The 143,737-nt window shown below is 40.5% G+C and overlaps 10 protein-coding genes across 14 annotated transcripts in view; 6 read left to right on the top strand and 4 right to left on the bottom strand.

Annotated features, from left to right (window-relative positions):
• Positions 1–20,501: 20,501 nt before the first annotated feature.
• LOC109428046 (uncharacterized) lies at positions 20,502–21,694 on the top strand. The gene is made up of 3 exons (XM_029856660.2): positions 20,502–20,740; positions 20,796–21,348; positions 21,424–21,694. Exons 1-3 carry the CDS (start codon positions 20,713–20,715, stop codon positions 21,569–21,571), a joined length of 729 nt encoding a protein of 242 aa, XP_029712520.2. The 5' UTR covers positions 20,502–20,712; the 3' UTR covers positions 21,572–21,694.
• Positions 21,695–28,674: 6,980 nt separating this feature from the next.
• LOC109418262 (Golgi-specific brefeldin A-resistance guanine nucleotide exchange factor 1) lies at positions 28,675–77,021 on the top strand. 2 transcript variants are annotated; one of them, XM_019692423.3, is made up of 10 exons: positions 28,675–28,966; positions 29,111–30,791; positions 62,665–63,155; positions 63,223–63,431; positions 63,500–65,429; positions 65,489–65,584; positions 65,653–65,922; positions 74,961–75,075; positions 75,135–75,932; positions 76,260–77,021. In XM_019692423.3, the coding sequence occupies exons 1-10, from the start codon at positions 28,865–28,867 to the stop codon at positions 76,310–76,312; spliced, it is 5,745 nt and encodes a 1,914-aa protein (XP_019547968.3). In that variant the 5' UTR covers positions 28,675–28,864; the 3' UTR covers positions 76,313–77,021. The 2 variants fall into 2 exon arrangements, with proteins under 2 accessions (XP_019547968.3, XP_019547969.3); XM_019692424.3 differs by having other exon boundaries at positions 28,676–28,966; positions 76,263–77,021.
• Positions 76,851–82,480, bottom strand: LOC109428045 (UPF0235 protein C15orf40 homolog). The gene is made up of 2 exons (XM_019703711.3): positions 82,054–82,480; positions 76,851–77,218 (listed from the first exon to the last, which is right to left on the bottom strand). The coding sequence occupies exons 1-2, from the start codon at positions 82,325–82,327 to the stop codon at positions 77,025–77,027; spliced, it is 468 nt and encodes a 155-aa protein (XP_019559256.2). The 5' UTR covers positions 82,328–82,480; the 3' UTR covers positions 76,851–77,024.
• An 18-nt stretch (positions 82,481–82,498) lies between these two features.
• On the top strand, positions 82,499–88,424 carry LOC109418263 (glyoxylate reductase/hydroxypyruvate reductase). The gene is made up of 3 exons (XM_019692425.3): positions 82,499–82,854; positions 82,941–83,108; positions 87,639–88,424. The coding sequence occupies exons 1-3, from the start codon at positions 82,655–82,657 to the stop codon at positions 88,366–88,368; spliced, it is 1,098 nt and encodes a 365-aa protein (XP_019547970.3). The 5' UTR covers positions 82,499–82,654; the 3' UTR covers positions 88,369–88,424.
• On the bottom strand, positions 88,406–89,044 carry LOC109418266 (U6 snRNA-associated Sm-like protein LSm3). Its single transcript, XM_019692428.3, has 3 exons — positions 88,886–89,044; positions 88,713–88,820; positions 88,406–88,653 (listed from the first exon to the last, which is right to left on the bottom strand). The coding sequence occupies exons 1-3, from the start codon at positions 88,901–88,903 to the stop codon at positions 88,474–88,476; spliced, it is 306 nt and encodes a 101-aa protein (XP_019547973.1). The 5' UTR covers positions 88,904–89,044; the 3' UTR covers positions 88,406–88,473.
• A 112-nt stretch (positions 89,045–89,156) lies between these two features.
• LOC109418264 (H/ACA ribonucleoprotein complex subunit 1) lies at positions 89,157–90,910 on the top strand. The gene is made up of 3 exons (XM_019692426.3): positions 89,157–89,348; positions 90,031–90,694; positions 90,754–90,910. The coding sequence occupies exons 2-3, from the start codon at positions 90,054–90,056 to the stop codon at positions 90,791–90,793; spliced, it is 681 nt and encodes a 226-aa protein (XP_019547971.3). The 5' UTR covers positions 89,157–89,348; positions 90,031–90,053; the 3' UTR covers positions 90,794–90,910.
• Positions 90,911–92,046: 1,136 nt separating this feature from the next.
• Positions 92,047–97,769, top strand: LOC134290084 (uncharacterized). Its single transcript, XM_062857088.1, has 2 exons — positions 92,047–93,555; positions 93,613–97,769. The coding sequence occupies exon 2, from the start codon at positions 93,726–93,728 to the stop codon at positions 94,848–94,850; it is 1,125 nt and encodes a 374-aa protein (XP_062713072.1). The 5' UTR covers positions 92,047–93,555; positions 93,613–93,725; the 3' UTR covers positions 94,851–97,769.
• Positions 97,770–97,889: 120 nt separating this feature from the next.
• LOC109418261 (uncharacterized) lies at positions 97,890–125,718 on the bottom strand. The gene is made up of 7 exons (XM_019692422.3): positions 124,192–125,718; positions 111,027–111,518; positions 110,856–110,955; positions 102,758–103,218; positions 101,682–102,095; positions 101,479–101,612; positions 97,890–98,724 (listed from the first exon to the last, which is right to left on the bottom strand). Exons 1-7 carry the CDS (start codon positions 125,473–125,475, stop codon positions 98,100–98,102), a joined length of 3,510 nt encoding a protein of 1,169 aa, XP_019547967.3. The 5' UTR covers positions 125,476–125,718; the 3' UTR covers positions 97,890–98,099.
• Positions 125,719–132,913: 7,195 nt separating this feature from the next.
• On the top strand, positions 132,914–134,335 carry LOC109428039 (zinc finger HIT domain-containing protein 2). The gene is made up of 2 exons (XM_019703704.3): positions 132,914–133,094; positions 133,166–134,335. The coding sequence occupies exons 1-2, from the start codon at positions 133,069–133,071 to the stop codon at positions 134,268–134,270; spliced, it is 1,131 nt and encodes a 376-aa protein (XP_019559249.3). The 5' UTR covers positions 132,914–133,068; the 3' UTR covers positions 134,271–134,335.
• An 8,944-nt stretch (positions 134,336–143,279) lies between these two features.
• The window catches only part of LOC109418259 (probable ribonuclease ZC3H12C), a 112,107-nt gene continuing 111,649 nt past the window's right edge, over positions 143,280–143,737 (bottom strand). For all 4 annotated transcript variants that reach the window (XM_019692418.3, XM_062857087.1, XM_062857086.1 and 1 more), the window contains one exon: positions 143,280–143,737. This exon is cut by the window's right edge and continues 2,325 nt beyond it. The gene's annotated coding sequence lies outside the window, so the exon portion shown is untranslated.

The following is a 143,737-nucleotide window of genomic DNA, read 5'->3' as shown; positions in this document are numbered from 1 at the left end:
GAGGAAAATAATTGCCGATTCCCACGAAATCAACCCGCCCACTCGTGTAGACCACTCAAATCTGGAAGAGCTGGAGTGGGAGTGAAAAGTTTTCCATGCTAATTAGGTTTGTGACCGTTTGTAGTTTTTATTTTAAATTGATTTAATCGAATAAGATGATACTTGGGAAAACGGGAAGGTCAACAACGCTGGAAATGGGTTTGATACTTCCGCTTATTACATTAGGCACATACATATGAGCATTTCTCTTCTTCTTGTAAATCTTATCTGCATTCAGGGCCTTTTATTTCAACCGCAAACCACAAAGGTGTACAGCCACAATCTTTGTTCCAATATGTAGTGCATAGACGACGCCTGATAGTTGGAACTCGATACCTATGCCGTCATTACGATATCATAATTTCCGGCTTATTCTCTATGGATATTGATTATATCTAACGACTTTTGCCATGCTTATTTCTGCCACTCGAGCATAACTTCTATGATAGTGTATGCACTTACTGTCTTGTGGACGCAGTTTCTGTTGCATGTAGGATGATTAGTAAATGAATAAACAACATGATGGCAAAATGTCCCAAATGGAGGATAACGTGCCTCTGGAGCCGGCCTTCTGATATAATTAAGACATATCCTTTACATGTTAGTAATCAAGATAGTCGAAACCAAATTCATCCAATCATTCTTCAAGCGCAGAGCTAGAATGGGACATCACCTACCATGCGCCTCCATCCCGAGTAAGGTGGAGCCCCGATTTTGTCAGCCTTTTTTCGAAGACCACTTTATAAAGAAGACTTGCAGCACTGCTGAAAATCAGGAGTCACTGTTAGCAGCGCCACCACGGATAAAGGTGGCACTATTCATGATAGTGTGTGTAAATCTTCATACTCGCACCAATACACTCTTACACTTTTATACAAAGATACCACCTTAGCTCATCAGGCGGCGGTGCCATCGGTGACGCTTGCCGTTAGTATGGGAAAACAACAGAGTTCCATGTCTTCTTGATAAAGTAGTCTTCGCTTTTTTATCAATGTGTTTTTCATTCAGCATTATTGTCGTCGCGGTTGAAACCCGTAGTTTCCCCACACCCGACAATCGAATTTTCTTAAAATCCATACGTGAAACCTAACGTCGGACGTAGTGCGCTGGACAGCGGACCTGGCCCTCTATCCAGCGCACTGTGCCCGACGTACGTCCGACACACGGTTTAGGAGAAAAATCTATTTTCGCGTGTCAAAAATTCCGATTTTCAACTGCACGAACAATACCATTACCATTGTATGTTGATGGCTTGGATATTCAGCATGACCATTAGGTTGCGGCTTATTTTTCAAAAGTTGTTTTAACCTGGAATTCGTAAGCTCTTCTGGCTTCAAATGACATTAAACGAGAAACCTCTGAGTTTGAGCCAAAAATATTGAGATTTAGAGGTTGCGCCATCGCCTCAAAGTTGAATTTTTAAGTAAGAAAAAGGTGTTTTTAATATTTTTTCAATTTTCAATCTTTTTTTATGAATCTCCCACAAATTAAATTTCGATTGAACTTATAGAACAATTTTTTTTTTCAAATTCACGCAAAATATGATTTCTTCAACAGTCTTGTTAGAGATCACATTCATTTGAACCTTTTCATCGATATTCGGCCTCCTTTGTCTCCGACATCCGCCACACAAGCAATCAAACTACTGTACGAAAGAAAAATGTCAAACGAATGCACTTCACCACGATAGCGTCTTCGGGAAACGGTTCGGTTTTTGTTATTCCTGTCTTCTTCGATAATGAGACCTGTGTTGGCCATATATGTGTCGTATTCAATACAACATGCAAGAATAAACTACACACTACGAAAAAATCAAAATTACTCGTGACGTAAATTTACTGCACAGAACGTAAACAGTTTAATAACGTAAATTTACAGGTCTTTTGACTTAATTATACGTCATTCTTGAAAAATTGAGTTCAAGGTGACGTAAACAATTTGTGAATCGTGAGTCATTACGTTTCATATGACGAAAAATCCAGTTTAATGTGACAGAAAATTACGTCACTTGGACGTTAAAATTTACGTCATATCCCAAGTAACAATTCCATCGCTGATTGGTTTTGTTTGGTTTTTATTAAGGTTTTATTACAGCAATAATTAAAACTCACAGTTTCATGACTGCTTTTATGAAAACCATTGATAAAATGTTTTATAGTATACTTGAAGATATTAATAAAGACAGATTTTTAGAGTAAACAAAACTTTCCGATATGTAAACCTTCTGGCAATCATTATTACCACAATAAAACTGTTAAAACTCTCAACAGATGGCGATCCGTTCGATTAGTAACGACATCTGTTGGTGGAAAAGCAAAAACTACGACACTGCTAGGTTTATTGAGGAATCATCAAGAATTCATTCCATAAGAAGTTTCTCCAGGAATTCCTGCAGGAGGTCTTTAGAAATTAGTCTAGGAATTTCTGCAGGAATTTTTTCTGAAGTTCCTTTAGAAATTCCTAAGGAAGTTCTTAGAGGAATTTGTCCAGGAGTTCCTGCCTCTAGGAGTTTCAGGGATTTTTGCAGATGGTTCTTCAGAGATTCCTCCTGAATTTCTTCAGGGATTCCTACCGAATTCCTTCAGAAATCTCTTCAGAAGTTCCCTCAGAGAATCTTATAGGAGGATCCAAGGAAATCCCCAGGAGAATTTAAGAATTCCCCTAGAAGTTTATTCAGGGATTCCTATGTAAGAGTTCCTTCTAAGAATCCTTTAGTATATCCTTAGGGGATTCCTCGAGAAGTTCCATTCTTCTGGGAATTCTTCTAGGAGTTCATCCAGGAGTTCTTCCAGGGATCGCTCCTGAGGTTCTTTTAGATTGTAGATTGAGATTCAGATTTTTCCGGATGCCTGCAGGAGTTACAGCAGAGATTTCTCCACAAGCTCATTCAGGAATTCCTACAGAAGTTCCTTCAGAGAATCTTGTAGGAGTTCCTTCAATAATTCCCTTAGGATTATAGACAGACATATCTTCAGGATATTTTTGAGGGATCGTTCATGAAGTTTTTCTAAGAATTCCTCCAGGATTTTCTTCAGGAGTTCCTCCAGGAATTCTATAGGGCTATTCTAGGGAGATTTTGCCTGGAAATCCTTAGGATATTCCTACTGGAATTCTTTGGAGAATTCCCCCTGGAATTACTGCAGGGATTTTTCCTGTTATTTCTTCGGGGATTCCTCCTGGACTTCTTTCATGGGTGAGGCCATGCATTCGAGGATTTCTCCTGGAATTTCTTCGGAGATTTCTCCTAGAATTCATTCGAAAATTTCTCCTGGAATTCTTTCGGGGATTCTTTCTACATTTTCTTCCGGAGTTTCCTCCTAGACTTCTTTCGAGGATTTCTCATGAAATTCTTTCGGGGATTCTTCTGATATTTCGTCGTGGTTTCCTCCAGGAATTTCTTTGGTGATTCTTCTAATAATTCCTTCGGAGATTCCTTCTGGAATTCATTTTGGTATTCCTTCTGGACTTCCTTCAGGGATTCTTCCTGGAATCCCTTTGGGGATTCCTTCTGGAGTTAATTCGAAGATTCCTCCTAGAATTCCTTCTGAGATTCCTCCTAGAATTTTTTCGGGGATTCTTCCTGAAACTCCTTCGGAGATCCCTACTTGAATTCTTTCTGGGATTCCTTTAGAAATTCCGTCGGGTATTTCTTCTGAACTTTCTTCAGGGATTCCTCCTGGATTTCCTTCGAGGATACCTTCTGAAATTTCTTCAGAGATTCCTCCTTGAATTTCTGCAGGGAATTCCTTCGGGGATTCCGTTTTAGAATTCCTTCCTAAACTGATTTCGGGCATTTTCTCCTGGTTCTCCTGGTCTTCCTTCATGGATTCCTCCTGAAAATCTTTGGAGAATTTTTCCTGATACTCAGTCGTGGATTTTTCCTGAAATTCCTGCAGGGTTTCATCCTGGAATTTTTTTTGATGACTTTTCTTAGAATTCGGTGGTTCCTGTAGATTTCCTTCAGGGATCCCTCCTGGGATTCCGTCAGAATTTCTTCCTGAAATTTCTTTGAAAATTTCCGCTTGAATTCTTTCAGGGATTCTTTTTGGTACTCCTTCGCGGATTCTTTCTAGAGTTCCGTCGAGAATTTCTCCTGGAATTCCTTCGGGGATTTCTCAAGAAATTTATTCGGGGATTTCTCCTGGAATTCCTTCGGTGATTCCTCCTAGAATTTCCCCCAGGAATTTCTCCTGGAACTCCTTCAGAGATTCCTTCTTGATATTTTTCGTTGATTCCTTTTAGAAACCCTTTGGGGATTCTTTCTCAAATTCCCACGAAAACTCCAACTGGAATTCTTTCGGGATTTCCTCTTAGAATTCCAGTGGGAATTCCTCCCCTCCAAAAAATATTCAGAGATTCCTAGAAATACTCAGAAATTCCTACGGAATTTCCTACGGAGCTCCGAGAGCTCCGGGGATTCCTCCTAAAATGTCTTCGGAGATTTTGCTTGAATTTCATCCAGGGGTTCCTCATGGAATTGATTCAAGGATTTCCCTAAAATTCATTCAAGGATTCCTTTTGAAACTCATCCAGGGGTTTCTCATGGGTTTTTTTTCGAGGATTTGTCCTGGAATTCTTTCACGGATTCCTCCTGGATATTTTTCGATGGTTCCTGCTAGAAATAGGGTAGAAGCTTCAGTTTTGGCCAGTCCGGAGTTTTGGCCATAGTGCGGTATTGAGCCTGTTGCGATCTAAATCGGCGTAAATTTATTTTTTACTAGTAGATCCTAATACAATATGATGATTTCAGCTGTGAAAACCACACATTTTGATTAAAAACTGGAAGAAAAAAATATATTTCCTTAAAAAATCTGCTCCCATATATCTATTTTGGCCAGGGTGCTTCTAATTTGGCCACTCCCATAAGAAATACACGTGATTGGCCAAAATAGAAACCAAACTTGAGAATATGGCCAAAACTGCGGCAGAGCTTCTATTTTGGCCAGTGCAACTTTTAATACAAAAATCAAGTATTGGCTTGATTTCTGCATTTTTCCTTCAAAATATAGATTGAACCCTTTCTTTTGACGCATTGGTTGTTTTCATAGGATTATTGGTTATTTTTATAAAAATGATTTCCCTTAGACTGGCCAAAACCGGTGCCCGCACCCTACTTCGAAAATTCTTTCTGGAATTCCCTTGGGGATTTCTCCTAGACTTCCTTCATGGACTTCTCCTGAAACTTATTCGGAATATCAAGAGGAGTTCAGTCGTGGATTCCTCATGTTATTCCTTTAGACCCCTTTTAGACCCCCTTTTAGACCCCCTCCCTTTTGTTTGAAGCGTAACACAGCGCTAGACCCCCTCCCTTCCCCTATTACGTTACGTAATATTTGAATGAACCCTAAGGATACTGGACAAAAGGTCTTATCACCAAGGGCGAAGCCAGGGTGGGCAGGAGGGGGGGGGGCGTGCCCCCCCTTCCCTGACCGAGCAACTATATTCTAACTTAACCGAAAAACTTAGATGATCAGAGCTGTTCTTGACTAGTAAAAATAAAATTCTCCTGCATCCTCGTATTTTTTTAATGTATGCAGGAATTCCTTCGGAAATTCTTGGAGAAATATCTTCGAAAATTCCTGAGGGTATTCCTTCGGAAATATCTGGAGGAATTCCTTTGGAAATTCCTGAAGGAATTCCATCAAAAAATCGTGGAGGAATCCCTTCGGAAATTCCTGAAGAAATTCCTTCGGAAATTCCTGAAGAAATTCCTTCGGAAATTCCTGAAGGGTTCCTTCGGAAATTCCTGGAGCAATTCCTTCGGAAATTCCTGGAGGAATTCCTTCGGAAACTCCTTGGGCAGTTCCTTGGGAAAATCTTGGATGAATACCTTCGGAGATTCCTGGAGGAATTCTTTCAGAAATCCATAGAGAAATTTGTGAGGAAATCCTTAGGTGAATTCCTTACGAAATTCCTGGACAAAATAATTCCAAACATCCTGGAGGAATGCTTTTGCTTTTGGAAATTCCTGGAGGAATTCCTTCGGAAATTGCTGGACGAATGTCATTGAAAATTCCTGGAGGCATTCCTTCGGAAAGTCGTGGAGGATTTTTTTCGGAAATACTTTTTGGATTTTTTTTGGAAATTCTTGCAGAAATTCCTTCGGAAATTCCTAGCGGAATTCCTTCGGAAATTCCAAGTGGATTCCTGGAGAAATTCCTTCGGATATTCCAATTCCTGGAGGAATTCTTTCAGAAATTTCGGGAGGAATTCCTTCGGAAATTGCTGGGCGAATTCCTTTGGAATTCCAGGAGGAATTCCTTTAGGAATTCCTGGAGGAATTCTTTCGGAAATTCCGGGAGGAATTCCTTCGGAAATTGCTGGACGGATTTCATTGGAAATTCCAGGAGGAATTCCTTCGGAAATTCCTGCAATAATTTCTTCGGTAATTACTGGAGGAATTCCTTCGGAAATTGCTGGACGAATTCTTTTGGAAGTTTCTGGAGGAATTCCTTCGGAAATACCTGGAGGAATTCCTTCAGAAATTCCTAGAGGATTTTTTTCGGAAATTCTTTTTAGATTTTTTGAAATTCCTGTAGGAATACCGTCGGAAATTCCTAGCAGAATTCCTTCGGAAAACCCTGAAGGAATTCTTTCAGAAATTCCGGGAGGGATTTTTCGGAAATTTTATTAGGAATTCCTTCAAAAAATTCCTGGAGGAATTCTGTCAGAAATTTCGGGAGGAATTCCTTCTGAAATTGCTGGACGAATTCCTTTGGAGATTCCCGGAGGAATTCATTCGGAAATTTCAGGAGAAATTCATTTACGAATTCCTGAAGGAACTCTTTCGGAAATTCCTGAAGGAATTCCATCGGAAATTGCTGGACGAATTCCATTGGACATTCCTGGAGGAATTCCTTCCAAAATTCTTGGAGGAATCCCTTCGCAAAATCCTGGAAGAATTGCTTCGGAAATTCCTGAAGGACTTCGTTCGGAAATTACTGGAGGAATTCCATCGAAAATTCCTTGGCGAGGTCCTTCGAAAAATCTTGGATGTATACTTTCGGAAATTTCTGGAGGAATTCTTTCAGAAATTCTGGGAGGAATTCCTTCGGAAATTGCTGGACGAATTCCTTTGGAGATTCCTGGAGGAATTCATTCGGAAATTCCAGAAGGAATTTCTTTAGGAATTCCTAGAGGAATTCTTTCAGAAATTCCGGGAAGAATTGCTTCGGAAATTCCTGTAGCAATTCCTTCAAAAAATCCTGGAGGAATTCCTTACAAAATTCCTGAAGGAATTCCTTCCAAAATTCTTGGAGGAATCCCTTCGCAAATTCCTGGAAGAATTCCTTCGGAAATTCCTGAAAGAATTCTTTCGGAAATTTCTGGAGGAATTCCTTCGGAAATTCCTTGGGGAGTTCCCTCGAAAAATCTTGGATGAATACCTCCGGAAATTTCTGGAGGAATTCTTCCAGAAATCTATAGAGAAATTTCTGAGAAAATCCTTGGATGAATTCCTTAGGACATTCCTGGAAAAAAAATCATTCTAAACTTCTTAGAGGAATGCTTTTTATGATTCCTGGAGGAAATTCCTTCGGAAATTCCTGGAGAAACTCTTTTGGAAATTCCTGAAGGATTTTTTTTTGAAATTCCAGGGAGAATTCCTTCAGAAATTCCAGGAGAAATTCTGTTGGAAATTCCTGGAGAAATTCCTTTGGAAATTTCCAAAGGAATTCCTCCATGAATTTCCGATGTAATTCCACCAGGAATTTTGCGAAGGAATTCCTTCAGGATCTTCCGAATGAATTCCTTCATGTATTTCCGAGCGAATTCCTCCAGGAATTTCCGTGGCAATTCCTCCAGGAATTTTCAAGCTAATTCCTCTTCGAATTTTCAAAGGATTTCCTCCTGGAATTCCCGAAGGAATTCCTTCATGAATGTCCGAAGAAATCCCTCCATGATTTTTCGAAGGAATTCCTCCATGAACCGCCGAACAAATTCCTCCAGGAATTTTGCCAAGGAATTTCTAAAGGATTTTCCGAAGGAATGCCTCCACGAATTTCCGAAGCAATTCCCCCAGAAATTTTCCGACGGAATTCCTCTACGAAATTCCTACGGAATTCCTCCAAGAATTTCCGAAGAAATTCTTCTAGGAATTTTCAAAGGAATTCCTCTTAGAATTTTCAAAGGATGTCCTCCTGGAATTTCTGAAGGAATTTCTCCATGAATGTCCGGAGGAATTCCTCCATGAATTTCCGAATGAATTCCTCCAGGAATTTTGCGAAGGAATTTCTAAAGAATTTTCCGACGGAATCCATCCACGAATTTCCGAAGAAATTCCTCGAGGAATTTCCGGAGGAATTCCTCTAGAAAATACCGAAGGAATTCCTCCATGAATTTCCGAAGGAATTCCCCCAGGAATTTTGCGACGGAAATCCTAAAGCATTTTCCGAAGGAGTTCCTCCATGAATTTCCGAAGGAATTGCTCCAGAAATTTTCCGAAAGAATTCATTCACGAATTTCTGAAGAATTTCCCCCAGGAATTTTCAAAGGAATTCCTCCAGGAATTTCCTGAGAAATTCCTCCATGAATTTCCGGATGAATTTCTTCAGAAATTTCCGGAGGAAATCCTCCAGGAATTTCCGAAGGAGATCCTCCAGGAATTTTCAAAGAAATTCCTTCTGCAATTTCCGAAGGAATTCCTTCATAAATTTCCGAAGGAATTGCTTCATAAATTTCCGAAGGAATTCTTTCAGGAATTTCCGAAGGAAATCTTCCAGCAATTTCCGAAGGAATTCCTCCTGGAATTTCCGAGGGAATTCCTGCAGTTATTTCCGGTGGAATTCCTCCAGGGATTTTCAAAGGAATTTCACCTGGAATTTTCAAAGGATTTCCTGCCGGAATTTCCGAAGGAATTCCACCAGGAATTTTCGAAAGAATTTCTCCAGGAATTCCTTCACGAGTTTCCGAAGGAGTTGCTCCATAAATTTTAGAAGGAATTCCTCCAAGACTTTTGCGAAGAAATCGCTCAAGGATTTTCTGAAGGAATTCCTCCATGAATTTCCGAAGGAATTCCTCCAGAAATTTCAGGAAAGAATTTCTTCAGGTATTTCCGAAGGAATTACTCCAGGAATTTCCGAAGAAATTCCTCCAGGAATTCCCGAACGAAATCCTCCACGAATTCTCGAAGGAATTCTTCCAAGAATTTCCGAGGGAATTCCTCCAGGATTTTCCCGAAGAATTCCTTTATGAGTTTCCGGAGGAGTTTGTCCAGGAATTTCCGTAGGAATTCCTCCAGGAATTTTCAAAGGAATTCCTCCTGGAATTTTCAAAGGATTTTCTTCTGAATTTCGGAAGGAATTCCTCTACGAATTTCCAAAGAAATCCCTCCCGGAATTTCCAAAGAAATTTATTATGGAATTGCCTTGAAGTACCTCCAAAAATTTCCGAATGAATTCCTCCGAAAATTTTTGACGGTTGTCCTCAAAAACTTGTCAAGGATCCTTCGGTGGAATTCCTTGAGGAATTTCGTAAAGATTTATAAAAAAACCTTAAAAAATCCTCAACGAACTTATCAAACAATTTCTCACGAAATTTCCGAAGGTATTCCATAAGACATTTCAGACATATGTTAAAAAAAATCCATACGAACTCCTTTAACAATTTCCGAGTTTTCCTTATCAAGGCATTTTTAACGGAATTCTTCAAAGTATTGCCGAATGAGTTCCTCTAGGAAATAAAAAATCACAAAAAGCATTTCTTCAGGTATTTCCGAAATATTTTTTCAAGGAAGTTTTGAAAGATTTTTAAAGAAATTCCTTATGGAATTTCAGAAGGGATATCTCATGAGACTTTTAGTGGATTTTCTTCAATATTTTCGAAAGAATTGTTTCAGGAATTTGGGAAGGAATTCTCACAGGAATTTCCTGATGAATTCCTCCAAGAATTTTTGAAGGTATTCCTCAAGGAATTTTCGGAAGAATTCCCCACGAAAACTCCGAAGGAGTTCCTCAAGGAATATTCTAAATCTATTTCAAAGAAATTCCTCAAGGAATTCCCGTAGAATCTTCTAAAGGAAATCGTAGAAGAACTCTCGAGGGAATGTCTTATGGAATTTCCCAAGAAGCTTTAGAAATAAAGGAATTCCTCAAGAAATTTCTGAAGAATTTGTCAAGGAATTTCCGGTGGAATTCCTCAAGGATTTTTGAAATAAATTCCTGAAATTATTCTTTAATTGATTCCTTTAAAAATTTCCGAATGCATTCCTCTAGCAACTTCCTTTAGAAATTTTCAAAGATTTTTTTCCGGTAATTTCGAAGGAATTCATTAAAGGATTTTTCGAAGAAATTTCTCCAAAAATTTCTTAGGGTATTCCTCAAGGAAAGGAATCTTAGTTTGATTGGAATTTTTGAAAGAATTCCCGGAGAAATTCTTAAAGTATTTTGGAGCTTCTCAAACGGATTTCTGGTGGAATTAAGAATGATATTTGTAAAGAATTACTGGGGAAATTCTCAAAAGAATGCATGGTGAAATTCGTAATAAAACTTCTGGAGGAATTATTGATGAAATTTCTGAATGTATTCCCAACGGAATTACTGCAAGTTTTCCGAAGGTAATTCTGCTGGAATATCTACATTAAAATAACCTGGAAAAGTATTAAAGAAATTTCTGGAGAAACTGCTGGATAAATTCAATTTCATGATGGCATTTGTTAAGAAATTCCTGAAGCAATTTCTTGAGGAATTCCTCAGGATTATAATCATATATGATTCTACCATTGAACCATTCCTGTTAATCACCCATATTTCATACTTCACTTTTATTTTTTTTAAATGATGAAGTATTTGAACTCCTTTTTACTGCAAAGTGGTTTTCAGTGTAAGGGTGCTCGCCCCCCCCCCTCGCCGAAAAGCTGGCTACGCCCTTGCTTATCACTGATCGCAGTAATGGACCCGAACAGAAATAAATAATAGTTAGTTATATAACGAGTTGCAAAATGATGATTTTTACAGAACGAGTTGTCCATTTATCCAACGAGGCTTACCGAGTCAAAGTCTTTCAAGCTCTAGCCGTGGAAACTGAGGTCAGCCTGAGGTTGTCAATCAAACAATTGCATTATGGTTCATAATGCAACCGAAATGAGTTGCATTATGAACCATAATGCAATTGTTTGGTATCGTGTGGAAAAGTAGACCGTTTCCTTACCGAAACGGCAAGTAAAAAATATAATTTTATAATGCCGAGTTGCAAAAAATGTACTTATTCCAACATAACAGCTTATGTCATCAAAGGTCATGAAAAAGCTTGGACTACAAATTCTAGAGCGTAATGACAACTTCCTTGTTTTGCGCCGCCGTCGCCGACCAAAAATGGCCCTCACGCCGCCGCCGAGCAAAATATAGGCGGCGCACAGGTCTACCTCGGAGACATTGTCAAAGAAATCGCTGAATGAATTTCTGTACTTTTTTTATTTTTTTTCCAGAACAATAATGCAAATAACGTTATTGTGTGTGTCCATTGCTCAAAACATTGGATTTTGAATTAACCATACATATTTTTGGAGACAAAAGGTTTCGATCGTAATAAGCTAGCGAGAGATTGTGATTTTTTGTTATTTAGCGAAAACTTCTAATATATGCCAAAAACTTCGAGCTTTTTATCGAAAATTCAGTTATGAGCAGTGTTTATATTTTAGGCAAGTTTTGGTATCTTCTTCTTCTTCTTCTTACTTCTGATTCGGTGGTGCTTTTCTTTTGCGCACACACCTCCTAATGGACCGGCATCGCAGGCCATATGTCCAACCTGTCACTATTTATACTCCGTGGAGTTTACAAAGTTTCTTCTTTATCGACTGTTTACATATTGTACAGTGAATTCCTGTTAGTCCGTAGACTTTTACAATTCTGTTTTACCGTCCGGAGACTGACTTTTTCTTTTATAGTCCGTAGACTTCCCCAATCACCCCTGGAGGGGGTGGGAATTGGACCCATGACCTTCTGATTCATAGTCAGAAGCCTAACCACTACGCTAGATCCCCCCCCCCCCCAAGTTTTGGTATAGAATTTAAATAAAACTAAAATAAAAAATTTGCTTCGGTTTTATATTATTATTTTATAATACTTTTACTTCAACATTTTGGAGCTGTGCAGAATTAAGGCCGGTCACGGTAGTGCAAATTCTGTTCAGTTTTAAAGTGCCCATGAATTCTTCCAAATCAACAACAACTATGGAATTATACGTAAGTAAAATGATCGATTCCTCTTAATTGATCCTATAGCGTTTTTCGTAAAAGTGACAAGAAGCAAGTTTGACTGCATTGTGTGGTAAAAACAAACCATGCAAACAGTGGCGTAGCAAGGGGGGTACGATGGGTGCGGTCCGCACCGGGCCCTCGAATTCAGGGGGCCTCCAACTCCAAATCAAGGAAGGTTTTCAACACTAGTTTGGATAAAGTTCTTTAAATAGCGAAAGTTTCCTATAAGTATAAGTTAAATACTTGCAGAGCTGTTAATAGGTATGTAGGGGCCCCTTTGTGATGATCAAGAGTTTTTGGAATAGGACACACACATGGTTCATTTGAAGTCCTTTTTATTGACAATTGTAAATGTGCGCACTATATTTAAGTAGTTTAGTTTTGATTAGTGTGATCATTACTTTTTACCTACAGAATACAGGGGCCTCAAAATTCAAGAAAAAATGTGCTAGAAATAAAAATTGAATTTTAAGAAATTTAGTATCGATATGGAAGTAAATCTCATGAGCATTATGACAACGTTCCTAATATCCCAACTACAGGACCAAACATCGTTGATGACTTAACTTAAGGTAGCAGCTGAAGTTCTTTTGCCCTCGTAAAAAATAAGTGCAATTACTTATTCCAACTATTTCATCAAGTATTTATTTTTAAATATTCCTCAGAGGTGTACTGGAGGAATTCCTTCGGGCAAGGTAAACACTTGCCTTGCTTTCGAGGATATTTTTTACGATTTATCTAGCAGTTACTTCAAAGACTGCTACAAAAATTCCTCAAAGGGTAAATTCAGAACTTTTTTCAGTGGTTGCTTCAGAAATTCTTCTAAATAAAGATTTGAGAATACCTTCAGAAACTCCTCCAAGTTTTTCTTCAGGAACTTTTCAAGAAATCCTTCAAGATTTTTTCAGGAAATCCTGCAATAATTCCTCCAAGGATTTTTTTTTTAGAAATTTCTTCAAACATTTGTTCATGAATACCTCTTTGGCTTCCTTTATAAAGTCCTTGTATTCGGAAAGAATAATTGGGTTGATTTTAAAGGTATTTTTGATGACATTCTTGAAGGATTACCACAGTATTATAAAGTATAGAACAAGGAGTACTAGGAGTGCTTTGAGGATTTACATAAAGGATTTCTGAAGAAATTTTGAAAGCAAAGGGATTTTTGGAAGAACTAATGATGACAATTTTTCTCAAAAAAATCAATAGCGGGAATCCCAAAGAATTCCTCTCAAATTCTTTTGAACAAATAAAAAAATAATCTTCAAAAGAATTCCTATATAGGGTGACCATTTGCGTGGTTCAAAAAATCGTTTTTACTCCACAACGCTTAACCGATTCATAATCAGATTCTATGCCTTCTCCCATAAATTTAGCCGTTTTGGTTGAAAATTGAGACTGCACAAGCCCTTCAAAGTTTGTATGGGATTTACTATGGGAAAGGGGCCATTCTTAAACCACGTGGTCATTTTGGGGAGGTTCGGTCAAAGACCATGGTCCATACACATTTATTTTTTTGGGCTTGTGCAATCTCAATGTTCAACCAATACAGCTCAAATTTTGGAAGAAGGCATAGAATCTGATTATGAATCGAAAAAGCGGTTTGGAGCAAAAAGGGTCTTTTGAACCTCGCTAGTGACCATGAATATTATTGGCAAGTTTATTTTCTTCCTCATGAGGGGTTTTTGTCGGCCAAATTTCCTGAAAGTTGGTCATATAATTCAGCTAGATTGTGAAGGATTTGAGGCTAACTCTGAGTTCAACAGCTTTCAAAAAAACCCCATGACGAACAGAACAAAACTGCCTAAAATACGCATTTTCCCCTATTTCCTTGGAGAAATTTCCGCAGGAGGCCTAGGGGGAATTTGCGTAGGACCTCTGAGGAAATTTCTGGAAAACTTGGAGAAGTCCAGAATCTTTGTAACGTAGCTTGAAAAAAAAAACCTTGGAGAAAAATATTAAATCTTCACTAGACTTTCTTAAAGGATTCTTGGACGAATAGTGAGAGAAAACTTGAAAAAATCGCCTAAGGAATCTTAAGATGATTTGCTTCAGAAAATATTGGAGGAATTTCTGAAGATATCCCTGCAGGTATAATTGAAGAAATGCTTAAACAAATTCGTATGAAATCTTTGAAAGGACTTCATGAAAAACATTTTGAGGCATTGCAAAACGAATTCTTGAAGGAAATTCTAAAAATAATCTTGAAGCAATTCCTAAAGGATGCTTGTGGAAAAATGCAAAAGTAATTATGTGGGGTAGTCCCAAAGGAGTTGTGTGTGGAAATCCTTCAGAAACTTTTTATGGAATCCTTGGAAATACATATTACAAAAGATAGCCATTTAGAAACGCTTGAAAAAGTTCCCGAAGCAATCACAGTAGCAACTTCCGATGGAAATCTTGCAGGAATTTGTAAAGAAGTCCTTGAAGTGATTCCTGGATAAATCGTAAAAGATACCCAAGAAAGAGTTCTTGGAGTTTGCAAATGCTTAATGAAATCGTACGAAACATTTTTAGAAGTTTCATGAAGGGAATCCGGACGAAACGGGTGTTAACGTTAAAAAATATTTGAAAGTATCTAGAGAAAAGTGCCAGATGAAAACTTTGAATTCCTAAAGGATTAATTGAATGAATTCCAGTAAAATTTCTGTGAGAATTCTAGAGGGAATTTTTATATTTTTTATTAAGAATTTCTGAAGTATTTCATATGAAATTTCTTTTGAATCTTTTACAGTAATTACATTGGAAATCCGTGAAATAAACTGTTAAGGAATATCTTTAAAAATATTCGGAAATCCCTTCAGCTATTACTCTGAAAATTTCCTTCATTCTATACTGAATTATTTCTGCATTATTTTTAGAAAACAAATTTGGCAATTTTTTTTTTTAAACTCTCAGCTATTGTGTCAAATATTGAATTCGCTATTTGGTAAAAAAATTCAAGTTTTTTCAGTTTTCCTTTAGAAGTCTCATTAAAAATTTCTGAGGCAACTCCAGTGAAGAATTATTAGGCAATTCCTTTGGAAACTTCTTTAATTCTCGGCAATGGCTTTGTGAACATCAAATTTCTTTTTCTACGGAAATTTTATTAAAAAAATTTGTCTGCCGCTTTTTGCTGAATTTCCTTTTTTTTTGACAATTCGTTTGAAAAATCCTCTGGTAGTTACTTTGGAAATAAGTTCAACACTCTTCTGAAAATTTCTTTGCCAACTCCTAAGGGAGTTGAATAATAAATTCATTTGGCATTTGCTTTGGAATTTCATTCAGCGAATTTCCTGTGAGTCACCTGATAAAATCTTTCGAATTACCTTTTGCAGATTTTTTTTGGCAAATTCTTTGAAAATCTCTTTAGCAATTTTTATTGGATTTGATCCGAAAATTTCTTTAAGATTATTTTTGAGGCTTTCTTGGATAATTTTGAAAATTATTTCGGAATTTGATTCGATAACTCTTTTTTAAATTTCTCGGCAATAATACTCAAAATTAATTAAGGTTATTATGCATTTTTGAAATTCTTTAGGCAATTGCTTTGGAAATTTATCAGGCAACTCCTACGGGTTTTCAGCAATTTCATTGAAAGTTTCACTGGCAGTCGCTTTACTAATATAACTGACAATTACTTTTGTAATTCTTTCAATAGTAGCTTTAGAAATTCATATGACAGGTGCTTTGAAAATTCGTTTGTCAACTCGTTTGTAAACTAAAGTGGCATTTTTTTTTTAAACTTCTTCGATAATTCCTTTGAAAATTCTTTTGGGAATTCCTCTGGAAATTTCTTTTGAAAATTCATTACGGAATTCCGTCTGATATTATTTATGAAGTTCTATGAGATACACTCTTGCGAGTTTAAAAAAAACCCAAGAGTTTACAACGGAACGGCCGAAGAAAATTTTAAAAGAATTACCTTAGGAATTTGCAAAAAATAATGTGATTACCAGAGAAGTTCACCAACAATTTCTTGAAAAATTACAAAGCAGTTCCTAAAAATGGTTTAAGCAATTTCAATAGAATTTCTTGAAGGAATGTCTGTGAGATTGCTAGAAAGAATTCTTATATATTTTTTTATTTGAATTTCTAAAGGGTGAGTTTCTGAATCCTTGAATGGCTGATTGGAGAAATTTCTTAAGCATATCTAGCAAAAACGCTCAAATTTGGAGAAATTTGTGTAAAAATGTTAGAAAAAAATTTGCGGGAGTAATTATGATTAATAATTAATTACTCATGAAGAAATTCTTACATGAAAGAAAAGCCGAAAGATTACTTGTAAAAAAATATCTGTAAAATACCTACGAAAATCAGTTAAAGAATGAATAAAGGAAATCAATTCAGGTAAGAGAATACTTGAACAAATTCTGAACGAATCTTTGGAGGAATCGCAAGAGAATTTATTGGATGAACTAATAAAGAAATCCTGAGGAAAGTTGGGGATGAATTTTTAAAGGCCTCTTTGAAGGAATTCCTTTACAATTTTAAATAAAACCTTGGAAGAATTTCTAAAGTGATCTCTGAAAAAATCCCAAAAGTAATCCTCGGTTGAATCATTAGCAAAATTATTAAATAAATTGAACACGGAAAGCATTACCCGATTGATGAAACCGTTGCAGGAGTTTTTACAAGATCCTTGAAGAAATTATGAAAGAATATTTGAAAATTTTTGAGAGATTTTTTTAAAGAAATATTTAAAAAATCCTCATAAAAATTTCCGTAAAAATTCTTGCAGTGATTCCTAAGGAATTCCAGGAATTTCTAGTGGAATCAATTATAAATCCTGGTGAAATTTTTGACTGAGATGTTTGATGGAAACTTTGAATGATTTTTAAAAAGGTTTCTCGAAAGAATATAAAGGGAAAACTCCTAGAGTTGATGGACCTTCATTCGATGGAGGAATCCCAGATGGATTTTTTTGAAAGAAATCCTACAGAAGTTCCCCTGAGAATTTTCTTAGAGAAACTTCTGTATAAATCCTTGGCGATTTTTTAAAATTATAATCCAATTGAAGCATTGGAAATTTTCTGCAGGAGTTCAAGATGAATCTTTTAGTAAAACCTTATAGAGGCTCCTCGAAGAATCCTTACATATTTTTTTTAAAGCGTTGCAGTAATTTTTGAAGTAATCCTTGGAGAAATTTCTTAAGGAATCCTTGGAAACAATCTAAAGAAATCTTCAAAAGAACGGCAAGATGAGTGATGAATACTTGAGGAAATGCCAAGATAAATTCTTGGAGAAATCTCTAAAAGATTTGTGTGAAAGAATAATTGAGAAATCCACGAAGAATATATGAAGAAATTCTAAACATTTGATGTTTGAAGAAATTCTAGAAGGGCTTCTCTTCCTCTGGTGGAATATCGATGTAATTTTTTGAAAGAATCGTTTTAAATTGTTTGTGGTACACCCGATTCTTTTTTTGCACGGGTCGATTTTTGACCATAACTTCGTTAATTTTTAACCGATTCACATGAAAATTTGTGCACAGGGAGACATTGTCAATACACTCCAAATTTCTTAAGAATGCTTTGGTTGATTTTCTAGATGAATCCTCAGAGATATTATTGATGAAATTCCTGGCGAACTTCCTGAACATATGTTTCGAGAAAAACTCGTTGAAGCCTTTGCAAGAATATTTTTAAGTACTCTGAAGTACTTTTGAAAACATCCTCGGAAACAACACTGTAAGAATTTCTGAAGGAGTGTTTAGAAAAACACTGAATGACACCCTTGCATTAAGCACTTAAAAGATTCTTGAAGACAAATTATTTTTCTAGAAAGATTTTTTTAAAGAAAAGGGTAAAGCAAACTTGGAAGGAATTCCTTAAGGATTACTTGGTGCAATTCCAAATTGTTGAAAAATAATTTCGACATAAATCTTTCTTACGCTCATTGATGGAACTTCGGGATGTATCCTTGAATCATTTGAAAGTTAGAATGATAGATTTTCCATTGTGAAATATCTACATCTGTAATTTCCATGGGGCCCACAAATTTGGCTCCGCACCGGGCCCCCAAATTCCTAGCTACGCCACTGCATGCAAACTTGCATTATTAAATGAATGTACAGTCAAATTCGCTCCTTGTCACTTTGTTCCATGTGGTAGATGAAGAGAAATCGAATATTTTACTTACGTGGTAAGGTATTTCAAGACACATGACATGAGTTGAAGCTGGAGCAGAATTATTTCATCAAAAAAATCCACAATATATGAATACGAATATCATTTTGTTTACGACATGATATTCATAATTACTAATATTGATTTCTATAAGTTTCAGTAGTAAGGTGTAAGTAGTAAGTAGAAAGGTGGAAGCAGCACTTCGACGAGCACCTGAATGGCGAAGAGAATGTAGGCACGGAGGACCAAGGCAGCGGAGGAAATGACTATGTTGGTGCAGCAGAGGACGGGAACGAACCAACTCCCACGCTGAGGGAAGTTAAGGATGCCATCCACCAGCTCAAAAAACAACAAAGCGGCTGGTAAGGACGGTATCGCAGCGGAACTCATCAAGATGGGCCCGGAAAAGTTGGCCACCTGTCTGCACCAGTTAGTAGTCAAGATCTGGGAAACCGAACAGCTACCGGAGGAGTGGAAGGAAGGGATAATCTGTCCCATCCACAAGAAAGGCGACAAGTTAATGTGTGAGAACTTTCGAGCGATCACCATTTTGAATGCCGCCTACAAAGTGCTATCCCAGATCATCTTCCGTCGTCTTTCACCTAAAGTAAATGAGTTTGTGGGAAGTTACCAAGCCGGTTTCATCGACGGCCGGTCGACAACGGACCAGATCTTCACCGTACGGCAAATCCTCCAGAAATGCCGTGAATACCAGGTCCCAACGCATCACCTGTTCATCGACTTCAAAGCGGCATACGACAGTATCAACCGCACAGAGCTATGGAAAATTATGGACGAGAACAGCTTTCCCGGGAAGCTGACTAGACTGATAAGAGCAACGATGGACGGTGTGCAGAACAGCGTAAGGATTTCGGGTGAACTATCCAGTTCATTTGAATCTCGACGGGGACTACGACAAGGTGATGGACTTTCCTGCCTACTATTCAACATCGCCCTGGAAGGTGTTATGCGACGAGCCGGGCTCAACAGCCGGGGTACGATCTTCACGAAATCCAGCCAATTTGTATGTTTTGCGGATGACATGGATATTATTGCTAGGACATTTGGAACGGTGGCAGAACAGTACACCCGCCTGAAACGTGAAGCAGCAAAGGTCGGACTGGTGGTGAATGCGGCTAAGACAAAGTACATGCTGGTAGGTGGGACTGAGCGAGACAGGACAAGCCTTGGCAGCAATGTTACGATAGACGGGGATACTTTCGAGGTGGTAGAAGAATTCGTCTACCTCGGTTCCCTGCTAACGGCTGACAATAACGTGAGCCGTGAAATACGAAGGCGCATCATCAGTGGAAGTCGTGCCTATTATGGGCTCCAGAAGAAACTGCGGTCAAAAAAGATTCACCCCCGCACCAAATGTACCATGTACAAGACGTTAATAAGACCGGTGGTTCTCTACGGGCACGAGACGTGGACGATGCTCGAGGAGGACATGCAAGCACTCGGAGTTTTCGAGCGACGGGTGCTAAGGACGATCTTCGGCGGCGTGCAGGAGAACGGTGTGTGGCGGAGAAGGATGAACCACGAGCTCGCTGCACTTTATGGCGAACCCAGCATCCAGAAGGTAGCCAAAGCCGGAAGGATACGGTGGGCAGGGCATGTTGCAAGAATGCCGGACAACAACCCTGCAAAGTTGGTGTTTGCTAACCATCCGGTTGGTACAAGAAGGCGTGGAGCGCAGAGAGCACGATGGGCGGACCAGGTGGAGCGTGATCTGGCGAGTGTTGGGCGTGACCGACGTTGGAGAGCTGCAGCTGCAAATCGAGTATTATGGCGGCAAATTGTTGATTCAGTATTATCATGAATTTGATGTTAACTAAATAAATGAAAATGAAAGTTTCAGTAGTTGATTTCAACAAGAGCAAACATACGATTGTTATAGTTTTGATTCAATGATATTTCTAAGCAAAACTTGTGATTTTGGTAAGTGACTGTACATAAAATTTTCTCCCTCTTAATCATAAGTGAAATTTATGGCTTTCAACAATAATCGTAGTGTCACCAAATCTTAAGGGGATCTTATACTCTTCCTAAGTTTTGTTTTTCCCTCAGTGCAGGGTATTCGTTTTCATTTACTCTCCTCTAAAATTTAGTTTTGAATAGAAACGAATCCAAGAGATCTCCTAGAGATGATGACTCAGTACGATCACACTAACCCAAATTGTATTGTATTGGTACCTAGTATACTGTGCCACATGTATCGCGTTGCATTCACTATATTGCTAGTTTTTGCTTACTGTTTAGTATACAACCGGCAGCCGCAGCTTGTCGTTTGCTCCCGAGCTGATAAGAAAGCGATTTAACATATTCTTGCAATCGATCTGCTCAATTTATTTGCAAAATCATTCCTGAAATAACATGCAAACTAGTGCTGCGCTCCGTCCAGGTAAGAGTGAATAAGAGAGTTTTGTATCCATTTTGATAAAGCAATTTGATCGTAGTTGATCAGTGTCGTCATCGTTTTCGATGTCTGCACTGCTCGGACACCAACATATTCTGCGATTGTTATGCAAACTGCCACAAAGATCACCCGAGGCAACCCCTTGTTACCGATGAATATCTGCTCAACCAGTACGGATCCAAAAGCGACTATGCGGAATACTCGGAGATCAGCGTGTTCAACTGTCCGTACTGCGATAAGCAGAAGCTGAGCGTCGGGACGCTTTACGATCACATCACGCTCGAGCACTTGGACGTTCCCTTCGACGTGCGCTGCCCGATCTGCGTGTGCTTCGGATCGAACAATTCGTTGATCAAAAACATCCACCTGTCCAAGCACATAGTGGACGATCACAGCGTTACCATGGAGCAATACCACGAACAGATACTGATCTACGATACGCACTGCAACGACGAACGCGAGCTGCTCATATTTCTGGCGTCCACGCTGCCTCCGACCTACCACGCCGGCGGCGAAGAATATGAAATAGAACCGGAGATCGCAGCAGCCCGATCGACGCCGCAGACGCATCAGGTGGCTTCATCGAATGCCCCGTAAGTTTGAACCTGAGAGCTCGATCACGGAACCGAATAAGAAAACACGTTTTTTTTTCTTTCCCGAAATTTTAGCCGCACAATTGCCAGTACCTGTTCGATTTGTTTGGATATGATAGTATCAGCCCGGGTGCTACCCTGCCAGCACAGATTCCACGCGGCTTGCATCGAACTATGGATGCGGCAGAGTGCCACTTGTCCGGTTTGCAGGAAACCTACATAGACAGGAATTAAGATGGTTACATCGTTACATTTTATTTTCCGTGTGATTGCTGATTCCGGGTATACAATCAATTATGTAACAATGTAGAAAAGTGATGAATTTAAAAGTTTTATTACAACTTTACCACAGATATTTTATGTTCACGAGGAATTAGAAGGAGAAATCCTTGATGGGTTTATGGATAAATGGACTCTAGACGGGCCCATGATAAAGTTTCAGTGGTGGGGACCGCTAACCAAAACCGTAAAAGCGTCGTTAAACCGTGTCGACCAGAGTCAGCGCAAACGAACAAAAAATCTCGCTGTTCAGCGAGTACTTAACGTATTTCAATCATTTTTATAGTATAGGTACTCAAACTAGGATTGGTCACAGAGACCAGATAGATAGATAGATAGATAGATAGATAGATAGATAGATAGATAGATAGATAGATAGATAGATAGATAGATAGATAGATAGATAGATAGATAGATAGATAGATAGATAGATAGATAGATAGATAGATAGATAGATAGATAGATAGATAGATAGATAGATAGATAGATAGATAGATAGATAGATAGATAGATAGATAGATAGATAGATAGATAGATAGATAGATAGATAGATAGATAGATAGATAGATAGATAGATAGATAGATAGATAGATAGATAGATAGATAGATAGATAGATAGATAGATAGATAGATAGATAGATAGATAGATAGATAGATAGATAGATAGATAGATAGATAGATAGATAGATAGATAGATAGATAGATAGATAGATAGATAGATAGATAGATAGATAGATAGATAGATAGATAGATAGATAGATAGATAGATAGATAGATAGATAGATAGATAGATAGATAGATAGATAGATAGATAGATAGATAGATAGATAGATAGATAGATAGATAGATAGATAGATAGATAGATAGATAGATAGATAGATAGATAGATAGATAGATAGATAGATAGATAGATAGATAGATAGATAGATAGATAGATAGATAGATAGATAGATAGATAGATAGATAGATAGATAGATAGATAGATAGATAGATAGATAGATAGATAGATAGATAGATAGATAGATAGATAGATAGATAGATAGATAGATAGATAGATAGATAGATAGATAGATAGATAGATAGATAGATAGATAGATAGATAGATAGATAGATAGATAGATAGATAGATAGATAGATAGATAGATAGATAGATAGATAGATAGATAGATAGATAGATAGATAGATAGATAGATAGATAGATAGATAGATAGATAGATAGATAGATAGATAGATAGATAGATAGATAGATAGATAGATAGATAGATAGATAGATAGATAGATAGATAGATAGATAGATAGATAGATAGATAGATAGATAGATAGATAGATAGATAGATAGATAGATAGATAGATAGATAGATAGATAGATAGATAGATAGATAGATAGATAGATAGATAGATAGATAGATAGATAGATAGATAGATAGATAGATAGATAGATAGATAGATAGATAGATAGATAGATAGATAGATAGATAGATAGATAGATAGATAGATAGATAGATAGATAGATAGATAGATAGATAGATAGATAGATAGATAGATAGATAGATAGATAGATAGATAGATAGATAGATAGATAGATAGATAGATAGATAGATAGATAGATAGATAGATAGATAGATAGATAGATAGATAGATAGATAGATAGATAGATAGATAGATAGATAGATAGATAGATAGATAGATAGATAGATAGATAGATAGATAGATAGATAGATAGATAGATAGATAGATAGATAGATAGATAGATAGATAGATAGATAGATAGATAGATAGATAGATAGATAGATAGATAGATAGATAGATAGATAGATAGATAGATAGATAGATAGATAGATAGATAGATAGATAGATAGATAGATAGATAGATAGATAGATAGATAGATAGATAGATAGATAGATAGATAGATAGATAGATAGATAGATAGATAGATAGATAGATAGATAGATAGATAGATAGATAGATAGATAGATAGATAGATAGATAGATAGATAGATAGATAGATAGATAGATAGATAGATAGATAGATAGATAGATAGATAGATAGATAGATAGATAGATAGATAGATAGATAGATAGATAGATAGATAGATAGATAGATAGATAGATAGATAGATAGATAGATAGATAGATAGATAGATAGATAGATAGATAGATAGATAGATAGATAGATAGATAGATAGATAGATAGATAGATAGATAGATAGATAGATAGATAGATAGATAGATAGATAGATAGATAGATAGATAGATAGATAGATAGATAGATAGATAGATAGATAGATAGATAGATAGATAGCAGTGTGCTCATGAAAAAGACAGCGGGCAAAAATTTTTGATGAATTTCCTCCAATAGTTAGACTATTCCCACCAGTGCGTAGTGAGTCGGTGAGTAGTAGAGGTGTGCAAATCAATTCTATTTTTGATACCCACCCGTTTTCGCACCGTGCGTTCACATCATCGTTGGTAAAATACTACCTCATCTCCCCACCGCTGGTTGGTAGTCTATGGTAGTAGTACTTCATATCGTAAACAAAGTACAGTGAAGCAAATAAATGACAACATCATTTATTGTTCCTCATATTATCATATTCGATTGTACGAAAGTTCTAGATTGTGGATAATTAATTCCTCAAGTCTTTCGTTCAAATTTTTAAATCTTTGGAGAAATTTCAAGAGTAATCCCTGAAGAAGTTCTTTGAAGGAATCCCTGAAGAAACGCCTGGAAGAATTCATGATAGAAGTCCTTAAAGGAACGCCTAGATAAATCCTTGAATGAACTCATTGATGAAGCCCTGAAAGAACTTTTGGAGAAATCCCTGAATGCATTTCTGAGGATATCTCTGAAGAAACTGCCATGGAAGTTCCAGAAAGTATTCCCATGGCAATCCCGGAAGAATTTCCCCCGAAATCACAGAAGGAATTCCCGGGGAATCTCGGAAGGAATTCCCGGGGAATCTCGGAAGGAATTCCCGGGGAATCTCGGAAGGAATTCCCGGGGAATCTCGGAAGGAATTCCCGGGGAATCTCGGAAGGAATGCCCGGGGAATCTCGGAAGGAATTCCCGGGGAATCTCGGAAGGAATTCCCGGGGAATCTCGGAAGGAATTCCCGGGGAATCTCGGAAGGAATTCCCGGGGAATCTCGGAAGGAATTCCCGGGGAATCTCGGAAGGAATTCCCGGGGAATCTCGGAAGAAATTCCCGGGGAATCTCGGAAGGAATTCCCGGGGAATCTCGGAAGGAATTCCCGGGGAATCTCGGAAGGAATTCCCGGGGAATCTCGGAAGGAATTCCCGGGGAATCTCGGAAGGAATTCCCGGGGAATCTCGGAAGGAATTCCCGGGGAATCTCGGAAGGAATTCCCGGGGAATCTCGGAAGGAATTCCCGGGGAATCTCGGAAGGAATTCCCGGGGAATCTCGGAAGGAATTCCCGGGGAATCTCGGAAGGAATTCCCGGGGAATCTCGGAAGGAATTCCCGGGGAATCTCGGAAGGAATTCCCGGGGAATCTCGGAAGGAATTCCCGGGGAATCTCGGAAGGAATTCCCGGGGAATCTCGGAAGGAATTCCCGGGGAATCTCGGAAGGAATTCCCGGGGAATCTCGGAAGGAATTCCCGGGGAATCTCGGAAGGAATTCCCGGGGAATCTCGGAAGGAATTCCCGGGAAATCTCGGAAGGAATTCCCGGGAAATCTCGGAAGGAATTCCCGGGGAATCTCGGAAGGAATTCCCGGGGAATCTCGGAAGGAATTCCCGGGGAATCTCGGAAGAAATTCCCGGGGAATCTCGGAAGGAATTCCCGGGGAATCTCGGAAGGAATTCCCGGGGAATCTCGGAAGGAATTCCCGGGGAATCTCGGAAGGAATTCCCGGGGAATCTCGGAAGGAATTCCCGGGGAATCTCGGAAGGAATTCCCGGGGAATCTCGGAAGGAATTCCCGGGGAATCTCGGAAGGAATTCCCGGGGAATCTCGGAAGGAATTCCCGGGGAATCTCGGAAGGAATTCCCGGGGAATCTCGGAAGGAATTCCCGGGGAATCTCGGAAGGAATTCCCGGGGAATCTCGGAAGGAATTCCCGGGGAATCTCGGAAGGAATTCCCGGGGAATCTCGGAAGGAATTCCCGGGGAATCTCGGAAGGAATTCCCGGGGAATCTCGGAAGGAATTCCCGGGGAATCTCGGAAGGAATTCCCGGGGAATCTCGGAAGGAATTCCCGGGGAATCTCGGAAGGAATTCCCGGGAAATCTCGGAAGGAATTCCCGGGAAATCTCGGAAGGAATTCCAGGGGAATCTCGGAAGGAATTCCCGGGGAATCTCGGAAGGAATTCCCGGGGAATCTCGGAAGGAATTCCCGGGGAATCTCGGAAGGAATTCCCGGGGAATCTCGGAAGGAATTCCCGGGGAATCTCGGAAGGAATTCCCGGGGAATCTCGGAAGGAATTCCCGGGGAATCTCGGAAGGAATTCCCGGGGAATCTCGGAAGGAATTCCCGGGGAATCTCGGAAGGAATTCCCGGGGAATCTCGGAAGGAATTCCCGGGGAATCTCGGAAGGAATTCCCGGGGAATCTCGGAAGGAATTCCCGGGGAATCTCGGAAGGAATTCCCGGGGAATCTCGGAAGGAATTCCCGGGGAATCTCGGAAGGAATTCCCGGGGAATCTCGGAAGGAATTCCCGGGGAATCTCGGAAGGAATTCCCGGGGAATCTCGGAAGGAATTCCCGGGGAATCTCGGAAGAAATTCCCGGGGAATCTCGGAAGAAATTCCCGGGGAATCTCGGAAGAAATTCCCGGGGAATCTCGGAAGGAATTCCCGGGGAATCTCGGAAGGAATTCCCGGGGAATCTCGGAAGGAATTCCCGGGGAATCTCGGAAGGAATTCCCGGGGAATCTCGGAAGGAATTCCCGGGGAATCTCGGAAGGAATTCCCGGGGAATCTCGGAAGGAATTCCCGGGGAATCTCGGAAGGAATTCCCGGGGAATCTCGGAAGGAATTCCCGGGGAATCTCGGAAGGAATTCCCGGGGAATCTCGGAAGGAATTCCCGGGGAATCTCGGAAGGAATTCCCGGGAAATCTCGGAAGGAATTCCCGGGGAATCTCGGAAGGAATTCCCGGGGAATCTCGGAAGGAATTCCCGGGGAATCTCGGAAGGAATTCCCGGGAAATCTCGGAAGGAATTCCCGGGGAATCTCGGAAGGAATTCCCGGGAAATCTCGGAAGGAATTCCCGGGGAATCTCGGAAGGAATTCCCGGGGAATCTCGGAAGGAATTCCCGGGGAATCTCGGAAGGAATTCCCGGGGAATCTCGGAAGGAATTCCCGGGGAATCTCGGAAGGAATTCCCGGGGAATCTCGGAAGGAATTCCCGGGGAATCTCGGAAGGAATTCCCGGGGAATCTCGGAAGGAATTCCCGGGGAATCTCGGAAGGAATTCCCGGGGAATCTCGGAAGGAATTCCCGGGGAATCTCGGAAGGAATTCCCGGGGAATCTCGGAAGGAATTCCCGGGGAATCTCGGAAGGAATTCCCGGGGAATCTCGGAAGGAATTCCCGGGGAATCTCGGAAGGAATTCCCGGGGAATCTCGGAAGGAATTCCCGGGGAATCTCGGAAGGAATTCCCGGGGAATCTCGGAAGAAATTCCCGGGGAATCTCGGAAGGAATTCCCGGGGAATCTCGGAAGGAATTCCCGGGGAATCTCGGAAGGAATTCCCGGGGAATCTCGGAAGGAATTCCCGGGGAATCTCGGAAGGAATTCCCGGGGAATCTCGGAAGGAATTCCCGGGGAATCTCGGAAGAAATTCCCGGGGAATCTCGGAAGAAATTCCCGGGGAATCTCGGAAGGAATTCCCGGGGAATCTCGGAAGGAATTCCCGGGGAATCTCGGAAGGAATTCCCGGGGAATCTCGGAAGGAATTCCCGGGGAATCTCGGAAGGAATTCCCGGGGAATCTCGGAAGGAATTCCCGGGGAATCTCGGAAGGAATTCCCGGGAAATCTCGGAAGGAATTCCCGGGAAATCTCGGAAGGAATTCCCGGGAAATCTCGGAAGGAATTCCCGGGAAATCTCGGAAGGAATTCCCGGGAAATCTCGGAAGGAATTCCCGGGGAATCTCGGAAGGAATTCCAGGGGAATCTCGGAAGGAATTCCCGGGGAATCTCGGAAGGAATTCCCGGGGAATCTCGGAAGGAATTCCCGGGGAATCTCGGAAGGAATTCCCGGGGAATCTCGGAAGGAATTCCCGGGGAATCCCGGAAGGAATTCCCGGAGAAAGGGGAATCCCGGAAGAAACTCCTGGATAAACCCCCGAGGACATTCTCGGAGGAATCCCTGAGGGAATTCCAGGAGTTCATCTAGATTCCTAGAAGAATCCCTGTGGGAATTCCTGGATGATTCTTCCAACGAATTTCTTGGAAGATTTTCCAAAAAAAAAAATCCTAGAGGATTTCCAAAGGAATTCCTGGCGAAATTTCTAGATAATCACTTTTTTATATTTTACTTGTAGAAAGCTGTCTTGTTTTGTTTGTTAGTCAGATTGAAATCATGAAGAAAGTGATTTCAACTGCGATAGCAACGGTTGGGTCTGGTTGCTATATGTATGAACCCACTGTTCACCGGGAATGTAGGTTGTCGTTTTAAAACCGATTTGGCAACGGTTGGTGGGGTTCGTGCGCTATGAAGGCGGTTGCCAATTTGGGTTTACTCACGCATTGCTGGGCATCCGCTGAGTGCAGTGATTCTCGCAGTGATCCACCCCTCGCGTTTATTTATTTGGCAAACGCTCGGGAGAACGCTTGAGTTTTTACCACCGAAACTCGTCGCTGATGCGGATGCCCTAAACGGCATAGTTCTCACATTCACCGTTGCAGCAGCGCTCGCATCGCTAAAAAGTACGAATCGTAATCAAAACAAACCACCGCTGACCACCCTCAGTTCGTTGGCAAAACCTGGCGAAACGGGCGGACGGGGTTGGAAAATGCAAGGAAATTTTCTGCCATTCTCTTTGTGCTGCACTTCGTCCGAGCTGTCAAACCGAACGAGGATGAAAAACAGCAAAAGAGAAGAAAAATAGTAAACGTCATTACTGTGAGTTGGAACCCTCTGATGCAGAGGATGGTGAAAATTTTGCTGCTCGTTGACTGACTGCTGGAAGAAAGTGTTTTGTGCTTGTTCAAAATCCGAGTTATATCGTGCGATCATTGTGTTTGCGGGTAATAGTGGTTCCGGAACAACGCCATGTCTCCACCGGGCAACGGAATCTTCGTCGTCCGCGGGGAAATGTCCACCCTGACGACGGCAATGCGTCGTGGCTCTCGCTGGAGCTCCAATTCCTATCAGGTTTGTATTGGTGGGGGTTTAATTACATTGCTGTGGGTTAGTTTGGATGGATTCTTGGGAAATCCGCAGAGATATGTGGATTTCCGTTGGAGAGATTCCAGGAAGTTCCATGAATTTGCTGCAATATGTTTGTCTTTTTTGTAGGACGACGAAAAGGACGGTCTGCTGAAGAGTTTCCATGATTTGAAGGAGAAGCTTCTGCAGGTGGAGGATTTGCGTCTTGTCGAGCCGGGAGTGTTCTTGGGGCCGTTTCTGGAGGTGATCCGTTCGGAGGAAACGACCGGCCCGGTGACGAGCCTGGCCTTGTCGGCTGTCAATAAATTCCTGTCGTACGGATTGATTGATCCGACCCATTCGACGCTGGCTTCCACGGTGGAGTGCATTGCCGATGCGGTGACCCGTGCACGGTTCGTCGGAACGGATCAAACTTCCGACGGGGTCGTGCTGATGAAGATTGTCCAGGTGCTGCGCACCTTGGTGCTGAGTCCGGAAGGAAGCTTCCTATCGAATGAAAGCATCTGCGACATCATTCTCAGCTGCTTCCGGTTGTGCTTCGAGCCGCGACTGAATGAACTTGTGCGAAAAACGGCAGAGAATGCCCTAAAGGACATTGTGCTGCTGCTGTTCATGCGGTTGCCGCAGTTCGTCGAGAGCGGAAATTTCCATCTGAAATCTCTAAAGATGCGTTCCAGCTCGATAGATCAGTCCAGCAAAAAGCGTAAAAATAGCAGGAATGAAGCTAAACCTGTGGCAACAACGGCAGCTCCTAAAATTGTCACGGAGGAGAATGGAGGTCAGGAGGCAGAACCGACGACGCCGATAGTTAGTAATGCTCCGAAAGGCTTGAAGCCGCCTCCGCTAGCCACTACGCCAGCAACCCCAGCAGGAGTCATCGTCGACATGCAGGGATCCATCTCTCAGACCCCGAAAAGCGGCTTGGATCCCAAACAGGACACCATTCAAGAGGAAACGGATGGCCAAACACAGCAACCGGATTCCCTTACCGAAACTCCTGTTCCGACCGAATCCGAAGAACCCGCAGCAGATTCGTTCGTAAATTCCGTCGGAATCAGATTTACCCAACAAGAAGAAGAGGTCTCCGGCCCAACACCGCACCTCCCATACGGATTGCCGTGCATCCGAGAGCTGTTTCGCTTTCTAATCTCCCTGTGCAACCCACTCGATAAGCAGAACACCGACGTGATGATCCACATGGGCCTCACGCTACTAACCGTCACCTTCGAGGTCGGAGCCGACAGCATCGGCAAATACGATTCCCTGCTGACCATCGTGAAAGACGACCTCTGCAAGAACCTCTTTTCCCTCCTAACAACGGAACGCATCTCGATCTTCGCCGCAGATCTTCAGCTTTGCTTCCTGATGTTCGAATCGCAACGATCGCAGCTCAAATTCCAACTGGAGTACTATCTAACCAAGCTAACGGACATCATCGTCAACGAAAACCCCCGGATTCTGTACGAAGCTCGCGAGCTTGCCCTGGACAATCTGCTGCAGCTCTTCCGGATCCCGGGCTTCGCCGCCGAACTCTACATCAACTATGACTGTGACCTCTACTGTACCAATCTGTTCGAGGATCTCACGAAGCTCATGTCCAAGAACACCCTTTCGGCGACCCACTCGATCTACAGTGTGCACACCCTGTCGATGGACGCACTGCTCACCATAATTGGGTCGATCGAGAGGAATTGCGTTCAGGCCAAGAAGGGCGAAAAGCCAACGTACATGAGACATTCGAGGAACAATTCCAGCGTCGATCGGATTGTGCTGGATGGAGTGGTGGATTCGGATCAGCAACAGCAACAAGGTAGGATATTTCGCTTTTCTCTTTATTATTGAAAGCTGACAGAGGGAGGCAGGTGAAGGGGACTACCCCTCCTTGGTTTTTCGAACGGCTTATTCGAACTAAAATATGTTCAGCGTTTCGAAAATCAGTTAACTGTATGTATTCAAAGATGGCTCATAATTTTAAGGGATCTTGCAAGTTCCGCTTCAGAGATTCCATCAGAACTTTGAGACTGTTCAACTTCTTTCAAAAATTCTACCAATAAGGTAATTCGTGCAAAGTTTCTTGTAACACTGTGGAGAATGCATAAAATCGGTTAACAATCCAACCAAAAATTTTCATGGATATTTTAGTGGTATTTTTTATACACGATGCCCAGGGAGTCGAGAAAATTTTCCCGACCGGAACGGGAATCGAACCCGCCGTCTCCGGATTGGCGAGCCATAGCCTTAACCGGCTAACTGGAGACCCCTCCTCTCCTCTCCTCTTCTTGGCGTAACGTCCTCACTGGGACAAAGCCTGCTTCTCAGCTTAGTGTTCAATGAGCACTTCCACAGTTTTTAACTGAGAGCTTCCTCTGCCAATGACCATTTTGCATGTGTATATCGTGTGGCAGGCACGAAGATACTCTATGCCCAAGGAAGTCAAGGAAATTTCCTTTTACGAAAAGATCCTGGACCGACCGGGAATCGAACCCGTCACCCTCAGCATGGTCATGCTGAATACCCGTGCGGAGACCCCTAGAGAACCCCTTATATCTTCTTAGAGAAAACAGATATTAGTAAAGTAGTGATTAAGTGGATACCCAGTCACACTGGAATTTTAGGTAATGAGCGTGCAGATACTGCTGCCAAACTTAGTTTAAATAGACAAAAAGTCCTTCCATTTGGTTTAACAGTAGGAGATGTAATTCTTGCTTGTAAAAACTTAATATTAGAAGATTGGAATAGAAAATACAAAATAATTTCAGAAGATAAAGGTATTAATCATTTTAAAATTTTGATTTCGCTTAGCGATAAGCCATGGTTTTACCAAATGCCATTTAATACCATTGAAGTCATTAGACTTTCTAGAGTAAGATCATCACATACAGCCACTAAAAAGAGATTACACAGTTGGGGTTTAATTGCATCCTCATTATGCGATTCTTGTAACATAGTAGGAGACCTGCCACATATCTTATTCGATTGCACAATAGTAGTTTACGCAACAAGGTACAGAATGAAGGTTTTTACAGCACGAGTCGTACATTTATACAACGAGGCTTGTCGAGTTGGATAATTACGATGAGTGCTGTAAAAATCGAGTTCTGCCCTGTAACTCGGAAGCTCATGGGATAGGGATCTTCAGGGTCGTTGAAGGCATTTCTAACACACCCATATACAAAGCGATGAATGACCAATCTAAGCAGGAGCAAATTACAAGAATATTGCCGACAGAGGTGTACAGGCTCAGAATTGACCAGTATAAAAAGGAGGGGGGGGTATACAACAAGGACTGGTGGTTCCTTTGTGAACCCGGAAAACGTAACAAGGATGGTGAAAAATCTTACAACTCAGGGTTGCTCTTTCCTATAGGGACTACTCCTAAGGCAAGCTCTATTTACAATGGTTTTATTTGTGACGTCACAGATTTAGGGTACATACGTGCATGCTGAATTCGTGGTACTGGCTCACTATGGATCTTGGTCCAGTTTGGTGATCGATCCTGCGTCGAGCAGATGATGTAGACTCGATAGGGTTGCCACGGTCGACTACTAAACGGGGTAGTGGCCTTTCCGGTATCTTGGGAGAGCCGGGGAGCCGGCCGGGTGAAGATCGTCACTTTCTGTCAGGAGAGCCGGGGTGCCAACCAGATGAAGATCGTCGCTTTCGGCTTTAGTCAATGGCGGCTGTAGAACTGCACACACACACACACTCCGCTGGGCTCAGCGTGAAAGCAACTCGTGGCTAATCTAGGCTTTGGCACGCATCATCTTCCGGACGCATCTTCTTATAGGTTATGAACCTGGTGGAAACTCAGGAAGAAGCACAAACAGAAAAAGGCCCGTAACATGGACCGTTTTTACACTTGACTTTAACGCACTTTCGATATTCTTGTTGATTTTACTTTTTTTCTCGTTTTTGTTTTACTAATAACATATAAGATCCTCAATAAATAACATTTAACACACGCGCGCACTAACAAATCCTTTTGAGGATCACAAATAGAAAAGAGGCTAAAATCATCCAAGCCCCCATCTTTTATAACATGCCATTAAACATAATATTCCAATTCGCCCCCAAAACGACGATTCGACCGCTTGGGAGTGTTGTCGTCGTCGTGATGATGCTTTCCGAAAGCAATGTCAAATTCGTTCGGGGTTTCAAAACATTGGAAAGAAATTCATTATTTTTACAGTCAGATTGAGATTTACGAGTAAATGAGTTTGATCCGAAGGTATAACTGTTTATTCTTAGCATAACAGTATTTTTTACGGTAGTGAAAACTAATTAGAAGTACGATATTTCTGGGTCTGAAAATCGTTCAGGCGAAGTGGATAGCAAATCTAACCTAGAATATCCTACAATTCTAACCTCAACTCCTCACTTGCACAAGCCGGATCTTATTTTTCACGGAAAAGGTGGAACAAAATGCAAAACTAATGTAAGTGCGTCTAAGGGAATTGAAAGTTCTACCATTCCCACTAAAAAAAATTGTCGGATGTGGGTTGTAAGTAGGAAAAATAAAATAATTCCCCCAACAGATTATGTTGATAGGTATGTAAAAATAGGTAAACATCATCAGTTCGGTAGTTGCACTACCGAAACAAAGATGGGTAACAGTATGTTTTGTTTTGCCCTTGAAAGCCAATATGGCATTCATGTTACAATTTTATGCTTGTCCATCCTTTTGCATTGTAGCACCATACCCGAATAAAAAATACAGTAGAAAAACCGAACGTTGTATTGTAACAGTACTATTTAAAACCATATTTTTACAATAGACACCACTGTAAAAATAAAAATACAAAAACAATAAAATGTAATGTAGAACCCAATACAGTATATTGTAAATAAGATTTTTACAATATACTATACGGGTGGTTAAGTATCGTAACAATATAAAAAAATATTTTTCTCCATATATATTTTTTTGCAAAACCATACATTATATTGTAAATGAATTGTTATAAATACTGATACGTGGGTTTTAATAAACCGTACATTGTATGGTACACATATGGTTTCAAACAATAAAATGTACCGTAAATATATTGTTTTCAATTGTAGTTTCACTACTGGTTATACATTTAATTAAATGGTTTTGGAATGCTTCTCTTTTGTTATGTTGTATTGGTTTACATTACATAAACCATATAATGTTATATTATCTTGTCATTTTCCTCCTGTTAATGGCATCTTAGGCTTACTAGCATTATGAGAATGCGCTTTGGGAATTCTCCAGAGCGTTTTGGATAACCCTTCATATTGGATCGCCCACGTCTAAGTCTGAGTCGAGGTCTGAGTAGTCTCTGATTGCATTAACAGTTGAAGCTTAGGCTCCCATGCCCCATCAGCCAGATAACTGGGTTTCGCAAACTAAGCATTATTTGTGGCAACACTTTGAGCGGCATGATGGAACTATGCCGAGCGCGCTAAGTATTATTAGACCACTAATGTAGTTGCATGAAGTGGGTGACGAGGTACATAAGTATCATTACAGCGTGCTTAACCGTTTTTGCAATATTGAGGCTCCAGTTTGACCAAAGTTTGAAATACACGGGGAAATACATAACAACTCATGAGAAAACTGTCAAGTTCGATTCAAGTATAAGTTAGGTTAAAAAACGAACCCACAGACGAACCTATATTAGAATTTCTTTCAGTATTCAGTCCAGTCCATATGTTAAAGATGGCTCTACGATAAAGTACGTCAATCGTATTCCTCTCATCGCACTCTACATACCTAGTCCACCATATCTCTTGGATCTGCAGTTCTTAAGAGATCTGGTTTACTACTTATTTAAACATTTTATTGACTTTAAATTAATGATAATGATTAACCTGGGCTTGTTAGGGGAATATCCGTAAGTAAAAAAAAATCGCGTTAACAATTTATTATTAGGCCTAATTCATATAAGCATTGACTTCTGGGAGATTATCATTTTCCAAATAATAGTTGAAATAGTAGTCAGCCCAGTCAGCGTCACTAAAACGGCAGCACGAGCATCATCGTCACGACGCTTGCATAATGGGGATGGGAATGTAGTAGGTATGCAGATGGTAACAGCCACCAATGTTTGGATTTATTTTCAGGCTGGGACATTTAACGCATTTAATATAACATCCTTAATTAGCTTCCTAAAATTCTTGAGTATTCCGTAATTGCCGTAATGCTCCATTCTGAGGCAACACGAAGCTACACATTGACAATACTGGCCATCACGTGTTTTTGTTTACACAGCGTTTGATCAAGACGCCGCGACGCCGGCTGTATAAATGTCATGACGGGCTAAACGTCACTTTCAATTTGACACTAGCGATCACTGCAATTTGAATTTACCGTGTAATGTTTTCGGTCAAGTCTCGGAATCGAGTGGCACGTCGGTTTAGTCGGTGCTGTAAGGTCGTCTTCAGTGTCTTGTACTTGACTCGACTGAAGAGATCCATCGCATTCTACACGTTTCATACATCTTAGGTAAAAATAATAGGTAACTTAATTCTAGGTAGTTTTTTTTTCCCGGCATGCAAAAACTTATATCTATATAAGAGCGATTCCAAGCAACAGCATCAAAATTAAGGAAAATTTTTAATTCATGATTTTCTATTGAACTGAAACTTTGCACAGTTTTTCAGTTCCATCTAAATCGCCATTTTTCGATATCAAATTTTTATTTAGAGCCACGACTAACTTTTCAAAAGGGTGTATGTGAAAATGGTTCAAAAATATTCAAAAATATGCACAGCAAAAACGGATTGTTCGATTGTTATGAATTTTTCAGCAAAGTTAGATAGCTAAATGGTGATTTCTAAGAAAATATACACTGTGAAAAAAAATCTATTTTATCATTGAAAAACATCATTTTTGTCACAAAAACTCAAATATCTCAAAACCCTATCTTTTTACCAACTTGAATTTTTTAGGGAAAACGGTCCATTGTATTAGCAATCTACCATAAAAATTTGGTGATGGTAAACTAATAAACAAAAAAGTTATAACATTTCAAAAATTTCACAATTTTTACATTTGATAAAAAAAATTTTTCTGTGTAAATTATTTCGGCCGGGAATCGCGATTTGATGCTGATTTTATTGTTCAGCAAAGTTAGATAACTAAATGGCGATTCCTAAGAAAATATACACTGTGAAAAAAATCTTTTTTAACATTAAAAAATATCATTTTTGTCACAAAAACTCAAATATCTCAAAACCCTATCTTTTTACCAACGTAATTTTTTAGAGAAAACGGTCCATTGTATTAGCAATCTACCATGAAAATAAACAAAAAAGTTATGACAATTCAAACATTTCACAATTTTCACATTTAGTAATAATTTTTTTTAGTGTAAATTATTTCGGCCGGAAATTGAAGTTTGATGCTGATTTTATTGTTAATGGCCTTGCGTGAGTAAAACAAGTTGTTTTTATTATATATTATATATACATATAATATAATATACTATGTACCGTAATGTTCCGATTTTATCACGCCCTCCGCGCATTAGTCGTTTGTTCATTAATTTGCTGTTACATTTGAGGACAAGTGTTTTCCCTCTTCTTCAAGATGAATGTTGAAAGCGTGTTTTGCAACGTTAAAAATATTGAAATGGGTATAGATGTTGAAGAATATTACAGGGCATTTTTGAAAAGGGGCGTAATTAAATTGTTTAAACAGATGTCGCTGATGGCAATTTCTCAGTTGTTGTCGTTTTCGAACTTCCTGCGCCCTGCTTTACCGATGATATACAGATGGCTCGTTTGTCAAATTCTAGACGGCAGGACGTGCAAATGCGTAATTTTGTACACAATGTGGACATTTGGGCATAACCAGTCTCTTTCAGTTTATCTATGGTGCTTTCGGTGAGATTTCGTAACTCTTTTGAACATTTTTTTTCATCAAACGGTCTACAAGAGAGCGTTGAGTTGAAGACCTTTGAGAAAGCGACTGTTCATCTTGTTCGTTAGATTATAATAAACAAAATCACTTATTAATTTTAACTTACTTGTTTGGTGTTGGTGGCTGAAGAAAAAAAATACTATACAATTTTTAATATTCATAGCGGTAGTATTTTTTTGTTTTTTTCGTGAGCATTGTCAGGTATGTATACAGACAAACAAACGTAACACTGGCGAAATTTTCATTGACCACGCCTTCAACGATCATTTTGAATCTTGGTTGTGGCTTTCATAACAAGAAGAGCGCCCATCGTTTTTCTTTGCGTTTGACGTTTCACACTAGCGCCTTCTGATGACGATATTGCACAACGCAGTGTTTCGTGAAACATTTCCACCAGGTGGTGATAGTGTGAACTGGGCGATGAATTTTCACTAAAATTGTTCTAGGCGTTTCGTCTGTTTGTCTGTGGTATGTACCTCTCATGCATTTGTTGTTGTTGAAGTTACTCGCATTCTTCCGATCATAAAGTCTGTTCTCTACACACTTAATTTTGATTACCGAGTTCGGTAATTTTTTGACGAGATTAAAACTGCTGAGCACCGAACTCGTTCAGCAAAAATGCATTGTTTACCTTTTCCATACGATTTTGACAGTTGTTTTACTGAGCCTCAGTAAAATCGATTACCGAAACTACCGAGATCGTACTGCTGTTATAATCTCGTCAAAAAATTACCGAACTCGGTAATCAAAAAAAAATCCCTCTTACACACTTATTTCTGAATTGCCTGTTCGGTACAGGCAATTCAGAAATAAGTGTGTAAGAGGGATTTTTTTTTGCGGATAAACTAGACGTATACGCGTATAAAAAAACTTTTATTATACAGCTTTTGTCTTAAAAATAAATTCAATTCCATTTTTCTTATAATCAACAGCTTTTCAACACTATCAAGGGATTTTTCACCAGTCACGTACAATAAAAAGTATGACAATCTCAATATTTTTGATCACAACACTGGATCGCGTCTAAGTTTCAAATAGATACTATAGTAATTACGAATAATCAAACTAAAGTATCATGAAAACAACTTGTTTAATTCAGGCGGTAGCCTTTACAATAAAATCAGCATCAAAATATAATTCTCGAAATAATTTACACAGAAAAAAATTTTTTTTGTTACTAAATGTAAAAATTGTGAAATGTTTGAAATGTCATAACTTTTTTGTTTATCAGTTTACCATCACCAAAATTTTATGGTAGATAGCTGATATAATGGGCCATTTCCCCTAAAAAATTGAAGTTGGTAAAAAGATAGGGTTTTGAGATATTTGAGTTTTTGTGACAAATATCATATTTTTTCAAAGTAGAAAAAGAAATTTTTTACAGTGTATATTTTCTAAGGAATCATCATTTAGTTATCTAACTTTGCTGAAAAATTTATAACAATCGAACAATCCGTTTTTGCTGTACAGCTTTTAGAATATTTTAGAACTATTTTCGCATACACCCTTTTGAAAAGTTAGTCGTGAGTGAATATGAAGGTTTAATATCAAAAAATGGCGATTTATATGAAATTGAAAAACTGTGCAAAGTTTCAGATATTTTTGAAATGGTCGCTCAGGATCGACTGACATGACTCCGTGGAATTCCTCATAAACCTCCACCATAGAATAGGTAAAATTTTCTCCACCACCGAATAGGTACATTTCCCTCCAGCACAGGATAGGTAAACAAAGTTCAAAGTTCATGTATCACAGGTACATTATGAGACGCACGCCATACGAGAGTGCTTAGGGGGTAATAATTTGAAAAGCCACGAACTGCCATTGCCTTGATCCTTATTCAACAGCGTGTTAGGTACCTGTTTGTATATCTCTAGGCTCTCAGCAACGTCCAATTTTCAAGGTGAAGTTACATTTCGCAAAATCTGAATATCCTCTGTGGTTACAGGGTGATTCTCCTCAAAGACATGTTCAGCAACTTTCGACCTGAAATCGTATTCCAACAGTGGGGTGACATGGCTGTCAAACTCGGTACATCGCCGCTGCACCCATCATCATTTTTGGTACGGCGCGTTTTGGTACCCACTTTCTGGTCGGTTCACCCTACCTTGCTCCTGATTTTCGGGTGTGTGGCTCGTGTGTTGCTAGTGCTTATTTCAGAAATTACACATTTCAAACGAAATTGTTGTTTTTGATGATTGTTTCTCTTTCCTTATCACTTTGCACGCTATTATAAGTAGCAGCGAAGCAGCGTCGATGTTTCCAGCGCATTTTTTCCATGAATTAAGCAATCAAAACAAAACATTGGACGCCATGTTGAATTGAATGCTGGGTAGATGATTCTGGCCCTTCGTCATCCCCCTGTATTCCAAACCTCTACTCACTGTCCTCTGAGCCTTTCCTACTTCCGCCATATGTTCCCTGAATCTTACCTCCAAAGACCGTTTTGTTTGACCAACGTAGACCTTATCACAATGGGAGCAACTGATTTTGTAAACGCCAGCCTTGTTAAGGGTGTTAACCGGATCCTTTGTAGAGCCTAACGAAGTCTTCAACTGGTTGCTTCTGCTAGAAAATACTAAATCGATCCCGAAATTTCTGAGCCTAGAACGTAAATTATTAGTGATGTGTTGATCGAAGGGGACTGATACTCGCTTCAAAGATTCTGAAATAGGGGTAAGAGTTGTTAGGGAACCTCGATATCGCAACCTCTCCTTTTTGTCGATGATGGCCTGAATTGTCCTCTCCTTGTATCCGTTGATTTTCGCTGTTTCGAATATGTGAGTGAGTTCCTTATTCTTCCCGTCATCGCTTAGAGGTAGAGTCTGCATTCGGTGAACCATGTGGTGAAAAGCTGCCATCTTTTGTTGGAAGGCGTGATTCGACGAATAGGGGATGACACGCATGGTATTGGTAGGTTTCCTGTAAATCTCGAATTCGAACGATGAACTGTCTTCCCTCTACGCGATTTTCTTTTATTTACAGATATTCCCCTAACAAGCCCAGGTTAATCATCATCATCATGGCTACCAAGCGGACGGAGCAGAGTTATTTCATCGATTTGAAGAGATCCATCATCAGCATTCAGAAGGACGTGGCATTTCTGAAGAAGTGTCAAAAGGAACTAACACCCGTTAGTCATAGGATTAAGGTCAAGAAGCACATCCCACCCAGCGTCACCAGGAAAGCCGAAGCAGAGTACATCGCAGACACCATCAAACGCCACTACGCCAAGTTGGACAAGCTGACACTTAAGTGCTATTCCCTGCATTTGAAGTTGGCCAACGAATATCCGGAAGGCTTCCCATTGTTCCTCACCAAGGTAAAGCGAGCAGAGGAATGTGAAGCAGACAGGAAGAGACGGCTACACAAAAAGAAGCTGCCGAATCTACGAAACGAGACCAGTGCGACGAAGGACACCCACACTACTGTCCCGATGGTTCAATCCATTGAAGGATTCGTAGTAAACCGTTCGACGCAACAGTTCACAGAGGAACAATTGACACACCTCAATAAAGGGTTAGGATATGCGGTTACTTCGAAGCCAGACGTGGAACAGATCATCGTGGACATGGAAACAGCGATCACACAGAACGTTAACATCAAAGACCAAAATACAGCCAGGAACATCGTAGCAGACGCCATCAAAACAGGACAGCGCAGTAAGGTAAATTCGGACGAGACAAGGATTGTAACGGAACTTAAAAAGAAACCAGTATACTACATGAAGGCAGACAAAGGTAACGCGGTTGTTATTATGGACAAGAAGGACTACGACGACAGCTAACGTTTGTTGAGATCGGTTGTGTTTTTCTACGCTGTACAACGGATACTAGATTTCTTTGTGAACGGGCGCGCGGTTGAGAAATCAACGACGAAATGCAGAAAGAAATTGTGATAAAACACACACTAGCCTTTCAATTTCCTGGAAATGCTACACAGCCAACAATCGAGGACATGGCACGTTTTGTCAAGACCCTCGAAGGTGATCGGTCAAAAATGGATACCGCCTATAAAATATCCGATGAAAAAGCAGTCTTCATTCGCTTTAATTGCGAAGACGCAATGAGGTTTGTTCTGGAGAACAATAGCTGCGAGCTGCCGTTCTACTACACTGATGGTGAAAAAGTGATGGTGCAAATGTCGGTGGCGGCGGGTCATACTCGCTACATTCGGGTTTTTGATCTCCCACCGGAGGTAACCGATACGGAGTTGTCTGCTGTGCTGGGAGCGTATGGTACGGTGAAACGTGTTGTGCGTGAGCGCTTTCCAGCAGACACTGGTCTAAATATGTTTTCCGGTGTCCGCGGCTTGTACATGGACATTAAGAAAGAGATCCCAGAAGCGCTCATCTTCTGCGGTCGGAAAGGGCGGATATATTTCGAAGGTATGAAACCGAAATGTTACGTGTGCAAGTCTGAAACCCACCTTAAAAAGGCCTGCCCGAATAAACGGACACAACAAAGTGAAGAAGTACACAAGCGGCGGGGAGAACAACAACCAGCACCAGCAACAAAAATCAAATTAATCAATGATGGAGATGCGGGGATGGACGGGGCAGTAACCGCCGGCGCAGCGAATTTTGGTACCCGCAAACGGCAAAACAAAGGAGGAAACATTGCGAAGAGGACTGATAAACGCCAATTGTCTATCCATTCTTCTGATTCCAACAACCAGCCACAGGAGAAAAAGAAAACGGAGACGGTAAATGAAGGCGACGACGACGGCGATAGTATAATCACCGTTGATGATGACATGCAGAGCAATCGCAGCTACATTGGGGAACCGGAGGTCGAACAGGAAAGCGAAAGTGAGAGCGACCTGGAGGTGCTTGATTTCCATATCGCCACTACAGAGGCTATCAAAGCGTGGAACGATAAAAGGGAGAGGATGTCCCGAAGACAGGCGAAAAAAATCGAGCGGTTATTAAGTAAGCACAAATAGACTCACCCAATTCTCCGGAGACGAACCAGCCTCGGGCTGAAAGTCTCGATAATAAAGATAAAAAAAAGGACTACGACGAACAGATGGAGAAGAAGATAAACGAAGGACCATACAGACATCTACGAGTAGACCCACTACCCGGACTAATTAGGCTGACAGACAAGACCCTGAAAGACTGTAAACCCATCATCGGAGAGGCTCGTTTGAAGGAAGCAAATCCCATTCTTCCGCGGATCAAAGGTCTTCCTAAAATTCACAAACCCGGTCAAGAGATGCGAGAAATTATTTCAGCTGAAGGATCCCCTACCCACAAATTGGCTAAATGGTTAGTCAAAGAGTTTCAAAGTATGCCAAAACCCTTCCCCACCAGTTCGGTCAAAAACACTCAGGAGTTCACCCAAAAGTTGTTGGAATCAGGAACCATCGAAGAGGACGAGATTATGGTTTCTTTCGACGTCGCAGCACTATTCCCAAGTGTCCCTGTAAAGGATGCTCTTAACCTTCTCGAGGATTGGTTACTACCCCAAAAGTCTGACGCAGCTTGGAAAGGAAAAGTTAGGACTTATTTACGTTTAGCCAGACTGTGCATGGATGAGAATTACTTCCAATTCCGTGGACAGTTCTACAAGCAGACCAAAGGTGCCCCCATGGGAAATCCCCTATCCCCATTTTTATGCGAGCTTTTCATGGCAAATTTAGAAACCAAGCTAAAAGAGCAAGGTTTACTTCCGGAGAAATGGTGGAGGTACGTCGACGATATTTTCAGTGTGACGACATGTTCCGTGCACGGCTGGTGAACTGCTTCTGAAGGATTACGTTCTCTGTCCTATCCAAAGGCCTAGTGAACTGTCGTTGTCCGCGCAAACGCGAGACGATTGTGCGCACATTGATGGGAGAGGTTTCTACGTCCGTCGGCGTGCCGCTAGAAACCTTTCAAAAAAAAAAAAAGATATAATTGAAATAGCTAAAACAAAGTCTTACAATCAGTACAAACAGATTACCAAATACCTAGAGGAAATAAAGATAAGTTTTTGAACATTATTAGAGAAATACATTTCATGTTTGTTTAATGAGTCGTCAACTTCATTAAATTTGTTATCCGAATTTGTATTTCTTGGTTGCAATCACAGGTCAGAGTTCGTAAAACATTCACAAACATGTATTTAACACAATTACATTAAAACAGTATAACGTGGTTTATTCTTAAAATTAATAATAAATATTGGCGAACAGAAAGTAAGCTAGATGTTATTGGCGCGCAGTTAATTATTTGTGTTATATCGGTGATGTGCTGATAGATACTAACTCTTGAATAGGGTTCGGGTTTGTTGGCTCGTGTACAATGGTTTTGTTCTGCTCTCGCTCAGTCGTTGGAGTCTGGATCGACCGCAATACGGAGATGAAGAACAGTTGTGACCGAACAATGTTATATTGTGGATTTACCGGCTACTTGTATTCTACCGGTCGCTTCAGTATGGCATCCAAAGTAACCGTTTTATAAAAAGAGTAACTTGAAAATGTTTTTAAACATTTTTATTGTATGCGCTATTCCTCGTTGCCACTAGCTATTCAGCGACATTCATTTTTTGACAATCAAGTTGATTTTTATATGAAAACGGCTACTTTGTAACGGCTACTCAAGTAACCGGTAGAATACAAGTATGTAGCCGGTAAATCCACAATATATATTTTTTTATTTTATTATATAAATTCAATGTAGCTCATAGTTCTTTAAATCCAGACAACAAAGAGAAAATCATTGCTTTTTTTATTGCAGACTACATCCCAAATTGGGTTTTTAAATTAAGAAAAATTCAATGATTTTTTTTATTTTTTATCAAAAGAGCACCTTTTTCTGAGCCGCTATGATTTTTTCAGATTTTTAGAACTTTATTTTGCTACCTAAAATCAATTTCAAAGAGATTTTTTGAAATCACCTTTTGACAGCTGGGAAACTGCTTGATAGCTCCGTTCAGTACAAAATGCGACGAGGGGTGATTCGACAAATCGCTCCCATACAAATTTCAAATTGATTTTAAAATAGGTTCCCGGGCACCAAAATTGATGAAAATTTGGATTTCGGCTCAGTTTGGCATGCAGATTCAGAATATGGAATTATCTCAACACCACTAAAGAAGGCAATTGGACTATCACACTTTTTTAGTACGTCTAAAAAGTGTGATAAAAGTGCACATTTGCCTCGGATCGTCTCGACGTCTTTGGTGCACTTATTCCTCCATTTACAAGGAATAAGTGCACCGAAGACCTCAACTCGATCCGACGTGACCCTGCGCTGCAATCACACTTTGAAGGTGTGTGCACACTATTGTGTCAGTCCAATTTGGGGTGCAGTCAGCAATACGGTTTCGTTATTATTTGAAGCACTGTTTGCAGTTCAGAAGGAATTTCTCAGCCTATCTTGATGCATGGGAATGCATGCGCTTCAAGCGCAGTTTCGAGTTCTAAAGGAATCACACAAGAAACTTCTTGAGTGATTCCTGGCAGAAACTTTCTTCGGTGACTGCCATTTGAACTGTCATTTCTTCGCTACTGCGTACTGCGATCGAAGAAAAACCGGTTTCTTGAGCGATTCAGGCAAGGAATTTCCCATGCATCAAGATAGGCTGAGAAATTCCTTCTGATCTGCAAACAGCGCTTGAGTATTAAAACTTGATAAAACACCTGGCTATATGGATCAACTTGGTCTGTGCCAAAAAAGAGAAAAGAAAAAAAGGGGGGGGGGGGGCAAACGCTAAACTGTCATTTTCATAGGAGAACTGTCAAAGGCCCGAGAAATCAGCTGATTTTAATGCCGTTTTTCTTTTTGATCCAGTTCCAACCTGGGTCTCAGGTTGGAACTGGATGAGATCACAGTTTCAACCCCAAAGTCTAGTACGCACCTGGTAAGAAAAGCACTCCAGAAAAAACCCCTCTAATTACCAAAGGAATTTTGACATCTGATTAGTAGGGGAAGAAATGTCACTTTTCCTTGAGGAATAATTCAGTAACAAATTTTGAATACGACGTATAATCAATGCTACACCATTGCACTAAGGGCCAGAATCGCAATCTAGCGGAACTAAATTAATTACTCCAAAACGAAGCATTTCTGACACATGGTGTCTTCGACAAAGTTGTTTGACATCAGCAGGGGCATCTATTGCTTAGAACGTAATAGTTCGCAACTCGTCCACATAGGTGGCGCCACCATCTAACTTCTTTGTTTTACGTCCTAGAGACTTAGTTTCTTCGGCAAAGTTGTTTATTTTGGCCAAATAAACAACTCTTTCTCAGACGTCAAAATTCCACAGCCTACTGTTTTCGAGTTATTTAAAAAATAGAAACCAATCAATGAAAAAATAGTTTTTTAAGCTTATTTTGACATTTTTACTTGAAACCATGTGAGTTTAAATTTTTCCCTAATGCATGTGTATCAAACCAAACACATTGTATGGGAATATGTTGAATATTATCATTAAAAACTCCAAATAAAAATACAAATTTGAAAAAATAGTGTAATTTTCAAGCCTTAATATCTCACAAAGCGCAAAAAATCGCAACTTCAAATTTTCAGCAAATACGAAGCAATACTAGGTGACCATACTGCCAAAAATTTGGAGAGGTATTTTTTGGTGTTTTTGAGATAATAGCTTTTTAGTAACAGTATTAATATAAGTAGTGCCAGCATGTAACTTTTTACTGCTACACATTAGAGAGTTTATGTCTTCGAAAAAGTTGTTCATTTTGACTAAATTAACAACTCTTTCTTAGACGTCAAAATTCCACGGCCTACTGTTTTCGAATTATTGTATATAACCTAGATGTTATTGATAAAAACTTATATTAAAACACATTTTGATGCAATACTATGAACTTTTTTTTTATTGTTTTTACTTTTACGATACATAGTAGGTCAAGCAAATGTCAGTTTACTATTTCAGCATGGGTCAAGATATCTTTTAATTTTTGGCATGTCTTTTTCAAAATGTTTTATGCTTAACCAATTTTGTCAACCTTTTTAAATTTTAGAGCGCGAAATATCTTGTCGAAAGCTCGTGGATCTGTTCCTGGATGGAAAGGACGTTGGTCGAAGATTGTGAAACTGTAGCTCCACGAAACTGACATGTTCATGACCTACTATGTATCGTAAAAGTAAAAACAATAAAAATAGTTCATACTATGGCATCAAAATGTGTTTAATTGTCATTTTTTCTCAATATAATCTAATTTATATGCAACTAGCTGTACCCGGCAAACTTTGTCTTGCCTACTGCGTTTTTTTGACGTTTCAAGCACCGACGAACCGACATGCCAGCTAGTGCAAAGGTTCATGAAATTCTCGTCCAAAATTTTAAAATAAAAACCGTTGAAAACTAGCGCCATCTGTTGATTTTGGTTCAGAACTATTTTGGCCGAAATATTTCGAACACTCTTAAATAATGCCACCCATAGGTGTGCTGGAATGAACAGATTTTTCAAAGATTGGATAATGCTGTTTATTTCATAATAATTACCAAAATTTCTCATGATAAACTCAGAAAAGATAGATTCACGAACTATGTTCAAAACAAAGCTTTTTAGGAGCGTAAAAGACTCAATAATCTTACAGAATTTCATACTTTGATTGGTTTAAACGAAGAGTGTTTGTTTGTATTCCGCGGCGTCGCCGTCGTCGGTGGTCATGCCTTCGTCATACTGCAGTCACTCTGCTGATTTTATCAGAACACAATCAGAATCACAATCAGAACTTAATTTTCCGAAAGCACAATTTATTATTAGGCCTAATTCATATAAGCATTGACTTCTGGGAGATTATCATTTTCCAAATAATAGTTGAAATAGTAGTCAGCCCAGTCAGCGTCACTAAAACGGCAGCACGAGCATCATCGTCACGACGCTTGCATAATGGGGATGGGAATGTAGTAGGTATGCAGATGGTAACAGCCACCAATGTTTGGATTTATTTTCAGGCTGGGACATTTAACGCATTTAATATAACATCCTTAATTAGCTTCCTAAAATTCTTGAGTATTCCGTAATTGCCGTAATGCTCCATTCTGAGGCAACACGAAGCTACACATTGACAATACTGGCCATCACGTGTTTTTGTTTACACAGCGTTTGATCAAGACGCCGCGACGCCGGCTGTATAAATGTCATGACGGGCTAAACGTCACTTTCAATTTGACACTAGCGATCACTGCAATTTGAATTTACCGTGTAATGTTTTCGGTCAAGTCTCGGAATCGAGTGGCACGTCGGTTTAGTCGGTGTTTCAAGCCCCTAGCCAAGCACGCAAGCACCCAAGTCCCCGTTCAAAATGTATGAAAACCCGATTTTCAACAACTCTTAATTTTCCCATGTTTTAAGCCTCATAAACCTTCCTTGGGTGAAAACTAACAGAACAAAACTTAGACGACCCAAATCGGGCCACCAGTTCGCAAGTTATGCGCGGTCCCACGTATGCCACTGCATTTTTATATATATAGATAATTCGAAAACAGTAGGCCATGGAATTTTGACGTCTAAGAAAGAGTTGTTTATTTAGTCAAAATGAACAACTTTTTCGAAGACATAAACTCTCTAATGTGTAACAGTAAAAAGTTACATGCTGACACTACATATATTTATACTGTTACTAAAAAGCTATTATTTCAAAAACACCAAAAAATACCTCTCCAAATTTTTTAAAGTATGTTCACCTAGTATTGCTTCGTATTTGCTGAAAATTTGAAGTTGCGATTTTTTGCGCTTTGTGAGATATTAAGGCTTGAAATTCACACTATTTTTACGAATTTGTATTTTTATTTTGAGTTTTTAATGATAATATTCAACATATTCCCATACAATGTGTTTGGTTTGACACACATGCATTAGGAAAAAATTTAAACTCACGTGGTTTCTAGTAAAAAATGTCAAAATAAGCTTAAAAAACTGTTTTTTCATTGATTGGTTTCTATTTTTTAAATAACTCGAAAACAGTAGGCTGTGGAATTTTGACGTCTAAGAAAGAGTTGTTTATTTTGCCAAAATAAACAACTTTGCTGAAGACGCCAAGTCTCTAGAACGTAAAACAAAGAAGTTAGATGGTGGCGCCACCTATGCGGTCGTGTTGCGAACTATTACGTTCTAAGCAATAGATGCCTCTGCTGACGGCAAAAAACTTTGTCGAAGACACCATGTGTCGGAAATGCTTCGTTTTGGAGTAATTAATTTAGTTCCGCTAGATTGCGATTCTGGCCCTTAGTGCATTGATTATACGTGGTTTTCAAAATTTGTTACTGAATTGAACGGAATATTTTTCCGCAAGGAAATTTGGCAGCTCCATTTGATTTGCCCGGAAGGCATTACGAGCGTTACACAATTTTCATTTCTTTCCAGCTGCGGACCGCTCAAGAAATTTTAACAGTGTAATCATTTCTTGACCGTTCCTTGGCCTATCTTTTTCTACATGTACTGCAGTACTTATCAGGTGCGTACTACCCTCAACCCGACTTCGGTTTCGCTTGTACTAAAGTTTGTTTGAGTTTGTTTCACGTTTGATTGTTTACGTTTACCTATTTTCCGCCCAGTTCCGCCTCAGTTCCAACAATAGAGTTATTATCTCTATTGTTCCAACCCACACGGAGAGACGAAACTGCCCAAAAGTGAGTTCTTTCCACTCAACTTCGGGGTTGCGTGCGTCAAGCCACTTTTGAGTTGATGGAATCGATGTTTTTGTTGGGTTGTTCCCGCTTGCTTCCATGTGAAAGGAATACCTAATTTTAGGTTTTTTTCACCCAACCGAAATTTTGACTAGGTTGTATTCACTCAAATTTGAGTACTGTGCTAGAAACTCAGTTTTGGCTTGACGCACTGAACTGCAAAAGTTGGGCTGTTTCTCTCTTCACTCTCTGACAACATTAGAAAGAGCGCATGAAAAGGGAGACGAAAAAGAACTCAAAATTGAGTTTAAAAGTACCTAATTTTGAGTTTTTCAGTTTCTCCGTGCAGGTACAAAAAGAAAAACGGCATAAGATGTCAAATGAAAAAGCTCATTGTCATCTATACACCGGCAAAGTGCAGTTCTGATTGTTTCATTGGAACTTTACTAAAGAATTTACGTGAGAGATCATGTCGAATGTTCTGCGAGCGGATTGTATAAGATGTTGTATCGGGTGTTTCAAGTGTTTGGGAAAACCATTGGGAGCTGCAGGTCGCGCTACAGCTGTTCTTTGTGGAGTACGGCTTTTTCAACTTACACAGTGCTGCATCAAACTTATGGTACTGGTGGTGCTGGTAGTGGCCAGCTTCCTTTTTTATGTGTACTGGGATGACATCCTCGAAGCGACTTCAGTTGGACGTAATGCAACTGTTGGCTTCTACAACGCAACGAAGCATCAGATAACGTCCGCAATCGAGAAGACTGAGAAAAATGCAGCGGTCCAAAACTTTGCCAACCATACAGAAGAACTCCTGGACAACGCAAAACAGTCTGTTGACGACGCGATCGAGAAGATTAAGGTGAAATGGGAACGCGCAAAGGTCGACGAAGCCGTAGCCCATGCAAGCAACAAAACCGCTGAGTTTTGGAATAAGATTTGGGGATAATTATTTGACATTGTCAAGCTTGAATTAAATGAATAAACTCGTTGAGATCAATAATTGTTAATTGTTTTATTGGGTTTCTCATTAATGTTTAGACTTCTGTGATAATTTGAGAATCCGCTGAATCATCATTTCCCAGCGACATTTCACACTAATCAAACTAATTTTGTTTACACGTAGTGCATCCGATGTCCCTGTCATGAACTCAACCGAACTTGTTCATGCCAGCCACTGCGAAGTCGTGTGCGAAATTCGACTGTGATGATAATGAATTTCGGCCGAGTCTAAATGGGTGCAAATGTCGCAATATGTTTTACGTAAGTAATAGCACAGACAAACAGACGTAGTAGACAAGTAGCGGATGGGCATGGGTTCAAATTCTAGCCGCGCCAACTTTTTGCACGGTAAAGGCTGGCAACGAGATTCAGCCTCTTGCCATAGGGAAATGGAACCATCTCGGCAGGGGTCCTATTTTGGGCACTTTTCTGCTATAACTCAACCAATTTTAAGTCAATTGATACCGTGTACAAAATTTCAAGTCAATTGGTTTGGAATTGACTGAGTTATAGCGAAGAGTGCCCAAAATACCGGCCACTGCCCAAGTGGCTCGCTACCCTACTACACTACTGCAATCCCTAAGGATGGGAGCATCTTGACGGATGGACGTGAGGCGATCGAAATGTGGAAGCAGCACTACGACGAACACGGGAAGTGCAGACATGGAGGACGCAAGACAGCGGAAGAAATTACTACGTCAGTTCAGTATAGCAGGGAGCAACAACGAGCCAGCTCCCACGTTGAGGGAAATAAATGATGCTATCCAGCACCTCAAGAGCAACAAGTCAGCGGATACGGATGTTATCGGAGCTGAACGCATCAAGATGGGCCCGATAGAATAGGCCACCTGCCTGCATCGGCTAACAGTTCGGATCTAGGAGCCTAAACACCTTTCCGGAGGAGTGGAAATAAGGGGCAGGTGACAAGTTACACAAGCTAGGTGACAAGTTGGAGTGTGAGAACTTCCGAGCGATTACAATTCTGAATGTCGCCCACAGTGCTATCTCAGATTATCTTATATTGTCTTTTACCCAAAGAAAATTAGTTTGTGGGAAGTTAAATATCGAGCCGGCTTCGTTGACGGCTGCTCGACAATGGACCACATCTTGACCGTGCGAAAAGTCCTCCAAAAATGCCGCAAATACTAGGTCCGAACGCACCACCTGTTCATCGATTTCAAGGTGGCGTACGCAAATATAGCTCTTTATAAGGATAAGTGTCATTTCAAAACACGAACACTAGCGTGAATTTTTCCATACACAAAAATGCACGCTATTTCAAAGGCTATTCAGATTCAAGGGGTTGGTCACTCGGCACATTGTGCCCGGCACACATGCCGGCACATCTCGGCACACATGCCGGCACAATCCGGCACACATGGGCACAACATAGAAATCCAACTTTCCGGTATGGAATCAAACTGTCATTATACTTACGATTGCAAAAAATCCCTTCATACAGATTCTAGACAAGTGTTCTGGGTGGAATTTTGTCGGTAAACACCGACTAGACCAAAACATTCGCCAAAAATAGACAGGATTATAATTAGCGCAAAAACATTCTAAGAAAATATTATCGTCGCACCACCAAATCGAAGTCGTCGCTAGAAGCACATGCGAAGTTGCAGCTGCGAAGTAAATTTGAATCCATTTTTTCTGTTGCGCATCATTAAGCTAATTAAGAGCAACAATTTGCACTAATCCAAATTGAGTTGCGACATTTCTAAGTAGGTTAAAAATCAATTTTCGCACGTTCGGTCACTTTGTATTTCGACCAAAAGCATAATATTCCACTGGGCACATTCGGCACACCTCCGGCACGTTCGGCACACTTCGGCACACACTGAAAAACAACCGGCACAGTTTAGGCACATATTGGCACACGCTCAAAAATCACGGCACAAATGAAGTGTGCTGAATGACCAACCCCTTGATTCAGATTGCATATGCAAATATTACCCAATTGATTTGGGTAAAACGGCTACATGATGATAAAACAAATAACCGGGGTAAGAGTGCACATATTTTCCCTCAAGTTTCACAACTATACATCTACAAAAGATACACGCACACATCTGAATGTAATTACCACTATGGGAAATCACGGACGAAATCGGCTTCTCCGGGAAGCTCACTAGAATGATCAAAGCGACGATGGACAGTGTGTATACTCTGTAAGGGTTTCGGGCAATCTGGCTTTCGTTCGAATCTCGCCGGCGACTACGACAAGGTGTTTATGCGACGAGCCAGGCTAAACAGCCGGGCACAATTTTCACGAAATCCGGCTAATTTGTCTGTTTTGCGGATGACATCCCAACTAACATTTATTGTGAATGCAAACGTCAACAAAGCGTCCTCAATACGGCTTGATGCTGAGTTACTGTGTTGTACATATGGACGGAAGCTTCTATGCAAGCCCTATGCCAATGAATCTGACGAACTTAATCCACATGTATATGCTGTGCGAGTAGCTTATATGCCACGAAGTCATAGCTCTTTTCTCGGCTCCTATGTAACCACTAACTGAATAACATCTTGAGAAGGCGCTTTTTCAGCCTTTTCGCAGTTGTTAAATAATAGTTATACGGCATCTCCAAATTAACCGATTAAATATAATTAGTTTATGGATACCGTGACGCAATACATGTGGAACTGGAATCCTCGCTTTTAAAATTGAATTATTAAAGTACTTGCCGTTTCTTGGAATCGAACTCCCGATCTCCGTATCCACTGGTCCCGATGATGTCCTCGCTGCCACACTGCTATATATAAATAGCACAGAAAATAGCCCGTTTTGTTTTACTCCAGACAAGGCTTCATAATTGTGCTACAAGAAACATTACCCAACTTCATCTTGCTGCAAAAGCTTGTGAAGCGTCAAACCCAATAATGTTTACATTGAACAAGCTGTGTGGTTGCGCCAATAGGTTCTTCGTCACAGCTTCTAGCTGAAAGAGTGTTTTTTAAACAGCTACAAAGCGCTACTGTTGTGTGTATTTGGCAACATTACAAAACGTACTGTATAAAAGCAGCAGATTTGTACATCTTCCGGCAAATCTTCCGGAGTTGGATTAAAGTGCAATAAAAGCAACCCAAATAATTTCACAGCACAGAGATGGATAGCTGTAAAGAATTTGTGTAGTAGCTACACTCCCGTTCAAAAGTTTGGGGTCACCCCCTAAAAAACATGTCATTTTTTTAGGTCCATATCTCCGCCAATTTGCGTCCGATTTCAAAACCCTAGGTTTCATTCAAAAGATAATAAGTCAAAGAAACTTTGAACATGATTTAAAAGAAACTTTTTCAAAAAATTTTGCATGTAAACTTAACCCAAAGTTGCCAAATTTTCTAAAAAATGAATATAAACTTACGGCAGTGTTGCTGGAAGTTGGGTCGACCAAATTTTAAGATGAGAGCGGTAATATGACCCATTTTCTATTAGCTTTCAACTGCTTTTTACAGAACTTAGCTAAAAAATCTAGAAAAAAAGTTATCAAGTAAATTAATCCTTGATGTCATCGACCAAAAGTTTGGGGTCACCCGAGGGGGACGACACATCTAAATCGTCCATCAGATGTCCACAAAGGATGCATCTGCTTTTTTAGATCCATGAGCTGCTGTTAGATTTTTCGGATTGTTCTATCCACTTTTCACTGCATCAACTTTCCAATCCTGCTGAGCGCTGCTTTGAGATAGAAGGAGATGTGAATGGATAGAAAGTAGATGTGCGAGAGCCAGTCCAGTAAAGCATTTGAAAAGGGTGTAGTTGATATTTATAAACAAATACGTTTTGATTGATGGCATCTGTTTCGACCTTATTCATGGGTTCTAAATCCAGTAACACATGCATTAAATATTTATTCAAGAATTTATGAACATTTTGCTTGTTCTAAGTTGCGTAATTATATTAAAAGAGCCACGAAAGAAGCGTAAATGTAACCTAGTACAAAAAAAAAGTTAGGCTCTTTTCACATAGTTTGATTGAACTGGAAATTGACTGAAATGATCACTTTTTTGTTTTTGTTTCGAACATAAACAAGGACTGTAACTATATTTCAACCTAGGATATTTCAACGGGAGAATCCTTCAGCAATTTCTACCGGAAGTTTACCAGTAGCTCCATCCAGTAAATCCTTCAGTGATTTGTTCTAGAAAACTGTATGGTGATTACTTTTGAGGTAACCACCAGCAATTTGTTTTCGGAAAAATAGGAATCCTTTTTTGAAATTCGGTGGTAGATCGTTCCCAGGAATCGTCCAGCAATTCTTTCCGAAGAATCTTCCAGCAGTTCGTTCCGCCTTAAGCTTTTAATTCCTAGAAAGTTTGAGCCTCCAGCTTCCAGAGAACCCATCTGTCATTGCCTCCGGCCAACCCACCAGCAATTTCTTCTAGATAACCACGATCCGGAGAAATTTTGAATGAACTCCCGCAGGACTTTCCGAAAGGAATTCTGCGAGAATTCTCGAAATAAACTTCGGAGGAATTCGCCCATTGCAACTTATATGAAACAGACGAAGAGATTCTCAGCCCGTAATCCCGCAATGAGTTTCCGGCAAAAATTTTATATTATGGAAAAAAAATCAAGCATAACTTTTCAATCCGACGTAACTCGAGAATGTAAACAAATCCGGGTTAACTGCTGCATGCATGATTCATAAAGCAAACTGAAGAATCCACATCACTGTTTGATGATTTATTGCTTAATTTGTTTAACTAAGCATATTTTTCGCAACGACGTATCTAATTATTTTGATGTTTACAACTTTTCTGATAGATACACCGTTTTGATATATGAGAAAACCAAACGACGTATCTAGCTAAAATCAAAAGTAACAGATACACCAAACTGGCACCATACAAAAGCGACGTATCTGGCATGACGTATCTCGAACCAACCCGGTGTATGTGTATTTTTGTCAAAATTCATTGTGAAAATGTTATGGAATGAGTAGGTTTTGTTTCTTACATAGTGCGTGCTATATCCCTGGTGATGTTAAGCACGAAAAAACTTATGAAAAGTATTTTTATAAAAAACTATTTTAGTGAAATGGTCGTCAACATTGACCATGAATTTACTCAGATCAGTGAAAAAGTTAGATACGTCGATTTGAAAAATTATGCTTGAAATATATGAGCAGCTTTTAGGGTAATTTGCTATGTTATGCGTAAACTGTTTGTAATAATCGGAATCTCCACCGATACTCCATTTACAGTCACATCTTCCAGCTATTCTTACCGATTATCCTTCAGTAATTCCTTCCAAACAACCTTATTGTTCACTAACCCTCCATCAATTCATTCCAGGAAATCCGACAACCCTCTATACATTCCTTCCGGGAAAAATTTCAGTAATTTCACTGAGAACATTTCTTATGATGAATTTTACAACAATAAGCTCCGGAATACCTCCTGTAGTTCTCCAGCGATTTCTTCCCGGAAATCCTTCAGCTATACATTGTGCGAATGCTTCTGTTCGGCAGATCCCCCAACAATGCCTTCCGTAGAAACCTCCAGTAGTTTTCTAGAAAATTTGCCATCAGAACCTCCGTGGAACCCGTGAATCCTCCATAAATTCCTTCCGGGGATTCCATTTCTTTCAGGCAATCCACCAGCAATTCCTTCCAACCAAGATGCGGAGAAAAAAAAACTTTCGAATGACTTCCCGAAAGATCCTCCGCAAGAAGTCACGGTAGAACTCCCGGAGTTATTCTCAATGCAACTCCCGAAGTAGCTCCACAAGAAACGGAAACAATTCTCACCCTGGAATTCCGAAATGAGTGTCAAAATCTCTGCTAGGAAACCTTTATTGAAATCTCGAGAAAATATTTGTAGGAGCCCTTGCATTCCTCAGTTCCCGAAAGTATGCTCGGAATGGTTCCTGGGCTCATCATTATCCAGGTTTATCTTTCAAAATCTATAAACAACCTTTGGATCAGTATGGTATGCGTTGCGCAGATTGTATTTAAATTAAAAAAAAAGATCGTTGATTCCGATAGAAGTTCTGACCAAGGTTCTGACTTCCGATGGCAGTTACAGGATTCCAGGCAATAAATCCAGTGCACTGTAGCAATGCAGTTACAAATCTTTCATATCGGCGGCGAAGTCCGCTTCTTCCGTAGTTCCGGCAGCATCTTTTACACCGATGCAGACATATAATTGTTGATTTCGGCAGCTTCTCCTATAAGCGCCAGTCACACGGTGCATATATTGATCAATAGTTGGCCGTTTTATGGATACATTGAATGTATAATATTGTTCAAAAATAGATTGACATCAATCATTCAACTTTTCCCCTATCTTCCGTTTGATCAACCACACAGCAATATTTCCCCTCCATAGCGCATTTTTCTTCAATTTTCTCTACAATATTTCCCCACCTTCAAAATTGTTACATCAATCCTCTCGAAGATTGTTCAAACCATGGGTCAAATTATTCCATGGATCAATTGATTGGTTCAATATTTCCCCTCCAGATCAACCTATCATTCTTTCATAGCAGCAGCGCGTGAACGAGAGCATCATCATTGCAGAGCATTCTGCCGTGTTGCCGTATTTTTTAAAATTTCAATAAACAGCTATTGAAATATATTATACAAAAAAACTGAATTCAGATGTAATAAATCATCGAACAAAAAAAAAAACAATTTATGCAGAAGTAATGTAGTAAATTTATGCAAAGTTTATGTAAAGTAATTTATGCAGAGGTAAATGTAATGAACTCAACTATTACAATGCATTAGTGATAATAAACAGTTCACAACATTTTTTTTGTGTAATCTTCTAACTCGGTTCGTGTCCCACCGAACTTTGCTAAAAATTACTGGTGCACTGGCGGTCTCTAACACCAGTTAATTAATAATTTGCACATTATGGTGGTAACATGCTTAGCTGCGTTACCTATAAATTAGAAATACCCCCTTCTGACAAATAACACCCTTCAGTAGTAATTTTGTGTAATGTCGAAATATAAAGGTAATTCAGCAAGACGGCACTGAAGGTGTTTCGAGTCCCATCCCATGGGCTGTCCAAAAACTTTTCGTAATAAAAAAATATGTAAAATGTTTGATTATGTAAAAATGGTTAGAAGAAGAATTAATATGAATAGAAAATTCATTTAAAAAAAAAACAAATAAAAATGTGACAGAAATGCATTGTATACATTATCTTCCGCATTATTGGCTTTGGGATTGGTAGGACAGAAAATCAACCGCTCACCCACCGACGACGCATTGATTCAATTCGCGACTACGAAGGTTGATGAGCCGGGAAACACTCTTTCTTCCTACGGGGTTTCTTATGGGAGTATGAGTGAAAAAAAGCAAAAAATCTTCCCTCCTTCACTTTCTCACAGAAAACCGCAAACAAAATCATCACCTTCGTAGTCCCCAATAAAAGGCTTTGCTTTGCTAGCTGTGCACGTACGATAAGCATGCACGGATACTTGTTTTTTTCTCTTTATGAGCCTCTGTACAAATTTGCCCTGTCCTGCTCACTCCCACAAAAAATTTGAAAACAGCGCGAACAGTAAAAGTCACATTTGACTTTTACTGTGCGAGATGTTTTCTAATTTTCTGTGGGAGTGAGCAGTACGCCAGATTCGTGCAGAGGCTCATGCATTAACTTCTCTCATACTACCGGGAGATTTTCTCTCTGCTCGAGCCTCGGCTTGATCTATCTCTCTGGAAAGGGGTAATGTCGAAGATATTGGATTGATACTTGGTTTGATCCTCGTGATTTCATCAATAATCCTTGAGAAAGAAATAATTGATGGAATGGTGGAATAAAGGAAACAAGAAAGCGCTGCCAAATAAACATTTTCAAGCACAAGTTGCGCATCGTAAATTTTCATTAGATTATTTAGGAATAATGTTTAATATTTAAAATGGATTCATTATGTTTTATATCACATCTTTAATTTCCACTAACGTATATGCGATTTTCTAGTGCCTTTAGTATAAAATGCTAGAAAACTCAGTATATTTTCGACAGCTTTGTTCTTTTCGTCATGGGGTGTTATCTAAAGTCTGATAAACTGAAAGTTGGCGTCACATCTTTGCCAATCAAACTGTTTACAACTAAGTTTCAAGATATTTGGACGACAAAAAACTCTTATGGCAAAGAGAGAAGCACTGCCAATAATACACAAAGTCACTCTCAAGGCATATAATTAGTTAGTGGCATATAATAGTTCAGTAATCAATCTAGCTATAGATAAACCTGTTAATAACGGATAAAGCAAACATTTTTAATTATAGCCGAAAAAAACAAATCAATATGGCAATAACCTCTTATCAGCCTTTGTTTTCCAAACCTCTACTGCTTTACATATTTACTATGACATTAGCAAAAATCAAAGCTTGTTCGAACCTAACTATTATTTATTTATTTTTAACTTTAAATTTTGTAAGAGGGAAAAGCCCCTTTGAGTGATTTCCAAATTTACATGTTGAAGTTCGAACCTAACTGTTAATACTTATTGTTTAAGCTCCATTTTGTATGAAGTATTTTGGTTCACTGGTAGAAGTTCATAACTTGTGTTAGAAATTAAAAAACATCAACCTTCTCAAGAAATTAGGAAAAATAGCATGATGAATTAGTAAATAGATCCACTATTTACCAATTCATCATACTTATCTGAGAGATTGGGTTCAATAAATAAGAGTTTATGAATGCTTACAAAAAATCGAATATGACGTGGTAAATAACCAAAATTATCAAAATATTTTTTCATAATCATTAATGGAATTGAATAAGCAAGTGAAATATCGAAATTTGCACTTTTATAATGATCAAGTCTTTATTTTATTTACAATGCAAAAACGTGACACTTTATTTATTTCTAAAAATTTGCTCCCAAAGCATTCCATAAAATTCAATTGAGCTGGCCACCATGAACGCCGTAAACCACGCGCTGAATGTTGGTGAATTGCTATCTCTTCCTCACTGATGGAATGGTCTTCGCTCAATCTGCTGACTCTTTTACCCTTCTGGATTGGTCGAATAAAACAACTCAAGGGGAAAGTTTGACGGACTTGGATGATCTTGATGGTTTGGTCAAACTGGATGATAGCGGTGGTTGGATCAATCTTTCGGAGGGGAAATATTGAGGATATTATCGCCAGCCTCAATCCTCGCTTTTGCAGGTTGGTCAGTATTTACATCAAGATTCAACATTATCATCCATGTTTTCCTCAATAAAAATGCATGCAATACATTTAGCAATATTTCCATCAAATTGTGTTTCTTGATGAAGTTGAAGGAAAGATTGAACCTCTTGGTTGAATCAACTTATTGATAAGTGTAAATGGCACTATATATGGTTCGACGTTGCTTTTTGAAAATTGATGGCTGCATCTGACGATTCACTCAGGTTTCGACGGAGTAATTTTGTTGTAAATATCCGTATTTCTTTCCTGGAAGGGTTCCTGGCAAATGCTCCTGAGTTCGGCATAGCTCCGGCACGGCCACGGAAACGGTTTGCTTCGGTTGCTCCTTTTTTGGACACGATTCTGTTTTAAACTTCAGTTTGACATCGTTTGCTTTGTTTACCTCGATCAGATGGATCAGATGTGAAGGGATGAAGAGATGCGAGTAGTTTGAAGAAAAAGATTTGAGATGGATTTTGGGTGGAAGCAGATAGAAGGGATGTAGACGGATAATGCACAGTGTATGAGATGTGTTAGATTTTGGGTAAAAAGACGATAATCTGGATAGATCTGGATGTGTCGCCCCCCTCGGGGTCACCCCTCAATATGATGTATCGGTCAAAAGTTTGGGGTCACTATCGTAAAACATGGAAAAGTGATTTGTTGATATCTTTGTCATCTTTCATTCAATTTTAATTCTTCTTGGCTCATTTGAAACAAAATGAATGATACTTACTGCATAGACATTGAACCACACATATTTGTTGAAATTTACATACTAAAACTTAACGCAAAGTTGCCTCATTTTTTGAAGCGTGGTAAAATGTGCTAACTTTACATAACATTTTAATATACAAAATCGTTAAATACGTTAAGTTAAAGACATCAAACGTAAATTTAGTTAATTATCTTTGAAATGAGCCAAAAATAATTAAAATTGAACTATAGATGACGAAGATATCACCAAATCACTTTTCCATGTTTTACGAAAGTGACCCCAAACTTTTGACCGATACATCATATTGAGGGGTGACCCCAAACTTTTGGTCGATGACATCAAGGATTAATTTACTTAATAACTTCTAGATTTTTTAGCTAAGTTCTGTAAAAAGCAGTTGAAAGCCAATAGAAAATGGGTCATATTACCGCTCTCATCTTAAAATTTGGTCGACCCAACTTCCAGCGACACTGCCGTAAGTTTATATTCATTTTTTAGAAAATTTGGCAACTTTGGGTTAAGTTTACATACAAAATTTTTTGAAAAAGTTTCTTTTAAATCATGTTCAAAGTTTCTTTGACTTATTATCTTTCGAATGAAACCTAGGGTTTTGAAATCGGACGCAAATTAACGGATATATGGGCCTAAAAAAATGACATGTTTTTGAGGGGGTGACCCCAAACTTTTGAACGGGAGTGTATATATTGCTGCCCCAGCTGGCAAACGGTGCCCAATAGCAGTAGCATCAGCTGATGGTCGTCGGTTACTGAACATCATCGATCGAGCGACCGACCGTCAGCGTTAACACCAAATACCTATCGAACACAAGAATAGAACCGGCAGCAGCTACACTGAAAGACGGCTTGCAGTTGAAATTACTATTCTGAGGGTCAACTTAAATGCACAACGCCACTAGATTTGTGCAGACTGATTTGCGTTTCATCTCAACAGATTTATGTTTTCAATTCTACCATGGACCCGATTTACAATCAAAAAAAGTGTCTGTTGGCAGCCGGATTCGAACCAAGAACCTTGAGATCACCAGGCTCGCACGCTACCACTCGGCTATCGAACCGGTTGATAAGTAAGGGAACAAAATGCACTCAAGAATCGTTTGTTGGTCGATGATCATGTTTTGCCATGGTAAATTTGAAAACATTTGTATGCTCGTCATAACCGCAAGCCGTCTATCAGTGTAGAGAGAGAGGAACAGACAGGGGACCCCTATTCGCGCGAATACTCATTTTTAGCTAAAGCGTTTTTCTATTTAGGTATTTATAGATAGGACAATATTAACTTCCTGCTTAAAGTTTGTTTTGACAAAAATGTTTACATCCGACAAGCCGTGTTGGTAAACCAACAGTTTATTTTTTACAGCTTCTAGCTGTAATGAAATCGCATAACGCAGGGGTTCTCAAACTTTTTCAGCTTGCGACCCACTTTTGATTTTCAAAGAATTCGGCGACCCACCAGCACAAGAATTTATAAAATAAGTCTTTTTTTTGTAAATTTGGACTGCTTTACTAAATGAATACATTTTATCACTTTCATAGGTTATGATAAACTTATGTTACGTAGCCCTCAAATAAAAAAAAGAGTTTTGTTTTTTGTTTATTCATAGTGAAGGTAAGGTTAAGGTGCTGAAGTTTGCAGTATCAGTTAACTCTTAGTCTTTAAAAAGTGAGATAATAGTCCAAGTTTCTTATCTACGGGCAAGACACTGTGAAATCCGGAGCAACTTTGAGCAATCCCCAGTAACTCTTTTTGCTCGAATCCATTCAGAAACGTCGCTACGAAGCGGAAAATCGGGCAAGACTGCTCGATTTTTCACTGGTATCAGGCAACACTTCGGGAAAAACAGAGTGATCCAGAGCAATTCAGAGGAATTTTGAGCAACACTTCGATAACAGAGTTACTCTCGCTGTATCTGTCTTGCCCCTAGTTTCTAATATATTTAACCAGTGGTGTTTTTTAATGATATCCTTTATACACAATTATTTAATTTCCATTTTTATTTGAATCACTTTTAAGTTGTTTCGTAATCGACATTCATCTGAATTTCTGAAATAAATCTTCTAGAAAAGGATTCTCCAAGGGAATATTTGAACAGGGAATAACATTCGACATAAGTTAATAAAGACTTCGCGACCCACCAAAAATCAGCCTGCGACCCACCAGTGGGTCGCGACCCATAGTTTGAGAAACGCTGGCATAACGGCCTTCAAAGCGCTGCTGGTTTGGGAATTTGTCAGTATAACGAATTGTACTGTATAGTAGCAGCTGTTTTGTTAGTGGGGACTCCAATTCGATTTGTTCAAGTTTTCACATATTCCGGGAAATCTCCCGAAGTTGGAATAGAGTGGAGTAGTAAAGGCAACCCCAAAGACAAGTGATGGATTTCTGAAAACCGAGTATGGTACCTTTATGGTGCTTGTTTTGCAGTCGTGTATTAGCTTATGATTTATATTTGACTAGCTCCCTTTTTATTCAACGTTGACTGCTTTTATTCCATGGTTACACAACAGAAAGCAAATGACTGAAGCTTATAGCTCTGAAAATGTTAGTTGGGATGCCATGTGCCCTTTATGAACTTTGGAAACGAGGAACATTATTCCTCTAATGTTAACAACAGTGAGCTACAGTTAAGTGGTATTATAAGCATTGCCGCTTGCGGATCCTAAGGACGAAGTTTCGATGCTGGCTGTTGGCATTTTTTTTTCAAGGAAACAGGTCAACAAATCTTGTCTGATATTGTTCTTATCTTGCAATACCTCAACTAGCTATTATTAAGCACTTCTCCATACTAAATTTTAATATTATTTCTGCTTTTTAACATCTGATCTCGATCAGACCAGTATCAGTTTTGTTCATAAGTAATTCAATTAGTAATACCTGAATGTGTAGTTCATTACATTTCTTTGGGTTGTACTAATTACACTCATTCAAAGACTTGCATGCTAAAATTCGTGTAAGAAAGGGAATTTAACGTCGGTAGTTGTAGAGTTAGTTGGTATTTTTAATGTAATTTTTGAAATCAAGTTTCAGATTAATCAGAAAATTTGTATCAAGTTTCAGATCAACCGTGTATACAAAATGCCGCTAAGTAGTGTCCTACTAGAGTAATAATTTACTTTTTTGTAATATCCGGGAAGTTAGTCTATACCGGGAAAAATTCGGGAATCGGAAAATTGAAGTTGAATGGACACCCTGAAATTTCAATAAACAGTGACGCTAGAAATTTGTTTTGTTATTTTCAAACGAATCTAAATATTTTACTAAATACTGTAGTCTAAACACATTCAGCAGAATAATTCTGTTTTTTCTTCAACCGTCTGTCTCCACAGGTCTTGATGTCAGCGATGTGGCCGTAGAATCGATCCACAAGTACTTGAAAACTAGTCAAAACGAGGAACGCCTCCGGCAGATCGTCAGCCAGGATGCCGCAGCCGATGGCACAACCCTCAGCCACGAGGAACTGGCCGCCATCAAGAAGAAGAAACGTCTGCTCACCCAGGGAACGGATCTCTTCAATCAACGACCCGAGAAGGGAGTCCAGTTCTTGCAGGAGAATGGCATCCTGAGTGCCACCCTAGATCCGCTGGAGATTGCCCACTTTCTGCGGGAAAACTCCGGCCTGGACAAGAAGATGATTGGAGAGTACATTAGCAAAAAGAAGAACGTCGAGAGCAAGATTCTGGAAGTGTTTGTCAAGTCGTTCGACTTTGCTGGGTTGACCATCGATCAGGCGCTTCGGTTGTATCTGGAAACGTTCCGTCTGCCGGGCGAGGCTCCGCTGATCTTCCTCGTGATGGAGCACTTTGCCGACCATTGGCATGTGAGTATTAGAACTTTTCATGTGTTCATGAATTCTCCCATTCAATACCATTGTAAATCCTCCACAGACGTGTAACAATGAACCATTCGCCAATACGGATGCCGCCTTCCGGTTAGCGTACGCCATTATCATGCTGAACATGGATCAACACAACCACAACGCGAAACGCCTGAATGTACCGATGACGGTCGACGAGTTCGTGAAGAATCTTCGAGGCTTGAATGGCAACTCTGACTTCGATCAGGATATGCTGGCCAACGTTTATCATGCGATCAAGTAAGTAGTTTCCTTGAACGGTTGAGAAATAACCACAAGATTTCATGCGACGATTTTTTTTCCCACAGGAACGAAGAAATTGTCATGCCAGCGGAACAAACCGGTCTCGTGCGGGAAAACTACCTGTGGAAGGTACTGCTCCGCCGAGGTTCCACCAAGGACGGAATGTTCCATCACGTGTTCGGTCCCAACCACGACCGAGAGCTGTTCCGCATCATCCAGGGATCGACGCTGGCCGCGTTGAGTTTCATCTTCGACAAGAGTCCGGACAACACCCAGCTGTACCAGAAGTCCATGAACGGGTTCATCAAGTCGGCCGTGGTCGCGTCGCATTACAGCTTGCATGGGGATTTCGATGCGCTGGTGCTGACGTTGTGTAAGTTTACGAGCCTGCTGAATCCACCTGCGGATGTTCACGAAATCACGGCCAACGTGATGTTTGGACAGAACGCGAAAGCGCAGCTTGCTATGAAGACTGTGTTTGCTTTGATCCATGATCATGGGGATTGCATGCGTGAGGGATGGAAACACATTGTGGATGTTGTTCTGCAGTTGTTCCGATTGAAGTTGCTGCCGAAGGGTTTGATGGAAGCGGAGGACTTTTGCGACCCTAGCGGGAAGGTTACGCTCATGCGGGAGCAATACCAGCTTCCGAAGACGGACGCCGGTTTGCTGAGTAGTTTGTATTCGTATTTGAGCAACGATAGCCAACGGCAACCGTCGTACGAGGAACAGGAGATCATCAAAGTGTCGAAGAGGTGCATCAAGGAATGCCAGATCGATCAGATCGTCAACGAATCTAAATTTCTGCAGTTTGAATCACTTGTGGAACTGGTTAATTGCCTACTGGGGATGATCAAACCTCCGGAGAGTCATAAATCCGTTGGATTGCCGTACGCGGAGAACACTGTGGTGTTCCTGTTGGAACTGCTGGTCAAGATCCTCATCCAGAATCGCGATCGTTTGCTTCCCGTTTGGAAGAACGTCCAAGATCAGTTGTATCTTCTTCTTTCCGGCTCCGCTTCGTGTGACTATACCTATCTCCTACAGAGGACTACCATCGCTCTGTTGAAGCTGGCCATCTATCTGATGCGCAACGAAGAGATCTGCTCAACGATCCTTCAGAGCCTCCGGATGTTGTTGCTGCTCAAACCGGCCGTCATCCTATCCATCTCTAAACCCATCTCGATCGGCATGTACGAACTGCTAAAAACCAGCGCCCAGAACATCCACACCGAGTCGGATTGGATCATAGTGTTCACGATTCTGGAATGCGTAGGAGCAGGTGCTATGCCACCGGAATACGACGAAGCTCCAGTCGTCTCCGGAGCGAAATCCGATGGCGCTCTCAGTAGCGAGGAAGACTCCGGACTGCCCGATCGCGGATACATCTCCGACTCGGAACTGAACGTCGTCAAAAGTGGCCATTCGTCCAATTCTTGCACTCCCCTGATCAGCCCTACCGGAGACAACTGGATTCTGGTGAACAAAGACGCGGACATTGTGTCCTCGCGGTCGTCCTCTCCGAAGCACACGATCCAGTACCGATGCAAACTCCTAGAGCATTCCCCGTTCGCCCTGGTCAAATGCTGGGAAAGTCTGGCATTCATCGTGCGGAACGTGTCCCACATCACACCGTATAACTTCGAAAGCTGCGTTAGGTGCATCCGGACCTTCGTGGAAGCTTCTATGAACGATGGCCGGGAGAATCGACGCAGGCAGAAGCGCCGTGGCGATGAAAGTGGCAAAAATTCCCGCAATCGGAACCGGAAAAACGACAGCAGCGACAGCGAATCCGAGGAACTGCCCGAGGCGTACCAGTCGATATCGATACAACTGTTGGATTTGATGCACACGTTGCACACGAGGACGGCGAAGATCTTCCGCTGGTGGGCGGAGGAAGGTGGCGCTGTGCCGCAGTGCTCCGCCTTGTGGTCCCAGGGGTGGTGTCCGCTGCTACAGGGCATTGCCCGATTGGCCACCGATCAACGGAGACAGGTAAGCTAAAGGCTTCTTTTCCTATGTCGCCTCAGTTTTTCAAAAAAATACTGTTCTAGGTTCGAACGAGTGCAATCACTTGCTTGCAACGAGCTCTGCTAGTGCAAGATCTTCAAACCCTCACCGGATTGGAATGGGCCGGATGCTTCAAGCAGGTAACATCCCGCGTCACGCCCAATCTGTTCAATTCTTCTAACGTTCCACATCTTTTTCACAACCGCAGGTCCTCTTCCCCCTCCTATCGGAACTTCTAGCGGAGAAACCCACCAAACCGGCCGATGTCGGTTTGCTCGAAGAGTCCCGAATGCGAACGGCAACCATCATGTCCAAGGTGTTCCTGCACCATCTGACGCCGCTGATTGCCCTGGCCGGATTCAACGAACTGTGGCTGGAGATTCTGGACTACTTCGAACGCTTCATGAAGATCGGCTCGGATATGCTGTACGAGGCGGTGTTGGAGAGTCTGAAGAACATGCTGCTGGTGATGCACTCGGTGAGTACACACCAAAAATCGATTGAGGGTTTCTGCAAAATTTTGCTGAATTTTGCCGAGCTGAGAAGGTTTCAGCAACAATTTTGCTGAAATTCAGCAAACTTTGCTGGAAGTTCAGCAAAAAAAATTTGCTGGATCTTTCAGCTCGGCAAAATTCAGCAAAATATTGCTGAAAGCATTTGGTGTGAGATTTTCCTCTTTCTATTTATTCTGTTCTCTGGACATTTTTACCCTTTGGGCTGGATGGGGTCACATATGAAGATGGCGAAGATGTTAAAATGAACTTCTCCAAGCAAACTAGAGATGTAGGATTCTAAATCCATTTGAACTGCTCCCTCTCGTAATCCTAAATCCAAGCATTTGCTTGAACTTTTCATCAGTTGGTGCTTCATATACTCTTTGTACTTACTCTACGATTGGAGTGACGTGATGTTCGTGACTCGAATGAGGTGACTTTCTATTTGATTTACACGGCGAGTCACCTCATTAGAGCCGATATATGAGCCGAAAATCGTCACGTCACTCCACACGAAAGATTAACACCCTCGTTTCTAAAGATTAAAAATCATTCACGTAAATTGAAACTAATAACACAGACAAGGTGAAGAATGAGAACCTGAGAACCCCTTCTGGGTAGGGTGGGGCGGGGCAAGATGGGTCGCATAAGGATGGATCACCATAACTTTGTAAATACAAATCGTATTGGTTTGTATTCATCCGCTACTCTTTAATACACTAGTTAGCTATGCTAAAAGTCGATAAAAAGTTCATTGAATACAAAATATGATGTTAAACGAGCAGTTTTAAAAAGTGATCGATTTTGCACCGTGAAAAAAGTGCGGGGCAAGATGGGTCACCTTTTAAGTAATTCCCATTTTCTCAACGAAAAACGTCAAAATATAAGATTTGTTCCGCATTCATATACGCTCCATATCCATACTGAATAAACAAGAGCTACTAGTAAACATTTTATAGATTTATTTGGAATATAAAAAAACTTTACGATTTGAGTGGTTCTAAGGCGACTTGAAAATCGATGTTTTCACTAAAATATTATCATAATTTTATGTTATAATTTTGAGTGTTCATTCCGCTTGATTGAAGTCATTTATGAGATAGTCTTGTAATAAAAAATAAATAACTTTTGAGTGCTCCAAAAATACGTTCAAAATTGAAGGTGACCCATCTTGCCCCGCGGCCGTTTATATGGAGATTATATGGAATGTATCGCATAAGAAAAATGGCTAAAAACCATTTTATTTTTTATTTCCAATGAGAGTGAATAATTTTTCAATCAATGCCCCAAACTTTTGTATATTCATGCTGGTCATCTAACAAAATTATTAATCTAAACAAAATATGAGTAATGCGCCCAAAAATGGCACTGACCCATCTTGCCCCGTGACCCATCTTGCCCCGCCCCACCCTACGTACATAAATATGAATAGCAAATGCGTCTTTAAAAAAAGTCTATAATCAGCATTCTGCTACAAGCCCTGGAGGAGGTCTTCGACAAAACATGCTTGAACAACATTGCGCAGGAGTTTCTTCAGGAACTAGTCCTGGAGTTTCCTCAGAGATTCCTCTAGGAGATCCTTCAAAAATTCATCTAGAATTCTAATGAGGGATTTCTCCTGAAGTTCTGTAGGGATCGCTCAAGGAGATCCTTCGGTGATCACTCTCGGAGTTTGATCGAGGGTTCCTACAGGCATTCTTTCTACCATCCATCCTGGATTTTTTTCAAGAATCCCTTTGAGAGAATTTTCCAGAGATTCTTTTAGGAGTTCTTTCAAGGATATCTCCAGAAGTTCCTTTGGTTATCTCTCTAGGAGTTTGTTCAGGGAGATCCCTAATAGCTCCAGGAGGATTCAGGGATGCCTTCAGGTGTTCATTAGAAATTCCTTCAGAAGTTCCCCAATTTATATTTCAACAGGAGTTCACTCAGGTATCTTTCCAGAAGACCCTTCAGAGATTATTTGAGGAGGATTCCTGAATGCTTCATGGAGATCCACTAAGAATTCCGAAAAAGTTTCTTCAGGAGTTCCTGCAAGAGATCTTTAGAAATTAGTCTAGGAGTTCCAGCAGGGATTCCTTTCGAAGTTTCTTTAGAAGTTCCTACAGAAGTTCTTACAGAAATTAGTTCAGGAGTTTCAGCGATTATAGGCCCTGACAGCGCCGCAGTGCTGCCGCCTGGCGGGAGTCGTATGGCAAACGTGAGAAAAAACGAGACAAAACACGTTTGTTTATACTTCTTCACGCACACGATGACAGATACAAATGGGATTTCCCATTGGAGTGAGTGCATTTTTGCTGCCGTCAGAGCCTATTGCAGATGTTCAGAGATTCCTCCTGAATTTCTTCAGGGATTCTCACAGAAGTTCCTTGAGATATAAGAGGAGATCCTATATTAGAGTTCCTAAGATTCCCTAAGGATTTCCTTAGGGGATTCCTCGAGAAGTTCCTTTAGGGATTCTTTCAGAAATTCTTCCAGGGATTGCTCCTGGGGTTCTTCACATTGAATATTGAGATTGAGATTTTTCCAAAAGGACACATTTTTCCAAGAGGATGCCTCCAGAAGTTACATCAGAGATTTTTCCAGAAGCTTATTCAGGCATTTCCTTAGGATTATAATCAGGGGCCTGTAGCATAATGAAAATTTTACTAATAATATTAGTCTTGTACAAATATACTATATTAACAATATAGGTCACTTCGCGTTTTCTCATGCAACGACATGGAGACACCGTTGACGAATGATTACAGCACCACCTGTTGTCAGAAAAAGTAAATAATAATAGTTTGGTCCATTTTAGTTTACCGTGCAATGCAACATTTCTTGAAAAAAGATGTTAGGGGTGTCGAAGTTTTTTGTTCCCAAATAATCGATTAATAAATATCGATTTACAATATACGCGAGAATATGCGCAAACAAAATAATATTTCATTAGATGACATCTACGAGTACATCTATAGAATAATTTGAATGCTCCCCTTTCAATGTTAAATGATTTCGGTATCGTTACAATACCGAAATCATTTAACATTGAAATTTAAATTTTTCACCCTCAAAATTAACTCTGGAGCTCGATTTTAAAAGGTCGTATGTGCTTTTGTCGATTAAAAATTCGATCATTTGTATTCGCTTATTATAGCAAAAACCGTTGAAATTGAACAAAGTTGATACATACAGCAGGATCATCACAAAACAGGCTTTCCGTTCCATCAGTAAAAGTCTCCAAAATATCTTCGATATTGCTACAATAACTAAAATAAACTGATCGAATTTTATATCGACAAATGCACATACCGTCGATGGGGGTGACAATGGGTCTGGGGGGTGAGATTGGGTCAAAACGGAGAAATATAAAATTTGAAATAGCTTATCAACTATTGATTGATGCACCAAGCGGTAAGAAGAAGAGTTTTGACATCCAAGCGGTGTGCCGTTTACATCCATCGACCAATCAGCGACGAAGATCTAATCGACGGTACACCGCTTGGATGTCAAATCTTCTTCTTCTTTTCGCTTGGTGCATCAATCAATCGCTAATTTATATTGAAAATTTTATATTATTTCAAAGAGGAGATGTTTTACACGTCATGATGCAGATTAAAATGTTTGGCAATAATCGTTTTTTGTTAAATTTGTGGCTAAACTTATATGATGAAGCTACTAGTAAATCACTCTGAAAAAATTTCTCCTTCGGAATGTTTAACACAAGTACCTTACCATAAATTTTCTTATAAGTGGTTAGCTGTAGGTATTACGTGGTTGATGCAATGTAAAAAACGGACTGTTGTTGCTCTTTTTATTTTAAAAGTCAATACTTTCGACCCTATGTCTAAATATTAAGAATGGGGGAGAGATTGGGTCAAGCAAATTATCGAGTGTACATAAACTTATCCAAAAAATTAACTAGTTTTCCAGTCCCCATTCGACGTTAGAGTGGTGCCATGTTACCGTATCTTCATAAAAGCACTTTTTTTTTCGAAAATAGTGTCATATAAGGATCATTCATAAAATACATAGAAAATACTGAAGAAAGAAGAATAAGTCTATCGTTTTGCTAGGGCTCAAAAAAAAATATTCAAAAATCTTTTCAAATGTTATTGCGGGAGAGGTTCTAAAAATGTGAAATGTTGTGTAACATAATATTTGATCGACCCTCTATCTTGAGATGGAGTAATTTGCTTTGGCTATATAGAGGCCAAAGATCATGTACGTAAGAGTTTATAACGGAGGGTTTGGTTAAACATGTCTTATGCAGTATACTTTCCTTTTTTGTATCCTTTTTTGACCCATTCTCACCCCCAACGACGGTACGACCTATTCAAATCGAGCTCCAGAACTTATGTTTTGTCCCATCCCCATGCTCCGGCCTTGTACGAACATCTATTTCGAAACATTGATTGATATGGTGAGATTCGTTTTGTGTGAGATAAGACCAGGATTTGACGACTGTAGAACATAGCCGCAAAAGCCTACTGAGGAGTCTGTTCTGTCAGTATATCGTATACAGACGACGTGTTTGGCTTCAAATACCCTCACGAACTGGGCGGACATTATCCCCTACGTAATCGAGGATATCCACCAACGTGATATCCATCCCGAGAATGATCTGAAATTAGCATGGAAATCATATTTCATATTTGTGTTTTCAAAATGTTCAGCACATCATTACTTTCACATGTACATATCACAAATCAAGTGCGTTAAAATATTAAATTTCCTACCTCACAGTAAATTGATTTTATTACTTAAAAACAAACGAACTTAAATATTGTTAATTCACTCTCCAGTAGAAAATAAATAATAATGTACCGTTAGTTCTCAACTCCACACGTAGGGATCGCATGCACTGTGGCAACTTTACGTCAATTTTCCAATATCACACCAGAAAATGTTGAAGAAGAGAGAATAAAATTTGTCCTAATTTGAGAAGTTGAAAAAATCGATTATTGTTTAATCGATCATTCAAAAAGAAATGGGCATCCCTACCATGCAATGACAGTTCGACAGAATAAACGTCATTCGGATAGCGCATGCGTTTAGTGTGTAGTAGTACCTCTTCTGACGCTTGGTGGCGACACATTCACTAAAAAGGAGTCGCCAAAAAATCGTAAGAGTGACCTATATTGTTAATATAGTATATTTGCTTGTAGCTTGTAACTTATAATTTTCTGTTGCATAAAAATACTACAAGTACAAGTTACAAGTCCAATACTACAAGTCCGATGGACTAATATCACAGAGAACAGACGTTTAAGCTCGAACAAAACTACGTCGAAATCGTGTGTAAACGATTTAAGTGTATCTCAACGCCACCAACGGAGACTGACCCACTTATAAAGTCGATTTGACCCCACGATGGCAGTGTTCATCGTTAAAATACACTAGCCCACAAAGCGATACGAGCGCCAAACGGCCAAAAACGGGGAGCATTGAAAACAAAAAAAGACAACACGACAATAGAAGTGATGGGATGCTAGCGCCACGTAACGGGAGCATAACCACATACTCTGATATGACCGTTACAAAGTTTTACACAAGGCAGAAAGTAAAGACAGACGTCTGTTCTCTGTGCTAATATTATTAGTAGAATTTACAAGTGTATGTTGCATAAACAAACTACGAGTATAAAATATTAGCTATGACTTGTACTTTTGATTACAAGTCTCAAAGGTCTTGTAAAATAATTTACAAGTTAGATTTAAAGTATTGCAGAAGTCATATTTAGTTTTGAATATATCGATTTACCATTTTGATGAACTCAAAAGATATTATTTATCTAACATGTCAACCTTAATTCCAGTTTTCGACGATTAAATTTGGCAGTATGTATTCGAAACTCATTGAAGAGAAAATTGTATCCAATTGTATCTTTGTATCCAAAATATAATTTCTGCTGAGTCTCTCAAGTTCTCCAAAGTTTCTACAATACCCATCTTTGATTGGAGGTTCTTGGTAAAGTTATGGTTATTATGGTAACTGCATAAGCACAGGTAAAGTTGCAGATGCGAAATAAATTTGAATCAATTGCTTGTATTGCGCATCATTAAGCTAATCAAGAGCTACAATATACATACACTAACTCGAATCGAGTTGCTACATATAAAAGTAGGTAAAAGCTCAATTTTTGCATCCCAGATCACTTGGGATTTTAACAAGAAGCATAATACATGTTGCTAAATCTTTATATATTGTTTTTCAACCATTACTATTAAATCTTTGGGACATTTTACTAAAAATCTAGGTACTTGCAGTGCCATACTTTGTAAAAAAATATTTCGTCAGAGCGGCCGAAAATTATTCAAACAGCATAATGCTTTTCTTCATCTATCGTATAAAGAATGCAAAACTTCGGAATAAATGAAGTTATTTCCGGATGTTACGCGGAAAATGCAGAATATAAACAAGCATCAACTGTCATTTCAAATTAATAGTGAACTGTCGGATGAATTTTGACAGGTAAACAAACCAAAACAACTTGTATTTTCATGGTCACTAATATTACAAGTGCTAATAATATTAGTGGAAAATTGAGCCTTTATGCAACACAAATTATTAGCACTTGTAATATTAGTACTTGTAACTTGTAACTTGTAGCTAATATTATTAGCCCGATTATGCTACAGGGCCCAGGTATACATCTCCAGAATTTTCTTGAGGGATCTTTCCTGGAGTTCCTACAAGTATTCCTCCAGGATTTCATCCTGGAATTTCTCCAAGAAATCTTTACGGGATACCTCCTGCAAATTATTTCCTTACCTGGAAAGATTCCGCTGAAATTCCTTCGAGGATTTCGCCTGGAAATCTTTCGGTGATGCCTACTGGAATTCCTGCAGAAATTTCATTAATTTCTTTGGGGATTCCTCCTGGACTTTCTTTAGAAGATTCCTCCTGGAATTCCTTCGGGAATACCTCATGGAATTTGTTCGGAGATTCTTTCCAAAATTTCTTCGGGAATTTCTCTTCCTAGCTTCGGATAATCGTCCTACTGGTAGGTATTCCTTCTGCTAGGTATACCTTCTGACAGTGGCGTCTCGTAACCTCACTTTTTACCTGTTTAACGGCCCTAAAACTTGCAATTGCGTAGGATTCAGGATCGGAATCAAATTGCTAATGGACGGAAACGGCTATTCTCGTCATTTTCTACAAATTACAAGCCAGTTTGTTGAGAAAATTCAAGGATTTACATTCGTTGAACAGGTAGATTTGAGGTTAGGCAATCGCCACTGCCTTCTGAAATTCCTTATTGAATTCATCCAGGATTCCTGCTGGAATTCATTTGGGACTTCCTTCTTGAATTTCTTCGGTGATTTCTCCTAGAATTCCTTCGGAAATTCCTCCTGGAATTCGGGGATTCTTCCTAGAGTTGCTTCGGGGTTTTTTTTTCTAGAGTTTCTTTCAGTGGCGATTCCCTAACCCTAAATCTAACTGTGCACCAAGCAGAAATTCTTGATTTTTTTTTAACAAATTTGCTTGTAATAATTATAAAATGAAGGGAATAGCTGCTTTCATTCATTTCTATTTCGATTTTGCTCATAAATTCCCTGCAATTGCAAGTTTTAGGGTCGGTGCACAGGTTATAAGTGAGGTTACGCGACGCCACTGGTTTCTTCAGGGATTCTTTCTGGACTTCCTATGGTGAATTCCTTCGGAGTTTCCTCTTGAAAAATTTTTGAGGATTCCGCTTCGAATTTCTTCAGAGATTCCTTCCTGCATTCCTTCGGTGTATCCTCCTGGGACTTCTCGGAATTTCTCCGGAGATTCCTCCTAGACTTTCTTAGGAGATCCCTCCTGGAATTTCTTCGGGGATTCCTCCTAGAACTAGAGATTCTTTCTGGACTTCCTTCGATGAAAACTCCTAAAATTCCGTTGGGGATTCTTCTTTGACATTCCTTCGGAGATTCCTTCTGGATTTCCTTTGGTGATTCCTTCGGGAGTTCCTTCTTGAAATTCCTTCATGAAATTCCTCCAAGAATTCCTTCGAGGTTTTCTCCTGGAATTCCTTCGGTAATTCTTATTAGAATTCCTTCAAGAATTTATCCTGGGATTCCTTGGATTATATTCTTGAAATTCCTTCGAAAATTCCTCCTAGAGTTCATTCGGGGATTCCTTCTAGAATTCCTTTTGGGGTTTCTCCTGGGGGGTTCTTCCTTCGAGGATTTCTTCTAAAATTCCAAAACAGATTTCTTCTGATATTCCGTCGGGGATTTCTCTAGAACTCCTTCGGGATTCCCTCTTGGAATTCCTTCGGTGATTCCTCTTTGAACTTCTTCGGAGGCTTCTCCTGGAATTCCTTCGGGGATCCTTCACGAAATTCCTCCGGAATTCCTCTTAGAATTCCTTCGGGGATCCTTCCTAGATGTTCTTCTGGGAATTCCTGCTCAAATTCCTTCTAGGAATCCTGTGGAGAAGGTTCTAAGAAAAAGCTCAGACTACAATCTGTAGTACGTAATAGCAACTTTCTTTACTTTGCCAATGTTGACATTATGGTCAAATTTTGGTAACGCCAATTAACGCCGCCGCCGAAAGTTGTCACCGGCGTGACGCCGCCGCCGCCGAGTAAAATATAGTCGGCGCACAGGTCTAGTTCATATGCCCTAATCGTCGATACCGGGAGCGGGACGTTTGGCATAAAGTCATTTGACATAAGGTCGTTTGGCATAAAGACATTTGGCATAACGGGCATTTGGCATAATCGTAATGCACCCTTCTTTATTATGCCAAGTGTCCATTATGCCAAATGACCGTTATGCTAATTGTCTTTGACTCCATGCTGCCCACGGATATGCTGTATCATATCATGCATAAATGCAGTTTGATTACTGACCAAGTTCAGTTGATAGATACTGTCTTTCTGGAATCCTACAGCAACCAATTCTTTAGATTGACTATTAGACTTCTCATATGCATGTCCTTCTTACAAGACCCATGGATAGTAGATGTATGACAAGCTCTTCAACATCTGCTTGTAGTTCCACAGCTCCAATGGCAACTAGTATTGTATATAATGTGGTTTTACTTTCAATAGGTATGCGTTTTCCACAACAGCGACGGTGTAACTCATTCTGCTCTATGGGACGTCACATGGCAACGAATATCCGGATTCCTTCCCAATCTGAAAGACGAGTTATTTAAAAACGATGGTAATGTTGAAATATAATCATTTGAAATACGCCAAACAATATCATATTCTCTCTTTTAGCTCTTGCGCCCAAGGTCACCGCAGCTGCCCCAGTCATGCCATCACAATCACCTGTTACGGCATCGTCACCTGAACCGTCGATGTCGCAAGCTATCACTCCACAACCATCAAGTATTACCCTACACCCTTCGCCTGTGCCACAAATAACCGGATCACCTATCCTAGAACAAGCTCGCTCTCCAATGGTACCGAATAATCTGCTGATCAATCCAACACCCACAGTCCCGCAAATACCCCTTCAAACTCCATTTCTAATACCGCAAGTGGATTCCGGTCTTTTGGATATTCATACAAGCCCTGTTCCTCCTCCAACAATCCTACCGCAGCAAACCAGTCAGGAGAACACTCCACTCAACACCAACCGGTATTCCAACATAATAGAGCTTCCGGTTACTCCATCGCCCCCTCCTTGCTCTACAGAACAGAATCAAAATTTCCCTCCCACCACGGCGGAACCCGAACCCCCAGCCATCCCAATTCCCGCGGAACAACCCGGACCCCCGACGGTCCCCATAAGCCATCTGTTGGCCGGAAATCAGTACCCCTCGTTGCACAACGTCCCCGTCGGAATAGCGCAGAGTTTCGCTCCGATGTTTGTCCAACCTCCGATGGTGCTCACGGACGGATCCGACATCTACAACGACTACGTCAACGATCCCTACAATCTGACGCTGCAGCAACAACCGCAACAGCAGACCCAGGACATCCCGCAACAAGCCCAGCCGCAACCGCAGAATGTGTTCCAGTCGGCCAACTACTTCGGGTCGTACCAATTTGGCCCCGGCCGGATACCACCAGGTTCGGAAATGTTGTTCGGTGAACCCTAAATCCACTGGTATTTTAGCTGTTGTGCGTAGTATCAGTAGTTGTTGTAATAGTCGTAGTAGTTCTATGTTGGGATTGGGCTAGGAAGAGCTGGCCTCTCCCTCGTCCCCGTAGCCGTGGTGACGCCGGTAATCCGAGATTCTAATCTGGGTCTTGTTTTCTGGTCTTCTCTTTTTCTCCCTTTGTTGTGTACATTCCATGTACGATACATGCTTACTTGGATCACTTGGATAACTGTAACTGAATTGGGGAACTGTAACATTTCCGCTTGGGGATGGGTTCATTCGTATTTTTTTACAGCAGACTCGCCTACTATCCCCAGCATCCAAGAAGCCGAGACGAGTAGCGACTAGAGCTAGAGCCGTCGTTAGTGTGCTAATAGGGCAGCCAATGTGTGAAATTAGTATGAGCCTACGTGAAACAAATAGGATGACGGTTTTTTTTTGTTGTGTTGAAAATTGAGGAAAAGTTGTACGAATTTCTGACTACCTGACGGATTAGTGAAATATACAGTTTAGACCGGGAAAAATCACCAAAACGCGCGTTAATTAACATACATTTAAAGCACGTAAATCTATACGCGTCTAGCTAACAAAACAATATGATAGAAATACTTTTTAAATCTGTCTGCTGTTTGTGTTGCTCCAAAATCCGTATTATAGTGCAATCATCAATGTTCAATGTGCATATGCATTCTTTTAAAACTTTTGTGATTTTCTCCCCGTGAAACTGTCGATAAATTTGTTTTGCTCAGTCGTCCAATGATTATTATCTATCAAAAATATTTATCCAAAAGTACTGAAAAATGTTCAGACAACCCGATGGGTTGTAATCTTTTAAAGTTGTTGAAATGAGACTTCGAGCAAAAAGGAATTTCTTTCTGATAAAAACTATGTTTTTATTTTTATTTCCAATTCAAGTAAAGTCGTATTATATCTATTATAATTATTTTACCTCTCATGCGAGAGGAAAAAAGAGTATAAATATACACAACACATACAGACGTAAAACAATAGTGAAAGGGGTAAATTAATATATGCTATAGCTACAAACATACCACAATGATCACGAGTTTTGTGCTTCCTTCCGAAATACGTCCAATACCTGTTCCGGAGTTCGGCAACCCTTTTCTAGGACGATCGTCTTCTGGCGGGATTTGGATCCTCGATCCAGGGAAACGTCACTTTTTCGCAGTTCCAGTAGTTTCGAGAGGTATTTCACTAGTTCGGTGTTGGCTTCGCCATCGACGGGGGGAGCAGCTAGAGGGGAAACAGTTACGTGTTAGTAGAAAATGTTTATACCTAGACTAGAAATCATTTGAATTAATAATTTTGGAGGAAAAATATTGATCGATTTACAATGGACTAGATCTTTCGGTTCGGTTCGGTCAGAATAAGGCCTGGGTGTCCTCTGCTGTATGTAGGAGTCGTCTCCATTCTACTCGGTCCATGACTGTGTCTCCGGTTCCGCACTCAGCGAATAATCGTTCTCGCTACGCATCCATCATCTTGTACCGGTCGAATGACTCTCGAGAACCATTTTAGTCGGGTTGCTATCCGACATCCTGATGACGTGATCCGCCCACCGTAGCCTCCCGATTTTCGCGATGTGGACGATGGTTGGTTCTCTCAGCAGCTGACGCATCTCGTGGTTTATTCGCCTTCTTCAAGTCCCGCCTTCCATGACACAGTACCTTCCGTTCGAAAACTCCAAGAGCGCCTTGGTCCTCTGCACGTAGAGTCCATGTTTTGTGCCCAAAGAGCACTAGCGGTCTAATCAGCGTTTTGTAGATAGTTAACTTCGTATATGACAGCGAACTTCGTTCAATCGTAAGACGGGCTTGGTGGTCTAGTGGCTACCGCTTCTGATTCGTATGCAGAAGGTCATGGGTTCAATCCCTGGCCCGTCCTTTTCATCCTACTTTGTATCTTTCTATCCACTTTCTCTCGCTCTCTCTTCTCTACATGTACAACTGATGTATATTCATATGTTCATAGCCGTCGCTAGAACCAGAAACGAATTGAAAAAAAAAGTCGTTTCCCTCCCTTCCAACTTCTACTCACAGCACAGTGTATATATAACGCCTATAAGTTATGCAACCAAAGCGTGCTGTGCCGCTTGACCTTATTCACCTTATTCACCACACAATCTATCACGAACACTATAAATAACCCTATCCATGGATCGCATCACCGACCCAACGGTGACTCCCAGATCTCCCATCCTTTCCGTCTAACAAATACCCCAGTCCGTGCGGGTTGTGGGGACGCAGAGTGCTCTCGGTCTCTAGTAGCAACAACCAGTACACTTTCACATTCCTTTCCCTTCCCAGCTGACTATAAGGACTTGGCCGGCGCCGTTATTGATCAAATATGCATGAGCTGCTAAAATTGCACTTTGAGAATAAGTGGAATGTCCCAGCCCCTTATTCAGTTGGATCTCAGTGCAATTGGTACCAGTTCAGATCAATCACGGAGGAGCAACCATTGACATGTATAGTCAGAATTGATCGTTTGATCGACAGCGAACTTCGTTCAATCGTAGAGTTCTGCGGAGTCCAAAGTAACCTCGATTTCCTGCCACAATGCGTCTCTGAATTTATCTGCTGGTGTCGTTGTCGTCGGTCACCACTGAACTTAAGTACCGTAATCCGGGGTCAAATTCATCACGTTAAAACGACTTTTGATAATAAAATTAAAGGAAATTCAAATATTGCCAAAATTATTTTTGTAAAACCAGTACCCAGTGGATCTCCATGGAACAATGTGACAGAATTTTGTTCAACAAATTTAAACTTTAGGTTAAATAACTCCAATAATCAAAAAATTGAAAATGCCACTTTGAGGTGAAATTGATCAGCATACAATTAAGCATCCTGTTGCGTACAGTTTTAGTACGCTTGATGCTGAGTGGAACTGGTAACCCTAATGCAGAAGTGGAGTGTGAAGCGGCGGCGCGACGACCGACGGTGGCTTTAATTTAATGACTCGGCAGTGTCGTTTAGTTCGTCAACGAGGAAGGAACTGCACTTTGGTTGGGAGATACGCCTGTCTCGTGAACGAACACTACATTGTAAGATGTAATAAATATGTAATCATTCATTTATTAACTAAATATATTTGCAGTATTGAAGCTGCTTGAAGTAGAAGCTGCTCTTGATGTGTAGTTTTTAGTTCTGTGACAAGTCGTCCCAACACATCCATTAGAAAGGGATGTGTTTTCCATCTAATTTCGCTCTTCTGAACCCGAATAACGCGTTAAAACTCTTACAACTAGTGAAGTTGACACTTAAAACGCAGAATCAAATTTTGAAATTTCCCGCTAGACGCCTAAAGGTAGGCAAATTTCTTTGAAATTAGTAATTTCTATCACAATAAATTACTTTATTAAAAACTGAACTTTTTTTAACTTATTCATGTTTAAAATAGCTACATAACTTCCCAACCAAGGCTTCACAACAATATTAAAACAGAAAATTTACGGGTAATCCTAGTGGCAATCGATTGTTTAGTAGCAATGATTTCAGCTAAGTGAGAAATACATTGCAAATTCCTCAAAAAATAAAGCAAAACTAACCTTTTACTAAAAAAAATAAAAGTCTACACTCATCTCTAGACATTTCCGAACTAGATGAGGTAAGGAGTTTAAGATCATTACGACGCTTAGAAGTTCCTAGTATGGATTTACAATGTAGTACTCGAATGATCAATTTGACCCCGGTTTACGGCACATGAATTCTGCAAAACCGCTTCGATTGCATCACCCCCGATAGAAATTCGAGGTGGCGGACGCGCAAATTTCTCCCTAGAGCCCCTTGCCATCATGTAACTAGTTTGTCTTCGACACATGAATGACTAATCCGATTCGCCTGGCTTCATTGTTCAGTCGGATGTATGTTTCCGCCATCGTCTCAAATTTGTGAGCTATAATATTTATCAACCCGACAGAATGTGGAGCGATACAGACAGAAGCGGAAGCAGCAGACCCGTCTCTTCCGGGAGAAAAAGCGCCGCCTGGAGTGCGAGGAAATGGAACTGCTGTGCCGTTGACAGGAAACACGCAAGTTCTATCCGAAGCTCAACGCATCCCGCAAAGGATACGTGCCGCAAGCCGAAATCTGCAGGGATAAGGACGGGAGCCTGCTGACGGACAAACGTGAGGTGATCGAAAGGTGGAAGCAGCACTTCGACGAGCACCTGAATGGCGAAAAGAATGTAAGCACGGAGGACCAAGGCAGCGGAGGAAATGACTATGTTGGTGCAGCAGAGGACGGGAACGAACCAACTCCCACGCTGAGGGAAGTTAAGGATGCCATCCACCAGCTCAAAAACAACAAAGCGGCTGGTAAGGACGGTATCGCAGCAGAACTCATCAAGATGGGCCCGGAAAAGTTGGCCACCTGTCTGCACCAGTTAGTAGTCAAGATCTGGGAAACCGAACAGCTACCGGAGGAGTGGAAGGAAGGGATAATCTGTCCCATCCACAAGAAAGGCGACAAGTTAATGTGTGAGAACTTTCGAGCGATCACCATTTTGAATGCCGCCTACAAAGTGCTATCCCAGATCATCTTCCGTCGTCTTTCACCTAAAGAAAATGAGTTCGTGGGAAGTTACCAAGCCGGTTTCATCGACGGCCGGTCGACAACGGACCAGATCTTCACCGTACGGCAAATCTTCCAGAAATGCAGTGAATACCAGGTCCCAACGCATCACCTGTTCATCGACTTCAAAGCGGCATACGACAGTATCGACCGCACAGAGCTATGGAAAGCCCTGGAAGGTGTTATGCGACGAGCCGGGCTCAACAGCCGTGGTACGATCTTCACGAAATCCAGCCAATTTGTCTGTTTTGCGGATGACATGGATATTATTGCTAGAACATTTGAAACGGTGGCAGAACAGTACACCCGCCTGAAACGTGAAGCAGCAAAGGTCGGACTGGTGGTGAATGCGGCTAAGACAAAGTACATGCTGGTATGTGGGACTGAGCGAGACAGGACAAGCCTTGGCAGCAATGTTACGATAGACGGGGATACTTTCGAGGTGGTAGAAGAATTCGTCTACCTCGGTTCCTTGCTAACGGCTGACAATAACGTGAGCCGTGAAATACGAAGGCGCATCATCAGTGGAAGTCGTGCCTACTATGGGCTCCAGAAGAAACTGCGGTCAAAAAAGATTCACCCCCGCACCAAATGTACCATGTACAAGACGTTAATAAGACCGGTGGTTCTCTACGGACACGAGACATGGACGATGCTCGAGGAGGACCTGCAAGCACTCGGAGTTTTCGAGCGACGGGTGCTAAGGACGATCTTCGGCGGCGTGCAGAAGAACGGTGTGTGGCGGAGAAGGATGAACCACGAGCTCGCTGTACTTAACGACGAACCCAGCATCCAGAAAGTGGCTAAAGCCGGAAGGATACGATAGGCAGGGCATGTTGCAAGAATGCCGGACAACAACCCTGCAAAGTTGGTGTTTGCTAACCATCCGGTTGGTACAAGAAGGCGTGGAGCGCAGAGAGCACGATGGGCGGACCAGGTGGAGCGTGATCTGGCGAGTGTTGGGCGTGACCGACGTTGGAGAGCTGCAGCTGCAAATCGAGTATTATGGCGGTAAATTGTTGATTCAGTATTATCATGAATTTGATGTTAACTAATGCCGTTTTTTCTTTATTATCCAGTTCCAACCTGGGTTGGAACTGGATCAGATCACAGTTTCAACTCCAACCCGACCTAGGTTTCGCTTGTACTAAAGTTTGTTTGACGTTGTTTGTTTACACATTTTCCGCCAATCCAGTTCCAACCCAGGTTAAAAAAGAAAAACGGCATAACTTGTCGCCCTTTTTGTAGATGGGACACACGATACCTTCCACCTATCCGACCATAAGCTAGGAAGTCATTAGGAATAGCCATAGATAGAACGAACCCAATAAGGAGCAATAGGTTTTGCTGTTCTTCGAAGAAGGGTGCATCGGAGTGCATGATATAATATAATATATTGTTTGATTGAGGGAAAAGTCCCATTCGTGGAATCGGCATTCGGAGAAAAGAAGCAAAGATGTTGAACTAAACTAAAAAAATAAAATAAATACTCACCGATTTGAACACCTACACCTTCCTCTCCGATATCCGTTATTCCGTTGGTCTTCGCTCCCGGTTTGGCTTGGATCTTTATGAGAACATTTCCCGACTTTGGATCAACATACACGGGACCCTGTGGAACCGCAGAAGCTGCTGCCGGCGTTTCCTTTTTTCCACCCTTCGCTCCTTTCGATTTACCGGACATGGTGATTCTGGCGTACGAACGTTCCAAACTACGAAGGCGGTAAGCCGATGAGGACAACACTGCTGCTGACGACAGGCGATTCATTCAAGTGCTGTCGAAAGGACCGCGATGTCCGCACAGCGAGCCGGCTTGTCAAACAGACCAATCACAATGCAGTCGAGCAGTGAACTGCTCGAATCTGAATGTTTACTTCGCTTTCTTGTTTCAGCGAGAAAGAGACAAACGTAGCCTTTTACTACTTGTGTACTCATTTTACCGTTATCATGCGACTGTGAAGCGTCGTCGACCCGAAGTACATAAAGGGATTTCATTCATTGGATAACATAGCCGTCGCCGCACACAAAACATCGCGTACAATCAGCTGAGAGAGAGCGCATAAGTAAACAGTCATACACACGAAGGATACATAGAATGAACGTCTTTTCCAGAGCAATCAGCCTACGTCGGAGTGCGTTATTCTTCGGATTGCTCAACAAAAGTGTCCTCATCAGTCGGGCAGCTCCTCCATTGGTCGTGGCCACCCGAACGCACTGCTACCTCGACATGAAACCCAAGGTCTACGTCACCAGAAATGATTACGCCCGCATCGGGTTGGATCTGCTGAAGGAAGAGTGAGTATAGCTGCTTTCACACTGCGCTTTGTTTGTGTTGTCTTGTTGATGCTATGAAAGTTTTGTTTTCTCCGTACGGAACACAGGTGTGACCTGTCGATTTGGGACGAAGCTTACCCGGTGCCGAGAGATGAGTTTCTGAAAAACGTTGCCGGCAAGGACGCCATCTTCTGTTCGCTGAACGATCGCATCGATAAGGAGTTGTTGGATCAGGCTGGGCCCAGCTTGAAGATCGTAGCCACCATTTCAGTAGGGTAAGTTGGTTAGACTTAGCTGCATATAGGGTGTCTACATCAAGCTTCTTTTACAGGTTTTCCGCGTTTTAGTTTTTTTTAAGTATTGATAAGATTTGGCACGTAAACCACAGTAATCCGGGGATTATAAGGAAACCCTTGATTTAAAAAAAAATCTAACTCCTCTATTAAATAGACATAGGTATCTAGCGATCGTTAGCGTAGTTACAGTATACTTCGTAGATTGCATGCTATCAACATTCATCTTCATTTTGGTAAGCTTGTTCAGACTGCTCTCAGGAACAAGGTTGGGGAGTTAACCTGGATCCAATCTAAAACAGGAAAACCAAAAAGCATGAATGTCACTATTCCCGGCCACACCAATCTTTATCATAACTTGTGATAGGGGGAGGACATATAGATATTGCACTTACTTATAGGAAACGTTTCCTTATGGAAACAAACCTCTCCTCATCGGAAACCAAAAAAAAAAGGAAAGGTGATCAAACATCAGATACCCTTATGATAGTGCAGAGGGACGAATTGAAAGATCTTCATCTAGGGCATTTGCCCGTCATCGCCTTGGTCTGTGACCAGGTCAAATTTCTGACGATTTTCTTTATCTCCTTGTTGAGGCTGCGCCGCCATGAGCCTCTATACCTGCCTCTGCTGCGATGTCTCCTGCTGGGTTCCAATCTAACGCATGCCTGCTTATTTCGTTCCCGTCCCTGCGTAGAGTGTGGGCTACCCACCTCCACTTCCGCTCCTGAATTTCTGTCGGCTTTTGGTGCCATCGATGATGCGCTCCACGTTGGAGATTCAATTGTGAGGCCACCATGCACGAATTATGTACCGCAGGCATCTATTGATGAAGATCTGCAGCCGTTGAGTGTTCTCCACTGATACACACCAGATTTTACTGACGTATAGCAGCACAGATTTCACGTTCGAGTTGAAAATTCGGATTTTGGTGCGTCGACTAATCTGGTTGTTTTTCCATACATTTCTTAAACTCGCAAAAGCAGCCCTCGCCTTCTTGATCCGTGCACCTATGTCGATCTTGGTGCCGCCATCGGCCGTCATTTGGTTACCAAGATTTTGGAAGCTTTCAACATTCTCCACTGATTGCCCAGCTACGTAAAGCTGGAAGGGTTGACCGTGTTTACATTCAACGATTTAGTCTTGTTGACGTTGATGGTAAGACCTGCCGCTGAGGAGCGATTGGCAAGATTATCGCCGTTGAGCTAGGAGAGCAACGTCATCAGCCAGTTCGAAGTCATTTAGGTGCTCCATAGTAATGGGTTGCCACAGCAATCCACGATTTGGTTCACGGTCAATCGCACCAACAAGGATCTCGTCGATAACGATGAGGAACAGTAGCCTCACTCTAGCAACGACCCGGATGGGATTAGACAAAACACCGTTGTGCTGTACTCTGCACGAAAATGCTTTGTACTGTGCTTCAATGAGGCCGATGATTTTCTCAGGGACACCCTTGCACCTGAGGGCTTCCCACATGTTTCCGTGATTGAGATGGTCGAAAGCTTTTTCGTAATCAATGAACACCAGGTAGAGAGACTCTTGGAATTCATTGATTTGCTCCACAATGATACGGAGCGTGACAGAATGGTCCACACAGGATCGTTCGGCACGGAATCCTGCTTGCTGCCGTCGGAGAGTTGTGTCAATCTTCTCCTGTATCCGGTTAAGGATCACTTTGCAAAGGACTTTGAGCACGATACACAGTAACATGCCCCGCCAGTCGTCGCATACAGTTAGGTCACCCTTTTTGGGTACCTTTACTAAGACGCCTTGCATCCAGTCGGCCGGAAGTGTCGCGGTTTCCCATATGTTTCAGAATAATTGATGCAGTAGTTGTGCGGATACTACGACGGGGTCAGCTTTGAGCATCTCAGCTGATATGCGATCGACCCCTGGGGCTCTGTTCGATTTCATGCTACGGATGGCTGTTTCTATCTCCTGCACTGATAGAGCTTCGGTGGTGACACGGGTAATGCGTCGAACCCTTGGCGGATCATGCTGAGGGGTTGATGGCGTGACCGACACTTGAAAAAGGTTTCCAAAGTGCTCGAACCAGCGTTTCAACTAGTCAGCCGGGTCGGTCAGTAACTGTCCAGACGTGTCTCTAACGGGCATCGTAGCATTCATTTTGGTCCCACTAAGGCGACGTGAGACATCTTAGAGGAGACGGATGTCGCCTGTGTTTGCGGCTTTCTCGCCTTCGTCCGCCCACGCTCTTTTGTTCCGTCTACATGAGCGTTTCACTTCCTTCTCGAGAGCCGTATAGCGCTGACGGGCTACGGCTTTGGCTCCTCGTGTTTTCGCTCGCTCTATCGCGGCTTTGGCGTTCCTTCGCTCCTCTATCTTCCTCCAGGTATCATCTGTTTCCGTGACTGAGACGGTCGAAAGCTTTTTCGTAAACAATGAACACCAGGTAGGAAGACACTTGAAATTCATTGATTTGCTCCACACAGGACCATCCGTCACGGAATTCCGCCTGCTGCCGTCGGAGAGTTGCGTCAATCTTCTCCCGTACCCAGTTAAGGATCATTTTGCAGAGGACTTTGAGAATGATTACCTTTACTAAGACGACTTGTATCCAATCGGCCGGAAATGTCACGGTTTCCCATATGTTGAAGAATAATTAATGATTGATCTCGACTGATGTGCAACCCACCCCCGGGGCTCTGTTCGATTTCAAGCTACGAATGGCTGTTTCTATGTCATACAATAATGGATATTCGGTGTTGACACGGATAGTGTGTCAAACACTTGGCGGATCACGCTGAGATGTTGGTGGCGTGGTCGACAATTGAAAAAGATTTTCAAAGTGCTCGAACCAGCGTTTCAGCTGGTCAGCCGGGTCGGTCAATAACTGTCCAGACAGGTCCAGACCAGACGTGTCTTTCAAGGGAATCGTAGCATTCATCGTAGACGAATGTCGCCAGTATTTGCAACTTTCTCGCATTCGATGACGCGTTGCAGCTTTGGCATCCCTTGTTTTCGTCCGCTCTAGTGCGGCTTTGGCGTGCCTTTGCTCACTGCAGTGATGGAAAACAGTGAGGAATGCAGCTGAGCAGACACAAACGCAAAGCTATCTTACTCGTGAACAACAGAAGCCAGAATATATTCGCACTTCCTTCACTCGCGAGCTAACGAAGCTGGTTGCACTCGTGATTGATTCGCGAAGCAGCTCTGAACATTTTTCAATTTTGGGAAAAAACGAATTTACGCGGCCGACAGATTTACTTTTCAGGAACAATAAAGCACAAAACACTACTATTCGATGGATAATTACTTGTTTTGCTATTAAAAACGCACTAAAATGCAATTCCCGCATCTCCACTTGTTCTTCGTGAATAAAAATTCATGAGTGTTTTTGTTTTTGTTTTGCTTCATACTCGTGAAGCAAGCGGGTGCGAATAAACTCACATATGGCTTACTCTCGGCACCGTGAGTAAACCGTTTGTTGGTTTTACACTCGCGAGTTGATTCACGATGAGAGTGTTTCCATCTCTGGCTCACTGTTACCATCTCCCTTCTCCAAGCACCCCCGGTAGTTGACCATTGAGCAGGTTTGACCGAACGTTCTAATGGTGTGTAGGTACCCTTAGATCGTTGTCGACTAAGAGCTTAAAATAGACTATAGACAAAAAAGACAGTTTAGTTTAGACGAGAGGTCACAATGAAAGCTAATTTAGTTTTTTTACTAGCGGAACTTTTATAAATCTAGAATGATCCCTCTATCTTACACTATAAAATGAACCAATGCCCAAGGATGGGAAAAAATCATTCAATTATTGCGTATCCCTCACTCACATCCACGCACAATCTGATGCGAGTGTGCTTCTCCCCCAGCCAAGCAAAATCTTTCCGCTTTCATTGCTCATTCTTTCTAACGCCGAGCACCGGGCGACGCAAGCAACGACGGCCGAATGAATCGCTACCGAATCTGAGTTCCGAAGGCGAACGAATCAAGATTGAACGAATGTTTGCGTTCTGAGTCGGGTGCGAGAGCATGCATGTTGGAACGTTCATTTAGCGTTCAGTGGAAGCATTCAGTACTGGGAATTGAATCAGTGAGTGCGTTTTGATTCAATCAGCTGAATGCCACTCGGTAGTTGAGAGAGCGAACGTTCTTTTCGTATACACCGATGCAAGTTGATTCATTTCGCACTCTATTTGTTTCTCTCCTGATTCGCTTCGGTGGCATCGGTTGCAATCCGTTCGTGTTGCCTTCGTTCTAGTGCGCCGTGCACTCACTCAGTATTGGGTTGTTGGCGTTCTTTTTGCTATTTTGCATCGCCGGCATTCGGGTGAGCGAATAAGTTTTCCCATGCTTGCCAATGCCTATCGTTTATCGGTAATACCTATGCTATAGAATATAACAGACTCCAGGTCAGGGGATTATACTTTGACAAAGTTGAATGGCATCTAAGACAGCTTTGCTGTCGGTTCCTAAAGTACATATTAAATACTGTGAAAATTAGTATGCTACTTGATTACTTAAAAACATCTATTCATCTACAGGTTTGATCACATCGACGTCAAAGAATGCCGCGACCGGGGGATACGAATTGGCTACACCCCGGAAGTTCTAACGGACGCGACGGCCGAGCTGACTGTGGCACTTCTCCTGGCAACGGCACGCCGCCTTTTCGAAGCCAACAGAGAAGCCCACACGGGAGGTTGGAAAAGTTGGTCTCCGATGTGGATGTGTGGAACTAGCATCAAAAATTCCGTCGTCGGAATTTTCGGCTTCGGTCGAATCGGGCAGGAAGTGGCCAAACGCATTGCCCCCTTCAAACCCGCACAGATTCAGTTCACGAGTCGGACGGACAAGTGCCTAACGGCGGAAGAACTCGGAGCCACGCAGGTTCCTTTTGATGAACTGATCGAAACCAGCGATTTCATCATCATTGCTTGTTCGTACACCATGGAAACCGCGAATCTGTTCAATGATTCCGTTTTCTCCCGGATGAAACCTTCGGCGATACTGATCAACACCAGCCGTGGCGGAGTAGTGGAACAGCATGATCTGATCCACGCATTGAAGGCGGGAAAGATCCTAGCGGCAGGATTGGACGTGACCACACCGGAACCGCTTCCACTGGATAGCCCATTGCTGCAGATGAGTAATGTTGTGGTTCTACCGCACATTGGAAGCGCCGATGTGGAGACCCGCACGGAAATGTCTCGCATCACAGCTTGTAACATCCTGGCCGGGCTCAAAGGTGTCAAAATGATTTCGGAAGTTTGAAAATCTGTGCAATGAATCTTAAAGTGCTAGCAATATATATGGTTCCATTGAATATAGTAGATCTTGTTTTATTAGGAAACGGGTTTGAGACATTGAAGAGTACCTTTAGCTGCCTACTCGCATTGGCGGAGAAACGAGAATCACGCCGTCTCCTCGCACAAACAGCATGGGAATGGTACGCTTGGTGGTTTTGTACACTTCCTCGTACGTTTCTTCGTCGATTTCAACCGTGGTTACGGTTTCCTCCGCGTCACCCAGAACCATGTTCAAATGCTGATCGAAGGCCTGGAATCGGTAGAAATTCAGTCTAAAATCGACTCTTAAAGAACTGCGCAGAAACTCACATGTAACCGCCCGCGAAGTTCCCGTTCGTTCCGCATCTTGACGTAGATTTTCTCGTCCAAGCTCAGTCGAATCAGATCCAGCGGTTCCTTCACCGGGATGATGGGCATCTATAAGCCGAATTGAAATATTAGTAATATTCTTATCAAACTAATATCATTATCGAAAATCTCACCTGCTCTTCTTCGGCCATGACTGGAAGTTATGTTCTAAATCACACAATTCCGAACAAATGAAATAATTTATTTTATAAAAACGATTAACCGCGATCGCGAACCAAGAAAGCGCGTTTCTGATTTTTCGCGTCACTTCGATTGTTTGTTTGTTTTGCTTCCTTCATTCGCATCAATGAAGTCAAAATTGCTCGAATTCGGCGAATCACCCCTTCAGATTTCCTTCGCGTTCTCGTGGTTCTCGTGCGTATGGAGCTGTCAGCTTCGTCTGTCAAAGTTCGGCTTCTCACTCTCGGTCGGTCGGGGTGTAGTGTGCGTTGTAAACATGTGCTTGGCTCCAGAGGCAGTCGCTTAATTTTTGGGGCGATTTTGCTAAAATTTTGTGTTAATTTGGCAATATTTGCTAATTTAGATTGACTAATCGTGGTCCTGCAGTGGACGGTGTCATTAGCTACTAGTTAAAAGGTAAGTTGAAGATGGGATTCGACCGGGTTTAGTTTACGTATCTATCATCGCGCCGGGGTCACGGCAGGAGTACGTGTGAATTTTGGATATTTAATATATTCAAATTCATATAACTAAACTACTTGAATGTTATACACGTTCTGGTTATAAATTAAACTTTTGGGCCTTAAATAGGGCCAATAATTTGATATTGATGGGCATATAATATGATCGAACGCATAACCTCAATTTGTGTTTACATACATCTGAAGTGAACAAGTTTGTTATAAGGGAAGTTGGGGTGAAAAAAGCCATACTTGTTTTCAACCAGTGCAGGTAATTATTTAAATGAATACTATTGTTTAGCGCTAATAATAGACTCTTTACCTATAATGGACCTCCAGGCAACTTCCACCGGGGGAACATGAATTCACTCGTCACATTTGAAAAGGGTATACCCCTAAAATGTAAACAAATTTGATTTAGATACCATTCCATTACATGTCCAAGTGGGAGCGGAACATTTGGCATAAGGTAACTTGGCATAATCGAAATGCACCCTTCTTTTTTATGCCAAATGACCTTATGCCAAATGACACAGACTGTCCAAATTATATGTTTTACCGTACAATAAACCAGCCTAGGGCAGTAAACCTCAAAAAAAAATGTTCCTGAACAATCTTGTCTTCTTCACCCATTACAGAGAAACGCACGGCGTAAAAAATCATGAGCTTCCGCGGACGAGGAGGCGGTGGTGGTGGCTTTGGAGGTAGAGGAGGCGGCGGCGGCTTCGGTGGTAGAGGAGGTGGAGGGGGTGGTGGTGGCGGCTTCAGAGGTGGCCGAGGGGGAGGTGGACGTGGTGGTGGAGGCCGTGGCGGCTTCGGCAACCGCGGTGGATTCGGAAACCGAGACGATGGACCGAAGAACATCGTGCCCTTAGGTTACTACGACTACCCCTGCCAGGAAGATCTGGTGGCCAAAGTGGAAATCGAAAACGTCCCCTTCTTCAATGCTCCCATCTACATGGAGGGCGAAAAACAGATCGGAAAGGTGGACGAAATCTTCGGCCATTTGAGGGACTTTTACGTTTCGATCAAACTGATGGAAAACATGAAGCCGGATGGGTTCCAAGCGAAACAGAAACTGTTCATTGACTCTGCCAAGCTGCTGCCTCTGGCGAGGTTCCTGCCCGATAACAATAAGAAGCCTGGTGGGCGCGTCGGCAAGCCAGGTGGCGGTAGAGGAGGCGGTCGTGGCGGCGGCGGTGGCTTCCGAGGTGGTCGTGGAGGACCAGGTGGTGGTCGAGGGGGTGGCGGATTCGGTGGTCGGGGTGGTGGTGGCGGACGAGGAGGCGGCGGCGGATTCCGGTAAGAATTTGGAGACATTTGTAAAATAGTGGCGGTACTCATTTTAACGTTTTTTGCAGAGGTAATCGTGGAGGTGGCGGAGGCGGAAAACGGTGGTAAGCAGGGTACCACAGCGATCATTATCCTCCGTATATTTTTGCATCTAGATAACAGTAACACCTCAAAAAATGTTTAATAAAGTTCGTATGTTGTAAGATAGTTCATAAGCAAACAAAACTTATGGTTTTATATGTTTGATGATCACCTAAATCCCGAAATTTATGACACTAGCTTTTTTAAGCCTTCCTAATGTATCACGTTGGGAACAGATCGTTGACGTACTGTACGGTTTGGGTCAAAAATAACCTTAATGCACAAGGTAGGTTAAGCAAATCCTATCCCTACCTTCTCGTGGCATCGGCCGAGCTACGAGCAACCTTAGCAAAGATCAGGCAACCAACCTTGGTGGGAACTTTGATCGTTAGCTGGCCGGGAAAAGCGTTTCGCTGCTGCGAGCCTGAGCGTGTTCTTCAGGTTAGGCGGGGCTCACAATAGCGTCTTCTGAGTTCTAGTTCTGAGATGGCCAAATTTTGGTCTACGTGGTTTATGAACAGCCCGTTATATCTACATCTGGAGATCACCACAGCACACGGAATCGCAAATTGACCACATTCTGATTGACTATGACGCTTCTTCGACATTATTGACGGCGCTATCATCGACTCTAACCTGGTGATGATGATGGTTAAGCTGTGCCCAAAAATGTCCGTGATCAACACACGCTATGTCTGAACCAGCAGATTATTATCGTCGCACCACCAAATCGAAGTCGTCGCTAGAAGCACATGCGAAGTTGCAGCTGCGAAGTAAATTTGAATCTATTTTTTCTGTTGCGCATCATTAAGCTAATTAAGAGCAACAATATGCACTAATCCAAATTGAGTTGCGACATTTCTAAGTAGGTTAAAAATCAATTTTCGCACGTTCGGTCACTTCGTATTTCTACCAAAAGCATAATATAAAAATTGAATGTACATCGGGTTTCTTTCCATAAAACTTCAGTATTCAAGCTATATTTTCATTTGCAGAAGGTTTCAAAATATTCTATCGGGGAAATTTTAATTTATCCATCTTTTTAGTCGTTTTTCATACAAATTTGCTTGAAATCCTTATTTTCGGTCAATTTCTCTCCCATACAAAATGTATGGAAAAATTTTCACCGATAGAATATTTTGAAACCTTTTGCAAATGAAAATATTGCTTGAATACTGTTGTTTCATGGAAAGAAACCCGATGTACATTCAATTTTTATAATATGCTGGTTCAGACATAGCGTGCAACAATGTCCGGTACCGGCGATCGCCACGGTGCAACCTTGAGCGACTGAAGTAACCGCATGTCATCTCAGCATCTGCCCAGAATCTCGAAGCATCGTTATCTGACAAGAGTGTAGAGTGATTTTGGAGAAGAACACAGCGTAGTAACACAGGCAGTAATGCTGCAGTATGGAACCCGGCAAAATGTGGAACGATACAAACAGAAGCAAAAACAGCAGACCAATCTCTTTCGGAAGAAAAAACGCCACTTGGAGGAAGCGATGTGTGAAAAAATGAAACTGCTGTGTCGTTCCGAAGGCCAACACCTCCGCACCATGTAGACCGGTGGTCCTCTAAGGACACGAGACATGAACCATACTCGAAGAGGACCTTCAAGCACTCAGTTTTCTAGCGACACGTGTTAAGGGTGATCTTTGGTGGTATGCAGGAGAACGCTGTGTGCCAGAGAAGGATGAACCACGAGATCACTGCACTCTACGGCCAACCCAGCATCCAGAAAGTGTCCGAAGCCGAAAGGATATTGTGGGCTGAGCATGTTGCAAGGATGCCGGACGACAACTTTGCAAAGTGGATACGCTACTGATCCGGTTGGCGTGGAGCGCAGAGAGCACGATGGGCGAACCGCGAACCAGATGAAGCATGATCTGGCGAATATGGGGCGTGACCGAAGATTGAGAGCGGCATTTTGCCCTAGAGGACACTACACGATTCCAAATGACAACTACACTTACACTTTGTACAGCAACCAAATATATGCCATTCCACTACAATTTTATTTTATTTTATTTTATTGATGCACAAGGGGGTCATAGGGCCAAGTCTCCAATGCAAGTCCGAGAACTTGCATTGTCCATAACACACCTTTGAAATTGGGAGTAGGCATAGCAACCTCTTTAGCTCTGCGGCTTTTAAGTTTTGCGTGGCCTTAAGGATTGGGAAAGGTGGGAAATCGATGTGGTGTATTGAACTGTAAGAGAATGTGTTGTTAGTTAAATGGTCAACGTAATTTACCTTTGGGTCGCTTGTTTGGGGTAAGCGTTTTGAACATACATACTGGTTTTGCTGGGTTGCTCTTTCCTATTTTCGTTCGATCGTGTTGTTTTTTGTGGTAGGTAGTTGTGATTAAATTTTGGTTATGTTCTTGGAATGCTGCTTCGTCCTAATCGCCATCTCCATCGAAATACGATAAGCCTATGTCATTTGCTGCCTGCGGTTTCTAGCAAATCGTCTTCGTAGTCCAACTTTACCATCTCCTGCTACAATCGCTTCGTCGCTTTCTTAAATTCGGCTGTCATTACCAATGTCCTTCCAATTCCAACGAACATCCGTCCATATCTACCTCTTGTCTACCGCTGGTGTTGCGTACAGGTAGTGGTACGTTTGGTGCTCAGTGAAACCGTTAACACTGAAGCAAGGTTGCGAACTACAAGCGCCGGCGCTACCTAGAAACAATCGATTAGGCAGTGTTGTTCAAACAGTGAGCCCGGTAGGAGGAACTGCACTGCGGTTAGGTGACCTGTCTGTCTCGTGAAGGAATACTAGATTGTAAGTTTGAATGAAATGTAATTTAGTATAATATAATAAAACTGAGTAAATTTGCAGTATTGAAGCTGCGTGAAATAATGCTGCTGTCGATATGGTGTTCTGGTTCCGAGCGCGACTGACTTCCTAACAAACTTCAATAAATCTAATTCACCTACCAGAAGCATCCCGCCATGAAAAGTACGTTCGAAATAGAACTTTCTCTTCTAGAAGAGAAGAGCGAGCTATGGCGGAAGCATAATGAAGAGCAGAGTGAGTTGCGACGAAAGTACTATGAAGAGGAAAATCGTCGAATCGAAGAAGAATACCAGCGAGAACTGGTGAAAATTGAAGAGGATTTCCAAAGGGCTGCAAAGAGAATGAAATCGGATTTCAGCGCAGAGATGAAAGCAGTACTACGGCAAAACAGTGGGTGTAACGTCAGCGAGGAAGCGGTGGTGGAACCGGCTCCGGCAGGTGACAAAACCCAGCCGAAAAATGACTGCACTAGTGCATCGAATCCGAATAAAGCAGACTCTTCCGAACAGCCTTCGCAAACAAAACCTTTGTCGAAGAAATCTACTGTTCCAAGAAGCGTCATCAATGGTCATCAAAGGCGCGGAGAGATTACCAAAACAGTATCAGCTGATTCCCCTACAGCTGACTCGTACGTGAGCACTCGGTCTCCGACGTCATCAATTGATAGGAGCAACCAAATATCTGCAAAAGTACCAGAGTGCAAAACAAATCCCGTACAAACAACTATCTTCGTTTACGAGACCAGTGCGGAACAATTTGGTTCGGATCAGGTAGCCTGTCGAGTGATATATCAACCGAAGATGGAACAATATTTTCACCACCGCCGCCGCCGCCGTCGTCGTCGTCGCCGCCGCAGGAAGGAAGACAATCGTCATCAGTTGAAAACGTTGCTGTTCGATCCCGGTGGCTATTGTGTTGCAGCAGTGGAACGAGTCAGCTCGACTTGCAGCGTATTTACCACAATTCGTATCGACTGCAGTACGGTGCTGCCATCTAGGTACAGTTTGATGTGTAGGAAAGCACTTCGCAAATTTGATGGACATGAAATGAACATGCGAACATTTGGAGGTTCAGATTGTTACCTGTTTCACGGGGGGGAATGTTGCGTACAGGTAGTGGTACGTTTGGTGCTCATGTCGAATTCGTTTATTTGCACCGCCTGCACCGCTTTGCCACCGGGTGTAGCAAACTTGCACCGAAACCGTTCGTTTATTCGCAGGTACTGTTCCGTTTTGACACTCGATTGGCACCGGTGCAAGAAAATGCTACACCCAGATTGAGCTCGGTGTAGCAGGTACAAAGCTAGTTTTACCAATACATGCATATCGCTGAACTTGTATCGTGGTTTTGTTTTGGTAGGAATGATGTTTTTGTTTCGGCGTTAGGTAAATAATTTTCTTGGATTATTTGTTTATTTTGAGATGTTTTTTTTTTCGAACAGCAAATCTGTGCTGTTCTGAGGAATCTTCAAAATTTATTGGTGAAATGAAATTTCAAAAAGTTGCTACAACCCACATTTTTCCCATCACTATAGTTTTTTTTTTTGGTTATCGCAAATATGAGAATGTATTTTAATCAGGGGAAATGACACTTCCTTTGCTAACCGAAAAAATGCATATTTCGACAATGATTTTTCCTAAGGGCCTAACTGACTTGATCGATTTCTCTTCGTCGAATCTCTCTTTCGCTCGTAACTTGATCAAAACAAACAAAATAATTATTCTTTTTGCTTCTATAGCAACATGTAGTCGTCTTCTTCGCATTTCAACCAAAAAATCTTTGGAAAACTCAATACACATTCTGTGATATCACAAAGAGAGGGTCGATGAAGAGAACTCGAAAATGTCAGTTAGGCCCACATGAAAAATCAATGTTGATTTATCCGTTGCTAACCGTAGTTAACCGCGTCTAACTGCTGCTCAGTTAGCAGCGGTTAGCGACGGTTAGGAATGTATAAACGCGGATTTTCCAGTTAGAAAAAGATATGTCATTCCCCTTGATTTTAATGAGAAATATGAAATACTAGCTGTCTCCGGCAAACTTTGTCTTGCCTACTGCGTTTTTTGACGTTTCAAGTCCCTAGCCAAGCGCCCAAGTCCCCGTTCAAAATGTACGAAACCCCGATTTTCAAAAACTCCTAATTTTCCAATGTTTTTGGCCTCATAAACCTTCCTTGGGTGAAAACTAACAGAACAAAACTTAGACGACCCAAATCTGACCAGCCGTTCGCAAGTTATGCGCGGTCCCACGTATGCCACTGCATTTTTATATATATAGATTTTTAACATTTAAATTTTCTGTCCCATGGTGATCTCTTATTTATGAAAAATTTTGACGTAATAAAATTTTGATAAGCCGAGAAAAGAATAAAAATCTTTTAATTCAAATTGGACTAAAATATTACTGAAGTAACATTTTACAGAAAATTTCGAAAACCATAAATTCATTTTTTTCCAGCAAATATTGATTTTTTCAAATACATTGAAAGTCAAACAAATGCCACAAAAGGATGGTTAAAGCGTTTTTAAAATGAGTTGCGTTTCAATAACATTATGTTTTAAAAAGCATTACCTTTTTTCTTTTTACGCTGTAGCTAACCGTTTTCTATTGAACTGCCTTTAACCCTCTAAGTGTTAAATTTGTGTACGTAGATCGTTTAAAATTGTATGTTAGCATTTTTTTTTATTGGCCAACGAAAATGTTTAAACTCTGTAAAATTGCTTTTAATTGCAAAAGAGTATTAAAACGTTAGATAATAATTTTCAAGTATCATTGATCCACAGACAATTGATCATTACAAGTTTATCATGTACAAGTGGATTACTGAAAACTTTTAAAATTGTTTTATTGGATATCGGAAGTAAAAAATATTATATAAATAAATTGAAATAATTTTGTTCATCACTGAATCATGCAAACATTGATGTTTATTTTCGAAATTTTTCATTATTTTCATTGACGCTCTCACGTGCTCTTACTAATACCATCATAAGCTGTCAACAAATTGCACCGAAACCGTTCGTTTTTCCAGTGTCAATTGCTACACCGGTGCAGTGCACCGTCGGGAATAAACGAATTCGACATCAGTGAAACCGTTAACACTGAAGCAAGGTTGCGAACTACAAGCGCCGGCGCTACCTAGAAACAATCGATTAGGCAGTGTTGTTCAAACAGTGAGCCCGGTAGGAGGAACTGCACTGCGGTTAGGTGACCTGTCTGTCTCGTGAAGGAATACTAGATTGTAAGTTTGAATGAAATGTAATTTAGTATAATATAATAAAACTGAGTAAATTTGCAGTATTGAAGCTGCGTGAAATAATGCTGCTGTCGATATGGTGTTCTGGTTCCGAGCGCGACTGACTTCCTAACAGCTGGATTTCCACGTGAAATAAGGTCTTTCTACTTTTTCCCGGGATTTTGTAGATTAGTGCTTTATGCATGCTTCTGTTCCTGAGACTTCGGAGCACGTCTTAGACATGGCTGAGTACAAACAATGCTCATCTCCAGCGATATTTTTAACCAGCATCACACCACCGTCGTACTGCATTACTTCCATTTTTCACTGCTATCCCTGCTATCACTCATGATACTCAGATACATGAAAATATAAAAGAAATGTTAGTAGCGCTTTTGGTGATACTTTCACGACGGCCATTCAGAATGGTTCAACGGATGCAGATGCGAAGATCATCCCTGCTGACTAGCAGCGTTCATGAAACTCAGTTGAAGATGAAACTTAAAATATACGAACACGAAGAGCAACAAATAGACGAACGCGAATATTCTAAAAAAAAAAGAATGATCTTCCATCCGATCTTCAAGTGAACATCCAAGCAGCATCTTTCGTTCAGGCACTTTTGAATGTCCGTATGCAACTTGTTCTCACATGAAATCTGCCTCGACCAAGTTGGCAGAACGCGCCCATACCCCTTTCTGAACCGAAGAGCAGGGAAATATATGCCATTCCACTACAACTGGATCAAACTGGATGACGTTGTGCTACTGTCACTTTTCTACTCTGTCCATCCATGGTAAAATGATGCGCACGATGATGTAGCTGCAATTCGCCGATATCCAGTTAGGTAACCAGGTCCGTTAGAGCTATGAGCTCAAAAAAGGGTCAGTGTTAGCCACTCTCGACAGCCACGCTAGCGACACTCTTGAATCTTTTGACAAATAAAAAGAAGAATATTTCCTATGAAGGGTTTTCGCGCATCAATGAGATCAGATTGTAGAGGCGCTAGGAGAGATAAGGTGAAACGTCATTACCAACATTCCAGGGCTGTGATACCTTCGCACATACGCAACGCATACGCATATTTTGACATTTTCATGAGTAGAATATACTGTATTAGGAGATAGTACAGTGGTTTCACCATTATGGATATATGTATGTAATATGAAAGCATAAAATATTCTCAATTATCGCTGCCGATATATGTCTTATATAATGTGCAATAAATCTGTGTTATGTGTTCAATTCGTAAGCAATCAAAACTCTACGTACCTAATTATGCAAGTAATCATGCTCAATATCCGCCCTCCTGCTGATCGTATTCACCTTGATCGGTGTCCATGCTGGGAACCCTCGGAGTAGCCAACGACTGATAATCGTCCTTCAACTGCGGAGTACGATCAGTCTCCTGCTGGGCCAACACAGACGGTGGTCCCAAATCGTCCAACGACAGTTGAGTATTGAACTGTTCGTTGCCGGTAGCGGCAATATTGTACAACGACTGTGAAGGATCGTATGCAATCGATGTGCTGCCTGCATCAGTTGGTGGTTGTTGCTCGGCTGGCGCTTCCTCTTCTTCCGCAGTCTGTCCGGAACCGGATGGCGCCGGTTCGGCTCCATCTTCGGCACCTTCATCCTCTCGACGAACCAGACCAAGCATGTCCAACATGTTGCGCTTAACGGTGTTCTCCTGGCAAGCTTCAACCGTTGCGTAAACGCTCTTGCGGTCGCAAGTGACCAAATGGCGGGCAAGAGCGTTACCATCCGACGACGAGAACCCACAGATGCAGTGCATCTCGAGCTCTAGCTGGGATACGGCATAGTCTGAGATGGCATTCGGATTGCACGAAGCCGTGTGGCCAACCATCGCCGGCAGACAGGCTGTTGTGTAGGTGCACTTGATGCACTTCAGCAGACCACTGAAAGGGAAATGTAAATTAGAGGCCGCGTCGAAAAAGCCACAGATTTTTGGTTATGAAGTTTTGCTTTAACAAGTCAATAATAAAATCATGAAAATATATGTCAGAGAGGATTCTATAACATTCCCCAGAAAACCATTCCCCAGAATACCAATCCCCAGAATGTACCATTTCCCAGAAATCCATTCCCCAGAAATCCATTCCCCAGAATGCACCATTCCCCAGAAATCCATTCCCCAGAAAAGCTTAATATACTCTGCTAAAAAGTTTTATTCGATACACAAACAGTAAAATGTTGATCATAATGATATGTTTACCCCGGACAGACATGTGATACGAGTATGATTCCTGTACAACGGTACGCAGTGTCAAGAAAATTCTAACAAGACTGACTTGAACTGAGAGAATTTTCAGTATGGCACTCATTTCAAGCGCAATTGTACAGTGATTCTTGTATCACATGTGTGTCATAAGTATTATAGGCAAGGATTTTAACATTATAGTGTTATTACGAGCAAATATCTATTTCTTGTACGGTATATGTAACAAATTAAGGTAAAAATGTATACATACATACATATCCATAAAAATATTCTACAATGGTTCAAACGTTTAATTACCATTGTACACAGTTGCATGTTGATATTTAAACCTATCTTGAAAGTTCACAAACTGTTAGTTGCGTTGCTATAAAATGTTTTGTTTTTGACAGATTTGTGAAAATTGTGCAGCACTTGTTTTACGATGAATAACGTTTTAAAAGTGATGTGCAAAATTTACAGAGAAAACGCATATACTTCTGATGTTGTTCAGTGTACAAGATACTGAAGACTCAACTGACCACGTTTTTCTTTGCAAACGGTTGGAGGGATCTATCCCAATGGCTGTTCCTAATTATTCGCTTCAAAGGCTCTTCATTCATGCGGTATGAGAAGGGCTTTCATCATTATTCCAATACTATGGAATGGAATAAAAAAAGTGAACATATAAGCAGTTTTAATGCCAACAATTCTAAATATGTTTAATGAAGAAGGGAAAAAGTATCATTGTTTTCCTTTTGGCATTCAAAAACCCAACAATGTTCCTTCTTTTTAAACAATATTCTTCTTAAATTTAAGGCAATTAGTAAATTTTTTAAAGTTATAACTGCTTACATTTTCAACAAAGATTCTCCCTTCTTTACTACATAGGCTGTTCTTTCGAATTGCACTTTTCAGGAAATTATGGGCATTATTACAACCACCGGTGTTAAATTGCTGTTATATTTATTATATATTTTTTTTTTTTTCAAATTTCTAAACATCTGTGCTTGTGGTGCCGATTGTAACTAGCCTAAACATTGTAACTCGAAAGAACAGCCTATGTAGAAAAGAAAGGAAAATCTATGTTGAAAAAGTAAGTAGTTGTGATGCCGATAATTTCCTGAAAAGTGCAATTCGAAAGAACAGCCTATGCAGCAAAGAAGGAAAAGTCTATGTTGAAAATGAAAGCAGTTATAATTCCAATAATTGTACCAATTGCCTAAATTCTAAAAAAAGCTTGTTTAAAAAAAGGAACAGTGTTGGGCTTTTGAATGCCGCAAGGAAAACAATGTCACCACAGACAAACAGACGTAACACTTCGAACATTTTTCGATTTAAATTTTAGTCTCGGAAATAGGTTCGCTTAATTCTAAAAGGAATGAATTTGGCCAATCATCAACTAGATGGCAGTAGTGAGCAAACGTCAAACTCAAACAAAAACTATGCGGGCACCGCGAATTGGCAGTTGGTCAACTCTCAAATTTTCAAATAAACCGTTAAATCGATGTACGATGGCAATTATCAGAGTGTTACGTTTCCTTCTTCGTTAAAAAAATGTTTGAGTCGTTATAAGAATTGTTGGCATTACAACTGCTTATATGTTTATCAAAAATTTTCCCTTCTTTTGCATAGGCTGTTCTTTCCAGTTGCACTTTTCAAGAAATTATCGGCATTGCAACTGCTTACTTTTTTAACATAGATTCTCCCTTCTTTTTTGCATAGGCTGTTCTTTCGAATTGCACTTTTCGGGAAATTATGGGCATTACAGCCTCCACCGGTGTTAAAATTGCTGTTATATTTATTTCATATTTTTTCTAAATTTCTAAACACCTGTGCTTGTGGTGCCGATAATTACCTGAATAGTGTAACTTGAAACAATAGCCTATGCAGAAAAGAAGGAAAAAACTACGTAGAAAATGTAAGAAGTTTTGATGCCGATAATTTACTGAAAAGTACAATTCGAAAGAACAGCCTATGCAGAAAAGAAGGAAAAATGTATGTTGAAAAAGTAAGCAGTTGCGATGCCAATAATCATACCAATAGCCTAAATTGTAAAGGCAAATCATGCTTATTTCCGAAGTTTTTCTTGTCAAATAAGAATTTTTGGCAGGATGTTTCTTCCGGTGATTTTTTACGAACAAATATTTGATTTTTAGCTATTAATATAAACCATTCAGAATTAAAGCAATAGTTTTATTTTTTTCTGGGGAATGGTACATTCTGGGGAATGGAATTCTGGGGAATGGAATTCTGGGGAATGGAATTCTGGGGAATGGTACATTCTGGGGAATGGATTTCTGGGGAATGGTACATTCTGGGGAATGGGTTTCTGGGAAATGGTTTTCTGGGGAATGGTACATTCTGGGGAATGGAATTCTGGGGATTGGTTTTCTGGGGAATGGTTTTCTGGGGAATGTTATAGAATCGTCAGAGAGGCAAATTTGTAACTTACATGATGTGATTATCCTCATCAAAATCGTTGTCGCACTCCAGACAAATCTTACCACACGGCATGTTCAGCTCCATGCTGCCGAACGACTCCAGTGTTTTGAACGTGGCCAACTCCTTCTGGACAACTGCCTTGTACTGTGTCATAGAGGAAATAAATCATTCAGTTACATCGATAGTAATACACGAAAAAACGCATCAAACTACCTTCGGCTTAGGAATATTGGTCACCGATTTGGTGATCGATTTTACAGCAGAAGCCGGCTTGGTGATGACATGCCCAAACAACCCGTGCATCTTCAGCGAGCCACGTGTGATGAAAGTCAATGCGCACTTGTTGCACTTCTTCGTCAGCGCCTTGTTGAAGTGCAACTTCAGGTGCTTCATGAAGTCGCTCACGTTCTCGGCAATCGGCCCATCGGCGTTGCAAACCAGGGTCATCTTCAAACAGAACGGACACTGGATCAGACCGGAGTTGTTGTGCTTCTGGTAGAAATGATCGATGGTCAGATGATGCGAGGAACTCTTGTAGTCGCAGCCGGCGCACTTGTACGGCAACTCCAGGTGCAGATGGTTTTTCTGCATGTGAGCCGACAACATTTGCGTTGTTCCGAAGCGTTGCTGTGAATTTTAATGATGGAAAATGTGCAAGTCAGTATCGCAACTTTTATTTCACTTAGTTCAGTATCATAATGGCTTAGAGCAGTGTTGGGAATACTCACTTGCGAAAAGTTATACTCACTTGCTTGTATCTCAGTCCAGAAGCATGCTATCAAAAAATGATGTTTAAAGGGCTTATAGATTGCAGTTTAATCTAAAAGTTTGCCGAATAAAGTAAAGGTCGCAGACGCATACCAAAACCGTGAGAGAGCTGTGAGCACAAGGTGAGTATGAATTACACGAATTTTACTCACCTCGTACTCACGGCTCTCTCACAATTTTGGTATGCGTCTGCGATCTTTACTTAATTCGGCAAACTTTTAGATTAAACTACAATCTAAAAGCCCTTCAAACATAATTTTTTGATAGCATGTTTCTGGACTGAGATAGAAGCAAGTGAGTATCACTCTTGCAAGTGAGTATTCTCAACACTGGCCTAGAGTAAATCGCCAATTATTGCACGCCCTCAAAACTCTCCAATTGTTGCACATCTCATAAGAAAAGCATGGAGTGTGCAATAATTGGCTATTTAGCCTACTAGTCAGCTTTGATTTATTACACAACCGAAACGAGTTGCATAATAATAAAGGGGTTTTGAAAGGCATTGTACCAAATTTACTTACCTCGCAAATCAAACAATTGAAGGTCGACGCCACGGAGTTCTTCGTCTCCAGCGAATGGATGAGCACCGTATGCTTCTTCAGGGCTTCCTCGGTGGCCCAGTTCTCCAGACAGTAGCGACACTGCATGTGTCCCTCCGGAACGGGATTGGCATGGCGGAACAGATGATCCTGGAAGTCGGCATTGTTGCGCAGCGTAGTCGGACACTCCGGGCACGTTACGCTGAACTCTATGGGCTCAGCACCTTCCTTCACCTCATCGGCTGGTGGCTCGAATTGACCATAGTAGTAGGGCTCCAATGGAGCCAGTTCTTCCTTTTCCTCCGGAGGGGGAGCACGAGCTTTCTTCGGTGGCCCATAGAGGGTGCTCAGATAGGACGAGCTGCTGGCTGCTTTCTCCTCTTCTTTCTTCAACTTTTTCAACAGAATCTTTTTCGGTGCTTCTGGAGCTGCAGGCGGGGGCGCTAAAAATTAGGTGGGTTCATGTATTCACCAACTGTATTGTACTGAATGGATTTATAACTTTGAAACTAAAGGAAATCGTAACAATGCTGAAACACGAAAGAAATCCAAATGGAATGAACTATAGAAAATATTTCTCTAGTAGATCTGAAGGCTACAAAAGTGTGGATATATTTCTCTAAAATAAGCCTTCTCAACTTCTAAGTTTAGTCATATTTTATTGAAAACGTGAAACTTTTACACAAGCCGATATCATCTGACTTTAAAAAGAGGTACTGTGAACTATCAAATATTGAAAGGGAATCGGCTGTCCCTGTTTCTCTCCTAACTTTGTGATGAGACCAGTGCTAAAACTAAGATTTGTTCTCCCTCTTTCAAATGAGACCTTAGTGCCCTGAATTCTGAAATTCTCCGATTCTCCTATGCCTCAATCTATGCTTTCTTTTTACATTATGAAAAGCATTTCTCTCTTTCAAGAATTAATCATTTTGCTGAAAGAAAAAAGAAATGAAAAACAAGTGATTGGTAAGATTGAAGTGACAAAAACATAACGAGGAAAAAACGAGAGACGAAATGAAACTTCGAGAAAATTATAACAAGACCAACTGTGTAGGTGGACTTTTTTTTGTGAAAAACTTTGCACCATGTGAATATTCATTCATAAAGGGATCTAGAGAAATACTTTCTATGTTCATGAAGAGCCGAAACTGATGAATAAAGTCTACGATGGGTGGCAATAACAGAAGACTACCGTCAAACGGGGTTACTTGCAACAGTGGTGTAACTTGCAACACGATGACAAACATTAAATGTGAACTATTTTTTCATAATAATGAAATCTAGTATGCTCCACCATTTCGGTTAACAAAATTATGTGTACCAAAGATCGTTTTGATGAAATAATCAGTATTGTTTCTTTATTTATTGTTCAGCTACACTGTTAAAACGGTTTGCTCATTTTATGCCATAAAAACAAGTATGAAAATCGTGCTTTACCTCTCTCTTATGGTAAGTGCGATAAGTCTGATGACCTTGCTTGCAGTTAGAGTACCTAATAGTTAGCTTAGCTGAATGATTAAAGTTTGACAAACTTATAGACTGAGTAATGTAAAAAATCATAATCATATTCGACAACCACTATAGAGTAACTTGCAACAGTTGAAGTTAATAAAACTTTCTAAAATTTATTTTCGTTTCACAATATTTCGGATAGAAATAATCGAAATGAATCATTTATTAATTACGTGACGTGTTTATTTTCAAATGTCAACTCGATTTTACCATTTTTTTGCACGTGACTTTCAAACATTGTTGAAGACTTCCATATTATGAAACTTCATTCATGTTTCACCTTGATGAAAGTTTAATTCAGTTAATGAACGTTCTAAAACAATCACCAACGTTCATTCTGAACCTAGATGGAGTAAACTATTTCAATAGAATGCCCAAATTGACGGCTTTAAACTTTGTAAATAGATGAATGGGTATTTCAATCATGTTATTTTAGCTTAAGTAGCCAAACACTACTACATACTGAAAATTACCTAAAGATGACTGACTCTCTTTACCTTTCCAACAAATTACATTAAACATTGTTGAAATTTTGTAACTAGTACTGAGTCATGAGATCCATAAATATTTTATATTGAGTTACGTAAGACCTACTGTGAAACGATATACTCTCGCTTATAATAAATACCAACCCTATAATGAAAAATCATATTTCAATTGATTAGTGTACATCTTTTCAAAGCATATTTCATACGTTACAGCAAAAACTATTAATATAACCAAGAACTGGAATGTTAGTGCAGTTTAATAGTAGCTAACTTAGCTTCATGTCATGTGTTGCAAGTTACCCCACAGATGGGGTAACTTGCAACAAGCATGTATTTCACACCTCCTGTTTAGGTGGCAACGTATTTTGGTAAATGAAGTTCTGCATAGTATTCTACTCGTGGTAATTAGTGTACACGATGCTTTACATTATGTTTGAAATGTTTAGATTTTCAATGATATTGCTTCAAAGTCAAAAAGTGTTGCAAGTTTCCCCATTTGACGGTATATCACTATAGCAGTAAAAGTTTTTGTACCCGAAATGCGCACACAAGTACATTTCACTGGATTCATCAAATGTTTAGACACTGTTGATTCAGGACAGGTATAAAAATAACTGACATTTTCCAGTAAATACCTACATGTTTTAGCTAATTTCTGACTGTCAACATCAACAATCAAAAAAGTTTACAAGGGGCTGAAAAATTGGCAAATAAGGAAATGGTATTCTCATATTTTCCATCTCTGAGTCGGGTCTACAAACAAGCACTTTTTCCAACAGACTCGAAGATTGTTTTTATTACCAAACGACCTTACTACCAGATGCCTTTATGCCAACTTACATAGACACTGCATATAGTATGAAGATCGACAAAAACTTTATACCGATTACCAATTTTGAGACCCACACCGTGCTATAGAATTTTGCAGATGATGTTTACTTTTCGGATCTTTTCGGATGAAACATTAGTGGGGAGATCATCTTACCAACAATATTTGATTTTGTCAAAAATTTGGGCAGCAACATAACATAAAAGAACCGGCCATATAATAAAAGGGTACATTACAGACGAATCCGGTGAAAGGAGTATTTCCATCCAGAGGTTCACTACGGTCTCCAGTTAGCCTAGTGGTTAAGGCTATGGATCGCCAAACCGGAGACGGCAGGTTCGATTCCCGTTCCGGTCGGGAAAATTTTCTCGACTCCCTGGGCATAGTGTATCATTGTACTTGCCTCACAATATACAAACTCATGCTATGGCAGGCAAAGGACGCCCTTCAATTAATAACTGTGGAAATGCTACACTAGAACACTAAGTTGAAGAGAGGCGGGCCAAGTCCCAGTGGGGACGTAGAGCCAAAAAGAAGAAGAAGAAGAAGAAGGTTCACTACGTAAGGAACACCGGGGCAAGTTAAAACGGATGGGATAAGATGAAACAGCGGGTTTAAGATGACGTTATCTAATAAAAACAAACAATGCGAATGTTATAGCACATTCTCTTTGGAACAAATAACCTTTCGTTGAATGTTAATTTCCAAATTGCTTCGAAATATTATACAACATTTTGCGTTTCAACTTGCCCCGGAGTACTTTATTGGCTCCCACAAATAGTTCTTTCCGAGAATTGTTCGGTGTTTTTCCGGGATTTCTGAGAGTTGATCCTAGCATTTCTTCCAGAGGTTTTCCCGGTACGCTCCAATTTCTCGCTGGATTCCTCCCGGAGATCCTTCCAAAATGTATGCAAACTGCCATCAGGAATTTCTCCAAGTGGTTTATCGGTTTATAGTTTTCCAACAGTTTCTCTTGGATTTTTTTTCAGAAATTCTTCCAAAGGTTTTTTTCAGCGAGGTTTTAAATAATTCTATTGGATCTCTTTGCAAGATTTCGCCCGTAGCTCCTCCCGGAATTTCTCTCACAGGATTTCACATTTCCTCCTTGAATTTCCTTGAGATTTCCTCCATTTCGAGATAGATATCTCAGTTTTTGTCACGATTTCTTCTGGAGTTCTTCACCTGTACCCGTTCCGACATTTCTTCGGGAATTTCTTACAAGGCAAATATCTTCGGAGACATATGGAGAAAAACTTATTGAAAAATCCCTGCAAGAACTCTAAGACCCACTATTAAAGGAATCCCAGATCTAGCATCAAGGATCTTGTGACATTTGCGGGTAGGGATTCTGGGAAAAACTGAGATTCTGAGAACAATCCCGAAAACATCCGCAAAAAATATTAGGTGGTTAACTGCAAGAAATCCGATCAATAACTACGTAGAAAAGCCTGGAAAAATTTCTGAACAAAACACGGGAATAACTCTATGGGAAATATCAGCAATACTGCCCCCACTCGCATAACAGTCCCATTTGCAAAAAGTAGGAATTGAGAAAACGGCATTTGAAGTTTGAAAACTTGTTTCCATATAAAACTTAGAGAAATCGCCAAAATTTGAAAAACATTTCGATTATCTCGAAACTTTCACAGATTGGTTTGCACATGAATATATAACTGTAAAAAATATTACAATCACTACAAAGTTGTTCAGTTTTGAGTTACGTAGCACAAAAATCAATGATGGGACTGTTATGCGGGTACTTTTGATATGGGACGCTCATAACTTGGTATTTTTTTTCACACATTGACATAAAAATTCGTAATTTTTATTGTTGTTTTTGGAAGTACATCAAAAATGATGACTATTCATAACGTTAACTCAAAAGTGATGAAAAGTCAAATGGGACTGTTATGCGAGTGGAGGCAGAATAGCTCTAGAAAAACTCCCAGAAGGAAAGAAAATCTTACCCCAGCCTGTTGACTAGGCAATTGAAAAGTCCCGGGGGAACACCAAGAGAAATCTCAACTTTGAAAGAAACGCCACCTTTAGGAAATATCCCAGCTGAAACTTCTGTAGAAATCCAGGGATGAACCTTGGAAGAAAGTTCATGGAAATTTCTTGAAGACATTACAGTAGAATTTTGGAAGAAATCCTGAGAGGAAATCCTGTAGATTCGTGTAAAACTCCTTGAATATTCCTCTTGGATCTCTTGGAAAATATTCAAGAGGAATCCCGATAAAAACTCTAGGAGAAATTCCGCGACATCTCATATTCTCATATTCTGAGAGAAAGTTTTGCGGAGATCTCAGGATAAATATTGGCAGAAATCCCAGAAAATGTCTTTGAACAAGACGCAGAGGAACTTCGTGAAAATTCCACGAGGGACTGCGCTACCATGTGCAGAATGTCTTATGTTTATAAGGATTCCCATAGAATATGGGGCAACTTTGCTGCACTGGATCAGGAATGAGAAAAAATCAGGAATTCTGCAAGATTCTCAAGAAAAAATTCCGGTAAGGCTTCTTGGAAAAATTCTGATGGGAATCCGAAAGAATCTCTGGAAATACTTCAGTAAGGAATACCAAGCAAAATAGCGTGAAAATCGGAAGGAGTCATGTGAGAAATCCTGGGAGGCATTCCAAAAGGTATTTCTTAATAAGTTCCAGAACAAAATCTTTGTAGTGGAATTCCTTACCTACAATGTTGTAAACTATGTTGACTCTACTTCTGAGCTGATCAACAAGAAATAAAATTCACTACTTTTTATTCATACGGCCCAACGTTTTTTGTATCGATGAAAAATTTTCCTGAGTATTCAAAATAATAGTTTGAAAATATTCCCTGAGTATTCCAGATTTGTCCCTTTAAATAAAATTTCCTGAGGATTCACGGTTTTCCAGTTTTTTCCAGGTTGTAGATACCCTTATGGCCAAGCAATCGGCGACAAACAAGATGCGGTACCCCTATAGTACGGGTCTCCAGTTAGCCTAGTGGTTAAGGCTATGGATCGCCAAACCGGAGACGGCAGGTTCGATTCCCGTTCTAGTTGAGTAAATTTTATCGACTCTCTGGGCATAGTGTATCATTGTACTTGCCTCACAATCAGTGAATCAAAATACAACCATCGCGCAACAATAACGACAATGTCGCAACCTAAATTTGTTGCGACATTCTATCCAATGCGACATAGGTTTGTCCCAACTTGAACAGAATAGGACAAAGATCGTGCACCACAAGTTTCCCCATTAAATATTTTCCCCATGAAGTCTGTTGATAAATCGGCTGATTGTTGCACCGACGCTTATGGAAGCTTAACGCAGGGATCAATCGATTGATCACCAGATTAACTAGGGTGTTCCGATGAAAACCGGTCAAGTTAACGGATTAGTCGGTTGATAAGATTTTGACAAACCAAATTGACCTACAGTAACATATTAATCAGCCGATTGCATAGGTTAATTTTAATCGGGCGATTCGTAGGTCAATCCCTGCGCAGAGCACCCATAAGCGTCGATGCAACAATTAGCAGATTTATTGACCGACTTAATCAAAATTATGTTTAATGGGGTTAGAGATGTTTAAGGCTTGCATTGTGATTTTCGAGCAGTAACTTCGAGTCGGTAAACACTAACGCTGCTGAAGATGTATCATCAAAAAAGTTGAATTTTGGGTAAGTAATAATTGATTATTCACGAGTTGAAAAGTATGCAACAAATTCAGCTTACGTTTTGTCTGCAACAAAAATTTTCGAGATCATGTCATTATCTGTTACCAGTTGGGATAATGAGTAATCGCCGCGTCTTCTTTGTTGCTTGTTTTGTGCCTCTTTTGTCTGACAAAATTATTCTCTTCACTGCTCACAATATCAGTGGCGTCGCGTAACCTCACTTTTTACCTGTGCACCGACCCTAAAACTTGCAATTGCAGGGGATTTATGATCAAAATCGAAATAGAAATGAGTGTAAGCAGTTATTCTCAAGTGTAGAATTAGCTATAAGTTAAAATACACATAAATATAAACAAAAAAAAAAGCAGTTATTCTCGTAATTTTCTAATTATTACAAGCTAATTTGTTCAAAAATATTAAGAATTTATACTTGGTGCACAGGTAAAAAGTGAGGTTACGCTACGCCACTGCACAATATACAAATTCATGCAATGGCAGGCAAAGAGAGCCCTTCAATTAATAACTGTGGAAGTTAATGCCAGGCAGGCCAAGTCCAAGTGGGGACGTAGAGCCATAAAGAAGAAGAACCCCTATAGTAATATTTTTCTTAAATGTGTAAACTCAAAGCAAAATCAAAATGTGAATTTTGTTAATAAAACACCCCTATTTTAGACCTCCCTGGAGAAGGCCCTAACTAAGGGTCGAAACGTTGAATGAAATAGAATCATCCCACTTATAATTTATCCGTACCGAAAAGCCAACCGTAGAAATTAGCAAACGTTAAAATACACAACAATCAAAACTAAGTGTATTTTTTTTCGGCGTAATATGTCATTCGCGTAATTATTTTTAGCGTGTTACACCCATCGTATACTCTATAGAGTAAAGCTGCAGTGTTCAGCATAAAGCACTTAGGCCCTTTTTACATGTTATGCTAGAGTTGTCCTGTGTTACTTTTAAACGATTTTGACTTTTATCGCCAAATTGTCTATTTCTACGAATATTTCCATAAATCACTGTCGGTAAGTACCTATACTTTGTTTAGAAACTGTACAAAAACAACATGAGATAATTGTGTCTCATGTTCAGTTTTGTTCACATAAGCTGTTCCATGTTCATTTTTTTTTTCAACTGTCTCAGTGTCTCATGTTCATTTTACACACATAAAAAGCTGTCTATGTGTGAATTCAGAACATTCTCCGGAAATCCTGCCTGTGAAATTCGGTATGGGACAGCTTATGATAAAGAACTCACATGACATGGACTGCTTATGCCGAGGAAATTCCGAATATTTTAAGATTTATTGGCATTACACTGCAACGCAACTGTCCCATATGAATAGCAGTACAGTCCCACCCAAGTATTAACTTTGATTATCGAGGTTTGTTCACAATCTGCGAACTTGATGTTTGTATTTGTATGCTATCGTGTTGAAATCGTCATAAAATCATTACATATCAAATTATTATTCAGTGAAATATCTCAGACAAATGACAAATTTGACAATATAGTCATCTTGATTGAACCACCCCGTAAACATTCATGCTTATGCAATAACAATATTTAAAAAAAAATCATACTAACATGGTTCCCTCGGCTTCCGTCCTCGCTTAGCGCCCATCGGCTTGGGCGTGTTGATCGTCTCGATCTGATAACTCCAGTGTTTAAATGGATCTGCTGCGGCCTGCGGGAAGAAAAAAAACGAAAATAATGAACTAAGAGTCCAACAACCTCCCGCTTCCCAAGCAACCCTACCTTATTCAATCGTGTCACCAGATTATCCTTGGTTTCGATTTTCGTCTGCTCGGAAATGTGCGCCACAATGTTGTCGAACGTCTGTCCCGGGGAGTTTCCGTACGTTTCGCGCCACACCAGCTCGTTCAGGAACTGCTGAATGATCTGCCGCGACAGCAGCGAAAGCGTATTCTGGAACATCCGTGGCACAATCCGGCGCAGGTAGTCCATGATGTTGGCATTGCTGTTTTTGTTGTTGGCATCCGAGGGGGATACTTGTTGTACGCTCTTGTAGCCCATGTTGTTCAGGGTGCCCTTGTCGACGGTCAGATCCGTTAGGATAATACTGTCTTTGTGCACCCAGCCGGCCAGCGGTTCCAGAATCTTCGAGAAACGTTTCTTGTAGTTTCGTTCGCCATCGCTCAGCGGTTCGACGGCTCGCAAGCGAACCAACTTGGCTTCTGGATCCAGTACGCCAAGAACTTCAACCTTGACTTGCCGCTGCTGGCCGTCCTGTAATTGTAAATTATACGGCCATAAACAATAACCATCAAGCCATAATTTTAGATTTTAATTCACAATTTGTCTTACAATGTAAAAACTAAAGTACACCGGGGCAAGTTGAAACGGGTGAGGTAAGATGAAACAGCGGCTTAACATGATGTTTTCTAATGATGATAAACATTGTGATTGCCATAACACATAGTTTTTGATTCAAACTTTTAAGGACAAGGTATTTGGAGTACATTTTTTTTTTTCATAGAGATTACGGCGGTAGCACACTGTGCTTATGTTCTAACACCGCACCCTTTCCCTACGTTTGCTTCTATGAGCCTCTATTTTTGTTTCAACACACAGAAGTACGTAGGCATATCGTGGCCCAAGTCGACACTGTTTTGGCCTGCGTTGAACAAAAATAGTTATAATAAAAGTTTCCCTTTTTTTCTTTTTGTCAATTGGTTTTTTGTGGTATGGTCCATGTATTTAGTTAGGTTCTTGTCAATTTGTCAGTTATTCGAAGTAGATTCCCAAGGTAATAGTCAATTAAGTCATTCTGATCTGTTCTATCATACCAGTTTTAGTCATTGCTTTATTGAAGTATAGTTTTATTGGAAATATGCTGAATGTCGTTATTAAAAAGAGACGTATGGAACTGTGTCCTGGTAGTTGTTGCGTCATGCACATACGTCATGTCTTAATAATGCCTAGGAGATTAACAAAAACACGTGTGTTCGGTCAGTAGAAAGTCAAGGAAAATAGGTTTCTTTATTGTCAGTTGTTATGTAAGCCTCGCTTGAAGCACTTCCCGTGAGAACCCTGTCATCTGTACACCAACTAATCCGTATCTTCGTACTCAGCTAAATACCGTACTGTCAACCGTCGAAAAGCCTACGGGTAAATATTTAAAAAAATGAATAATAATGCTGTCTAGCGCATTGTTTTCTATTGGCCACTATTTTAGTCTAGTCCCAACTGCAAGCTATTTTCCAATCTTAGCATCAATTGTCTTCTAGATACTTCTAGATAGATTCATTGAATCAGTCGAACCCGTATGTTAAAATATAGTCGATTCTTTGTCAAATTGTTTTCTTGATTTCTACTTCTCTGTGTTCATCTCTTGTGTCCTTAAATTGTCATCGGTGAAAAACCCACAGAAACATGTAACTGAACTCCTGATATTTTTCTGTTGGTGTCATAACACTATCTAAGAGAAGAACAAAAATACGCAAAGTTGGTCAGTTGATTGTAATAAAACAAAAATTGCTTGTCAACTATTATGTATTCATCCCCCTACAAATACTATGAAAAATATTCAAATTCGTTCTATCCTATCGGTCCTACCTCGATAAACCATGTCATTTTCTCATGCGTGGCCTAGAAATGTCAACCTAGTCATACAAAAGTAACGTTGTTCAGTTAATAAAAAGCAGTCAGCTTTTGTCCAAAATGTCACGTCGAACGCATTGATGTCAACAATGCGTTTAAATGTTCGCACGTTAGCTTCGAATCTATCAGCCAGCACAATTAAGTGCTGCAAATCTCCTTCCCACTATCAATTCGTCGGTTGATTTTAATTGCATTATTTAAAGAAAATATGACCAACTAACATGGTAAAAAATCGAAAAAGCGACTATGACATTTATGAATTACTAATCAAAATCAACCTAGAAACGTGGGAAATAGAGCCCAAACAACATTTTAAAGTCAGCTGGCTGTTAAAGGTTCCAAAACCTGTCACAAATCCTATAATACTTTTATTAGGATTTGTAACGATCATCAAAACCTTCTCAAATCCAACCGACTTGGAACTGTTGCTTGGGAATAGACTCTACTGAGCCCTGGCGGTTCCTCCGTGTTTATCGAGCATGTCTGATGCATAAGATCAGCCATACTCCATCTGCAGCAGCCGGTTCGTGATGAACCGTTGGAGGCGCATTAAAGTGTTAAAAAGGTGATATGTTTCACTAAAGAACACTACATTACAATAATCAAAATGAAACTCCTTCACTTTAATACCGCCAACCCCTGCGAACTTGGCCAGGGAAGGACAAGGTATTTGGAGTACATAGCTCAAAATTTCTAGAGCACCGTTTTTTAGAACCGTTAAACGGATCTGGATCAAAATACATCACGCTAATTGTTCAGTGTTTGCACCCAGGCGTTCCGTTTACCTGTTTTGAAGTTCAAGCATTTTCCGTTGTTTCTGAAGTTGATTGGTGTTTGTTAAGTATTACTTTTCTTTTTATTGTTCAATTTAGTAGTTTAGATATTTTGATATTGCATAATTTGAAGTAATCCCCGTCATTTTTCCATCATGGAGACTGACGGGGATGTATCTCCTGCAGTTTCTGATGAAACTTCTGCTAAAACTAAACCTTTTCGTATTAAAACTTATCTATCCACATATTTGGGTCCTTTTATGGTATTTTTCCGCAAAAAAGAAAAGCCTATTAATGTGCTTTTAACTTGGCTTTTAATTGCTTCGGAAGTTTATAAAATTTACAAATCTGTCAAGGAAATCAAGAAGATTTCACTTGACAAATTGAGGATTGTTTTTGGATCTCGTGATGATGCCAATGCATTGTTGGAGTCCAAATTGTTTCACAATTCATATCGAGTTTATGCTCCATGCGACTCGTGTGAAATAAATGGAATAATTTATGACGAATCTCTGAAATGCGATGATATTTTAATCGTGGTTCTGGAGTATTCAAAAATAAAGCAATTTCTCCAGTGAAAATTTTAGATTGCGTTCGTTTATCCAAACTTATTTTCACTGATAAAGAATCCTCATATAAACATTCAAACTGCATCAAAATCACATTTGAAGGAACTGTGCTTCCTGATTTTGTTGTAGTTAATAATGTTGAATTTGATGTTAGGCTTTTTTATCCAAAAATTATGCACTGTGATCGTTGTCTTCTTTTTGGACACACATCGCAGTTCTGCTCTAATAAAGCAAAATGTTCCAAATGTGGTGGTATGCATTCTTCATTGGAATGTGAAAAACATTCTGATGTTTGTAGGGTGGGGCGGGGCAAGATGGGTCGCGGGGCAAGATGGGTCAGTGCCATTTCCGAGCGCATTACTCATGTTTTGATTATGTTAATAATTTTGTTAGATGACCACCATGAATATACAAAAGTTTGGGACATTGATTGAAAAATTATTCACTCTCATTGGAAATAAAAAATAAAATGGTTTTTAGCCATTTTTCTTATGCGATACATTCCATATAATCTCCATATAAACGGTCGCGGGGCAAGATGGGTCACCTTCAATTTTGAGCGTATTTTTGGAGCATTCAAAAGTTATTTATTTTTTATTACAAGACTATCTCATAAATGACTTCAATCAAGCGGAATGAACACTCAAAATTATAACATAAAATTATGATAATTTTTTAGTGAAAACATCGATTTTCAAGTCGCCTTAGGACCACTCAAATCGTAAAGTTTTTTATATTCCAAATAAATTTATAAAATGTTTACTAGTAGCCCTTGTTTACTCAGTATGGATATGGAGCATATATGAATGCGGCACAAATCTTATTTTTTGACGTTTTTCGTTGAGGAAATGTGAATTACTTAAAAGGTGACCCATCTTGCCCCGCACTTTTTTCACGGTGCAAAATCGATCACTTTTCAAAACTGCTCGTTTAACATCATACTTTGTATTTAATGAACTTTTTATCGACTTTTAGCATAGCTAACTAGTGTATTAAAGAGTAGCGGACGAATACAAACCAATACGATTTGTATTCACAAAGTTATGGTGATCCATCCTTATGCGACCCATCTTGCCCCGCCCCACCCTATTCATTGTGGTAAAAAACACAATCTTCTGAAGGAATGTTCAGTATATATTGATCACCAGAAACAATTCAATTTGAAAATAAAAAATAAAAACAAATTTTCTTATTCTCAAATTGTCAAATCTACTGACAATTTTACTTCTGATAATGTTTTTGAACCATTATCTCATGCTGTTGATTCTGAGGACTTGAATGCTAATCAAAATGTTTTTGTTTACAAACCACCTATAAAAAGAAAAAGGAATAGTAAAACATCTAATAACCATAACCCCACTTTAAATCCTCAGCCTTCAACATCTTATGATAAAAATGTCCCCCCTATAAATAATTCCAATTCTCCTCGTAACATTCCTGGTTTTCAGAAAAGTAGTTTTAATTTTTCTGAAAGTAAAGATAATCAAAATACTAATGAGACATCTCAAGACGATGGAAATAGTAATGAAAATAGTTCTATTTTAAGTATCTTGGGCGATTTAATAGATTTTTTGGAATTAAAAGATTTTTGGAAGAAATTGATTAAAAACATATTACCTTTTTTGGCTACTCTTCTTGAAAAGTTGAATTCTTTTGGACCCCTCATTAGTTCTCTGTTTTGTTCGTAATGGCTGGATTCAAAAATAAGGGCTTGAATATTCTTCAATGGAACTGTCGAAGTATTATTCCAAAAATCGACAGGCTCAAAGCATTGATAACAAATTGCGACATTGATATTTTTTGTTTAAATGAAACGTGGCTAGTGGATGCAAAAAATTTTCGAATTCCATCTTTCAATATAATTCGAAAGGATCGGAATGTTTCATATGGAGGTGTAATGATTGGTATTCGAGAAAACATTGAATTTAAATATTTAGACTATTCATTTGTTTCACAAATTGAATATATTCCTATTTCTGTAAAATATAATGGTTTGGAATTTTCTATTGTTTGCATATATATTCCTCCCCGAGCAAGATTTTCATTGTCAGATTTAAAAACAATTTTGAATAATATTCCTTCACCTTTTTATATTCTAGGTGATTTGAATGCTCATAATTTAGCTTGGGGCAGTGATTTTACTGATGGCCAGGGAATGAAATTATCAGCAAATTGAGACGAAAAACGGCGTTTTTCGAGCAACCGATTTTTTCTGTTTTTACTTTTTCTGTGAGAAATGTTTATCGATCGTTGCTGTTTGTCCCCGATCAAAGATAGCCCAAAACTGGAAATCTCTCTTTTCATTTTCGCTATCCAACTTTTTTTATTCTTCAATCACTTAACCTAATTTACAGCTCTATTGTCCACTTGGGCACTGCGTGAGCGATTCCAATTGGAAGCTGTACATACACTTTGTACAGCGCCTAAATGTATTCTATTTCTAATTGTACTACATCGAACTGGTTGCGTTGCGCTGCTTTCACTCTCTACCCTATCATGGTAGAATGATGAGCACGAGGATGTTGATGTGTGGCTGTTGGTTTTTCTGTTTCCAGTCCGACTGAGGGTCCATTATGGGTTGCCGTTCGCCGATGTCCAAATATCCGGGTTCATTTGAGCCATGGGCTCAGAAGAGGGTCAGTGTCAGCTGCTCTCAGGGGGAAAGAGCAACTGACGAAAGTGCCGGGGCTGGGTTCGAACCCATTACCATCTGCTTACGAAGCAAACGTGTAGCCACTACGCCACGGGCCCCGGCAATATTATCCAACTTTATCGCCTGCAAAGTTATCGCGATAATTATCAGAAGGCAAATTACAGAAATTTGCCGCTAACGGGATTCGAACCTAGACCCTCCACAAAAATGTGTATGAGCGCGCACCATAACCACTCGACCACACAAGCTGCTCGGGAGAGGACAGAAATTTTATACATAAAAGCTACAGCCGGTGACGACGGGACTAAGGAAAGGCGAACAAAGAGCAGAAAGCAAACCAGTCAACTTTTCATTGCAGATGATAATCGATTTTCGGCGCTGCGGAACGAGCGAAAACACATTCTCGGGAGAAACCCGGGTCTGAATTTATCGCACGTCTTTTTTCGCCGATAATGCGTGTGGGAGAGTTTTCTACTATCGCGATCGTGATCGATAATTTCATTCCCTGCTGATGGCAGAGGATCATTGATTTTGAATTTAATTGATGAATTAAATTTAAACATTCTCAATGATGGGTCTTTCACGAGGATTGCTGTTCCTCCTGCACATCATGCGTGTATTGATTTATCTGTTTGTTCAAATAATTTATCCTTGAAATCTTCTTGGAAAATTATAAATGATCCAATCGGTAGCGATCATTTACCTATTATAATTTCCATGGAGAATCCGATTCGTGATAAATTTGTCCAAGAACCTTGTGTTTTCGATTTAACAAAAAATGTTGACTGGGTTAAATTTTCTGATTTAGTCTCTTCTGCTTTAATTGGTTTTGATGAATCACTTTCTTCTATTCAAAATTATGATTATTTTTCAAAATTATTAATTCAATGTTTGTACAAATCCCAAACAAAAAAACTATCCCCAGGTTCTTCCAAAAGTAAACATCCTTCTTTTTGGTGGGATCATGATTGTACAATTGCTCTAAAAAATAAATAAAATGCTTTCAAAAATTTAGACATTCTGGATCTAGAGACCATTATCTTTTTTATTGTAAAACTGAAGCTCAATTTACCCGAGTTTGTAAATTCAAAAAAAGAAACTATTGGAAAAATTTTGTTCAAAATCTTGATTCGCAGACATCTTTGTCTCAATTATGGTCTGTTGCCAGAAATTTGAGAAATTTCAGTAATCCTCCATCGCCTGTATTGGAGTATTCGAAAGATTGGATTGAACATTTTGGTTCTAAAATTTGTCCTGATTTTGTCCCTACCTCCATTTCGTTCAAAAAATATCAATGTTATAACTATTATCCGGATCTTTGTGACAAATTTTCCATCGAGGAATTGGATTTGGCCCTATCTATTACCAAAAATACTGCACCAGGTATTGACAACATAAAATTTATTGTTTTAAAAAATTTACCACTTGATGGGAAGATGCATTTACTTTCTTTATATAATTCATTTCTATTTCAGAATACTATTCCTTCTGAATGTCGGTCTATTAAAGTAATAAGTATTCTAAAACCTGACAAAAATCCATCATCATCAGATAGTAGGAGACCTATTAGTTTATTATCATGTCTTCGAAAATTAATGGAAAGAATGATTTTAAACCGCCTTGAACTATGGGCTGAAAAAAATAATATTTTTGCATCATCCCAATATGGATTTAGGAAAGGTCGTGGGACTCGGGACTGTATTGCTCTTTTAACCTCTCATATTGAACTAGCGTTCAATGAGAAACTAGATGTTGTTTCTACATTCCTCGATGTGTCTGGTGCATATGATTCCGTTTTGATAGATTTGTTATTTGAGAAAATGAATGATTGTAAAATACCATTATTTATTTCGAATTTCCTGTGTAATTTGTTTTCTTTCAAAATTATGCACTTTTTCCATAACGGATCTACAAAAATGATACGTTATAGCTATTTTGGACTTCCTCAGGGTTCCTGTTTAAGTCCATTTTTGTACAATTTATTTACAAGGGACATGATTTCCATTATTCCAAATGGATGTTATTTGATTCAGCTTGCTGATGATAATGTAATTTCTATTAGTGGAAAAAATAGAGAAATTCTTCGTCATTTTATGCAAAATTCTTTGGATAATATAAATACCTGGGCGCATAATAATGGTTTCAGTTTTTCTGCTCAAAAAAACAAATTCATAATATTTTCTCGTAAACATACCCCAGTAGGTATTGATTTATATTTGAATTATAATCAAATTGAACAAGTATTTGAATATAAATATCTTGGCATTTGGTTTGATTCAAAATTGAAGTGGAATAAACATATTGAATATATTCAAAAAATTTGTTCGAGAAGAATAAATTTTCTTCGTACAATCACTGGCACATGGTGGGGTGCTAATCCTACTGATATGATAACTCTTTATAAAACAACCATTCGTTCTGTTATGGAATATGGTTGTTTCGCTTTTGGATGTGCTGTACAAACACATTTTTCCAAACTTGAAAAAATTCAGTTTCGAAGTTTAAGAATCTGCTTAAAACTGTTGAATTCTACTCATACAAAATCCGTAGAAGTTTTAGCTGATGTTTTTCCACTCAAAAATCGTTTTCATGAATTAAATAGTAAATTTTTGATCCATTGTTTTTCAATTAGTCATCCACTAATCGATACATTAAAAACACTCAATGAAATCAATCCTTCTAGCAAAATTTTAAGTTCTTTTATTTTCTGTTCTACAGAAAATGTTGTTCAAAATTCTTCCCCCGGTTTTCATGAATATAGTATGAGTGTCCATTCATATCGTCCTTGTATTGACTTATCATTACTTGAAAAGTTGAAACACATTCCTCATCAGGATTATCCTCGATTTGCCAATTTGTTATTTAAACGAAAATTAATTGGGATTGAAAATGATAAAATTTATTACACAGATGGTTCCATGATTGACGGTGTTGCAGGGTTTGGAGTGTTTAATTTGCATTTGGTCCATTTTTATAAATTGGAATCCTCATGTTCCAATTTCACAGCTGAATTAATTGCTCTATATTTTACATGTAATTTGATTAAAAATTGTACACCTAGCATATACATGGTGTGTTCTGACAGCTTGAGTTGTCTTTTGGCTCTAAATTCAATAAACTTTCATTTCAAAACTAACCATATAATTTTGTCAATCAGAGGGTTACTACATGATTTAAATTCTCGAGGTTATTTTCCAGCTCATTGTAGTATTTTTGGCAATGAACAAACCGATTATTTGGCAAAATTAGGTGTTTTTCGTGGAATAATTTATAATCGTGATATTTTTTCCTATGAATATTTCTCCAAACTGAAGAAATATTCATTGAACAATTGGCAAATTTCTTGGAATGAAAGTGAACAAGGACGATATTGTTATTCCATTTGTCCAAGAATTAAGAATCATCCTTGGTTTAAAAACTTGGATGTTGGACGTAATTTTGTTTGTTCTGTTTCAAGATTAATGTCTAATCATTATATTTGTAATGATTATTTGTATCGTATGAATATAATAGATTCTAATCTTTGTGCATGTGATAAATCATATGAAGATATAGATCATACAGTCAGGTTTTTTTTTACGCGGGGGATACATACCGCGTAAAAAAAAACCGCGTAAAAATAAACCGCGTTAATTCAAAAATCCGCGTAAAAATAAACCGCGTTAATTCAAAAATCCGCGTAAAAATAAACCGCGTTAATTCAAAAATCCGCGTAAAAAAAACCGCGTTAATTCAAAAATCCGCGTAAATGAAAACCATGTTTTATAACGTTAACTCAATAATTTCGTTCTTAATTTTATATTAAAAAATGAACTCAACGAATTATTTTAAGACAACATTTTAAGAATTTTGCCTGTCACTCAAAATTTCTACAAGTTACACAAACTGCCAAGCTATTGTTTAAAGGTTTAAAGCTTTTACCATCATTGATGACGTCAAACCCGACATCAACCTATCATTCACCTATTTTTATTTTGGCTACCAAACCCAACATGGACCCAATACTTGGTCGATGTTGGTCCAACAATGGCTCAACATTCAATAAAAATTGACCCAACTTTGACCCGACATTCGATATTTTTTCAGTCTGGCGGAATTTTGCAGGGTTTTCTCGTGTTTTGTGCCCAGCTACTCATTCGAGTGACAATGTATTCAATTGACAAGAATTCGCTTCTGATTTGATAGGTGTCCTGATTGAATGAAATCGTTTTGAACATACAGGGGATAGACAAAATGATCGGGACAAGCAAAATTTTCACTTTCCAAAAAATGTTCAACTAGCTGTAACTTTTCGAAAAGTGCATCGAATATTCTCAAATTTTTACTGTAAGTTCTTCAACTAATTGTGTATCAGTGGACAAAATTTGGAAAAGATCGGACAATTCTTCACGAAGTTATAAAGATTTTTGAAAAAGATAAAATTATCCGTTATCCAACTTCGAGCTGTTATACCTCCGGATTCAATGAACCGATTGCAATGAAATTTTGACCATTCATGACTTATATAATGAACTCTGGAAAACATTTGACTTAACTTAAAATTTTTAACAAACAAAAAAGTTATTGCGATTTTATTTTTTTCACGATTTTTTAGTAAATTCTGGACGAACATTTGAAAAGGGCCTATCTGCTTTTTGTAAACAAACATGTTTCTGTCTCTGTAGGGCCCATCTGCATCCACCCACGCACATCAACACCCTTAACAGAAAGCTTGAAGAACACTCTTTCTGATAAGGGTGTTGATGTGCGTGGGTGGATGCAGATGGGCCCTACAGAGACAGAAACATGTTTGTTTACAAAAAGCAGATAGGCCCTTTTCAAATGTTCGTCCAGAATTGGTCTATTTTTAATATGCATCCCATTACTTTTTCAATTTATTGGCGGCTATATTGTTACTTCCCTTCAAAACACATTTATATATAAGTCAATTAGAGGGAAACTAAATGAACTATAATTTGCATCTTGAATTTTGAAACGATGTTGATGTTTTGGATAATTTGGTGTTTTATTAGAAAAATAATCTAATCGTTATAATTTTCTTCCGTGTTAAGAATATTAAGTTAAGTCAATGGTTTTTCATAGCTCATTATATAAGTCATTAATGGTCAAAATTTCATTACATTCGGTTAATTGAATCCGGAGATATAACAGCTCAAAGTTGGCTATCGGATAATTATACCATTTTCAAAAAGTTCTTATAACTTCGTGAAGAATTGTCCGATCTTTTCCAAATTTTGTCCACTGATACACAACTAGTTGAAGAACTTACAATAAAAATTTGAGAATATTTGATGCACTTTTCGAAAAGTTACAGCTAATTGAACATTTTTTGAAAAGTGAAAATTTTGCCTGTCCCGATCATTTTGTCTATCCCCTGTAAATAGAAAGAAAAATGTTTGGAAAGATTTGTTGATTAATGTTCAAATGAATGAGATGAAGTTTTGCAACACTGGTTGTTAAGACTCCATCTCACAGTTGTCGCATAAGTGTCGAAGTACAGGCAGTAAATCATGTTCACTTAACCTTCCGTAACTCGCGCGGTTGCCCACCACCGTCAGCACCACGCTAATTACTGAACACGAAAAGCGAGATTATTTCAACAAAATACAACAGCGCGATTGCTCGAGGGTTGATAGTTAAAGGTCACAAAGTATTCTTAGAAAAATTTGGGATATTCCAGGTAATCCTAAGTGTTCGGGAACTCAATTTTTAAAGTCTATGGCTATGACAGTAGTTTCTCAAGCTAAAAATAGTAACTATATATTATTAGACAGGGTTTAAATCAATAATTATTCCAAAATAGTTTTAAAATATTCCAAATCAGCCAATTGAACAGCCAGAAATGGACATAATAAACATAATTATCCGATGGACATAATAGATTACAAATCGTAGATTTGTACCATGAAAAAAGTTCATGTAATCTCAAGAACGGTTTGGATGTCCTTAGACATCTCAACAGATCTGATGCTGTCTATTAAACTTTGAGATGTTCAGTAAGTCATGAAAAATTACAAGTCGTAGCTTTGTATTATGAATGCAGTTACCGGTACACCCGTAGACTTTAGGATCTAAACTCCAGAATATTTTGGATGACCTAGGATATTCCGACTGATTTGAAACTATCTATTGAACTTTCAAAAGACTTACTGAGCATAATAGATTACAAATCGTTGATTTGTATGATGGAAGAAGCTACCGCTGCACCCGTAGACTTTAGGATCTAAACTCCAGAATAGTTTGGATGACCTAGGATATCCCGACTGATCTGAAACTGTCTATTGAACTTTTAAATTACTTACTGGGTATAATAGATTACAAATCGTTGCTTTGTATAATGCAAAAAGTTACCGTTACAGACGTAGACTTTAGGATCTAAACGCAGAACAGTTTGGATTTCCTTGGATATCCAGAAAATTACTCTGCATCATATTCTACCTATTTAATGCTGTTAAGCACCAAAACTACAGAAATATGTAGAAAAAAACTCTATAATAATGCTTGGAAAAATTCCGGCTTAAAATTAAAAATCCACGTAAACGAAAACCGCGTTAATTCAAAAATCCGCGTAAAAATAAACCGCGTTAATTCAAAAATCCGCGTAAAAAAAAACCGCGTTAATTCAAAAATCCGCGTAAAAAAACCTCGTAAATGAAAACCGCGTAAAAAAACCTGACTGTATTGTGTTTGAATGTCCTCGTTATAAATTACCTAGACAAAAACTTATGGATAGAATGGTTTGCTTGAGCAATGATATTCCTGTGTCTGTTCGAGATATTTTGGCCATTAAATTTCTGCCCATTCTAAAAATAGTATATCAATATTTAATATTAAGTTTTCTTTATTTTGTAATTACTGTTTTTTTGAAAAGAAAAAGAGGTTTTATGCCTTTTTGAGAACGATTTCGTAATGTAAGGAAATCACTCAAAGGGGCTTTTCCCTCTTTCAAAATCAGAAGTTAAAAAATAAATATAATAATAATAATAATTGTTCAGTGGTTGTCAATAGCGTGATGCATTTTAATCCAAATCCGTTCAACGGTTCTAAAAACCGGAGCTCTAGAAATTTTGAGCAATGTACTCCAAATACCTTGCCCTTAACGAAGGATAAATTTCCATATTGTATTGAGTTCTATTTCAAAACTTCGCGTTTTATCTTGCCCCGGTGTACCTTATACGTGCAGAGCACGAGGCGAATTTAAAGGCCCTCAATGCCACGCACTATTCTAGAGTAATCCTCAGCAGTGCTTTCTGATAATCCAGAAGAAAATTCTTATACATGTATTTACTCAATCATTTACATACCTGCGTGGTTGTGCCCAGCGATATGACTCCGACTTCGATCTTCTTTCCCACGCCACCCATCAGTTTCATGTGCTGACAAAGCGCCACCGTACAAACTGACCGCAGCCAGGTGTACAGACCCTTCACGTACAGGTTGTCCACCTTGACCCAGTTGACCACGTTGGAAACATTGGTCTGACAGCTCCAGTGGTAGATCAATTTCAGAATAACCGACGGCGGATGTGGCGATCCCTCGAATGTCGATCCGTTGAAGACGGAGATAAATCTAGTGGGGCAGCATTCGCTGATCCACACGTATCCTCCAGAATAGGGGAACTTCGAAGCATCCGAGTACATTCCCAACTTCAGAGGCGTACCCCGATGGACCTGGCAGTACTGTTCCGATTTGACCAAACCCTGCTGGATGAGCCACTCGGTGAACTTGGTGGCCGTGTGCATGAGGACATTCTTGACCTTGGCATCGAGCTGAGGCCGGTCGGCCGGGGCTTTGTCCGATGATCGCAGCGATGGCCTTGCAATGACCACCAGCGAAGGGAATGTTTTGCCTTGGATCTTACTGAAGGACACTTCCCTCGAGTCAGCAGCCGGTTTACCGCTGTCATCCTTTGTGAGATCGACAATTGCCGTCGGTTCGGCAGTAACCTTCTTCTTCTCCTTATCGCCTCCAATGAGCAGCCCTCCGATCGAAGTGGATTCCGTCGGCCGAACATTGCTGGCCGTGATGCTCTGAGGCTTGTCCGGCTTTCTCGGAGTTTTGGCATCCTCTTTCTTATTGTAGTATTTCTTGTCATCTTTCTTCTTGGCCGCTTCCTTGGCAGCAGCCTCCTTCGCTGCCTTCTCCCTTTTCTTCATCTCCAGTCGCTTGGACAGTGGAATGTACTCTTCATCATCATCGTCCGGAGCGAAATCTCCTCCATCGTTATCATCATCCGCTCGGTATTCCGACCGGCGACTTTTTCGCTTTCCACTCTCCAGCACCGGCGATGCACTTCGCTTCGAACTGGAAGGTGGGGGAGGCGGGGGCGGCTGCTTCTTCTTTAAGGATGTTATCGGCTTTGAAATCTGCTCCAAGCCGGGCACCGGTCCCAGCACCTGATAGGCCGTAAACACTTCACCCGAGAAAATATTCTTACCACCCGCTTCTTTAACAAGGTCCTTCAGCTTGTTCCGGATGTCGTTATGCTCTTTCTCAGCTTTTTCGTAAGCCGCCTTCTGGGCAGGACTCAGCTCGTCCGGCCAGTACTCTAAATTCAGTGTCATTTCATCCTCCGCCGTGGGCGCCATTTTGGATTGGTCGGGCCACAGAATCACCGCACTTTAAAATCACTTTTGTCCCCGATATTCGAAAAACTTTCAATATATGGCACACAATGAATGTTCCTATTATAGAGCACTAGAAATGTTTAATGTTTTTGCATCAAAAACTTGCGAAAATTATGCAAAATTGATCGTTTTTACGGAGAAGCCGGAATTTTCACCCAAACACGCAGTTCGCGTCACTTCAACTTTGTGCCGCTCTGTGGTTCGGTAAAATACGCAGGGGTGTTCACAGGACCCGTTTCACACTGAAAGAATTACACGAGGAAAAAAATCGAGCTCTCGACACTTATGAGCCTCTGTACGAATTTGCCCTGTCCTGCTCACTCCCACAGAAAATTTGAAAACACCGCGCACAGTAAAAGTCACATTTGACTTTTACTGTGCGAACTGTTTTCAAATTTTCTGTGAGAGTGAGCAGTACGCCAGATTCGTGTAGAGGCTCATGGTCCACTGCACGAATTTATTCTGGCCTGCTTACTCTCACACGAAATTTGACGTTTGAGCGGTGCCGACACCTCTCAAACGTCAAATTTCGTGTGAGAGTAAGCAGGCCAGAATAAATTCGTGCAGTGGACCATTGAATGAACCATTTTATGAAGTGACAACAAATGTTGATAGTTTATGGCCCGTTTACATATTTGCTAATTCTACCCGACAGTTCATTTTCGAGCAGTATTGGCGTCAATTTAGCGCAATGTAAACACTTTTTAGCAGACAATACATTTAGCATGACAAAATCAGAAGCTTCTGAATTCGGTGCTAAAACTAGTAGACAATAATGAGGATATTAGATTGTCCGACACAATTAGCATCATGTAAACGGTCTGCTAGGCGAATTGTCAGCTAATTATGCCATCACGCCAATTTTATTGGCAGATGGGAAGTGTTTACATTACGATAGTTTGGTACCAACACAGTCGGACAATTTATTGTCCCAGATTTAGCAGCTAAATTTTTAGCGGCAATGTAAACGATACTAGCGTGGAATAAATTGTCCGACAGAATATTGTCACGTATTATTATCACATATGTAAACGGGCCATAATGGGTGCTATTACACTCTTTGCCCAGACGCCAAATATTTGACCACTTTTGACAGATAAATTTTGGCAGGCTGTTTGGCTCTGTTTGTCCCTATTCGTTTTTCGAGAGTGACAAATATTTTTGTTTGCCAGGTACACCTTGGTCAAAATTTAACTGTCAAAAATGGTCAAATATTTGGCATTGGTCAAAGAGTGTCATACTAGCTTAATAGTTTAATAGTTTATTTTCATTGTTCATTTTGATATTGTTCGTGCAGTTGAAAATCGGAATTTTCGACACGCGAAAATCGATTTTTCTGCCAAACCGTGTGTCGGACGTACGTCGGGCACAGTGCGCTGGATAAAGGGCCAGGTCCGCTGTCCAGCGTACTACCACCGACGAACCGACGTGACAGTGGCGATTCAAAAGTGTCCCCCCCCCCCAAATTTAACGGTCGACCACTGAAGCGAGCGATCGCTTCTGTCAAATCAGCGCAGACGCGAACCTTTTCCTATATGAACACACGGGGGTTCGGTGTCGAGCTATCAAATCATCGCGAGCCGTTATAGAGGTGGCGATAGTGTTCGGCTATTTTTCATCATGGCGTCGCGGGCAACAAATTTGAATTTATTTGTTCTAGCTGTCACGTCGGTTCGTCGGTGGTACTACGTCCGACGTTAGGTTTCACCTGGTGTCGCGGACTGACTCAATAGGGCACTGCATGAAATGCTCTCCTTCTCTTTCACTCTTACAGAAATTTTGTAAACAACAAGGCCAAGAAACGTCAAAATCCCATACAAATTCAAAACAGTGCAGTGCCCTATATGCTCTCTCATCGGGAGCCAAACATTGAAGATGGAGGTTATGTTAAACCAACCTTGTTGAACCTGTGTGATTGATTGAAGAGTATTGTTATCTAGGTGCTGCGGATATAATCAAAACTGTTGTCACGATATCTCCATTTGCCGCTGTCAAGCCGCTGGAAAGCGAGGAGAAGGATAAACATTGTTTGAGCCTATTTTAGCTAATTTTGTAACAACTATCCATCAAAATTTCCATCGCGAATGGAAAATAATAAACTTTGAACACGAGAACAAAATCGGAATAATGGTGGATTGATCATGTTTACCATTTCCGAACAGCGTCGCGACCTCGGTCGCGACGGCGTGTTTGACAACCGCGCTGAGAGAGGTGGTTGCAAAAAAAATTGAACGCTCGTGCGTGTTTACAAGCTGTGTGCCGGGAGAGTGTAGATGTGTGTTAGCTAGCTTGAAAAACAAAACCGTTTCTATTCGCACCACCTAGGGTTTCACGCATGGATTTTGAGAAAATTCGATTGTCGGGTGTGGGGAATCTTCGGGTTTCAACCGCGACGACAATATTGCGCTCAAACTCCAAAGCTTTTCCATAAGCGGACCCCACACTAGCATCAATACTTCATCAATAGTGGTTTCTGCACGCGTGTACATACACGTGATAGGGAACGTCCATAAATTACGTCACGCTTTTAGGGGGGAGGGGGAGTTCAGCAAAGTGTGACGACCCATACAAAAAATTATTGTTCGTGCAGTTGAAAATCGGAATTTTTGACACGCGAAAATCGATTTTTCTCCTAAACCGTGTGTTGGAGGTACGTCGGGCACAGTGCGCTGGATACTGGATATTTTTATTTGAATTCCATAAATATGATGCTATAAAATTCATGACACTGAACTAAAATTTATTTTCACAATCACAGCAGTCACTGATTTCCGACGTATTTCCTTCATTGGTTGTGTCTGTCAACATAGGAGTTGTAAAATAATTGCAAAATTAAGTTTCATATTCTAATTCCGTCTGACCCAATATTTTCTCTTTCTAGGATTAAAATTTTGGACATTCTTGATGGAAATATTACTTGAAGATCTTTACCAATTGTACATTAGTGTGAATACAAGTAGCATCATGGACGTTCCAGGAATTCTAACCTAGTATTCGCAAGAGCTCCATTACGGAGTTCCTGAAACTCTTCCAGAGAGTCAAAACCAGACCAGCTTGGAAACACCAAGGCTCGAGCCGAGGCTTAGATTATGAAATCTCATAGAATTTTATTTTGGAATTTTAAAAATGTTAGTTAAAATAGAACAGGTTGTGTTGATAGTAAAAAAGAAAGGTGCAAGGAAAGGTGTTATTTTTTTTACGGCCCAATATATGAGTGAGAATGAGAATACTTCGCTTCAGGCAAATAGTTTTGTATATTTTATTGTTTTTCATATTTTATACATGACAAGCTGTGGGAAATCCTGATTTGATTTTCTATTATACATTTCCAAAATTAAATAGCGATCCTGATCTGAGACAGTTCATAAGCCAAGGAGAGTTTTTGGAGTGGCGATATGATAGGGCTGACCTAAGCCCATGAAGGCGAGAGGGGTGCTAAGGTGCCCAAACCTTGGCCTATGTAGTTTGAGACGAGCTTTTACTGGTCTTCGAATGTTTATTTGCGCTACCTACAGCTAGTGCAGAGCGATGTTCGTAATAAGTAAATCATGTCTACGCGCGGCATAAAAAGAAGTCCTTTATCGCCCTGAAAAAATCGATCAAAATATCAGTAAAAAAATAACCTAAGCAGTGATTCCATATTTTTATATCTTGTGTTTTAAGTTTTAAAAGATCTTACAGTTCAAACTAGTTGTTCTTTCAATTTGATAGGATAAGATTTGGTGTGTCTGGTTTAGCAGTTGATGCTAATAAGAGGGCGAGCCTTTGCTCGCGAAGCTATTTATTAATAGTCATGAAAAGAGTGTTTGTTCGAACTTAACAATAGGTCATACAATAAATATACATTTGAATCTGCAAGTGCAGTTGATCGTTTTAAGGGTGATATACACCACAGTCCTTCCCCCTTACGAATTTACTTCGATCATATTAAAAAAACTCGTATCTAACAAACGCCTTAACATATAAATAACAATTCAATTCTGAACGACAGACAATAAATAAACCTAATATCGATATCGATCTAACAAACTCGAAAAGTTCATTTTTCAAATTATATAAACATTGCGGTGCCATACTAGGGGCAAGACACTGTGCAAGCGAGAGCAACTCTGAGAGATTCTGAGTTACTCTTTTTATCGATGATCGACGAAATTTGGTGAAAGACATCCTTAAAACTGCAATTTTCATTCAGCATACGCAACACTTTGCAGTTCGACATTGATGCCAGATCACACTTTGGCATAAATGGGAGAAATTCTGAGGAACTGTGAGGAATTCTGAACAACACCTCGAACACAGATTTGCTCTCGTTAGATCTGTCTTGCCCCTAGGTGCCATAGTCCCAAAAACATAATCTTTTTCTGCCAGTTGGCATTCACACTTCATATTCTGGATTATCATCTTTATAATTTGGTATATGCGAGCGTCGTTGCTGGAAGGCGTCTCTCGTGCCAAAACGTCTACTTCAGCTCCTGGTTGTTCCACAAGCACCCTTTTGCCAATGATAAGTGTCGGTCGTGCGTCAATGCATGTCAGCCAACTACAAAGCGTTCCACGATTCCGTTCCACAGATACACAATAGCCAGTTAGCCGCAATAGATAGCCATCAAACTGAGATTCCTGCATCGTGCGTTACCCAACCGCCTTTTAGCAGACCATCTTCAACAACTTAAACGATCACTCTGGGCAATTGCACCAGTCTTACCACGCATAATAATCAATCTTGACAATTTCGTCGTACTTTTCCCAGTGACTTGCTGGGTCAGTGGAAATAAACTCCGTTTCAATTCTTTTGTTTATGCACATCTGCTTCTATCGGCGAAAAACCCTGTATCCAGCTAGTTTTAATTGTGATCAAAATTGATAAACGGTATGGAGAACAAATAATAAGCCGAAGATTCAGCAGTGTCCATAGCCCACAACACATATAACCGTACAGAAAACACAGGACGGATAATGTTTGCACCAATCATTCAGTTTTCTTCAGTAGATATCCTGCCGCTCGATTGTAACAAATTAATCCTCCTCAAAACGGCGGTAAATAGAGATTTGTCGACACTTTAAAACACCATGCAATGAGGATTACAGTCACTTAAAATTATCACCCAGAGAGGTGCTGATGGCGGCAAAATTAAATCACTTTCACACAATAATAGGTAACTGCGCTTCTCTTTCCCGACAATTTTTTTTTAATTCACACGCGTTAGAAAGATTTTATTTACTCGTCGCCACTTTTATATCTTGTGTTTTAAGTTTTAAAAGATCTTACGGTTCAAACTAGTTGTTCTTTCAATTTGATAGGATAAGATTTGGTGTGTCTGGTTTAGCAGTTGATGCTAATAAGAGGGCGAGCCTTTGCTCGCGAAGCTATTTATTAATAGTCATGAAAAGAGTGTTTGTTCGAACTTAACAATAGGTCATACAATAAATATACATTTGAATCTGCAAGTGCAGTTGATCGTTTTAAGGGTGATATACACCACACATATCTATGCGGATCGCACCCAAAACTTTCTTTACCGTACACATTAAATTTTAAAAATGTCTAAAAATATATCCACATTAAATTACACTACCGAATTTTACATTTTTGTCGTGATTTTCGTTGACAGCCAAATAAACAAAATGAATAAAAAAAATGTCAAAGTTTGCTGAGACCAAAATTTCAGTTCAGGTACATTTTTATGGCATCATCAGAAAGCTATAAATATAAATATATTTAAGCGTATGAATACGCATATTTCATATTATTATTGGAGTGATCACCCCCGTAATTTTATAGCATCATATTTATGGAGTTCAAATAAAAATATTTAAATTTCCTTAATATTATTAGAGTGATCACCCCCGTGCTCAATACACATGCATTTTCAGTGAAAAGATCTATTTGCGTGACAACAATCCACTCCCATGACTACCGGGCGGCCGCCGTCAAATATCAGGATTGCCAACTGTCCGGCGACTGCTGTCAGTTTTCTTTGTCGCCGAATCTGGCGCTGGGTCTTCGGCGCGGAAACCCAAAGGTGGGAATAAAATTTTGGGGTTTGCGCGCAATACTCACAAACTTTCCTTGATACAGGCTTGATATCACTTTTCTAACTATGAGCATAGACTAATTTCAAGACCTCGATGTACCAAAGAAAACGATCAAATTTTCGGTGACCAGTCCGGTACCCAATAAATATTCATAACCGTGTATTTTTTTCCGTGTAAATTGCCTTTTGTGTAAATTTTATTTAGCGTGTTACACTGATCTGACAGCTCTGACAGTAAGGGACTAAACATAAATTACGTAAAGTGAGTACCGAGGATTGTTCACAATCTGCGAACTTGACTGCGGAAAAAAATGCGACCATGACGCCGCTGCTATGAGCCTCTGTACGAATTTGCCCTGTCCTGCTCACTCCCACAGAAAATTTGAAAACACCGCGCACAGTAAAAGTCACATTTGACTTTTACTGTGCGAACTGTTTTCAAATTTTCTGTGAGAGTGAGCAGTACGCCAGATTCGTGCAGAGGCTCATTGAAATAGTAATAGGCGATTCTGAAATTGATATCGATTCAAGGCGCATAGTATTGGGCGTATTTAGCATTATCGGGCATCAATTCGGGCATAATAAAATAAATGCACTTTGTAGTGCAAAAATTAACAAATTTGTACTGTTTTATTAGAAAATCAAGAAAATATGTCAGAATTGTGTCATTTAAGCTTGTTCATGTTGAATTACTCTGAATTACCCCTAAATAGGAATTGAAATTGTATCAGCAAAATTCGGTTGTTTTCGCAATGTTATTGAATGTTGCTTTCATAACAAAACGCGCTGCCAACTTCCAGTCGGCATTTCTGAATCGTCGCAACTATAGATAGTAGAGTAAACATAGATCCGTGTTGATGAATCCGTTGTATCCAAACGAACTGTCAAAATCTGTATCCAAACGAGCATGACGTCACGATTTGGACAACATCAATGGAGCGCATGACGTCATATTCAACCGTCTCACTCTTGAAAATTACTACTTACACGCTTGAAACATTTTAGTCAGTGGTGTCCGCGGATCTATGTTTACTCTACTATCTATAGTCGCAACGAATCAAGCACCACCTCTGCTGCTGTTTGTGTTAGTGAGATCGGAGAAACGTCAGACTCCCGCCTGCTGATTGGCTGCGATGACTCTGGCGACGGTTTCATCCGCGACGGATTCAAATCGTCGCGTTCGATAAGGGGGGAAACCGTCAATATTGCTTTGTCAGTTAGCCCTATTCGCGAATTACTCCGGATATGTACAGTCGTTTCCCGAACGAAATGTGTACGTACACCCCTGCTGTTACGAAAACCGAATCGGTAAAAGCATTTTGACGTTTCTTTTTGATGTTTTGTTCGTTATTTGTTATGCAGCAGCAGCAGCAAAACAAAACACATTTTTTTGTCTGTTTGCTTTCTCCTTATCAGCGTTATCAGCACGGTGTTATACAAATTCATGTTATAAGGTATAACCAGGGTATAACTACTACATTACAATAATACCCCGTCAGTTATATGCATTAATCACACAATGGACCAAGAAGATATTTGTCAGGTGTAAGTGAAATTATCATACGCAATAAGTACGCACTCCATTCCTTATCCTTGCTATCATCCTTCTTCCCCAGATGCAATTCCGCACCATCGAAATACAGCTGCCCTCGGTGTAACATTTTGTACTGCTCCCTGCCTTGTTACAAATCCGAGCAGCACGCAAACTGTTCGGAAAGCTTCTACCGGGAAAATGTTATCCAGGAAATGGCTTCCTCCAAGGACGACCAGGAAGCGGCTCAAACGTCCAAAGCTATGATGGATATTCTGAAACGGCTAGACGGAGCGGATGGTGAACCATCGTTCGACGAAGAGGAGGAAGACAACGACGAGGAACGGCTGGTGGAAATCGACTCGGATGACGCGGACGACATTCCAAGTTTGGCCGAAAGACTGGGTGGAATCGATTTGGACAATGCCGATGCCGTTTGGGAACAGCTCACTGAGGAAGAACGGTTGGAATTCCAGAATATGCTGGAAAGTGGTGACATCAGTCAAGTTATGCCGGAACTGGAGCCCTGGTGGATGGGAAAGTATGAAGTTGAGTTGGTACAAACCGTCGATGGGGACAAACAGTCCGCCGGAGAGAAAAACCTTCTGGAAAAATGTCCTCCCGTCAAAAAGAACATCAAATGCTTCAAAGAGATCTGCAGCAAAGAACCTTCCATGTTCATGGAGTTTAATTTGGCCAACATTTTAGCTAGCTATGCTCTAACGTACCGTTACTTCAACGGAGATTTCAAAGAATGCATTCCAGAGGCCGTCAACTGTATGATATCTATCTGCGGGAACCTGAAACACAACGCGGTCTACGACTCGGAAAAGCTTGCCGTAGAATCCGTTTGCCACGAATGCCGACAGGAGCAACTTCCGGCCGACGGCGAGACCAGTTCCCTCCTCGCCCAAGACGTGAAGCAGTTTTTCGCCGGCCCGAGCAATTGTGGTACCAAATATCGGAAACACTTTGTCTTGGCGGCACTATCGGATGTGCACCGGTTACTGGGGCAGGCGAAAAAGGACGACAAGCAGCGCCAAGATTCAGGGAAGGCTGCCACCAAGGGGGAGTTTAGCAGTAAGTTTAGCGATGAGATTGGCCAGTTGGAACATTTGGAAGCGGGGAAGCTGAAAAGTTGTATCCAAAAGCTAGAGTTTGTGCTTTCCTATGCTCAGGATTATCTGTAAGTTTATACGCGTAGGTCGTAACTACAACAATAAGGCGAATAAAACATTTTATGGCGAACCTTTTATTAAGTGGAACTCTTTATGAGAGTTAAATAACTCTATATTCTATATAAGTATCACAAAACTAAGGAAAACCTGAATAATTGAGTGAAGAAGTTTTAGGGGCTGAAAACCAGCAAGACTGCTAGGAAGAATGAGATCCCGGTCGATCTTTTTAAGCGCGGGAGCGAGCAGCTTCATTAATCAATCCACCAGATACTCATAAAGATATGGAAGGTGATCGGTCTTAGCCAGTCGTCTGACGACACCACAAAAAAAGATATGGAAGGAATTACTGTTCAAAAGACTCTCAGACTTCAGACTCATCAGGTTGTACCAAGTGTAAAAAGAATCAAATATTGTGAAAAGAATAAAAAGCGGTAGACTTCAGTACGTAAAGCGAACGTCAGAAGGAAAAATAGCGAAAATAATATTCAGCAGGGAACAAGACAGAAGTCGGCGACTTTGTAGACGGCCGCGATTGTAGAAGACTGGGGAACTCTAGGTACATGTACGGGGAAACTGTAGGAACATCTCCCAAGACCGATGAAGATGGAGCTCTATTATACACTCGGTGCTGGAGTAATTCACTTTGTAGTCGACAAGGTATCAAGGTAGGTAGAGGGCGCATTCAAGATGATTAGTGTTGGATTGTTAGTGTGCTCGCTCAGCATGTACAAGCCGCCAGAGGCGTGCTTCAAATGTTTTGAGCAATGTCATATGAGCTGAACCTACAGGGTATAGACAAAATTATATGGACAGGCAAAATTATCAATTTTCAAAATAAAAATAACCAACTAGCTGTAACTTTTCAAAAAAGTGCACCAAAAACTTTATTTTTCACTGTAAGTTGGTCAACTTATTGACTAGTTGTCTATCAATGGTCCAAATTTAGGAAAGATCGGACTATTTTACATGTAGTAAGAAATAAAAAAAGGCATAAATAAGGATTCCTGGTAGAATCCTGTAAGGATTCCTGGTAGAATCCGGTAAGGATTCCTGGTAGAATCCTGTAAGGATTCCTGGTAGAATCCTGTAAGGATTCCTGGTAGAATCCTGTAAGGATTCCTGGTAGAATCCTGTAAGGATTCCTGGTAGAATCCTGTAAGGATTCCTGGTAGAATCCTGTAAGGATTCCTGGTAGAATCCTGTAAGCCTGGTAGAATCCTGTAAGGATTCCTGGTAGAATCCTGTAAGGATTCCTGGTAGAATCCTGTAAGGATTCCTGGTAGAATCCTGTAAGGATTCCTGGTAGAATCCTGTAAGGATTCCTGGTAGAGTCCTGTAAGGATTCCTGGTAGAATCCTGTAAGGATTCCTGGTAGAATCCTGTAAGGATTCCTGGTAGAATCCTGTAAGGATTCCTGGTAGAATCCTGTAAGGATTCCTGGTAGAATCCTGTAAGGATTCCTGGTAGAATCCTGTAAGGATTCCTGGTAGAATCCTGTAAGGATTCCTGGTAGAATCCTGTAAGGATTCCTGGTAGAATCCTGTAAGGATTCCTGGTAGAATCCTGTAAGGATTCCTGGTAGAATCCTGTAAGGATTCCTGGTAGAATCCTGTAAGGATTCCTGGTAGAATCCTGTAAGGATTCCTGGTAGAATCCTGTAAGGATTCCTGGTAGAATCCTGTAAGGATTCCTGGTAGAATCCTGTAAGGATTCCTGGTAGAATCCTGTAAGGATTCCTGGTAGAATCCTGTAAGGATTCCTGGTAGAATCCTGTAAGGATTCCTGGTAGAATCCTGTAAGGATTCCTGGTAGAATCCTGTAAGGATTCCTGGTAGAATCCTGTAAGGATTCCTGGTAGAATCCTGTAAGGATTCCTGGTAGAATCCTGTAAGGATTCCTGGTAGAATCCTGTAAGGATTCCTGGTAGAATCCTGTAAGGATTCCTGGTAGAATCCTGTAAGGATTCCTGGTAGAATCCTGTAAGGATTCCTGGTAGAATCCTGTAAGGATTCCTGGTAGAATCCTGTAAGGATTCCTGGTAGAATCCTGTAAGGATTCCTGGTAGAATCCTGTAAGGATTCCTGGTAGAATCCTGTAAGGATTCCTGGTAGAATCCTGTAAGGATTCCTGGTAGAATCCTGTAAGGATTCCTGGTAGAATCCTGTAAGGATTCCTGGTAGAATCCTGTAAGGATTCCTGGTAGAATCCTGTAAGGATTCCTGGTAGAATCCTGTAAGGATTCCTGGTAGAATCCTGTAAGGATTCCTGGTAGAATCCTGTAAGGATTCCTGGTAGAATCCTGTAAGGATTCCTGGTAGAATCCTGTAAGGATTCCTGGTAGAATCCTGTAAGGATTCCTGGTAGAATCCTGTAAGGATTCCTGGTAGAATCCTGTAAGGATTCCTGGTAGAATCCTGTAAGGATTCCTGGTAGAATCCTGTAAGGATTCCTGGTAGAATCCTGTAAGGATTCCTGGTAGAATCCTGTAGGGATTCCTGGTAGAATCCTGTAAGGATTCCTGGTAGAATCCTGTAAGGATTTTTTTTTTTTATCTTTATTATCGAGATTTTCAGCCTATGGCTGGTTCATCTCCTGGAGGGTTTGGAGAGGGCTTCGCAGTGAGAGGCCCACCTGGCGATGATTACTACAGAGTATTAAATTGGACACTAAATTACTACAATACAATACAGATACAATACAAATAGTTTCTATTCTCAGGTTTCTATACGTTAGTTAAAATCCGTCCGGGAGAGTAGCAAGGTCTTCATGGATGTATGTTGAGATTAGAGTGGTCAAATATTTTGGTATAGACCAGTATCCTTCAGGAACGATATTAATGCTGCTTCGTTGGTCGGCTCGTTCGCTAGAGCATCTTTGATTGAGTGGGGAATAGCGCGATGATCACGTGCCGATTGGTAGAAGGGACAGTTGATTACTATGTGCTCAACAGTCATAGTTGTGTTGCAGGTTAGACATAGTTTGCGGAAAGGACCATGGTTTGTCATGTTATGAGTAAGATGACTGTGTCCCACTCGTAAGCGAGAAAGAATTTGTTGGTCGCGTCGGTCGGTTGTATCTGTCCATTTTGTAGTATCCTCTTTAATTTTCCTGATAAATAGGAGTCTATTGGCGGCCCATTCCTGGGTCCAGGATGAACGGATGATGGATTTGCACCAGGTCTTCAAGTCTGCTCCTGGCGTCAGGTCGGTGAAAATGCGGCCGGATCGGCCAGTTGCGGCGAGCCGGTCTGCCTCATTGTTTCCTCGTATACCGCAGTGGCTCGGCACCCAGAGAAAAGCTGTTTCTTGAGGACAATTTTCCTGAATGGCTTGAATCCAAGGGTGACGTGAAGATGAGGAGTTGATAGTGGTAAGCACGCTGGCGGAGTCAGAGATTATGCAGGTTGGGCACCCGGTTATGGTTGTGATGGCAAAGCGTATTGCGGCTGCCTCGGCCGAAAAAACGGAACACTGATCAGGTAGTCGGAAGAAGTAGCTGGTGTTGTAACCAGCGACACCAAAGCCGGTTCTGTTCGAAGCCTTCGAACCATCTGTGTAGACGAGTTGGTGATAACGGTATTTGCCGGCTAACAATTTGGTGACATGAGAGCGCATGGCAGTAGAGTTGTCTCCTGCGCGAAACCGTTTCAAGATGGACAGGTCGACATGGAGATCAGTAGCGTCCCACCTTCTGGCTCCAACCCAGTGGACCTGGTCAACCGGGGGGAGTTCTAGATGGGCCAGATTGGTGAGGGCTCTGTTCGCCTCCCTGAGGAGAAAGACCTCTTGATTACCGGTCGTTTTTTCGAGGTATCCAATGGTTCTGCAGCACAGAGTCTCCGTGGCCTGATAGCGGAAAGGAAGCACTCCAAGTTCTATACAGGCCGCATCTGCTGGGGTGGATGGGAGTAGTCCGGCGATTGTCCGAATAGCTTGATTGTATGTGGGGGCTAAACGATCGATGAGAGAGTTTCCAGCTAGTCCAAATATTTCAATTCCGTAGAACAGGCGACTATTGACGATAGCCTTAAGTATTCTGAGGAGAACGTCTCTGTTGCTACTCCTGTGTGGTTTGGAGAGAGTGCGAAGAAGGTTCAATCGTGTTTCGCAGTTTCTTTTGATGTCGCTGAAATGCTCTCCGAAGTTTAGCTTGCGATCCAACCGGACTCCAAGAACCGCAACAGACTTTTTGTGCGGAATCCGGTGTCCGTCTGCCTTTATCGGTGACGGCAACACTCGATGACGTGATCGGCAGACATGAGAGACGACACTTTTCTCTGCAGACAATCTAAATCCGGTTCGGGTGGCCCATCTGGAGACCGAAGACACTGCTGCTTGGAGTTTTCGCCTAATGAACTTCAGTGTACGGCCGATAACAACCAACACAATATCGTCTGCATAAACGAAGACATAAATTTCTTTGGGTAGCGTTTAGGTTCCTGTGCCATGCCCAGGACGAAAGGCATGTTGTCGGTGGTCGAGGAGTTGATTATCCTCTAAGAAGCGACTTAATCGGCGGTTCACCATACGCTCTAGAATTTTGCTGGCACAGCACGTCAGGGAAATCGGTCTAAAATCGCTGGGTGTTGTAGCAGTACGTCCGTGTTTTGGGATGGGCACAACGAGACTGTGGGTCCAGGCTTTAGGTATAGTGTTCGTAGTCCAGATTTTGTTCAATAGTTCAAGAAAAACCGCCTTAGATTCGGGTGTAAGGTGTCGGAGTAGTGGGTATCCAAGATCGTCTGGGCCCGCCGATTTACCCTTGCAACGACGTAGGGCGAAGTTTAGTTCTGCCATTCGGTTTATGGACGAAGGGTTAGTTTCTACCGGGATTACAAGTTGGTTTAGACTGTTGAGTGATACTTGATTGCGCCTGAGAAACTCCGTTTCGTAGAGACCGAGAGACGAGAGAGAAGCGAAGTGGTCGGCAAGGGCGTTGGCTATAATAAGCGGATCTCGAGTTGGTCCGCTGGGAAGCTGCAGAGTCATTCCCTTCGCTCTCCGTTTGCCGTTCAAAGCATTAACACGGCTCCAGATTTCGGATGCGGTTTGATTTGCATTGATCTCCTCCAAAAAATCCATCCAACTTTTCAGCTTTGCGTCGCGTATTTGTTGGCGGCATTGATTCCTTTTGGAGTGGTAGATCTCCATGGCCTGTTGTTTAGCAGGATGTTCATTTGGGAGACGTTTTGCCCTGTAAGGATTCCTGGTAGAATCCTGTAAGGATTCCTGGTAGAATCCTGTAAGGATTCCTGGTAGAATCCTGTAAGGATTCCTGGTAGAATCCTGTAAGGATTCCTGGTAGAATCCTGTAAGAATTCCTGGTAGAATCCTGTAAGGATTCCTGGTAGAATCCTGTAAGGATTCCTGGTAGAATCCTGTAAGGATTCCTGGTAAGGATTCCTGGTAGAATCCTGTAAGGATTCCTGGTAGAATCCTGTAAGGATTCCTGGTAGAATCCTGTAAGGATTCCTGGTAGAATCCTGTAAGGATTCCTGGTAGAATCCTGTAAGGATTCCTGGTAGAATCCTGTAAGGATTCCTGGTAGAATCCTGTAAGGATTCCTGGTAGAATCCTGTAAGGATTCCTGGTAGAATCCTGTAAGGATTCCTGGTAGAATCCTGTAAGGATTCCTGGTAGAATCCTGTAAGGATTCCTGGTAGAATCCTGTAAGGATTCCTGGTAGAATCCTGTAAGGATTCCTGGTAGAATCCTGTAAGGATTCCTGGTAGAATCCTGTAAGGATTCCTGGTAGAATCCTGTAAGGATTCCTGGTAGAATCCTGTAAGGATTCCTGGTAGAATCCTGTAAGGATTCCTGGTAGAATCCTGTAAGGATTCCTGGTAGAATCCTGTAAGGATTCCTGGTAGAATCCTGTAAGGATTCCTGGTAGAATCCTGTAAGGATTCCTGGTAGAATCCTGTAAGGATTCCTGGTAGAATCCTGTAAGGATTCCTGGTAGAATCCTGTAAGGATTCCTGGTAGAATCCTGTAAGGATTCCTGGTAGAATCCTGTAAGGATTCCTGGTAGAATCCTGTAAGGATTCCTGGTAGAATCCTGTAAGGATTCCTGGTAGAATCCTGTAAGGATTCCTGGTAGAATCCTGTAAGGATTCCTGGTAGAATCCTGTAAGGATTCCTGGTAGAATCCTGTAAGGATTCCTGGTAGAATCCTGTAAGGATTCCTGGTAGAATCCTGTAAGGATTCCTGGTAGAATCCTGTAAGGATTCCTGGTAGAATCCTGTAAGGATTCCTGGTAGAATCCTGTAAGGATTCCTGGTAGAATCCTGTAAGGATTCCTGGTAGAATCCTGTAAGGATTCCTGGTAGAATCCTGTAAGGATTCCTGGTAGAATCCTGTAAGGATTCCTGGTAGAATCCTGTAAGGATTCCTGGTAGAATCCTGTAAGGATTCCTGGTAGAATCCTGTAAGGATTCCTGGTAGAATCCTGTAAGGATTCCTGGTAGAATCCTGTAAGGATTCCTGGTAGAATCCTGTAAGGATTCCTGGTAGAATCCTGTAAGGATTCCTGGTAGAATCCTGTAAGGATTCCTGGTAGAATCCTGTAAGGATTCCTGGTAGAATCCTGTAAGGATTCCTGGTAGAATCCTGTAAGGATTCCTGGTAGAATCCTGTAAGGATTCCTGGTAGAATCCTGTAAGGATTCCTGGTAGAATCCTGTAAGGATTCCTGGTAGAATCCTGTAAGGATTCCTGGTAGAATCCTGTAAGGATTCCTGGTAGAATCCTGTAAGGATTCCTGGTAGAATCCTGTAAGGATTCCTGGTAGAATCCTGTAAGGATTCCTGGTAGAATCCTGTAAGGATTCCTGGTAGAATCCTGTAAGGATTCCTGGTAGAATCCTGTAAGGATTCCTGGTAGAATCCTGTAAGGATTCCTGGTAGAATCCTGTAAGGATTCCTGGTAGAATCCTGTAAGGATTCCTGGTAGAATCCTGTAAGGATTCCTGGTAGAATCCTGTAAGGATTCCTGGTAGAATCCTGTAAGGATTCCTGGTAGAATCCTGTAAGGATTCCTGGTAGAATCCTGTAAGGATTCCTGGTAGAATCCTGTAAGGATTCCTGGTAGAATCCTGTAAGGATTCCTGGTAGAATCCTGTAAGGATTCCTGGTAGAATCCTGTAAGGATTCCTGGTAGAATCCTGTAAGGATTCCTGGTAGAATCCTGTAAGGATTCCTGGTAGAATCCTGTAAGGATTCCTGGTAGAATCCTGTAAGGATTCCTGGTAGAATCCTGTAAGGATTCCTGGTAGAATCCTGTAAGGATTCCTGGTAGAATCCTGTAAGGATTCCTGGTAGAATCCTGTAAGGATTCCTGGTAGAATCCTGTAAGGATTCCTGGTAGAATCCTGTAAGGATTCCTGGTAGAATCCTGTAAGGATTCCTGGTAGAATCCTGTAAGGATTCCTGGTAGAATCCTGTAAGGATTCCTGGTAGAATCCTGTAAGGATTCCTGGTAGAATCCTGTAAGGATTCCTGGTAGAATCCTGTAAGGATTCCTGGTAGAATCCTGTAAGGATTCCTGGTAGAATCCTGTAAGGATTCCTGGTAGAATCCTGTAAGGATTCCTGGTAGAATCCTGTAAGGATTCCTGGTAGAATCCTGTAAGGATTCCTGGTAGAATCCTGTAAGGATTCCTGGTAGAATCCTGTAAGGATTCCTGGTAGAATCCTGTAAGGATTCCTGGTAGAATCCTGTAAGGATTCCTGGTAGAATCCTGTAAGGATTCCTGGTAGAATCCTGTAAGGATTCCTGGTAGAATCCTGTAAGGATTCCTGGTAGAATCCTGTAAGGATTCCTGGTAGAATCCTGTAAGGATTCCTGGTAGAATCCTGTCAGGATTCCTGGTAGAATCCTGCCAGGATTCCTGGTAGAATCCTGTCAGGATTCCTGGTAGAATCCTGTCAGGATTCCTGGTAGAATCCTGTCAGGATTCCTGGTAGAATCCTGTCAGGATTCCTGGTAGAATCCTGTCAGGATTTCTGGTAGAATCCTGTCAGGATTTCTGGTAGAATCCTGTAAGGATTCCTGGTAGAATCCTGTAAGGATTCCTGGTAGAATCCTGTAAGGATTCCTGGTAGAATTCTGTAAGGATTCTTGATAGAATCCTGTAAGGATTCTTGATAGAATCCTGTAAGGATTCTTGATAGAATCCTGTAAGGATTCTTGATAGAATCCTGTAAGGATCCTTGGTAGAATCCTGTAAAGATTCTTGGAGAACAACAGAGGAACAGAGGAGAATTTCCGGAGAGGTGGGAAATATTAAGATTGGTTTCATTGCTCAAACAAGGAAACCGTGACCCGTCACGGTTCAGATCCATTTAACTGGACATCGCCGGGATGCTGTTGGAGCGGATTATTCTGTCGAATTTGACGGTTTATACCAAGGGGACAGATGGTCTTGAGCTCCAAATGACTCCAATGACCAAAATGACCGAGATAGCGCAACAAAAAAAGCGAAGGAGAACTCGATACTGCACGGTTGTCAACGCGTTCAACAGTGTGAGCTGGCCCGCCATTGAGAGTGCCATCGGCTAGGCTACTACCAGAACAGTGTGATTCTCTAAGAAAATGAAGAAGAAGAGATGAGCTACAACATTACCGCGGGGGTACAACTTAGCGTTTGTGTCTGGTTGCAGATTCGCTCATTGCTTAGAAAACACAAAGTTTAATGAAATGGAATTACTGTGTCGTTTTCAAGAAACATGGAAGTTCTAGCAAGGGAGATCATAGCATCCCACAAAGACTTTCTGCTGCAAGCCGAATATGTAGTGCAGAGATATGCACGGGAGTCTCTAGCTAGGCGGATGGACGGACGCAAGGCAATCGAAAGGTGGAAGAAGTACATTAACAAACATCTGAACGCCACGGAAAGGCGGGAATGTGGGTTAAGCCATCGCATCGGATGAAATAACAGACATCTAATGCTGACATCGCCATCCCCAATCAAGGCTATTTCTTTTTCGTTCTATCTAACGTAAACAACCCGCGAGCCCAAAACATTTAAAGTTCAAATATGTACCTTGTATATTTTTTTTAAACTCATCTTTCCTTCTTCCTCGCATGGTCTGCTGATGTTGTGTTGATGTTTTATTTAGATGTAAGTATTGTATCGATATTTTTTTTCTGCATGGATTTTCATAACGTTTGCTTGCTGTAACAGGATATTTTCCTAACTTATTGATTCTGTTCTGTGGTTGTTTATGTTTTGTTTTACTGTGATGATAGTTGTTGGCTATCTGGTTCTTCTGTAGGTGTTTGTTCTTCAATGATAGTATGTTATATCTTTATCTTTATACTTTTTGTTTCTAAAATCCACATTACCGGCCTTTATTCTTTACTACGCTTTTCATCTATATCTGCGTAAATGGTACTGTTTTGTTTTATGTGTGCGTGGTAAGGATTTCTATGTTACCTAACAATTAAAAATCCAAATCGTCCAGGTTAAAATGGTATTCAA

Source organism: Aedes albopictus, chromosome 3 (assembly GCF_035046485.1).
Source record: "Aedes albopictus strain Foshan chromosome 3, AalbF5, whole genome shotgun sequence".
NCBI lineage: Eukaryota > Metazoa > Arthropoda > Insecta > Diptera > Culicidae > Aedes > Aedes albopictus.
This window is presented reverse-complemented; position numbering and strand designations above follow the sequence as displayed.

Bases quoted from the DNA above. Each gene is read 5' to 3' on its own strand.
- LOC109428046 (XM_029856660.2), top strand. From the start codon at position 20,713: ATGCAAACTAGTGCTGCGCTCCGTCCAG. The intron at 20,741-20,795 runs GTAAGAGTGAAT...ATTTGATCGTAG, and splicing joins TAGTGCTGCGCTCCGTCCAG to TTGATCAGTGTCGTCATCGT. The intron at 21,349-21,423 runs GTAAGTTTGAAC...CCGAAATTTTAG, and splicing joins GTGGCTTCATCGAATGCCCC to CCGCACAATTGCCAGTACCT.
- LOC109418262 (XM_019692423.3), top strand. From the start codon at position 28,865: ATGTCTCCACCGGGCAACGGAATCTTCGTCGTCCGCGGGGAAATGTCC. The intron at 28,967-29,110 runs GTTTGTATTGGT...TCTTTTTTGTAG, and splicing joins GGAGCTCCAATTCCTATCAG to GACGACGAAAAGGACGGTCT. The intron at 63,156-63,222 runs GTGAGTATTAGA...AATCCTCCACAG, and splicing joins ACTTTGCCGACCATTGGCAT to ACGTGTAACAATGAACCATT.
- LOC109428045 (XM_019703711.3), bottom strand. From the start codon at position 82,327: ATGAATCGCCTGTCGTCAGCAGCAGTGTTGTCCTCATCGGCTTACCGC. The intron at 77,219-82,053 runs GTGAGTATTTAT...TTTCCCCTCTAG, and splicing joins AGGTGTAGGTGTTCAAATCG to CTGCTCCCCCCGTCGATGGC.
- LOC109418263 (XM_019692425.3), top strand. From the start codon at position 82,655: ATGAACGTCTTTTCCAGAGCAATCAGCCTACGTCGGAGTGCGTTATTC. The intron at 82,855-82,940 runs GTGAGTATAGCT...TACGGAACACAG, and splicing joins TTGGATCTGCTGAAGGAAGA to GTGTGACCTGTCGATTTGGG. The intron at 83,109-87,638 runs GTAAGTTGGTTA...ATTCATCTACAG, and splicing joins GTAGCCACCATTTCAGTAGG to GTTTGATCACATCGACGTCA.
- LOC109418266 (XM_019692428.3), bottom strand. The intron at 88,654-88,712 runs GTGAGTTTCTGC...TACCGATTCCAG, and splicing joins AACTTCGCGGGCGGTTACAT to GCCTTCGATCAGCATTTGAA.
- LOC109418264 (XM_019692426.3), top strand. From the start codon at position 90,054: ATGAGCTTCCGCGGACGAGGAGGCGGTGGTGGTGGCTTTGGAGGTAGA. The intron at 90,695-90,753 runs GTAAGAATTTGG...CGTTTTTTGCAG, and splicing joins GGAGGCGGCGGCGGATTCCG to AGGTAATCGTGGAGGTGGCG.
- LOC134290084 (XM_062857088.1), top strand. From the start codon at position 93,726: ATGAAAAGTACGTTCGAAATAGAACTTTCTCTTCTAGAAGAGAAGAGC.
- LOC109418261 (XM_019692422.3), bottom strand. From the start codon at position 125,475: ATGGCGCCCACGGCGGAGGATGAAATGACACTGAATTTAGAGTACTGG. The intron at 111,519-124,191 runs GTATGTAAATGA...TTACAATTACAG, and splicing joins CGCTGGGCACAACCACGCAG to GACGGCCAGCAGCGGCAAGT. The intron at 101,613-101,681 runs GTAGTTTGATGC...TCTATGACACAG, and splicing joins CCAATATTCCTAAGCCGAAG to TACAAGGCAGTTGTCCAGAA.
- LOC109428039 (XM_019703704.3), top strand. From the start codon at position 133,069: ATGGACCAAGAAGATATTTGTCAGGT. The intron at 133,095-133,165 runs GTAAGTGAAATT...CTTCTTCCCCAG, and splicing joins CAAGAAGATATTTGTCAGGT to ATGCAATTCCGCACCATCGA.